Source organism: Asterias rubens, chromosome 5 (assembly GCF_902459465.1).
Source record: "Asterias rubens chromosome 5, eAstRub1.3, whole genome shotgun sequence".
In the NCBI taxonomy this organism is placed as follows: Eukaryota; Metazoa; Echinodermata; class Asteroidea; order Forcipulatida; family Asteriidae; genus Asterias; species Asterias rubens.
This window is the reverse complement of record NC_047066.1, coordinates 2,798,845-2,919,360: the sequence shown is the minus strand read 5'-3', so window position 1 is coordinate 2,919,360 and position 120,516 is coordinate 2,798,845. Positions and strand designations below refer to the sequence as shown.

The 120,516-nt window shown below is 38.1% G+C and overlaps 4 protein-coding genes across 8 annotated transcripts; 3 read left to right on the top strand and 1 right to left on the bottom strand.

Moving 5' to 3' along the window:
* Positions 1–5,616: 5,616 nt before the first annotated feature.
* LOC117290696 (CUE domain-containing protein 1-like) lies at positions 5,617–23,410 on the bottom strand. Of its 4 annotated transcripts, none has more exons than XM_033772228.1 (10): positions 23,325–23,410; positions 15,682–16,181; positions 14,658–14,807; positions 14,005–14,148; positions 13,180–13,431; positions 12,484–12,700; positions 11,712–11,885; positions 11,030–11,096; positions 9,628–9,748; positions 5,617–5,864 (listed from the first exon to the last, which is right to left on the bottom strand). In XM_033772228.1, exons 2-10 carry the CDS (start codon positions 15,871–15,873, stop codon positions 5,850–5,852), a joined length of 1,332 nt encoding a protein of 443 aa, XP_033628119.1. In that variant the 5' UTR covers positions 15,874–16,181; positions 23,325–23,410; the 3' UTR covers positions 5,617–5,849. The 4 variants fall into 4 exon arrangements, with proteins under 4 accessions (XP_033628119.1, XP_033628116.1, XP_033628117.1 ...); XM_033772225.1 differs by lacking the exon at positions 5,617–5,864 and adding an exon at positions 7,285–7,493; XM_033772226.1 differs by lacking the exons at positions 5,617–5,864; positions 23,325–23,410 and adding exons at positions 7,285–7,493; positions 22,980–23,283.
* Positions 23,411–23,517: 107 nt separating this feature from the next.
* On the top strand, positions 23,518–27,938 carry LOC117290697 (28S ribosomal protein S23, mitochondrial-like). The gene is made up of 5 exons (XM_033772229.1): positions 23,518–23,636; positions 24,825–24,986; positions 26,408–26,488; positions 26,966–27,104; positions 27,609–27,938. The coding sequence occupies exons 1-5, from the start codon at positions 23,590–23,592 to the stop codon at positions 27,750–27,752; spliced, it is 573 nt and encodes a 190-aa protein (XP_033628120.1). The 5' UTR covers positions 23,518–23,589; the 3' UTR covers positions 27,753–27,938.
* Positions 27,939–30,270: 2,332 nt separating this feature from the next.
* On the top strand, positions 30,271–81,650 carry LOC117290077 (FACT complex subunit SSRP1-like). Its single transcript, XM_033771325.1, has 16 exons — positions 30,271–30,375; positions 31,971–32,156; positions 32,846–32,951; positions 35,484–35,671; positions 37,017–37,111; positions 37,718–37,853; positions 38,002–38,105; positions 38,483–38,611; positions 39,148–39,369; positions 39,677–39,761; positions 40,604–40,763; positions 41,695–41,740; positions 42,967–43,099; positions 43,785–44,104; positions 44,623–44,782; positions 81,519–81,650. Exons 1-16 carry the CDS (start codon positions 30,322–30,324, stop codon positions 81,648–81,650), a joined length of 2,256 nt encoding a protein of 751 aa, XP_033627216.1. The 5' UTR covers positions 30,271–30,321.
* An 18,955-nt stretch (positions 81,651–100,605) lies between these two features.
* LOC117290262 (large neutral amino acids transporter small subunit 4-like) lies at positions 100,606–113,273 on the top strand. Of its 2 annotated transcripts, XM_033771558.1 has the most exons (12): positions 100,606–100,751; positions 102,475–102,708; positions 105,839–106,079; positions 107,390–107,513; positions 107,932–108,024; positions 108,206–108,339; positions 108,672–108,824; positions 109,170–109,378; positions 109,945–110,441; positions 110,765–110,838; positions 111,255–111,378; positions 112,905–113,273. In XM_033771558.1, the coding sequence occupies exons 2-12, from the start codon at positions 102,549–102,551 to the stop codon at positions 113,082–113,084; spliced, it is 1,989 nt and encodes a 662-aa protein (XP_033627449.1). In that variant the 5' UTR covers positions 100,606–100,751; positions 102,475–102,548; the 3' UTR covers positions 113,085–113,273. The 2 variants fall into 2 exon arrangements, with proteins under 2 accessions (XP_033627449.1, XP_033627450.1); XM_033771559.1 differs by lacking the exons at positions 100,606–100,751; positions 102,475–102,708 and adding an exon at positions 104,896–104,975.
* The last annotated feature ends 7,243 nt before the right edge of the window (positions 113,274–120,516 follow it).

Here is a 120,516-nt window from a genome sequence, read left to right as displayed (position 1 = left end):
TGAGGGCCCAACTTCATAAAGCTGTTAAGCAGAAGAAAAACTATTTGGCAAATTTCTTTGCTCAGCAAAAAATAAGTTGGGCACCAGTTGCAACGATGTGATCTTCAAGTAATTTTGGCTGGTAACCTGTTTCCGCTAAGCAAAATTTGTTTGTGCTCGGCAAGATTTTGTGCTTCCAGGGTTTATGAAATTGGGCCTGTGTGTTTCTGATAAGTACAGTGGGGGTTCGAGTCCCAGTGGTGGCACTTAAAATACTTTTTCATTATCATATTTTATTTGTCCTTTGTTGTGATATTAAGCTGTGGGTCCCTTACACTAATATCGGTAGTGCACGTAAAAGAACCCAGAACACTCGTCATGGAAGAGTAAGGGTTAACCCCATGTGTATCTGGTTCACATACCTGTAGCAAGCACCCTCGTTTACAGGTCTCCTCTGGCTTGCAAGCCATGTTCACTTATGAGGCATCCTTGGTTTTAATACCAGAAATATAAAACAATAACAAGAAAGAAAACGGGTGAATATTTGCTTTAACTTGCATTTATATTTACAAGGCACAGTACCCAAGTTTGGTGAAGACTTTAACATTAAACAATATATTGTAAAAACAAATATTAACAATTAAAAAGAAAACAAAATCACAAACTTAATTTTGAGTCTGACATACAGCATATTCACAACTCCACTTGATATTTGACTCGTGCCCATAGCATTAATTACAGGTTAATAAAAATAACTTTCTAAAGGGAAGGAACATTAACCTGTTGCTAAAACTTAACAAATCTGCCAGTAAAATAAATTTTATATCAGTCTTTTAAAGATACAACAATATAATTATTTAAACATAAAAGCATTAACTTCTTTGCTGTCCTTAATTAACCCCAGCTGATACCCCCCCAACAAAATTTAACAAATAAATATGTCAAATAAAATAGGCAAATAAAACTGAATGATATAAACACAATAAATAACAAGATAAACACAGACAGAAAGCCTACAAAGAAATTATTTACAAATTTGTAAGCAATCCTGAAGAAAACATTTTGAGAGGTTATTTTCTCTTTAGAATCTTTGGGAATAGGTGACTTTAGTATGCTAGGTGGCAGAAGATTAACCAGAGCCCAATTTCATTAAGCCAGAAGTCACAAAACTTGCTAAGCACAGACAAAACTTGCTTAGAAGAAACAGGTACCCAGTCAATATTCCATAGAGTTTATACCACTGTTGCAACAAGTGCCCCACTTGTTTTTACCTTGGCAATGAAATTAGTCTAAAGCATTATTTTCTGCTTAACAAAATGGGCCCTGGCCATTTCCAACTGTTCACAATTAGCCCATATGCCCCAATGCGCATGATCGGTGCACAAAGAGTTCTGGGTCCAAGCAGCAACAACAACCATCATAGCACCCTGATTTTGAAGCAATGCACACTTAAAATACCTGGCAAAGTAACAAGTAAACTACAGCATTGCGTCCATCTTGGTGCGTGATTTGGTTATTAACTGTACTAGATTTCCCAAGATGCATCGCCTGATTATTTTTAAGATTGCGCTTATACACGCTTCCAAGAACATTTGATTTTAAAACCTGGGTCCAATATCATGGCGCTGCTTAACATAGAATTCTGTGCTTACAGTGCCCATTAAAGCGCATGGTTACATAATTATGCTGTAAGCGCAAAAGTCTGCGGTAAGCAGAGCCATGAAATTGAGCTGTGGTAAGTCTGCTGCCACCTAGGGTCCTTAAAGGGACACGTTGTCTTGGATTGGCCGAGTCGGTCCATGAAAAGCGTTTGAAACCGTTTGTTATAAAATTGATATGGTTAAGAAGATGTTTTAAAAGTAGAATATAATGATCCACACAAACATGCCTCGAAGTTGTGTAGTTTTCCTTTTACTTTGCAAACTAACACGGTCAGCCATTTTATGGAGTCAAAAACTTGACTCCACAAAATGGCGTACCGTGTTAGTTCACGACATGTATGGAAAACCATGCAATTTCGAGGCATATTTTGTGTGGAACATTTTATTCTACTTTTAAAACATCTTTCCAAACATTTATGCGTTTTATAACAAACTCTTTTCATAGACCAACTCGACAATCCAAGGCAATGTGTCCCTTTAAAGTCTTGCATTAGAGAGTACATGGGGGCTTGTAAAATTGAAGAAAAAATGACGTAAATACCTTACAGTTCCATTGTATACTCTCCACAGTGTCCGCCACTTTTATATAAACTTTTAAATAATATAACAACTAGATGTTAAACAAATAACAAGAGATATACACACATTGGTTACTTCTAATTGTGAAAAGAGTTGCTTGAATATAATTAATATTAACTTTGGTTTTTACCCATATACACCGGTGTGTGTTAACACTGTATACTCACTACCTTACATTACCCGAGTCCTGTGAAAAATATCACAGGCATATTACTCGGGTGGGATTCGAACCCACGACACTTGCAATTCTAGAGCAGTGTCTTACCAACTAGACAACCGAGATTGTCTGGTGGCTGGAGGCAGTTTGAATCCTTTGTTTAGCAGTGGGTACTTTATCCCGATGCAATTTAACATCTTTTGAGTATAATTGTTGTACAGTAACTGAAAAAGGAAACCTTTTTTAATACTATTTTAAAGTTGAGAAACACCCAGAAAAATTTGATACCTCAGGACATCCCCTTACCATTTTTTTCACATAAATATAATTTATAAATTTCACAAGCAAAAAAAAGTAATATTTTTACACCATTATGATTATTCCACCACACATTTGAAGGACATTTTTATGCAATCAATATTTAAATACCAGTACATCTCAAAATAGAGCTTATCTTTGTATACAAAAAAATGTACATTTTTTTTTTTCAAATTTGAAGGTGATCTTAAGTTATATACTGTGTACATGAAGACAACAAATTTCAAAGACAATTTTGTTCAGAAAACTTTCAATGAATTTTTAATACGAAGAAACAAAAAACAATTTATGAATAACAACTTTGCATTGGCCATTTGCACAGAATGCTTTTTTGAACACCCCCAGACCAGGGGTGAAAGTCATTGCTGTCGAAAACAGTCTGAAACCAGGAGAAATCTTATATCAACTTTAGTTTTTACCCATACACCGATGCCGGGCAACCTCGGTAGTCTAGTTGGTAAGACACTGCTCTAGAATTGCAAGGGTCGTGGGTTCGAATCCCACCCGAGTAACATGCCTGTGATATTTTTTCACAGGACTCCGGAAAGTACTGAGTATACAGTGCTAACACACATCGGTGTATGGGTAAAAACTAAAGTTAATATTCTTTATCCTCGATGCAAATTTAACATCTATTATAGGATAAATCTTTTTTGGAGGCATGTTAAAATTTCCACCTTTTGAGTTCACAATTGATCTAAAAAGATAAGCTTGAACGAAAAGGGCAACAAGTGATTTTTGCTGAAACTCATTTAAAATGGGTTCAATCAATAATGAAATAGAGTTCACATGAAATTAAACAAATTTGAAAAAGGCTCGTTTTAAATGCCCTTCTCCGGTGCTTTTTAGAAAGATTCACGAGAAGCCCCATGATTTCATCACTCAAGTTACGTCATTTGTGGGAACTCTGTTTTGTATGGCCGCTTTGTTGCAATAACAAAGCAACATCTCACAGATGACATGGTTGACGTCAAAGTATTGTCAATTTGACATACTACTATATTAATTCTGGAGCAAGCATCAAGGAAAAATATTCTGTTTGAACAACTGCAAGAGACTGATGAAAAATTGAGTAATGAGAATTTTTTTTCGAACTACGCTGACAAAACTATTCTTTCTCTTAGAGCTACACGAGCAGAAAAAATAACAGGAACTTTAATAACTAACATCTGCTTCGGAAAAATAAGCAGGGAACCAGTCACAAACCAATGCAAGCTGTATGGTAGTTAAGCCGATAACCCTTTTTTTCTGGCAGCAGACAATGGGTGCGTTTTTCATAGCTGTAACTAATAACTGTTTCGGTCATTGGCCAGTGATTAACCAATAGCCAATTCAACCGCAACAGTTATTGGTTACGACCGCCAAAACACACCCTTGCTTTTCGCCATTTTGGTAGACAAAATCTTGGCTCTATTTTTAGTCTGCATTTCGTCAGAGCACATTGATCCACTGATTCATAACGCAGTCTAAATTTTCCTGTTTTGTTATTATTGCTTGTTGAAGGAATTTGTAAAAGACTACAGTGCCATTTTGTGTCAGGCACTTTAAAGTGAATTACTTACAAGTTATGAGTAGTATTTTTTAAAGGTTGTATTTTCATACAAGTATAAAAATAGCAATTTGTGAGAACATCTATTTGGTGGAAGGTAATATAACATGGAGAAATAGTTCAGCTATCAAAGCATTCACATTTACAAAGCATTCACAGCTACAAGTGCAGTAAATATATGTTGAAATATTTGTTTTCTAGTCTTAGGTTTAAAGTGAAACGTTGCCGTGATTTGGGTGATAAAAAGCATTTGTTATAAAAATTACTATGGAGTCAAAAATTTGGTGCTATAAAATGGCAGACCGTGTTCGTTCAAGTAGTGGTGTAGCCAAGCGATTAACAGCACTAGACTCAAGCTCTGGTGTTTCTGATCAGCAGAGTGTGGGTTCGAGTCCGTTCATTACATTGTATCATTGACCAAGATACTTTGTCATATTTGCGTTGTCCTTCAGATGGAACATTAATTAAAGCCATTGGACACTTTCCGTAAACAGTATTGTCCAAGGCCCACACTTTGTGTATCACAACTTATATATAAAATAACAAACCTGTGAAAATTTAGGCTCAATCGGTCATCGGAGTCGGGAGAAAATATTGGGAAAACCCACCCTTGTTTTCGCGCGTTTCACAGTGTCATGACATGTGTTTAAAATAAATCTGTAATTCACGATATCGAGAATTGATGTTGTTTTAATGTTTTCTCAAAAAGCAAAGCATTTCATGGAAAAATATTTCAAGAGAAGTCTTTCACCACTATCTTCTTAAGTTATTTGTAAATCTGTGAACTTTAATTTTTTTTTTTCTGTTGCGAAAGTGTCCAATGGCTTTAAGCCGTAGTACTAGGATTTGGTGTGTATGTAAAAAGAACCCAGAACACTTATCTTGGAAGAATACGGCATCTAGAATGTGCCTGACTTCCGTGACACTCCCTTATGTTCAGCCATGTCAAGGTCTAGGGCAACATCAATTCAATAGGCTCTTCAGGCCTTCAGACTCCTTACTGCTCTGGATTGTGGACCGGTTGTCAGTGAAACCAATGGGAATGAAACTAATTACTTGGTGCTTAAAGACTAGACACTATTTGTAATTGTCAAAGACCAGTCTTCTCACTTGGTGTATCTCAACATATGCATAAAATAACAAACCTGTGAAAATTTGAGATTAGCTGGTCGTTGAAGTTGCGAGATAATAATGAAGCAAAAACACCAGTGTCTCAAAGTTGTGTGCTTTCAGATGCTTGATTTGGGGACCTCAAAATCTAATTCTGAGGTCTCAAAATCAAATTCGTGGAAAATAACTTCTCTCCTCGTAAACTACATTACTTCAGAGGGAGCCATTTCTTACAATAATTTATACTATAAACAGCTCTCCATTGCTTGTTACCAAGTAAGTTTTTATGCTAACAATTGTTTTGAGTAATTACCAATAGTGTCCACTGCCTTTAATCTACTTGCCCATCTGGATTGTGAACTGGTTGTCTGTGAAACCAACGTATTCGGGGAATGAACTTAATTAGATGGTGCTTCATGGGTGCCAGCCTCTCCGCTAAGGTGAGTCCTTGAAGGATGGGATTCACTCTTGTCTAGAAGGTAAAGCTGATGAATCGCTAGACTTGAAATGGCTGTAAAACAAGCAAGAAAAAGCGGAAATGCTAAAATATTGAAAAGGCACAAAGGTTAAGTAGTTTTTGTTGAAAATGCAAAGTTTTCCCCATGATTTAAATAATCTCAAGTTTGTGTATGAAGATGTATGATTATGTAACATTAATAACAACAATTTTGGACTGAACACTGATGATTGAATGAATAGAAACACCAGAGCTTGAGTTCCGGTGCTCTTATCCGCTAGGCCACGGTATGACCGTAGCAAATGTAACAGACAGTAGCCGAGAGTGACATTTGTGGAAAGGGTCAGCATCAGGCAATTTTTCTAAAATTTAAACCAACTACAAAGTGTTGTCATCATTCCACATTACCACTGATAAGTAGGAGCACCTACTTAAGAAACGTTTATGAATAAACTTCAACATGATAGCAAAGTAGTCAATTTATTTCAACAATGAGCAAAGATGAAAACGGAAGATGTAAATGCAATGTAGATGTATCATCAATACAGAAAAATCATATGTAATAGCAAATGGTCTATGTATTAACTAAAGAAGCAATACAAGTTGCAGCATAACAAAAACATGCAAAGTATCAAATTCACCTATTCTTTCTATAATAAAAATAACCCTCTTTCTCTCTAACCACTTAATTTCAGCTACTGTGGTTTTATTGTGGTTTTAAAGGCAGTGGCCATTACTCAAAACAATTATGAGCTATTAAAACCTTACTTGGCAACGAGTAATGGGGAGCCGTTGATAGTATAAAAAACATTGTGAGAAACGGCTCCCTCTGACATGTCTGAAGTAACGTAGTTTTCGAGAAAGAAGTTAATTTCCACGAATTTGACTTTGAGACCTCAGATTTGAAATTTGAGGTCTCGTAATCAAGCATCTAAACGCACACAACTTCCTTTCATTATTATCTTCGCAACTTTGACAACCGATTGAGCTCAAATTTTCACAGGTTTGTCATTAAAAGGTATATGCATATGTTGAGATACACAAAGTGAGAAGACTGGTCTTTGACAATTACCAATAGTGTCCTGCTGTCGATTTCACAACAACTCTTCTTAACTTAAGACTAATCTTAGGACTTAGGACGAGTCCTAACCCTGCACTACAGCATGTAAACCTTAAGATTAATCCTAACTTAGGACGAGTTACTCGTCCTAACTCGAGATAAGACGAGTCCTAACTCTTTGTGAAATCGACCCCAGTGTCTTTAAATGATAGATGCACTATATCGGCCAGCAATATCATGTTGGGAATGCATCTACATGTACATAGTTAACCACTCCCACTGTCTGACTATTCAATATCACCCACTTTCCACTTTCCACTTTCAAATGAGTAGTTTGTGGAACCACAGATGATATTAAAAAAAAACTAAATTTGTTGACTTTGAAAATGAGCAGTTTTTAGAACCACGTACCTAAACTATAGACACTACTCTACATGTTTACACATGTCTAATACTACAGCACACATTTATACATACACAGCATGCCAGCACATAGATGCATTAATTGGCTCAATAGCAATCTAACATTAGCTCTCTTCATGCAGAGCAAACTCGTTGTCTTCTTGGTAGAAGATTATCGGCTCCTCAAAGTCTCGGACTTTCTTCTTTGGGGACTTTTGCTTCTGGGATAAAACATGCAGATGGGTATGTAAAATGGGCGACGGGTTGGGGGATGGGTATGGGTACAACATGCAAATGAAGCAACAACAAACATGGAATTCAAATCTTTGCATGGTGGGAGTATAATCAGGTGAGGTTTGTAAAAGCACCATGTACAATCTCTTGAATAGTGTTCTTAGAAGAACCAGTGGTTGACAACTCCACGTAATGCTTGGACAAATTATTAGGAAAGGTAAGTGGAAGTGTCGTGGCCGAGCGAATAAGAGCACCGGTCTCAAGCTCTGGTGTTTCTGATCAGCAGACTGTGGGTTCGAATCCCCAGCCGTGACACTTGTGTCCTTAAGCAAGACACATAACCATTGTTTCGTCCTTCGGATGGGACGTAAAGCCGTTGGTCCCATGTGTTGTGTAACGCATGTAAAAGAACCCAGTACACTTAGCGAAAAGAGAAGGGGTTCGTTCCGGTGTTCCTGGCTGTGGCTGCTGTATGCGCCGTAGCACCTTGTAAACCCTTATAAGGTGCTACATAATTGGGTCTCAGAATTCATCACTGCAATAACCTGTCTTTCTGAAAGTTTGTATATACTCAGCGCCTTGAGTACCCTCTTTGGTAGATATGTGCGCTATATGAGACTTTGATATTTATAATCTCTTTTGAGTAGAATGGGTTCAGAGAAAAGAATGTTGCGTCGTCAACCACCGATTCTTCTCATAACCAACACTACTCAAAAGAATTTAACACATGGCGCTACCGCAAACCTCACATGAAAAATGGAATTTAAAAAGGAATGGTATAAAACCATAAACAAGTAAACTATTTAGTTAGTTAATAATGAAATTAAATTTGAAATAAAAATCGACAGAGCTATGCTTTCTTTGATCTGGCTTTCCTAGCAAGTTGGAATTAAACTAGTTTTTTTAATTGATGGCTAGTAGAACTTATAAAATGAGTGGGCAAGTTGGCATTAAACTAGTTTTTTAATTGATGGCTAGTATAACTTATAAAATGAGTGGGCAAGTTGGCATTAAACTAGTTTTTTTTAATTGATGGCTAGTATAACTTATAAAATGAGTGGGCAAATTGGCATTAAACTAGTTTTTTAATTGATGGCTAGTATAACTTATAAAATGAGTGGGCAAGTTGGCATTAAACTAGTTTTTTAATTGATGGCTAGTATAACTTATAAAATGAGTGGGCAAGTTGGCATTAAACTAGTTTTTTTAATTGATGGCTAGTATAACTTATAAAATGAGTGGGCAAATTGGCATTAAACTAGTTTTTTAATTGATGGCTAGTATAACTTATAAAATGAGTGGGCAAGTTGGCATTAAACTAGTTTTTTTTAATTGATGGCTAGTATAACTTATAAAAAGAGTGGGCAAATTGGCATTAAACTAGTTTTTTTTAGTTGATGGCTAGTATAACTTATAAAATGAGTGGGCAAGTTGGCATTAAACTAGTTTTTTTAATTGATGGCTAGTATAACTTATAAAATGAGTGGGCAAATTGTTCCAAACTCTTTAAAAGTTAAATGGCTGTAGCGAAAAAGAAACTACTAATGATTTTTCCTCTTAACTTTATGTATTCGGAGTTCTCCCCTGTTTTTTCCAAAACTGTTTCTGGACCCAAATTTGGGGATAATTGGCAAACGACGCTGAACTAAAACAAGGTCTTCGGAAAGTTTTCTATCTTGGTTTTAAAAGCCTGACTGTGCAATCTGGAGTATATTATATGGTTTTCTCATGATGTTTTTTTATGAAGAAAAAAAAATGGAAAAAAAATGCACATCGGCAAATCAGGCATACAGCCCAATACCCTAGCATAATCAAAAATAATAATAGTAATAATAATAACCCGTTTTTATATAGCGCTTTTCACACCCGGAGGGCATCCCAAAGCGCTTCACATTATTACCCCTGGTCACTGGGCCTTAATTCACTCCTTAAACCATCTCAGCTCCCTGGTGGGGAGTATACATCCCTGTGCAGCATGTGCACGGAGATAACATTGGTATGCAAGGAAATGCCATTCTTGATATTGAACGCATATAGTTATCTTCTATAAAGCTAACAAAGACAAATGCAAAGCAACGCTAACAGACACAAACATTCAAAAGACTTGATGTTACAACTTACCTTTGAATCGCTGTAGAAATTCTCCTGGACTTCTTGCCTGGTACCCAGCAGTGCACTGTCCCCATTCGCATCATAGTCATCAAGGAGATTCATTGTTGATGCAGCCGGTAACCCATCAAGTCTGGTAGTTGGCATTAAGGAATTTTTGTTTGATAACATCCGAGACCACAACACCAAACGAGGGTACATTTGTAATTGTGTCTTTCAGTCTACTGTACGATTTAGATGTTATATTTGAGGTTAAATCTGATCCTAGCCAAATTTCAAAATGGATAACAACTTCTTGCTAATTTCTCCTGAGGACAATCAGAAACTAATGGTGAAAACCATGAGTTGTTTGTTACACCATTTGAAGTTGAACACAAAAAAAAATTGCCTAAAGCAGAATTTGAACCCTGCTCTTTACCAACTGAGCTACTCATAGAGAGATAGACATTTCATGTACAGTGTTATCAAATGCCTTACTAGAATGTTCTTTTTGTTTTGATGTCACTATTTCACTTTTGTATGATTTTCTGTAGTGTTGGGCCGAGCGGTTAAGCGCACCGAATTCAAACTCTGGTGTTTCTGATCAGCAGAGTGTGGGTTCAAATCCCCTGCCGTGACACTTGTGTCCTTAAGCAAGACACATAACCATTGCTTCGGATGGGACGTAAAGCCGTTGGTCCCATGTGTTGTGTAACGCATGTAAAAGAACCCAGTGCTATTATCGAAAAGAGAAGGGGTTTGCCCCGGTGTTCCTAGCTGTGGCAGCTGTATGCGCCGTAGCACCTTGTAAACCCTTACAAGGTGCTACATAAACAAGTCTCAGAATTCATCACTGCAATAACCTGTCTTTCTGAAAGTTTGTACATACTCAGCGCCTTGAGTACCTTGTTTGGTAGGGAATGCGCTTTATAAGACTTTGATATTATTATTATTATTATTATTATTATTATTATTATTATTATTATTATTATTATTATTATTATTATTATTATTATTATTATTATTATTATTATTATTATTATTATTATTATTATTATTATTATTATTATTATTATTATTATTATTATTATGTTGATAAGTGTTCCAACATTTGATAGCATAGTTAACAAGGCACTTGCGCTTCCCTTCCGAGTGAGTTTGTGGGATTGTCTTCATGGCTTTTTGTTTTCATTTATCTTTGACTTTCTATTCATATTAAATTCAAATTAAAGTTTGAACTTATTTCATTTAGGTTTATTTTTTCGACTCAACATAACATGTGACGACTGTAGTAAAGAGGATTACCATTTCAAGTTTACATAAAAAAAACTATAAGACATAATATTAATAAATTAAAAAAATTAAAAAAGGAAAAGCGATAAAATTCATAAATACTTGACAGTTATTTTTTTTTTCCAAACGGATGAAAGGATACTGAGGTTTTGAGCTCTTCTTCTTCTTGTTGAACTTCTTTGCCATTTGAGTGAACTTGTACCTTGTGGCTGTGAATAAAAAAAACCCATCAAATTAAATCGATTTGGAATGGTCTGAGTAACTCAAATAAAACTTAAAAATTACTCTTTTCAAAAGAAGAAAGAGACAAAATTCTGTACGAACGTTCATAGATGATGACTGTTTGTGTAATTTAGGTTCTATTAACTTTTGTGACTTGTTCAACAGTCAGCTTTGTTGTGTTTGTCAGCTGTAGCGTCTGTACAATATGTACTGGGGCTGTTTCGCACTTTCATGGTAAAACGACCCACTTTAAAAATGACATTGAGAGAAAAGCAAGTACAGAGATAAGCCATTTGAAACATTGAAATGAGAAATATGCTCTCAATTTACCAAGAGCAGGGGTGGATTTCACAAAGAGTTAAGACGAGTTACTCATTCTTACTTAGGACTAGCCACACGTTTTGTATATCTCCTAGGACTAGTCCTAAGTTAGGACTAGTCCTAACTCTTTGTGAAATCGACCCCTGATCTTATGTAAAGAAAAAACATTTTCCAGTTAGGCTGTTTTTTCCATGGAAGGGCCGTGGTGAGGAGGGTAAAGGTGCATGTCACCTCTTTCATGAAACCCTGCAGGCAAAGGAAGGTGATTAAAACCTACTTACTCTTTCCCATGTGAGAGAGTTTATTCCTAAACTCAACATCATCAGCTGAGATGCCCCCAGCTGCCCCTGCCTGGGGCAAGGCACCTGGTCTGGCTTGGCTGGCCTGGATACTCCCTCTAGATGATTCAGGAAATTGGTGCGGGACAGCGGCGGCCGTCACAGACTGTGAATAATCTACAAGATAAAAATCTCAAATTAGATAAAGTATATAGGATTTGAGGCATTGCAGAGGTATCAATATATATTTGGTTTGCGGTAACACCATGTGTGTATCTACTTGCCAGGTAGAGTTGTTCTTAGGGGACTGTCTTGCTTTATTCTACTGCCGTGGAGTAGATAATCGGAGGTTCGGGAGACTTCTCAGTTCTGAAAAGAACTATCCTGCTTTTTATCTATTCGATTATCTACTCCACGGCAGTAGAATAAAGCAAGACAGTTCCCTAAGAACAACTCTACCTGGCAAGTAGATACACACATGGTGTTACCGCAAACCAAATATACATAGATAAATTATGTTGTTTAAAGTTGTGTAGTATGTAGTGTTTTAAAGACGTTGGACACTATTGGTAATTGTCGAAGACCAGTCTTCTCACTTGGTGTATCTCAACATATGCATATAATAACAAACCTGTGAAAATTTGAGCTCAATTGGTTGCCAAAGTTGCGAGATAATAATGAAAGGAAAAACACACTTGTCACACGAAGTTGTGTGCTTTCAGATGCTTGATTTCGAGACCTCAAAATCAAAATTTAAATTAAGTGACACACTTACCGTTGTCGAGAGCGGCGATGAATTCCGGGTTTCTCTGGAGCTCCGTTAGAAACTCCTCGTTCTGTAGAGTCAGAGCGAATCTCTCGTCTTCAAGCATCTGCTGCATCTCTACATCGTTGATATCAATGCTCTTACGTTGTCTTACATTCTTCTCCATTCGCTGCCGGAGATCGGCAGATACCATTGTACTCTGCTGCTGATGTGGAACTGAAGCGCCCTGTTGGTAATAATAATAAAAATATTAATATATATAAATTATTTTTGGTTTTACTCCACACCAATGTGCGTAAACACTGTATATTTAGTACTTTCCCCAAGTTCTGTGAACAAAATCACAGGCATATTACTTGGGTGGAATTCGAACCCTTGACCTTTCGCAAGTTTACCAATTGTCTTACCAACTAGACCACTGAGATTGCCTGGTAGCTAGAGGCAGTTCGCATTCTATATATCTATAGTGCCTCAACACCTTCAGAAGAAATTCTCTATCGTAGCCAATCCAAATGGGTTATAAAAATAGCGCTGATTAAATCGCCACTGCCAATATGCAGTCTGTGAATCGGGTCAGTTTCATTGGTCTAGGACACTAATAGGATGAAACTTCATCAGGTTCCAACAAATGAAGGAGTGAACACTATACTGAAAAAAAATGATGGTTGGAACCTTGTATCTATCCATGAAGAACGCAGTGCTAACCTGAGTTGTCTTGGCTGGCACCACTCTAAGAAAGTCCGACGGAAGGTTCCCAAGTAGCGGAGGGTTCCATCTGGAGTGTCTTGGTACCGCGGCAGCGGCAGGAGGGGTCCCAGCACCAGGTCGACTGGGAAACAGAGAGGATGGGGGTGGCATTTGGGCCATCCCTGAGGGGGTCGGAGTGAACTGAGTTAGTGATGACTGAGGTGGCCCGCTTTGCATCGGAGTTGCGGGAAGTTGCCTTTTGCGCATTTCCTGAAATAAATAAATCAAAGATATAAATAGTCATAACAGCGTTGGTCTTTTCACAAACAATTTATTCCATTTTCTTTTTTTAACTTGATTCAGAATGACCTGGAAGATATGTCTGACCTTTTAAGGTATAAGAGCAAGTAGACTAATTCTAGATTCAAATTTTTGTTTGACACTTTCTTTAGAAAATCACCATAAAGTAGAGTTACTATCAGTGAGGCTTCTCAGATTGTGTGTACCCATTACAGATTATTCTTACTGTGTGGGCATATTTGCTCCGGATTTTCGCCAGTAACTATTAACAAACGTGACCAAAAACATTTTCTTGTATACATCTACATACCATTTATGTAGGACTTATTTGACTTGAATTTATTCAGAAAAAAACATGTCAAAAATATGAACACAACAACAGTAGAAACGAAGATGAAGTAATCAAAATAGAACATAAGATAAAACTACAGCACAAAAATATCCAAGAATAACCCAATATTAAAACAATCAAACAGTTCAAATAAGAGATGATCACAGGGTGTGCGTGATGCTTCTCATCACAGTAACCTTTGACCTACTAACCTGTGAGAATGGACTGTTGGGTGATGGAGGGGAGTAAGGAGGTGGCTTGTCCACCATGGCTGGAAGTCCTCCTCTATCTGGAGTCATGGGTGTGGTGCCTGGCGGGGGGCTACTAAAACCCATATTCATCGGATCTCCGTATTGCTGTACAAATAATAAATAATAATATTAATAACCGTATTTATAGCACGCCTTTTCCAAAGATACAAAGCGCCAGGTATTTACTGCAAGGTGTGCAGGTGTGTGGGACAAAGTTTGAATTATGAGACCTAATCCTTAGCACCATGTACTAATGGTTGCATGGTGCTGTGGCGCAATATGCTGCCAATCCAGCCACGAGCACTGGGGCGAACCCCTTCTCTTTTTGATAAGTGCACTGGGTACTTTTCACAACACATAGGACCAACAGCTTTGTATGTCCCATCCGAAGGACAAAGCAATGGTTAAGTGTCTTGCTTAAGGACACAAGTGTCACGGCCGGGGATTTGAACCCACACTCTGCTGATCAGAAACACCAGAGTTTGAATTCAGAGTTTAAACCCATTTGGGTGAATGCATCCAAACAGTACACAGTCAACCCTCCTCCTGTCTGACCATGACAACAGCCCCCTTTAAATGACCACAAGGAGAAACAAAGCTTGACAATAACTTACAGGGAGTTGAGGATGCTGAGGAGGCTCGGTTGTCTGTTGAGGCATATCAGCAGCCAAGGTTAGTAGTTGATCTATAGTAACATCAACTGCACCATTGTTTGCTCGAAGTACTGTTTCTATCACATCCTTGTCCATGGTTGGAAACATGGTCTGAAATACAAGAATAGAAAATTTCCTGTTAAAGCGCCGCAGACACTATTGCTAATTACTCAAAATAATTGTAAGCATAAAAACTTACTTGGTAATGAGTAATGGAGAGCTGTTGATATTATAAAACATTGTGAGAAAAGGCTCCCTCTGAAGTAACATAGTTTTTGAGAAAGAAGTAACTTTCCACCAATTTTGATTTCAAGACCTCAAGCATCTAAAAGCACACAACTTTGTGTGACAAGGGTGTTTTTTCTTCCATTATTATCTCGCAACTTAGAGGACCAATTGAGTTCAAATTTTCACAGGTTTGTTATTTTGTGCATCTGTGAGATACACCAAGTGAGAAGACTGGTCTTTGACAATTACCAAAAGTGTTCAGTGTTGTTAAAGATGCTATGTCAGATTTTTGGCCGAATTGACCCAAAAATTGTGATTTAAAATTTTGATTTTGAAAAAAAAAAAAAAAGGTATTTTGATGGGGGTCGAGAAAGTTACAAGCTTTCATTTCAGCCATTGCTCGAAAAAGTCCGCCAATTATTAGTAGCAGTGAAATAAAGTGCTCAAAATTAGTTTTTGTCGGGATCCCGACAATAGGCCTATATCACGTGACCAATTCTTATGTGTTTTATTAGAAACGTTTCAAATTTTTGTCATGGTTCCTGACAATTAAAAGTAAAAGTTAAACTTTTTTTCGTTAGAGCGGGTAATACTCTTTGAAATACCATTCACTCAAAAAAATAATTTGTTTAATGTTTGGGGCCAAAAATCTGACAAAGTATCTTTAAAGCACCAGGACAACATCGGCAATCGTCATATAGACCTGGGCCGAATTTCACAGAACTAATAAATGAAATGGAATTGCTGCAAAGCTTACCTTAAAATCTGCCATAGCCTGATGGAATTCCAGCTGGCGTGTTGCTGCCTGTCCAGGAGCCCCGCCCACAGCCCCGCTCATGGCTGTGTTATTAGGCATCAAAGCAGTAGGTGGTCCGCTCTGACAGCGGTTCTTCTTGCTCTTTTTGCTCTTCCCTGAGGGAGGATGATGCATATCCGGTGCTGTTGCCATGGTAATACTATCTCTATCTTTGCACGTATTAAGTGTCTTAAAAAAAATGTGGTAATACTACCTCTTTCTTCGAACTTATTAACAGCCTTTAAAAAATTATTTGAGTACAAGAAGTACAAAAATGCAGGAATTCTTGAACTGGAATTTTCTAGAAAAAAATTTGGGTTGAGATTCTCTCCAAAGTAGAGACGATATCAATCATCGCCAATTGTCCGTTTCATGGCTAATCCCGTCACAGATGTTATTCCCGGCAGTGGCGATTGGAATCAACTTCTCAGATGGGATCAGGTGCTTAAACCAGATGGGATCTGCAAAACAATGCAGGAGAAAAAAAGTCAAAACTCATTAAAAACCATATATAAATGTTACATTTTGGTAATGAAACCAAAAATCCCTCATTAGTGAACTTAATGTAGTGTAGCTCGCAAGCCTGAGGAAACCTGTAAACAAAGAGTGCTTGCTATGTGGACCAGAAACGCTGGGGTTAACCCGTACTCTTCACCAGAAATCTTCGGAAATTTAAAATCAGAGGCATGGACACAATGTGGACTGTTCATATCTCACTTTGGTGACTGCTTTACTACTTACTTTCAAGAAAATTTGAAGGCTCAAGGAGATTTTGAGAAAATCCAGAGAAATTCAGGCGTCTGTATGAAGCTGAAGTGTATTTCACAGGTTAGCAAAACAATTACATCATGTACATGTAGGCGGCCAGCTTGCCAAATCACATTGTGGTTTCCCCGAGAAGCAGAACATCAAGTTTGACATGAAACTGTTTCTCTGTTGAGATTCATGTAGTTCCTTTCCATGGGGACTACATTATAATGAACATGGTGAAACTGAAACCAGGAAATGATATTGTTTACAAACCTCCAATAAATCACTAACAATATACAATCCTCATTGCATCTTTTGACAGTTTCAGGGCTTGAATGTTAATTAATTTATTTGCTAACTTATTCATTATTTTTCTTTATCTGAAAATAAGCACTTTATATTTGTATTATAGGTCAAAGTATATTTCCATACGCAACAGAACGGACCTTATGCATTGATATCATCACGCCGCCATCTTAAAAGTAAAACGCTTATGAAACAATGCAAAGTGTACGTCTTGACGTGTTGCGCACAGGGTGAGCCACAAGGTTCTTTTGACCTCCAGCCGAGGGCGCCCAACTCAAATGGTGTCAGGTGCATAAAGGCCACTTGAAACAATTAAACAAAATTCTTTCTCATTGAAGATAACACAGTGGAATATTTGTTATTTAATTGGAAAACACAAGACCGCCTGACTTGTCTGGTCGTAAGTTTGCTTAAAGACCCTGGACACTATTGGTAATTGTCAAAGACCAGTCTTCTCACTTGGTATATCTCAACATGTATGCATAAAATAACAAACCTGTGAACATTTGAGCTCAATCAATCGTCAAAGTTGCGAGATATTAATAGAAGAAAACAAAACCTTGTCAAACGTAGTTGTGTGCTTTCAGATGCTTGGTTTCGAGACCTCAAATTCTATCTAAATCTGAGGTCTCGAAATCAAATTCTTGGAAAATTACTTCTTTCTTGAAATTTACATTACTTCAGAGGGAGCCACTTCTCACACTGTTTTATACTTTCAACCTCTCCCCATTACTCGTTACCAAGAAAGGTTTTATGCTAATAAATATTTTAAGTAGGCTAATTACCATTTACCAATTAGTGTCCACTGCCTTTAATTTCATGTCCAGATGTTAGCAGACAACACTTCCCCTTTGAGTAATTTGAGTTCCTAATTTATGAGGGCAACTACACCATGTACACACGGATGTATATAATCATGAGTGCAAATCTTGCCAAACTACATGTTGGTTGTAACACACAAATAAACGAACAAACAAAACAAAACAAAACAAACTTCAATACTAATTGCAACAATCATTCCTTCTGTAACTTTCAATTATGAATAAAAAGAGCAAGCATTTCGGTATTCCAGTAGTACCTTTGACAATATTGTACCATACATGTATCTTGAACTAAATAAAATAAGACAGATGTACATGTACAATGTACTTTATTTGGTTAATACGCTTTTACATGCTAAAACTGAGACGAAACTTATTACTTTTACTCATTTAGGGGCAGTAACAGAAATTTTCCATGTTACATGTGTACCATACCTTAACCCAAAGAAAGTAGTTAATTGCAAACCTTATATTACAGTACACATCATAAACAGGTAACCATTACACATCTTGATTCAAATAGAGTACATCAAAAACAACAATTCATAACTACCTAAGACAGTTTCACTATTCCTATTGGTGGAGAGCGCGTCATGTGGGGGTGTTTAAACCTTTCATAATGACCAGTAAAAAGTGTTGAAAAATGGACGTGACACGCGAGCTTGCACCTGTGCTTATACATAAGACAGTTTCTTCATTCCTATTGGTCGAGAGCAACAGCCAGGACAGTTGTGCCACATCACGCGATACGGGCGACGCGCATAGCAATCTCCTTATAAGGAGTTGTTTACCCCAGGGCCTTACCATTTCATAGCTGGAGGGGTGTTGTATTGAAAGAAATCATTGAACAATTATAATTTTTGCATTTATTTTACTTTTTGACAAAAAGTATTGATGTTTTTTGATCGAAAAGGTATTTATGAATGGGAATCAAAGTGTGTTGAATCGGATTTTCAACTTCGTCTCGATAAAATTATCAAGAACCAGGCCTCGGCGGGTTTAAACCAATAGTTTAAAACCTCTTCACCACACATTGATTCCCTTATTTAAGACTTCAACTGAACTGTCAGTTCCACTGATTGCTTTTGGTTCAATTGTCAATACAGAAAAAATTATTCCAACGATCCCCGCGATGTACTTTATATTGATTCAAAGACAGTAAGCTTACCGTAGCTAGATGATGTTTATTTGTATACACTGTATTAAATAGTCACATACTCTTTAGTCCTTCATTGTAAGACTGAGTGCTTGTTAAGTTGAAAACTTCAACTGTGCATTCCACCGATTGCTTTTGGTTTCAAATTGTCAAACTGCATGAGTCAGCAAGCACCTGACACACTAGGGTACATAAATGGTACGCAACCAGCCAGGTAGCCTGGGAGTGGTAGCAGTGAACTATTGTTATAATATTTTGAAGGTTATGATGTCCCTTCCTAACTGCATTGTAGACCCTCTATACAGTAAGTGTAACCTGGGGGTCGGTCCATATTGAGCCCAAGAGCAGGTTCAAGTGGTTAACGCCCACTGGGAATTCCCCGCAATTGTGTACTTTGTTTGTTTGTTTGTTTTCCCAGCCGTTGTTTTCCACACCAAGTGAACTTGGCAAACTCCCACATGGGGATATAAATGCCAAGCTTGCAGCAGCCAATCTCTCTCAAACAAAATAGGTTTAAACGCTTATAATATGATAATAAATTGCACAAAATCAAACATTGTAACTGAATGCCAAACAAAATGTGAACGTATCAGTTTATGTCATGATCATTTCCTAGTTATCATTCAGTGTGCACAAAACATGTTCAGTCTAAATTATAGCAACATTGCTAGACAAAAATCGTTCCCTGCAATTGATGTATAGAATCGTATTCATTTATTAGTTTCAAGTAAAAAATTCACCTTACACAAGGCCAAAGGGCCACTCAAGGTGAAAGGATGCAAGATAAATCAAGACAAGACATGGCATTGGCATGTAAAGGCCGAGTGGATAAGAGCCCTGCAGCCGATTTCACGCAACACTAGGATTAATCCTATCTCCAGTTAGGCCGATTAACCCGTCCTAACTTAGGATGGGTTCAATGCGTTCAACATCTTCGGATAGGGAACTGCACCCGTCCTAAGTCCTAGGATCAATCCTAGGTTAGGAAGAGTTTGGTGAAATTGACCGCAGGACTCAAGCTCTGGTGTTTCCAATCATGCAGATGGGTTCCAGACCCTGTTCAAGCATTCTGCATCCTTCAGATGGGACATAAAGCCGTTGGTCCAGTGTGTTGTGTAATGCCTGTAAAAGAACACAGTGCACTTATCCAAAAGAGAAGGGGTTGGCCCTGGACCAGAACTGGAATTTGATGCTCATAACCACTCGGCCATGACACCCTATTGTGTAGTTAAGTACAAATGTTGACCACTATACATTTCTGAGTGTGTATGGCCATGGTATGGCACATTGAAACCAGCCTTCGCTCAAATTTGAAGGTTGCAATAAAAAAGCTAGTCCCTGAACCATGTGATGCAGCAATATTATCTTTAGTCTGAGGAATTCAAATTGAATGACAACTTGCTACCAATCAAGTAATTTGTGCCAGACATCATTAAAACGGCTATTAGTCACAAGCAATACAAATCAACCCCGAACACTAAACAGAGAAAAATGCTTCCTAATTTTCCTTCAAAATTAACAGTAACGGTAATGGTTGAAGACAGGTAACTCTTTCTACATGAAATAACAAACCTTTGAAAAGTCAGGCTCAATCGGTCATCAGATTCACATAAAAACAGCTTTAAAAAAACACCTTCATGTAGTTTTCCATCATTGATAAAACTGACAATTGGTTTGGGTGGGAGATGGGAATTAAAGACATGAATTTAATACTGCCTGTACTGCAACAACCGTTGCTGTACCCACTGCACTGCTAAAATATAGGATACCAACTGCCTCTAGCCACCGGGCTAGCATAGCAAAGGTCTATGGTTCCCCATACGAGGGATTTGCCTAAGTTGTTTTTCTTCTTCATAGAACTCGGGGAAAGTACTGAGTAATTGAGTATAAAATGAAATGACAAGCTAACTGGACCCCCTGGCACTTCTGCATACTCTGCTGTTTGTGTAACCATGGACGAATAATGTGCATTACAAACTCATCTAACTGTCTCGAGCATTTAGCCTTCACTCATAGACCCACTGTACCCAAATACACCGATGTGTGTTAGCACTGCACACGTGCACGTAATGTATGTGTAGTACTACACCTTAAAGATGTTATGTCAGATTTTTGGCCGATTTGACCCAAAAATTTTGATTGGGGGTCGAGAAAGTTACAAGCTCTCATTTGAGCCATTGCTCGAAAAAGTTCGCCAATTATTAGTAGCAGTGAAATAAAGTGCTCAAAATTATCAGGATCCGACAATATATCACGCAACCAATTCTTATGTGTTTTATAAGAAACCGTTTTAAATTTTTGTCATGGTTCCTGACCATTAAAAGTAAAAGTTAAACTTTCTTTGGTTAGAGCGGGTGATACTTTTTTTTTTTTTAATGTGAGGTTGTTGAAAGTACGAATGATCAAGAAACTTCCAACCCAGTTATCCAAGCCCCAAAAGGTTGCTTATTTGGGGGTTGATTGTCAATGTTTCAACACTTCAATATAAACTTACAAGAACTTCTTGTATACAATGCCTAAATAATTGACTGAATTTTTGGTTTTTCTTGCAGCATCCATTCCTAAGAATAAATGGACCTGATATGATGTGAAAGTAAAAACTGACAAGCAACAAGAAATGCAAAGTGGTCTCTGTACTATGTTTCTTGTCAAGCAGAGCATTTGTGATCTCCATAAAATTACCTGTTGTTGACATCAGGAAACATGTTCTGATTTGAGTTATTAATGAAAATATCCAATATTTTGATAAAACTGCATGTTTGAATTCAAGTCAATGAAACTGAAACAGGAAATGGCTGTACTGTCTCTTCAAACAATACAATACAATACAATACAAATTTATTGTCCCTGCATGAGAAATTCCTTTGGCCTAATTGCTCATATAAAAACACAGACACAGTTTTCGTCGCCACAAAAAGCCATAAGGCGCAAATTTTAAGAAGGGACAACTTCAAAGATTGTAGCGGCCGCAGCCACTATGGAGCTGTGGAGAAGCCATTCCATTGGTTGGAATCCTCAGAACATTATCTCAGAATGACGTTCAAAAAGTAAGATGGCAACATTATGAGATCCAACATCTATGATTGACGACATAGCGGCACAACATCGCCAAGAAATTACACCCGGGATCAATTAACACAGGATGACAACATCCTTGAGTTGGACTATTTCCAGAAATAAATTATTTCCTGTTCTACCTTTAGGATATCTTCATCCCAAAATCCTCAGGAAGTCCATTTCTTGGTGGTAGGATGTTGTCATCCCAAGGATCTTATCATGCGATGACACGATGTCTAGGATGCAAACAAGCCTGGGCGACTATTGCAACTTGTGTCAAAGTAGCGACTATTGAATGCGTCTGTCAAGTCACGACTACCATTTTCAACTACTCGGATAAAATCCATAGGTTAATCGTGCCGCCACGACTAAGTAAAAAAATGTCAAGGAACACATTACAGTCAGATCCTATTTTGTTTAGCCTGTGGAGGTAATTTGGACTAGACTTTGCTTTCCACTTTCCTGCAGGACCTTTTTAATCACATATGATGTATGTTTTCTCATTACTTTCCAAATCCAATGTGATGTTATGTTTGTCGGCTACTCTCGTACATATGTCTGAAATGTTGCATGTTGTGATATTTGTAACCATCTACCCCCCCCCACCCCCAATGGCCGCAGCAATTGAATTACCATGATCTGCTGGCGAAACATCACAATTTGAATTAATTTTACCGTGCGAGAATTAATAAAATGTCCACTCTCTTTTTAACGATGATTGTTATTACTTATTGTTAACTTGTAAAGTGGAAAAAAAACCAAAAAAACAAACAATGTCCAACATTTGTTAAATCAAAACTGAACTATCAAAAGTATGTTGATGATTGATTCTTCATGGGGCGATAGGTCATTTTCCCATGCTGGACCCACACTCTGGAATGACTTGCCTCTTCAAATCTGCAGTATTTCTAACATCAATACTTTCATTTTCAAGGTTAAGTTGAAAACCACATTGTTTAATCTCGCCTATGTGTAATTGGTCTATTTATTTGTCTTATTTTCCCTGCTGTGTGTGGTTCCCCCTCCTGTGCGCCTTGAGCACCTCATTTTGATGGAATTTGGCACCCTATAATTATAAATATTCTTTATTCTATTATTATTGTTTTCCAGAGCATACTCTGTACTGAGTCAATGAAAACAACAATTTGAAATTGAAGAACTTTACTTACAACTTTTTTGAAGTCTGATCTGAAGAAAGAAAGAGGCCAGCGCAGTGCCAAGTCGAACTAAATTATTATTCTATAGCAAATCCACGCTCACTTTACTGTCTGCAGCTCTTCACCATGATGAAATGGTATCCGTACATCCGTATTAAATTCCCCGATTCTTGGAAATGACAGTAGTGTTTACTAGCGAGCAATTATAAAATCCGTACACACACCGCGCATGAGCTGTGACACAAATCCGTCATGCTGTGTTTCGAGTTCAACATTTAAATAAATAAAGTTGTGTTGCACGTAAAACATGCGCCTTTTCCACTCGAAAACGATAAAAACGAAGTAAATTCAACCTACCATGACATCAGCGATGTGCCTCAGTTGCCTTTCCATAAACCGGTGTCGCTTCACGGCCATCAATTGTCATGTAAAATACCCGAAATGTTTGTAGGACAGTTTACGTTAATCCACCCTGTACTAAATTTGCACATAAATTATTACATATCACAAAAAACTCTATTTTTTCGATAGAGGGCGCTATATCCAATTTTATACGAACAACTTCTTTATCACACATGCTGCACCAAAAGAACTTCTGAAGCTGCAAAAAGTATTCTCGGAAATGGCGAGTTTGAGTCGCTTGGAAAAGTTTGGCACGTTATTCACGAGGTGAGTATATTACTAGGATTCATAGGAAACTACCAAGTGGAGAGCAAAATATTTTACCTTCGAAAACTTTATTTAAAAACATTTAATTAAAAATTAAATTACTGTTCAAAATTCAGTGTTCCTGCTCCATCCAATTCCATTCCATGATTTTGTTGAATGGCATGCAACACTCAGACAGAACACTCAACCTGCTGACAAAAACACTGACCAAGTTGCTCTATGCACTGTGAATAAACTCTTATTTATAAAGCATTCTGGACATGCTAGAGTGTCGTGGCCGAGCGGTTAAGAGCACCGAACTCGAGCTCTGCTGTGTATGAGCAGGAGAGTGTGGGTTCGACTTCGAGTCCCTGGTCGACAATGGTTGAGACACGTGTTTTGTTGTGTCCTATTCGTCCTTCGGATGGGACATAAAGCTGTTGTGTACGGTATACAAATATTGACTGCTTCGAGTGTTATAAACTATCACTCCCGCGGTCACGGTGATCCCGGAGCATTCTATTTTCCCGAGGTGCAGCCGAGGGAAAATGGAATGGTCTGAGGTCAATCGAGGGAGTAGGAGTTTTAACCATAGCACGAGTAAAAGCAGTCAATATTTGCTTTATAAAACCCCAACAGACTGTTTAAACGTTTGTACGCGTGTTTCAGATACGCAGATGCACAACTGATTGGTTTCGAGGTGGGTAAAAAGAAGTCTGGGTACTGCATGCTGTCTGATAGCCGTCGGACTATCACACGGCAAACGATGCACTATCACACGGTCGACGTTCTTGTAAAACTAAGACAAATCATGTGATGCGCTCTAAACCAATGAAAAGCCAGAATATTTGTAAGGGGTGTTATGTGTGTACATTACAAAATCTATCAGGGCCTGTAAATGACTCCTGTACACACTTATCGCATAGAGAAGTGCTTTTGGCAGAGCGACTATCTTCAATTATGAGGCTGCTCCAGCTAGAATTACTGAAAAGGAAGAAAACAAGAAAGTAATTTGGCTGTTAAAATTATTAATTAAAAAAATTTTAAAAAAGATATTAGAATTATAATCCCTTGTCACTTGTGACGGGCAAACCAAACTAAGTTACCAAAGTTGGTGTGATGTGTTTCCTTTAGGATGCAAATAATTGGCTTTGTCGACTGTAATTCAGATTCAGATGCCAGTAAACTACCGTTTGTTTTATGCTCAAGGGTTCGTGATTTAATGCGAGCTGGTGTGATGAAAGAGGCCGATAAACCATTATGGTACGACGTGATGGCAGCGTTCCCGCCAAGAGATGAGCCAACGTATCACAGAGAATACACACATGATTTCTTACCTCAGATCTTATATGAAGAGGATAAATTACGATCGTAAGTATCAGTGGCGTTTCTATGGCTGAGCTCTGAATTCAAGCTTTGGGCCCAATGTCAAAGAGCTCCTTAAAGGCAGTGGACAGTGGCAGTGGACAGTGGATTAAGTGGTAGAGGAGTTCCAGATGCGTGGCGCAGCTTAAGAAAAATACCTTTCACACCAGGAGTGTCGAGACATGGGTTCATTGAGGAGAAGCATGGAACTGGATCGAAGATTCCTTAACGGAGTGTAAACTTGAAGTAGTTATTAGTGTCGTTAAGTGCTTAAAGCCAGTGGACACTATTGGTAATTGTCAAAGACTAGTCTTCACACTTGGTGTATCTCAACATATGCATAAAATAACAAACCTGTGAAAATTTGAGCTCAATCGGTAGTTGAAGTTGCGAGATAATAATGAAATAAAAAAAAACACCCTTGTCACAAGAAGTTGTGTCAGTCAGATGCTTGATTTCGAGATCTCAAGTTCTTAACTTGAGGTCTCGAATTCAAATTCGTGGAAAATTACTTCTTTCTCGAAAACTATGTCACTTCAGAGGGAGCGTTTTCTCACAATGTTTTATACCATCAACCTCTCTCCATTACTCATCACCAATAAAGGTTTTATGATGATAATTATTTTGAGTAATTACCAATAGTGTCCACTGCCTTTAAGCGGAGAATGTGTTGCTTTTGCTAAGCAGAATTGAGCAGAATACCAGTCACAAATTGTACTTGTGACATGGTAGTTTGGCTGATATCTTATTCGACTAAGTGTAATTTTGTTATGCTTAGATACTTTTTAAGCAGCTCTATGATATTGGGTCCTGGTGTTTTTGATCAGCAGAGTGTGGGTTTGAGTCCCAGTTTTGACACTTGTGTTACAACATTGCTTACTTCTTAGGAAGTTGAAAACAATTTAGAACTGTATGTGATAGAGGCATTGCTTGCATGGTGAGGTATCAATGTGTATTTTGTTTGCAGTAACACCATTTTAATACTTGCTAGGAGGATTATGTTCTTTTGAGAACTGACTCTAGTAAATAGTGAGACAGTTCTCAAAAGAACATAATCTACCCAGCTATAGTAAATATACACAAAGTGTTACTGTGAACCAATGTACAATTTAGAACTGAACAAAAGCTTATCAAATCAAGCTGGCCACTTATATACAAGGCCTGGAATTACACGGTGGCCATGGCCTCTGTTGCCCCTGGTCTTAGCCTTGGTGCCCCTTCAAAAGCTTCCTATATAGGCTTTAAAGATTTTGCAAAATGAAAATACCCTCTCCAAAATGAAATTCCAGGCTTGAAATACAATATATTTTCTGTTTCTTTTGAAACTCTTATTCCCGTCATTAAAACTACCCAAACAGATTTGATTATAAATGCAGGTTTTCCCTTGTAACAAGTAAAACAAATTAAGTATTTTGTGTCTTTTGCAGCCAATTCTACAAAGTCTATGGGAATCACATGTCAATGGATTTGACCAATCAAGACAGTGTCAATCGATCTCCATGCCACAGGTAAGCGTGCATTTAACTTTCTTAGATTCTAAGTGTTGTAATCCTAATAGGCCATGCAAGTCTCGCGCGTATTTAAACAAATTTGGTCCCACTCACGATGCTTTTTAACGCGTGAAGAAAATAAACTTGCACACTTGAATGGGTCCTAATGTCCGAGTAAGCACGATGGCTTGCACAGTCCATTGTGATAGATGCGAGTCTCACTTAAAAAACAAGTAAATTATTTGAACAAAGTCAATATTTTTGCATCGGCGATCCGAAGCATTTTATCACAGGAGGAGCCTGCCTGTGCACACTAAACACTGGTAAGTATCTGGGTGGATATAACCACAGCCGTTTGGCTGCTGCAAAAAATCTGCAGTTGTTCCCGACGTTAAAAAACATCGGCTGAAAGTCAAGTCAAGAAGAATTTGGTTGAAGAAAACGCCATCCAACATGAAGTTGTTAAAGCTAAAATCTACTATTTTGTACCTCTAGGTTTATCACCAAGTACAATGAGTTACAGACTGAAGGAAACACAGATCCAGAGCAGTTATTTGAAGCAACGGCGTCAGCCTTAGCTCAGGATGGACTCGTACTTACCAAGCAAAGTGAAAGAAGGCAAAGGAAACAGAAAGTAAGTCATTCTTAGGATGATTCTTCAGGGCAAGTCTTAAATTTAAAGTCTTGTAGGTCAAGTTTGAAGTCAAGTCCTAAGTATTTGGCATCAAGTCTAAAATATTTTAGTCAAATCTCAAGCCAAGCAAAGTGAAAGAAGGCAAAGAAAACAGAAAGTAAGTCAACCTGAGGATGAGGAATTCTTGAAAAGCCAGCCTGAGCCTGAGTTGCCATCAGCTCTTCAGGGCAAGTCTTAGGTCTTTGGGGTCAAGTCTCAATTCAAGTAATAAGTCCTTAACCATAAGTTTGAAGTAAAGTCCCAAGGCTTTTGCACTAATTCTCAAGTCTTTTAGGTCAAGTTTCAAGTCAAGTCTTTGGAAACAAGTCTCAAGTCACAAATCTTTCAGTTCAAGTCTCAAGTCTTTCAGATCTACATGCTGCACTGCTTTTCATTCATTTATGGAGTGTTTACCAATCTATGACCTTTAAGATGCACTTCATGCTGGCTATATATTTTTTTCAGGTTGATGCAAAACCAGAAGTTGGCTCCGTCAAAGGATTAGCGCTGCTTCTACAAAATGCCCTAGAGACCCAAGACAATCCACCAGAGGGTGCTTCTATCGCATCTTCACCTGCATCACAAGAAGTTGAGAAAGATGAAAGATGATAGAGGGATGAGGTCCGGCTGCTAAGATAACAAGATGGACAACTTGTTTTTGTTGTCATGTTACCATAGCAACATGGCTGTGAGGTTGTAGTGGGCAGCACATCAAATCAGTGTTCCTCCTGAAGCGCAATCTTTGTCACTCAAACTACGTGTTAGCGATTCGGACATTATGATTCATGTAATTGCAATAAAGTATCCAAACCCACCTGGTATGTTAAAATACGTAAAGCCCCTGGCATGTGGAACATTTCTGCACTGAGCTTTTTACCTGTTCTGCAGGGTGTTCTGCAGGGTGTTCTGTAGGGTGTTCTGCAGGGTGTTTGGCTCTACCAGGTCGAGGACATCATTCAGCGATATTATCATTGCATATCTGACTTAATATTCCATACACACAGACCCATGTCACTTGATTGATGGAATACGTTTCACTTGTCATCAAATATTTTACCATGTATTGACTTCCGGGAAGCTCCCAAATTTAATATTGCACATGTACATGTCCAATATAGATAATTATGGGACGCTGTGGAGTGATGCTCATAAAATAAACGTTCCCAGTCTCCTTCTTTAAACGAGGTAAGGTTGTGTCATGGCGAATGAGGTTGGTGTCTACAAGGAGTCGTTCAGAAGTTTTTTTAAAGAGTTTTCAGAGAGTGAGGTGTCTATTCAGTGTTTGTTGTCAACAAATGTTAAATGACAAGGATATATGTGTGAGTTATATAACAAAATATTGTTAGGAACAAAATATTTTGTAGAATTTAGGAATGCATTTTAAGAATGCATTGTCACAAAATACAATCACTCCGTGAAATGTGGCTCAATGATTTCATTCGGCTTTGCCTCGTGAATAGTCTAGATTTCACCTTGTGAATTTATTGTGGGACAGAGCACTCGTGCATCCTATATTTGTGTTAAATAAATATTGTTTTTGAATCGAATAGTAGTTTATTATTATTTGATCAGAGCAACATTTGTTTTTACAGGTCAGTGTTGTCACCAAAACAATGGACCATTTTTGTCTGCAATGAAATTTAATTTTTCTTTCGAGTTTAGAGGATATTTATAATGAATGTTAGAATAAAGAAGAAAGGAAAGACTGTTTTTTCTTGACAATTACAAAATAAATTTTATTGGAATGAAGATATTTTCTTGTTTTTTTATTTTAACACATGCTACAAAATGTCATTCTCCAATGAATATTCTCATGAGAGTTTGTGCTTAGAATAGCTATGTTGTGGTTGGTGGGGAGATCGTCGCTGTTCTCCCTGTCCGGTGCACTCAGAACTGAAAACATCTGGGGGAAGTCTGTCTGAGTACCAGTGCTTTGCAAGGTTAACGGTGGTACACGAACATAAATACAAACAGTTTTAAACAATGAGTTTGTCGCAGCCTCCAGCGTCGGTTTTGAAAACGTACACTCCTGACCTCGGTATTGGGTGTTCAAACAGGTGTTGGAAACCTAAGACTTAGCACAGGCTGTAAGTAAGACATCTGGGCCCAATTTCATAGAGCTGCTAAGCACAAACATTTGCTTAGCATGAAATTTCTTTCTTGATAAAAACAGGATTACCAACAAAATTTCTATTTGTTGCATATTGCTTGTTACTAGTAATCAGCTGTTGTTTGCTTATCCTGAAAATCACATGGAAATTTGGTTGGTAATCCTGTTGTTATCAAGGAAGAAATTTCATGCTAAGCAAATTTACGTGCTTAGCAGCTTTATGAAATTGGGCCCTGGAAGCCTGCTAAAAAGAGCAGATGGCTCCAATTCATCAGAGGGTTGGACCTGGTAGGTCTGTTTATGTCTGTACAGTGTTTGTGCATGAAAATATTTTTCAGCCCCTCAAAAAAGGAACCTACCCACCCTCTTCAATGTATTGATCCAGTATAGGATATCAGGTGCTTTGATTCCTGCCGTCGATAACACAAAGCTCTAGTCTTAGGACTTAGGACGAGTCCCAACCCTGCACTGTAGCATGCAGACCTTAAGATTAATCCTAAACTCGAGATAAGACGAGTCGTAACTCTTTGTGAAACCGACGGCAGGGTCATTGCCTTCAGAAAACTGAAATTAATAATGTGCCATACCAGAGGCTCACTAAAAAAAATTCTAAAGAAAGAAAAAGTTTGTGAATATATGATTTGCCAGGATTCAACAATTTTGAGGAGGAAGTCTAAAACAGTAACCCTGTTTTGGCAACTCGCAGTTCGAGCCAACTCAAAATTCTCTCCAACACCATCCCGTCAACCCCCCATTTTCTAATATTTAGTGATGCCATTGCATTCAGCCATTGTTAGCTTGTATTAGATATTTCAGCCACATGCATTTCTCGGCATGAAAATCCTGAATTTACCCCAAAACAAATGTATTGATCTTTAGTCCCGAAAGCTGATTGAACAGACTCACACAAGAGGGCGCTGTATCAAACGCTACAGCTATTAATCAAAAGAGGGCGCTTTATTTAAAAGGAAAGCGCGCAGTTTTTTTCTCAACAAATTATAGAGGGCGCTGTTTTAATTCGCGCCATTTCATTGTTTATCACGGAGTAAGTAAAACTTTCTTCCCAAAATGACGGATACTCTGGAGTTTTCCGACATCTCACAAGAAGTGAGGGGTGCTATGGTAAGTTTGAAACACTTTGTCTTGAAATCTTTCATCCATATTTGTACTATTGTTTAAATTTGGCATTCAATGTCGTCGATTCTGGTCACGTTGTCGTCTGAGACGACACGTTCGTTCACCATTCACCAGTTCACGCATTTTTTACAACACAACGCATGGTGTTCTGGCATTGACAGACAGCCACTGCACAAAAAGTGAGTGGTGCCCAAAAGTGACGAATCAATCTATATCTAACTCACTAGCACTGTGACTGTGTGACTGCTGATTTCATGGCAAAAATGCCATACCCGACCAACACTTTCCAAGGGATTTTAAACTTGTTTGATTGAACTACCAGGACTGGACCCTGGAGGTAGCCTGATTAGTGATTGCTAGAATTTCATGAATTTGCTGTAACAAATTTGTGGGAAATAAATTCATATCAAAATCAAATGCCTTTCGAGCAAGCATGGCAAGTGTAGATTTTTGTTCATCTTAATTAACAACTTGCTCAGAGTTGAAACCATACTTTGTGGGGTTCCCATTTAATAACTTTTAAACAAGGATATCGAGAATCAACTTTGTTTTTTCCCAAAAATGTTATGTTTTACAACAAATTCAGCAGTCGGGCAATCTACAATTTTATCGGTAAGTTTCATGAGAAGAACAAGGCAGATCAAAAGTCCGCCGAGCGAAGAGATAGGGCTGCATGGTTGTGCTTGGGCCAAAGATTAAGAACTAGCTATGTTACCGTAGCTCCACTAAAAAAAACTAGTGTGGCCAAGTGTGAGCTCTGGGCCTTGGGTTTGGCCGCACATCCATTTCCATTCATATTTTTCAGACAGCTTACATTTTCAGCAATTGGGTGCTTTCACCACGGGCGGGTCGGTGGTTTAAACCAAGTAAATGTGTTCACATGAAGTCACTCTCTCGAACAACCTTCCGTCTCAGGAGTTCGCAAGACCACACATTGTTGTCTTACCCGTCAAGAAAAATCAAGGGTTACCCTAGGTACTTGGTACTTGGTAGTTTTCCTCCTGAAACTTCCGCTGGGGAACTTAACAAGGAGGTCAGGAGAGCGTCGTCTAATTCGTTTTGTTGTTGTCGTTTAGGCCCAGATTGTGAATGTTATTACTTTTGAAGAGTTGGTGGGATTTGGAATCTATGAGGGATTGTTGGAGATTATTCCATAATTTCAGTGTTCTTGAAAAAAATTTTTTTTTCGTAGATGGTAGATGAGATTCTGGGTATTTTGAACTGATTGTCGTTGCCCTTTCTTGCCCTCTATGGTTTTGATTCTAAAATGTGGCTGTGGTCGGCTTTGATTACACCATTGATCATCTTATAAAGTGTCGAGGCATTTAAGTACGCTGCTTCAAAACTATGGAGTTATCTCCCTACTTGTATTAGACAACCATCTTCAGTTAAAAACCAATTTGTTAACTTCACTCATTTAATTCCTTCTTGATTTGTTTGTGTATTTTGTATTCCTTTTTTTCTGCATTTTATGTATTTCTTCTAATCCCCAATGGAGTATATTCATATAGGTGTTGCGCAATATTAATGTACCTTATTACTATTATTATGTTCATAATTTATTCGTAATCTGTGTTCAGAATGGTGGTCGACTCAAGCTGAGCAAACAGGGTGTGTTCTTCAAGAGTATCAAGACTGGCAAAGTAGAACAAGTCCACGTTGAAGACCTAGCCGAGACAAACTGGCTCAGGGTCGCTAGAGGTCATGAGCTAAAACTCCGCCTCCAAAATGGGTCGATATTTAAATATGACGGCTTTCAAGAATCGGTAAGTTGGTATATATATGGGTGATACTGAGCAGGATCAAAATATATTCGTGAGACTCAAATTCAACATTTGAACATCATTCATACAGACAAAGATGTTTAAAGCTATTATACACAGAAAAGAACAACAAAAGTTCACAGATTTACAAATAACTTACAGGGTTTACAGAAGGTAATGGTGAAAGACTTCTCTTGAAATATTATTCCATGAAATGCTTTACTTTTTGAGAAAACATTAAAACAATATCAATTCGCGAGAATTACGGATTTATTTGAAACACATGTGATGACATGGTGAAACGTGCGGAAACAAGAGTGTGTTTTCCCGTTATTTTCTCCCGACTCTGATGGCCGATTGAGCCTAAACTTTCACAGGTTTGTTATTTTATATATAAGTTGTAATACACGAAGTGTGGGACTTGGACAATACTGTTTACCGAAAGTGTATAATGGCTTTAATTGAAAAGAAAAAACAACAATACCGGACTTGTCCTGGCTTGATGCCGAAACCGAATTCACATACCTCTGGCCGGTGGTCCTGCCAGTGTACATTTCTAACTCTGACGCAGCCCGGCTTGAATCAGCAAAGGGGGGGGGGGGGGTTCGTCTTTTGCACATTGATTATACGGTTTGTCCTTGGTATAAAAGCAATTTCATTAAAAGTGTTTGTCACTTCTCTTTTGTGTGTAGGACCACGAAAAGTTGACTGAATTCATCAAGAATAACTACAACATGACGCTGGATGAAGTAGAGTTGGCCGTCAAAGGAAGAAATTGGGGCACGGCAAAGTTCAATGGTACAAATGTTTTATTTTATCGCCATTTAAAAAAAAATTAATGAGAGATCGCCAATAAAAGAAGCCTGGACGGCCACTTCAAGCTGAGGGCTACACAAATCAAAAGCCACCAGAAGCACATTGCCACCTACTCCTGGGCCTGAAACAGGGTTACCCCCCTTCACAGTCTGTAAGGATGTAGGCAACAGGGTATCATCCACTAGGAGCCACCTACTCCTGGGGCTGAAACAGGGTTACCCCTTAACAGTCTGTAAGGATGTAGGCATGGGTATCATCCACTAGGAGCCACCTACTCCTGGGGCTGAAACAGGGTTACCCCTTAACAGTCTGTAAGGATGTAGGCATGGGTATCATCCACTGTGAGCCACCTACTCCTGGGGCTGAAACAGGGTTACCCCTTCACAGTCTGTAAGGATGTAGGCATGGGTATCATCCACTAGGAGCCACCTACTCCTAGGGCTGAAACAGGGTTACCCCTTCACAGTCTGTAAGGATGTAGGCATGGGTATCGTCCACTGTGAGCCACCTACTCCTAGGGCTGAAACAGGGTTACCCCCTTCACAGTCCGTATGGATGTAGGCATGGGTATCATCCACTAGGAGCCACCTACTCCTGGGGATGAAACAGGGTTACCCCCTTCACAGTCTGCAAGGATGTAGGCATGGGTATCATCCACTAGGAGCCACCTACTCCTGGGGCTGAAACAGGGTTACCCCTTCACAGTCTGTAAGGATGTAGACATGGGTATCATCCACTAGGAGCCACCTACTCCTGGGGCTGAAACAGGGTTACCCCTTAACAGTCTGTAAGGATGTAGGCATGGGTATCATCCACTAGGAGCCACCTACTCCTGGGGCTGAAACAGGGTTACCCCTTAACAGTCTGTAAGGATGTAGACATGGGTATCATCCACTAGGAGCCACCTACTCCTGGGGCTGAAACAGGGTTACCCCTTCACAGTCTGTAAGGATGTAGGCATGGGTATCATCCACTAGGAGCCACCTACTCCTGGGGCTGAAACAGGGTTACCCCTTAACAGTCTGTAAGGATGTAGACATGGGTATCATCCACTAGGAGCCACCTACTCCTGGGGCTGAAACAGGGTTACCCCTTAACAGTCTGTAAGGATGTAGACATGGGTATCATCCACTAGGAGCCACCTACTCCTGGGGATGAAACAGGGTTACCCCTTCACAGTCTGTAAGGATGTAGACATGGGTATCATCCACTAGGAGCCACCTACTCCTGGGGCTGAAACAGGGTTACCCCTTAACAGTCTGTAAGGATGTAGGCATGGGTATCATCCACTAGGAGCCACCTACTCCTGGGGCTGAAACAGGGTTACCCCTTAACAGTCTGTAAGGATGTAGGCATGGGTATCATCCACTAGGAGCCACCTACTCCTGGGGATGAAACAGGGTTACCTCTTCACAGTCTGTAAGGATGTAGGCATGGGTATCATCCACTAGGAGCCACCTACTCCTGGGGATGAAACAGGGTTACCTCTTCACAGTCTGTAAGGATGTAGGCATGGTTATCATCCACTAGGAGCCAGGCTGGTGGAGCAGAATGCACTACCTTCCCAACTTTAAGCTAAACAGTGTAATTTGTAGGACAATGCTTTTGTGACCTAAGTGATGCATCGGTCGAAACTAAATTAAATTGCCCACTTGCTGGCATTTACAGTTGAAATTAAGTTACTGGCCCTTCCAATACCATTTTATAATTAATAACTGTTTGGCATCATTATGGTAACCTATAAAGTCTTTAGGTTAGTGAAGATATTTTCACTGGTCATGGGCAAGAGGGCCACCATCAATGTAATAGCACCCTGAGCACTTTTGTGGATATGTGCGCCCTATAAAAGTTTGTTATTATTTTTATTTATAGAGAATTCTTTGGTTTTGTATACTCGATAGTTTCCTGAGTTCCTGTGAATTAAATACCCCAGACAGTTTCCCAACTTCTATTGGTGGCGAGCGCGTCACGTGGGTGTGCATAAACCTTTTGTTAATGACCGGTAAAAAGTGTTAAGTCATGGACGTGACACGCGACCTTGCACCTGTTCTTATTAGACAGTTTCTTCATTCTTATTGGTTGAGAGCAACGGCTGAAACAGTTGTGCCAAATCTCGTGATATGCGCAACGCGCACAGCATTCCCTTATAAGGAGTTGTTTACCCGAGGGAGGCGGAGGGCTTTACCATTTCATAGCTGGAGGGGTGTTGTGTTGAAAGAAATCATTAAACAATTATAATTTTTGCATTTATTTTCCTTTTTGGCCAAAAAGTGATGATGTGTTTGACCGAAAAAGTATTTATGAATGGGAATCAAAGTGTGTTGAATCGGTTTTCAACTAGTGGTTTAAACCTGCCGAGGCCTGGCTCTTTATAATTTATCAAGAATTATCAAGAACCAGGCCTCGTTGGGATTAAACCACTAGTTGAAAACCTCTTCACCACACATTGATTCCCTTATTCAACTTGCTCTGTAAAACAAAATATTTTATACTGTGATGTATTTGTCTGTCCAGGCTCGGAGCTAGCGTTTGAGGTCGACAAGAAGCCAGCGTTTCACATTCCTCTTGGGAACGTGTGCCACAGCACGACGGCCAAGAATGAAGTCATCTTGGAGTTTCACCAGAATGATGATACCGAGGTCTCTCTGATGGAGATGAGGTTCTTTATACCTCCAACCGAATCAGATATCAACGCTGCCGAGGTAAGAGACAAAGGACAGGAATGAAGTGCCTCATTATTATTATTTAGACCCCCCCCCTCCAAAAAAAAAATGTTCTAAAAAGAGAGATGAGGTTCTTTATACCTCCAACCGAATCAGATGTCAACGCTGCTGAGGTATGCAGGGATGTGATTTCTGAGGGTTTTTTTTACCAGAAATTCATAACAAAAAGTCAATATTTTTTTCACTTTAATTTTTTTTTTATTTATATCAAATTCATAAGAAAAAAAGAAAGAAAAAAACACTTTGAACACCCCAGGTGGCAGAGTAGGGCTTTCAAAACCAAGGATAATTTTTTGTAAGCAAGCTTTTTTTCCAGAATCGCAAACTTTCGCACTCGCAAGCTTTCACGCTGTGTGCTCCAAAGCTTTCATGCTTTGCGCTTATAATAGTTCAGGTTTTTTTCCAACAGCCTATCACATCACTTGGTTAGGGACAAAGGACAGAAATATGTGTTTCTATGTTTTTATTAGGACCCCCCCAAAAAATAAAAAATTATGTTCCTGGTTATCTGACCGACTCTAATTGTACGCTGGGACCCTAAACTTTTTATTTGGCTTGAACAAAGGGGGGGGGTATGAATAAAAGAGAGGTGAGGTTCTTTATTCCTCGAACGGAATCAGATATCAACGCTGCCGAGGTAAGGGACAACAGAAACAAATAAAGTGCCTCTTTATTATATGAGGGTTTTCCCCCACATACAAGCTAGCGTATTGGGCTGAAACATGTGAATTTTAGCTGATATGTGAAAACAGAAAATAATAATAGTAATTTGTTTGTTGATTTAAAGGTAGATTGGATTTTTTCAACGTAATTCTGATTTAAAGGGCGAAATTTTCAACAAAGAAACAATAAAAGTCACACATGAAAGTTTCAGTTAAAAACAGTGACTACTTTCTGAGAAAACAACAAAAAACCAGTAATGGAATTCTCATGAATGGCGAATGCATCCACATTTAGCGATAGCAAGGAGAAAACTGGTACAAAGGCATTTCTGATACATTGGTATCAATAGCAAGGAGAAAACGGGTACAATGGCATTTCTGATACATTGGTATCAAACACAGTGAAATTTTACACCATTTGAACTTCAAGTTAGAGAACTTTGCCTTGGAGTCCATCTTTAAAACAGTTTTCTCTGACTAAATGCTTGCGATACACTGGCAGGCAAACTTCTTTACATCCTACCAGGCACAAAGCATTCTTGTGTTGATCTGTTTGTTATCTTTGAGCCAAATGAGCATGCAGCTATAATCACCCGTTGTTTATTAATCTGAGCATCTTAAGTATTGTTGATTGGGGTTATTTTGTCCATTATTTCTTTCAGGCATTTCATGAAAACATCCTGGCCAAGGCAGATGTCATTCAAGCCACGGGTGATGCCATCGCGTCCTTGGAACAAATTCCTTGTCTCACACCGAGGTAAGAACATCACGATTCCTGTGAACCATTCGATGGATGTTGCGTAGATTTTCAAAAATACAATTCTGATTTGTTTTCTGTGTGTAAATTTACTTGCATTCTCCAATAAAGTTGGGCAACAGTTTACATTTCTGGAAAATCTTAAGAGTATTTTTGGATTGGTTCAAAGGGGTAACAAATTCACAGGTTGTGCTTGTGCGCATTTGCACCCCATGCTACTAGGCAATTTTTCACTTACACAGCTAGTGCGTAAATTCTGCGTTTGCCCTGTAAACAAGGAATGGTGATTGTAAGTGCAGATTTCGGCGGTAAGCAGAGCCATGAAATTGGTCCCAGATGTTGAAGCTATTATCTTTCTAGACTGGGCCCCTGTCTTTATCTGCAAGGATAAGGACAACTGTTGGTTTTATTCGTGTACACATGTCATCACTTTTAACTGCAAATCTCCAGAACCATGAAGGTCAAAAGGTCAAAAGTGATTATGTGCATGGTCTCAGCAGCAGATCTCTGGTGTAATTTGTTACGAGCCTCGAAGCGCGACGTCAGATGTTCGGGCTACCATCTTTCCTACTTGCTAAATCTCACATAACCATTTTGTTTCCACAGAGGGCGCTATGACATCAAAATCTTCCCCACATTCCTCCAGCTTCACGGTAAGACGTTTGATTACAAGATCCCCTTCACAACGGTCCTGCGTCTCTTCCTTCTCCCTCATAAAGACAACAGACAAATGTACTTTGTGGTAAGAAAAAATACTCTTCAAATATGTGATTTATTCTTTGTTTCTGTGTTCTTCTTTTCATGCGCTTTGAGCACCTTAATTTGGTGGATAATATGCGCAATATAAATTGTCATTATTATTATTATCTTCTCGTCTTTTCCTCTCACAGATTAGCTTGGATCCTCCTATAGTCCAGGGGCAGACAAGATATCATTTCCTCATCCTCAGCTTCAATAAGGAGGAAGATTTATCCTTAGATATCAACCTCACAGAGTAAGAACTTCACTTCAAGTTCCTTTGTCCACGTTCCATGCTATTTGTCTGTGGTCGTCATCATTTTTTGACCCAATAATTCTTCATTTTCCCTTTTAATCCATATGCAGTTTGTGTGTCCTATTTGTCATGATTTTTGTCTAAAAATGTGTATTTGCTTTGTGTGACTTTGTTCTTTTTAAAAGTTTGTTGGCGGATAGAGTGTGTAATTTTGTCCATTTGTCCTAATATGATATTGTCCATGATAGTTACAAATTTCCATTTGTACACACTTTCTGCAAAAGTTGTTACTGTTAGTATTTTATCTTGACATGAATGAGGTATTTATCAAAATCCCAAGTTAAATCTAAATCAGTTTCTGATATTGATCTCTCTAGAGAAGAGATAGAAGAGAAGTACAAGGGCAAGCTGCAGACGCACATGACAGGACCGTCCTTTGAGATCGTCAGCCGACTCATGAAATCACTCTCAGCTCGTAAAATAACAATTCCAGGATCATTCACGGGGTAAGCTTTGGGGCTTTGGGACTTTGGTTAACCGTTCAATCATAAACAAACTTTTAAATCAGTTTTAAAATTTCCTCAGAAGGAGGACTTTCACACTGTTCTGCCTAGCTCATTATTCCACAGGGTTTGGGTTGCACGTTTCAAGAATACCACAGAGTTTTACCGCTTACCTCTACTCCAGAGCAGGGGTGGCTATCCCCCGGGGAGTGCCCATTTGCGGGGGCAAACCGGGGTAAAGTATTCATATTGTGAGAAGGCTGGCCTGTGAAATCTCCGCTTTAAAGATGATATCCGCTTTTTTTTTTTTTCTTTTTTTTTCTTTCTTTTCATTTCATAAGCTGGGCATGCCTTATTTAAGCTTGGCAACAATAATTGACAACTACAATAATGTCAGATAAGCCTAGTTACTTGATTATAGGGGTGCCACATAGTAGTGTTTCAGCTCTTTTTTGAAGGGTCCACTCACAGGCATGCTCAGGGGAATAGAGTAGTGTGAAGGGCTACACATTTTTATTGTCATCCTCCTTCCCTTACAGGCGATCTGGAACCCAGACCGTTAGCTGCTCCTACAAATCCAACAGCGGCTTCTTGTATCCATTGGAGAGGGGATTTATCTACGTCCACAAACCGCCACTTCACATCCGCTTTGAGGAGATAGCGTTTATCAACTTTGCACGCGGTACGGGCAGCTCGCGATACTTTGACTTTGAGATCGAGACCAGGAACGGAAATGTCTACGTTTTCAGCAGCATAGAAAAGTAAGCTTGGTTTTGTTGTCTTGTACATTTTAAAATACATTAGTCATGGCTTTTGATGTAAGCTTTTTGTAAAAGTAGCCCCCCACCCCCCAGGCTAGCAAAGTGCATTTTACTTGCCCCAAGATCACTGCCTTGGTGCCTCTGAAATGCTCCAGTAGAAACTTTCAATTTCCTCATAGGGTGCCCTTAACCAAGGAGAAAATGCCTTGGTGCCCTTGCCATTTCAAAAATGAAGCAAATAGGCCTGTCTTAGTGTGAATATTTACAGAATTTATTTACAGAGTTATTTTTGCTTTCTTCTTTTTAGGGACGAGTACAGCCCATTGTTTGACTTTGTCAGTACCAAGAAGCTCAGAGTCAAGAACAGAGGAGGCGGCGGCAACTTTAAAGACGTGAGTCTGCGAGGGAAGATTTCTTAAGTTAAGATTTCTTAACCCTAGCGTACTACAGGTTCGCTGGGGTTATTGTTATTGTTATTGTACTGTTATGTAGTGCTGGGCGAATAGTGACATTTTGTTATTCGGATACCGCTGGCCAACTATCCGAAATTAACCGGATAATCCAATAGTTTTTTCGCCGCTAGAGGGCGCTGTTCGTTTGTGAATGAGATCTTATGGGGGGATTGATATTAGTTTTAGACAGTGTCACTCGGTTCATTCATAAAAATGACCGGGTCTAATTTAAAGATGGCGATTTGCTTTTTCTTTTGATCGTGATTGACTCTACGTGAAGGAAAACTTTTGTAATCTTTGAACAAATTACGTCAGAAATGTCATTGTTTTAACTCTTCACGGAGGTGAGCATAGTTAAATACTTAATTTATGCTGTTTTATGCTGTCTTAATAGAAGTTTCATAAGGATTCAGACAAAACATTCATATCAGTTGTCGCCCGACGTCCGCGGATATTCGGATATTAAAGAATATCCGGTTACTTGGTTGTAATTACAGAACTATCCGGTTTATAAATAGGTATTCGCGCCCATTGCGGATATCCGGTTAAGAAAAAAAAGGCATTCGCGGTTACGGATAGGAAAACCTATTCGCCATTAACCGGATATTCAAATAATTCGCCCAGGCCTACTGTTATGCGCATGTTTTTTGCACAGAGAACAGCTATTGTCCAATGATCTGCCTCCTTTTTGAGAGTGTGATGTCGTATGCAATGGGTCTATAACTAACTCGGCAATTTGAATATTTCTGAACACTATATCTTGTCGCTTGAACATTTTTTAGAAGAAATCGGTGAACTATGAGGAAATGGTGGACAGCGACGATGATGAAGATACACACGACGCTTACCTGGAACAAATGAAAGCGGAAGGAAGGGAAAGAAACGACGACGACGGAGACTCAGACAAAGACTACGTCGCTGATTTGGACTCGGATGCCTCAGGTCAGTGCACCAGACTATTATTTCTGTCACTCTACATGTAAAACATCGTTGGGTGCCCCAAAACAGTTTAACTCGAAATATTGCAATTTTGAGAAAAGCCAGTACAGACCTTTACCATGCTGTGTCCATCTTGGTCATGTTCCTCGTATTGAATAACAATAATGAATGCTTTTAATCATTTAGCAAATAGGAACCAGACTATTTTGTTCTTCCAGCCTTGGTTTGGTAACACTGAATTCAATGGGAGAAGGTCAAGATGGCTGCACCATGATAAAGGTCTTTAGAGATAAAACTGTACCTGAAAACCTAAAATAAAAAAAATGCAAGCAGTTGATTTTGGTTACAACCAGAATTGAAGACAATGGTTTGACTGCTGGAAATTGTGAACTGTTTTTCACTTTTTTCTCCTGACTCACGCAACAGATTAAAGGCAGTGGACACTATTGGCAATTACTCAAAATAATTATTAGCATAAAACCTTACTTGGTAACGGGGAGAGGTTGATAGTAAAAAAACTTTGTGGAAACGGCTCCCTAAGTGACATAGTTTTTAAGAAGTAATTTTCCACTTATTTGGTTTTGAGACATCAGAATTAGATTTTGAGGTCTCGAAATCAAGCATCTGAAAGCACACAACTGGTGTGACAAGGGTGTTTTTTCTTTCATGATAATCTCGCAACTTTGACGACCAATTGAGCTCAAATTTGCCCAAGTTTGTTATTTTATGCATATGTTGAGATACACCAAGTGAGAAGACTGGTCTTTGACAATTACCAATAGTGTCAAGTGTCTTTAAGCCCACATGTCCACAGGTTTATGATTTAATGTATATGGTTGATCACACAAATCATGAACACTGATTTGTCAATTGTACTAATCCTGTAAAACACTTTTAAATTGATTTGTCTGATTTGGTTCTCTTTGATTTACAGACAGTGATTTCAATCCTGGTGAGAGCGGAAGTGATGTCGCTGAAGAGTAAGTTCTTTTCATTCTAAAACAAAATCCCAAAGAAAAAGCAAAAGGAATCCAAACGTTTCATTAAGAGGGCCATGAAAAGTAATATGTATAAATTAAAGGAACACGGTGCCTTGGATCGGATGAGTTGGTCTATAATAAGCCTTTATAACCATTTGTAAAAAAATGCATATGGTTGGAAAGATGTTTTATACACAAATTTGTCTCGAAATTGGGTGGTTTTCTTTTACTTTGCGAACTAACACGGTCGGCCACTTCCATAAATGGCCGACCGTGTTAGTCGACGGGGTAAAAGGAAAACAGTGCATTTTCGAGGCGTGTTTGTGTGGATCATTGTATTCTACTTTTACAACATCTTTCTACCCATTTGCATTTTATTAAAAACGGTTACAAACGCTTTTCAAAGACCAACTCGACCGATCCAAGGCAACGTGTTCCTTTAAGGTTGCAATACACAATAGGAAAGCAGGACAACAGCACTCCGCACTAAGGCTGAAAATAGAAGCTCAGTACATTGATCTCTGACAACATTTCAAAATTCGCTTGCGCCGAACATCGCACGTACTGACTACACAACTTAGGTCTGACTCATCGATGCAGTGAATGCGTGAGAGCTAGTGACGGAATGTTTGTCTGACATGCAGGTGTTTTGAGGAAGAATAACCCCTAATTGGAATACATAATCTGACAAAAGTTCAAACAGTAATGCTTCTCAGATTCAAATTTTAAGGGGCATGAAATCTGATCCTTTAACATAATCACATTACTTTGAAGTGAAATGTTTCTCAAAATACTTTATACTGACGTATACCCTTCTAACCATAAGTTTTGCTCGCCATAAATTTTAAGAGTGATTACCAAACTGTCAAAGACCCTGGACACTATTGGTAACTGTCAAAGACCAGTCTTCTCACTCGATGTATCTCAACATATGCATAAAATAACAAACTTGTGAAAATTTGAGCTCAATCGGTCTTTGAAGTTGCACGATAATAATGAAAGAAAGTATACCCTTGTCACACGAAGGTGTTGTGCTTTCAGATGCTTGATTTCGAGACCTCAAATCCTAAATCTGAGGTCTCGAAATTACTTCTTTCTCGAAAACTACGTTAGTTCAACAGCTCCCCATTACTCGTTACCAAGTAAGGTTTTATGCTAATAATTATTACGAGTAATTACCAATAGTGTCCACTGCCTTTAAACCATTGAAATGTTTGTGTTTGTAGATATGACAGCAACCCATCATCGAGCAGTGACTCGGGTTCTGAAAACTCGGGTTCAGAGCGGGAGGAGGGAGAATTGAAACGGAAGAAGCATAAAGACAAAGAAAGTAAACCCAAGAAGAAGGCCAAGACTGTGGTGAGTATCTTGTAGTCAAAGTTTGTTGTTTAGTTCTAGTTTTCAGTTCAATTTAATATAGTTTGTAGTCATCATTTGTTGTAGTTGCACTTTTTCAGCATGGGCAAGTTTTCAGTAAATAGCAAATTCAGGTGTAGACCTTGTCATCTTCAATAAGACATGCGGGGGTATTTTCTTCATGCAACAAATCGAGTCGATTGACTAGTCAAAAATGGTAAATGTATTTTGTTGAGCAGACGTTATGATTAACGTAAATGTAACTGTTGGTATGTCACTTTATTTTCAATTTTTTCTACTTCAGAACTATTTTTAATTATTTGTCTTTCTGCCATGATAATTTAGTGTCATATTGAACCCATACTTACCCGTATCAGTTAGCCACTAATTAATTGTGGCATAATTTCCGAATTTGATTAGAGAAACAGTGCGCCGGAACTAGGTTGATCTAGTTGAACTAAACTAGCTAAACAAACCAGGCAGCGCTTAACGGACATCTAGATCGACCATGGTTCAGTCTAGTCAACTCCAGTAACCCACCCAAACTTAACATCATCTTTACATACCTTGTGACTCCCAAAATGATATAGCACGAGCAGACAGTAGCCACACGTGACGTCAGTTGATAGGTCAATTGTTGGATGACTCAGAATACAAATCCTTTTTCATATTTCTGTCAATTCTACAGTCCGAAAAACCTCGCAAGAAGCGGAAGGACAAAAAGGACAAGGATCCCAACATGCCGAAGCGTCCGAGCTCGGCGTACATGATCTGGCTCAACGAACACCGCGAGGAGATCAAAGAGAAATACCCTGGCATCTCGGTGACGGACGTCTCCAAGAGAGCCGGAGAGATGTGGAACAAGCTGGAGGATAAGGAGGAGTGGAAGGAGAAAGCCACGGAGCTGAAGGCGGTTTACACCGAGCAGATGGAGGAGTATAAACGGAAACTCAAAGATGAGGGCACGACCACTGAGAAAGCACCCCGTACAAAATCACCCAAGAAAAGGTAAGAGGAAGAAAGAAAAGTTCGGGAAATGAGAACATTTTCAGCAGAATAAGGCATTGTTGGAATTGGGAGCTACAGCTACGGCTGAGCTAGATTGTTTGTGTTGTCATGCGTTGATGTCCGGTTCATGCTTCCTGCCAATGCAAAGCAAATTTGGAGGCGCAATAATCGGTTGGCGCTGTTTTTCCTACTGTGACGCAAAAAATTCCTCTTCAAGTTATTCGTAAATCTATGAACTTTTTTTTCGTCTTTCTGTACCGAAAGGGTCCAATGGCTTGAATAGGAGACCACGATCATTAGGGCTAGATGGATCAGATGGAAGAGCACCGCCATGTTAATCTGGAGGTTGCAGGTTCAAATCCGCCTTAGGCAGGTTTTGTTTTTCCTCCCTAAAATTGACATAACAAAGCCTGAAACGTCTATGAGAGCCTACACCTAATAGGTCAGCCCTTGTGCTCAATAAAATGTTCCTACCTTTTTTCCAAGCACTAAATATCATTCCTGTTTAACTTCCGCAGCAAAAAGAAATCCAGCAAATCTTCAGATTCTGCGTCCAGCCCGACCAAGAAAATGTCTAGCGCAGGCTCAGGAGGAAACTACAAGAGCAAAGAGTACATCAGTGACTCGTCGTCATCTGGAGGCGGGGATGATGATGATGACGATGATGATGATGAAGAGGTAAGTCTTAGTCATATTCCTTGTATCCATTAACAGTAATGAATGCTAATATTCCATTGTACAAAAAGGAACCAGACTATTCTAGACCAGCCAGTCTAAGGCCCTGTTGCGCAAGTCTGCCCATTCTTCAACACTGGCTGACCCGCTGATCAAGCCTAAGCTGGAGCCGAAGTTGTCGTTTCGGACATGGCCTAAATGTCTGCTGCCGCTACTCTGCCGCCCTCAATGTATAGTTTCCATTTGAATACATCACTGGAGCAAATTTTTCTTATTACTTTGTTGTACCATTTCATTTCTCTTTATATTATATTTTCTCCAAATTTTTGCATTTGTTCCTTTTATTTTTTATTCTCCACATTTTGCATTTGCATATATTTATATATGTTACATTTGTAACATGTATTTGATGGGTTTGGTATTTAAAATACATTATAGTCCGATTGCCAATGTTTGTGCCCATAGAAAAATCAGCAATTTTTTGTTTAACCTGAAAAGTTTGTTAAGCCTGCACCATGTAAGGCAGTCCTTGTACTCAACAAAATGGCCCTACCCATTCTTGTTTATTTTGTACTCATCAGACTTCAAATGTTACAGCATTTGAATCAAGTTTCTATCATCAATCATGCAACTTTGTCCTGGCCCTTATTATGATATACTGCCCTCTATTGGTGAAGAAATGTGATATTATTGACCATTAATATGGCTGCCTGTTTTCTTCTTCATCTTATTGCAAATGCAATGGTAGAGCATTTCAATCAAGTTTCTATCAATCGTGCCAATTTGTCCTGGCCCTTATTATGTTATACTGCCCTCTATTGGTGAAGAAATATGCTTCATTATTGACCATCATTCTCAAGGAAGTTTGTGTGAGTGACTAGAGCCGACCATTCTAACTATATATGTCAATCTAGATGACAATCGAACGCTGCAGGATTTGACTAGCTTGTCCAATTTGATCAGCATAGCCCCGGAGCACTGTTTCCTAGTCATTTCATGAAGTCACGTCACTCTTTCAATATGGTTTGTTACAGAGAAAGATTTGTCATCTTTTATAATCACACCTACAGTAACTTAACCCACTGTTAATTTTAACAATCGTCTTCTAGAGTACTGTATGTTTTAATAACAAATGGTAGGTTTTTGCCAATACACCAATCAGTAAGATAGTTATTACACTATACTTGTTACGAAGAGGAAATAAAAGAAAATGGCGTGCTCGCACCTTTTATCTACCGATCACATCATCGCCCAAATACCATGACGAGTCTAGACACGTTTGAGTGAAACACAGACCAGGCATGAGTGATTAGAATTGCAATTTGACTAAGGGCATCCCTCAAACTTTCTCCTTGGCGAAGTGTGACCTTTGACCTGACCTTACCACCACCAGACAGGAATATCGCACCATCTTTCACTTCCTGTTGTCCACCACACAGTTGTCGGCAATATTGCATGATTTGAATTGCGAACTGTCTAAAGGTTATCCCCGAACTTGCTACTTGTTAGAGTGGTGAAGTTTGACCTGACCTTCCCACCACCAGACAGGAATATCGCACCTACTTGCACTTCCTGTTGTCCACACTGTTACCGGCAACACTTCCTGACATTGTGTGGCCGTTGCGCTATGGTGTGATGAAGAAAAGACAATGGAATTTCACACTTTTGTTGTGGGTCGTTAATTCAGTGGTCCCCGAAACAGTCGGACTAATTTCAATCTATATTCAATACCTGGGAATCTATTTTTGGTGCTGTGGTTTAAGATACAATCTGAGATTGAAAAATGAGAAAGAATTTCCTTCCCTTTTTGTCATCAACCAAGTAGAAACGACACAATTTATCGGCTCTCAGAGGTGGTTAGCTTGGCTTAAGCTTTATACACCATAAACCATTTGCATTTGTTGGGTATTAGTGTTTTTCAGCATTTCTGAGATAAAACAGTAGGCGCCAGATCCAAAGTGGTAAAAAAAAAACGCCTTTGTAAATCATATTTTCATTGCTTAATAGTTGTTCTTAATCTTTGTAGAGTAGCGCCATGAGAGCTGCTTGCGGCAGATACCGGCGCTTTAAAAGTGTCCATTATTATTATTATTATTATTATTATTATTATTATTATTATTATTATTATTATATTAAACTCAGTTCAATCAAATTTTCTTTAAACAAACTAATAATAATCTGCAAAGCTGGAAAAATTCTCTCTCCTTGAGAATTAGCTACCATTTCTAGCTATAAAAAATACTCTGTACAAGGAAAGAATGGTTTATGTCAAATATTAAATTACAATAAGTTTGCCTAAATGTTCACTTGCTATGGGTATTTACATTATCATGCCTTTTGTGTAAAGACACTGGATACCTTTGGTAATATTGCCAAAGACCAGTCTTCTCACTTGGTGTACTGTATAGAAACATATGCATAAAACAACAAACCTGAGAAAATTTGAACGTTGAAGTTGCGAGATAATAATGAAAGAAATAGCACCCTTGTTGCACAAGTTGTGTGCTTTCCAGATGCCTTGATTTTGATACCTCAGCTGATGGTGTCAAATTCAATTAAAATATTTTATTGAGAAATTTTAGTGGGTGGGGGGGGGGGGGTAGTTGTGCCTTTTCAAGGTTCATTCAAGGTCTGGGCATAGTCAGGCCTGACACTTCACAGACGCATTGTGGGCGCTTGCCTCCATGTCCCTGGCGATTGCCTTGGTGGACTTAAAAGGCTCCAATAGAAATTCACAATTTCCTCATTGGGTCCCCTGATTACCAAGGAGAAAATGCCTCGGTGCCCTTGCCCTTTCATAAACAAAGCATACAGTGAAACTGCAGGTAACTCGAACTGCCTTGAATCCTTCGCTGTGACCATGTTGGAGTTCAGTGCCACCATATTGTCACATGACCAGACCAGAGGAAACTAAAGCCTCTCCAGCTGTTCAGGAAACAGAATGACAAGCCAGTGTGCGCCCTGGCATTGAGGGGGTCTGTCATGAGATGATCAAGGTCTCTCAGCGATGACGGACAAGAAAGTGCACCGGGGTCTCAAATTATTTGAAACTGATAAATGATCTGTTGACTTGTGATGAAGTACATCCAGCTATGTAGTCATTAATGCGGGCCTTGTTCTTAAGCTTTTTTTAAAGGAGCCCACTTGGCTGATGAGGCCAAATAAAAGATAAAAAGAAGGAGGGCCTTTTTTTTTTGTACAAATGAAACCAATTTTAAACGCTTTTAAGGATTTACTATTCACATCTGAAGAGGAAGAAATAGGAAAGAAGGTTGCACAGTTTTTAATAGCCCACAGGGCTAGTTGAGAAGTTGGTATTTACCAGACAATGTCGGCCTACATGTATGCTAGACTAGGGTTAAGGGTAAGCCCTGTCGTTGCTAGGGTGGCATTTAAGCTGTCTTCACTTGTAATATGCCTTGCATTTATTTCCAAGAAGTGCCTGTGCTTTTTCAGCGACCAATTTAATAGAGCTGCTTTATAAAGTGGTTAAGCAGCAAAAATAAAATTACTTTACCAGAGTATTGGTTACCAGTCAAACTCTCATGTCACAATTTGTGACTAGTCATGTAGTATACTGCTCATATCTGCTGGGCAGAAAATTGATAAGCTTTATTGTCTGAAATTTAACCCTGGTTGTTAAAGGATTTGGGTACCTTTTCAAAATGTCCATAGATTAACATTAAACTTACAGGGTTTGAATATAATGATAGTGGAAAGCTTCCCTTCAAATATTACTTACTGAGGTGCTGTAGTTTTTGAGAAAGGAGTTAAACAATGTCATGAAAACGTTTGTAAATTATTAAAATAATTTTTCGTCTCATTAGACGAAAATTATTTTCATGACATTGTTTTACCCATTTCCCAAAAACTACAGCACCTCAGCACGTAATATTTTCAGGGAAGCTTTCTACTATCATTATCTTCAAACTGTAAGTTTAGTGTAAATCAGGTACATTGTGTTTTTGTCCTACAAAAGTTACACTGTACATAGACCCTTTAATTTGGCTTGTCATTTCACTGGTCCACCAGCTTTTGTCAGAAGTCCACATTTCAAATGAAATGGGGATGGTTTTCAGTACTGAACTTGCCAGGCGGACCACTTGAGAGAGAATTTTGACTGGTACGTCCTTGGGTGTTTTTCAAGTCTTTGGCCAGAGAAGTTCAGCAAAATTTCCTTATCTAATTTTTGCCTTAAGTTCCATAAGATTACAATGGATGGCATGGTTGGCTTGTGCAGAAAGCGCTGGCCTCTCACCAAGGTGATCCCGGTTCGATTTCCGGCCAGGGCCATAATGGTGTGAGTTGAGTTGTGCGTTGGTTCTGTGCTGTGCCACAAGGGTTTTCCAGACCATCCAGTTTTCAACCCTTGGGAAAAATCAAACACTTTCGATCTTGGCTGTGCTCCGTGGTCATAATGGGTTGATGTGGCTGACAGCTGAATCGCCCTTGCATGCCTGCTTCTCGAACACGTTGTAGCCGCGTCCTTCGCAATTCAGCTCTTAGCTGCAAGTAAGGATGATTAGCCCCCCAAATAATTATATTATTACAATACAATACAATACAATAATCTTTAATAGATCCCAAAAAGGGTAATTCAAAGTTGAGATAACAAATTGGACATTACACATACAGCAACTTTTGTTATTCTTAAATTCCTGGTCTACGACACAATCTCTGATGCTCAGGAAACGATGTCTTTTGATAGACTTGTTTTTTCCCTTACTGGTGTTTGTGTCAACTATGTAGCGAAGGTTAGCGGATTTTACGTCAGTCCACCGGCTGATTAGGGTGTATACCCTACTGATTTAAAAGTTTTGTGACCTCATTTAGGTATCCCTGAAGGTTATGTCATTTCCATCAGATTGTGATGATGTTAATCAGCTTCAAACAAGGATATATGATGACCCAAAATTCCTTTCAAAACCAAAAAAAGAAGAGAATTTGAGAAATGTTTAAACTGAAACTTTGTCTCTTCTCTATGGGGTTCTTGGCTAGATTTTAAGTTGGCTTTTCTAAGAGTCATTGGCTTTACAACCACAGTTAATAAATTAAAAGGTTTGATAATGTCCGACTGAAGACTGCTCAAGCAAACTGATCATGCTTCATACAGGTTTAGGCGTACACCACCATAGAGTCTAAACAGTTGCAGGCCTGTATGCTTTGTTTTTGAATGGGCAAGGGCACCAAGGCATTTTCTCCTTGGTAAAGGGCATCATGAGGAAATAGTACACCTCTACTGTAGAGTGTAGCATTTCAAGGGCACCAAGGCAATGACCAGGGGGCATGGAGGCAATCGACTTCCGTTTTCCCGTTGTATCATGATTGCTGTTGAGCCGCCCCTTAAAGGTGTTGAATTTGGTTAAAGTGAGGAAGGATCCCAGTAAATCACAGGACAGAGATAACATGTTTATTGTTGGATTGAGGTCAAACGTGTTGCATTTCTTGTAAAAGACCTCTCCCCCTTTGTAATGACACAAAAGGCATTGACGTAATTGCCGACTAGGAACTTATTCAAACTACACGCACCACTCTTGGAGTATTTACCGAACACTTTGTACCTAGTTTGCTCATCTTTTTGTCAATTTCTGTTACTCAAACAAATTGGACATGATGTCAACAAGTTTATTGACATGACCTGGGCCAAATTTCATAGAGCTGCTCAGCTCAAAAATTTGCTTAGCATGAAATTTCTTCCTTGATGAAAACAGGATTACCAACCACATTTCCATTTGTTGCATATTGCTTGTTAAAGGTATTCAGCTGTTGTTTGCTTATCCTGAAAATCACGTGGACCTTTGGTTGGAAATTCTGTTTTTATCAAGGCAGAAATTTCATGCTATGCAAATTTGTGTGCTTAGCAGCTCTATGAAATTGGTCCCTGATGCTGGTAGTACAGCCTTGAAGAGTTGTACAGCCATTATCCTGGGGTAACCCACCTTTCACCAAATCATCACAAGAGGGCGCTGTGTCGGTGCAACCAGTCCTCCCTCCCCAGTAAAGTTTGTTCTGACAAGACAAACATTTTTTTGATGATAACAATCTCCCTTGTTAAAAAAACAAACAAATTCTAAAACCATACAGATGGTCAACTCAAAATGTATTTAATTGATGTAATAATTGCATCAGATGGGATTTGAACCCTCGACACCAGCATTTTAGTTCAGACGTCTTAAAGGGAAGGTACATACAATACGTTATTATGTTTGTTAATATCTAGAGCAATCTAGTCGAAATGTTGAGACCAATTCAAGAACTGACTCCGCGATAGTGCAGTTATACGATCCTATAAGCTAAAGTAGAAGTCCAGCCAATTTTCTATACCTTCCGTCCGGGTATGGTTAAAAAGCAGACAGTTCTTTTCAGAACTGAGAAGTCTCCCGAACATCCGATAAATCTACTCCACGGTAGTAGTATAAAGCAAGACAGTTCCCTAAGAACAACTCTACCTGGCAAGTAGATACACACATGGTGTTACCGCAAACCAAATGTATATTGATACCTCACCATGCAATGCCTCAAACCCTACACTTAATCTGACATTGCAAATTCCCTTAAGACTCTACTAGGGTCAAAACGTAGGGCCATTAACCACTTTTGTTTTTTACATTTATACCAACCTTTTGGTTGGAAAGCAGTAACAACTTTTTGTTAGAAAGTTGTTATACGCGAATTTTAATCCGAGAACTCTGAATGTATAATCCAATTATACATCCTGCAAGGACACAACCGCTCCGATATTTTGGTGATATCTCGTAATTGCATCCACCTTTGGAAATTAAATTTTCAAAAATTTTAACAGGCCTTTACATATACACAATCTAACAGTTCCAAAAACTAAAGGTATTCTTTGGCTTTACCCACCATTGAAAGTTCATTGACCGTGCTCAGAAGTGTTAACTTTAAAACTCTATTATCTACCAATTCTTTGCTTGATTCACTAAGCCCAAATGGCGATAGCCCAGTTCCAATGTTCCATCAAACGCAAGGCAGTTGTCAACCTTGTCGTGACATCGGACCAGCTGCTTATCTTACATCTCAGAGTTCAATGACCTCGTCCTTGGCACAATCGTTTTAAATTTTTTCTTCTGTACCACTCTGGAGTCAGTAGCAGATATGCATATATCCCTGACATTCCAAAACCTACATTGGTGTTTAATTATTTATTCATCGACCAAACATAAGCTGATTATCATTATTTGCATTGTGTGTGTTTAGCAAGGTACAAAATACATTGCCCTCAAGCGAGACAAAGTGTTTTCAATCATTATAGCGGTGATCAACATCATCTTCTACCATGGTCAGTCTCAAGAACAATGAAACCTTTCTAAGCAAACCTAGGCACGTGGTGAGCTCAATTTCATGGATCTTCTAACTGAAGCAGTGAGCTAAAAGTAACTAAGCTCAAAACAAGTTTGCCAGCTAATATGTTATGTCACTGTGACTGGTATCTCGCCAATTTTTGCTTAGCAGAAATGTGTGGAGAACCTTTCTAAGCAAACCTGCAAGGGGCACCCGAGGAGCTCAATTTCATGGATGTGCTAACGGAAGCACAAAATGTAACTAAAAATTAAACCATTTTGCTTATCAGAATAAGGTTACCAGCCGAAATGTTGCATTACTTGTACCTTGGGAGCAGTTCTTCTGCCATGCTTGTACCATGGATTGCACAAAATAATAACAAAATTGCACAAAATGTGGTTCACGAGAATACTTATTCTAGTCATTGTGAAATCAGCGGTAGCTTGGTAGGGTTCAAACCCAGAACACTCTGATCGCAATGGACCACAGTCGGTAGGCGTTAACTAGGCGTTGCAGGGTCAACTTGTTAAGGGGGGGGGGGGGGGATAGGGGATATTCCCTACAGTATCTCAACAGTATTATGATCTAATCAGTGATTTAGGAATTTGCTGGGTTCAAAGGTTGAGAACTTAGCTAAATGTAGACCACTTTGTAAAGTCCTTGGCCGTTTTTGTACCCCGTTTTATCTTTAGGTGGGAAATACCACTATTTTGTAAATTTAGCTTTTTTGTACATTGCTCTGACGGGAAGTCCTAGAGTTTGCAGCTTTAGCGTTCACTGAAAGGGAGGTTCTCTGTTATTTTTAGTTCACAATTGGGCAACAAGCAGATAGATAAAAGCAAATGCCACTTAAGCGTGTTTGTAGAGGAGCCCTGTACAGATAACTGTTGAGTAATACAACTTGGATATTAACAAATACATTTGATGATTAGACAATCAAAGAAAGAAATTTCTTTTTGACTTTATTTTGGGATGGACTAGGATGGGGGTATCTGAAAGTTCACAGGGTTATAAAGTTCACACAAGTTCCCATCCTTTGGATAATTTTGTTTTGTCCGAAATACGGTCAAAATCAAGAGTAGCATCTAAAAACGCCCAAACCCTAAATTTTTATGTTAAATTCAAAAATATAGACAGGCCTGGATTTTACGTGGCCATGACCTCCATTGCCCCCTGGTCTTGGTGGCCCTTCAAAGTTTTTTTCCAAATAGAAGTACTCTTTGCAAAATGAAAAAGCCTTGCCCTTACAAAGATAAAATTCCAGGTCAGACTCAAGAGAAAAATCCACTATGAAAGTTTGGTTTGATGTCCAAACAAACACGATCAAAATTGAACTCATTTTCATGAGAAACTATGGCTTTTAAAGACACTCGATACTATTGGTAATTGTTAAAGACCAGTCTTCTCACTTGGTGTATCTCAACATATATGCATAAAATAACAAACCTGTGAAAATTTGAGCTCAAACGGTCTTTGAAGTTGCAAGACAATAATGAAAGAAAAAACACCCTTGTCACACGAACTTATGTGCTTTCAGATGCTTGATTTGGGGACCTCAAATTCTAAATCTGAGGTCTCTAAATCAAATTTGTGGAAAATTACTTCTTTCTCGAAAAGTACTCCACTGTAGAGGGAGCTGTCTCTCGCAATGTTTTATACTACCAACCTCTCCTCATTACTCGTTACCAAGTAAGGTTTTATGCTAATAATTGTTTTGAGTAATTACCGATAGTGTCCACTGCCTTTAATACTGCCAACAGGGCAGGTATAATCACTTACAATTACAGAGTCGTCAATAGTAATGGCTGTATCTCATATCTGGGCATTGTGATGCACTGATGGCTGTCTATACAATAAATGGTCTCTAAAGAGTTGAGAAACTCCTTTTAGTTATACACTTTTTGGTTGAAAAAAAAAAAAAAAAAAATCAGCCTTTTAACAACTGAGCTAGCTATCTAGCCCATATGTTGGTCGTCACTCTTATTTGTCATCATTCATTGTTCAATTTCCCGTGAAGTTTTTAGAATTTGTCTGTTAAAAAAAAAAACCTCATAAAAATGTTGGAACCTTGTAAAAAGTGTGACTGTTATTTAAAGCCATTGGACCCTTTCGGTAAACAGTATTGTCCAAGGCCCACACTTGGTGTATCATAACTTCTATATAAAATAACAAACCTGTGAAAATTTAGGCTCAATCGGACGTTGGAGTTGGGAGAAAATAACGGGAAAACCCACCCTTGTTTCGCCGTGTCGTGACATGTGTTTAAAATAAATCTGTTGTTCTCGATATCGTGAATTGATATTGTTTTATTGTTTTCTCAAAAAGTAAAGCATTTCATGGAATAATATTTCAAGAGAAGTCTTTCACCTCTACCTTCTGTAAACCCTGTAAGTTATTTGTAAATCTGTGAATTTTTTTTTTTTTCTGTACCGAAAGGGTCCAATGGCTTTAATAGCCTGAAAAACCGTAGTGCCGTTTATGAATCAGCCACTGTACTAAACAAATTATTTTCCCAAGTGCAAGGGTCAAAGGGCATGTTTGTTTTCGGCCTTGAATCGTCTTTATATTAGGCCAACATGCTGCTTTAGCATTCGGTTAGTCAAACTTTGTTCATGTCATGAAGTATGGGGGCTAATTAACTTTGATCACCGAGCAAAGTTCATTCCCATCTCGTGCATCTGAATGCATCACTGGGGCCCTCAGCTGTGTGACCTTGGACACTACTCATTCCGACGGACTTCTTCTCAGAAATCCTGGTCCAGGGCTGAGGCAGACCGCCAGGAAGTCATGCCTTTTCAAAAGCATGGTCAGAGATGACGTTGCTAATCCATGCTCTGCAGCGAACAGCGGTAGGGATGCAGCGAACAGCGGTAGGGATGTAATTGTCAAGAATGCAAATGATGTTTTGCGTGGGGAGAGATTCAGATTCAGTTTCAACTTTACTAGAATTGGGTCATTTTCCCAGTTCTTCCTACATGTATGTCTGATGATAAAAGAAAACATACGTTCCACCAACCCAACAGCTGTGGGTTCTCTGATTGGTCCATGTGACATCTCCTGAGTAGGCTCAGTCAATCACAAGGCTTGACTAGAAATGACATCACTTTAAAGCAGAGCTTGGGTTTGAAAGTATCGGACGATAGTGCCTGATTTGCAATTCGTAACCATCAATAAATAGAAACAATATACAGCGGCTTTTCTATACCTGGATAGAAATAATCGTGATATATTTTACAACTCTCCTGGAGATGATAAAATGGATTCACTGTCGGAATTTGAATGATTGAACAATGGAAAGCGAAATTCAACACGCGATTTGTTTGGGTCAGGTTGCTTTCAAAGTTGAAACTCAATCTGCTGGATTGAAAGGTAGTACATAGAACAAGGTTTAAAGGCAAAGTATACGTTTGGTTTTTTTGAACTACTCGTTGGTTTAATCACATCAAAATGTACTATATATACAACAACAAATGTTTTTTTGTATGCAAATTCACCCCAAATAAGGCTTATAGCCACTCTTAGTTAGGGGCAAAAATTTTGGTTCAAATGTTTGTAGCACTTTTGAGATTTCGCCGGAAAAAAAAGAGCGGATATGTCCATGCAGGAATAATAATCTGTAATTTGAATACACAGTATGCAAAAGGTTTCTCAGATAAACATTTTTTGTATCCCTTCCTCTGCAACCACATTTCTTAGGAGAAAACCGTTTCTCAAAATGTTGCACAATCAACCATAATCTGCATTTTATTTTTTTTACACCAATTGGAGTAATTATCAACGGTATACCCTGCCTTTAAGAGGTTTCCCTCTGTGGCCATTGTTGAAATTTATTTTTGTTGCAATAAAAAGACCCCAACAAAACAACCAATCCTATTTTTATAATACAGGTCGAGTCATGGTGTCTTTGACAGTTGATTAATCAGTGCATTGAATTCTAACACATAAAAAGATTAATAACTTTTGAAAATTCTGTCTGATAGATATGCTGTGACAGTGTCAAGGAAAAAAGTTTGGGGGAAAAAAGGAACAACAAATTTGTATAAATGCTCAAGTTCTGAATGGCCGAACATTTTCATGCCTCTCCGAAAGGATACACGACGCGAAAGAAATTAAGAAAAGGAGTAAAAACTTGGAGCAGAATGCAATTAGAATAAGTTGGCTGGTTTAATCACAAACAAAACAATGCTAAAAATGGTATTCTTGTATTACGACAAAAACAAAAATTGCAAAAAAAAAATGTTCTTCTGTCACTTCCAAACATCTTATTAAAGAAAATGTTTAGGGAGTGACAAGAATTGTTTGCTTTAAGATTGTTTTCTTATTTCAACAATACCATTTTAGCAGTGAGAGGATGGACAGAGCTCAAACTTAGAAGAGAAAAATTTCATAACACCTTAGGACTTGTGGCTCAGAATATTTACTGGATCAGAAATTGTTTTACAAGAACGGAATCACCCGAGTAATATGCCTGTGATATTTTTTTTCACAGGACTCGGGGAAAGTACTGAGTATACAGTGCTAACACACATCGGTGTAAGGGGAAAGTACTGAGTATACAGTGCTTACACACATCGGTGTAAGGGGAAAGTACTGAGTATACAGTCGTAACACCCACTGGTGTAAGGGGAAAGTACTGAGTATACAGTGCTAACACACATCGGTGTAAGGGGAAAGTACTGAGTATACAGTGCTAACACACATCGGTGTACGGGGAAAGTACTGAGTATACAGTGCTAACACACATCGGTGTAAGTGGAAAGTACTGAGTATACAGGTACAGTGCTAACACACATCGGAGTAAGGGGAAAGTACTGAGTATACAGTGCTAACACATATCGGTGTACGGGTAAAAATGTAAAAATCAAAAATTAATAAGAACAGAATCAACATGAGAACAAACTTGCTGACGCCACGTTTTAAATCGTTTTGCTCTTGATCTGTGAAAACAGTCACTAAGGCCTTGAACGTAACTTTCAGAAATTGAAAGGCAAAACATTGGTTTATTGCTAGAATATTATTGAGTTGATTTCCTTTAAAAAAATATATTGATGCTTCAAGTTCACCCAGCTTAGTCATGAGATGTGATGTTTTAAGGGGGGGGGCCTTGTGATGGCTCTTTATCCAAATTTGACAAAAAAGTCGTAACAGAACACTGTCAAGATACTGTTGTTGCTTTAAGCAAATACATCCCTTGTGATATTATGATGCCACAAGATAAAATAGCGCCCTCACTAGTAAAACGAAGACCTCTGGTTGGCTGATAGTGGTGCAAAACACAGGCTCTTTTTTCATTGTTAAATATAGAAATAATGCTTTGGATTTTCTGCCCTCATTTCCAATTTTTCTCAATACTGTCCTTTGTAATTTTTTTTTTGATTATCTGTTGGAATGGAAATAAATGTCTTGAAATGGAAATTAAATGAATGCAACAAATAATGAAAAGGAAAACTGTAAAACACTTTGAATGTGCATGCTTGGCCTTTTCCACTTATTTAATTTTTTTTTTTTTGTCCAATTTGCAAAGCTAAACATCTTAGTACAAGTTTGTTGAGCTTCTTTATGCTGGTACTTCTTGTTCTACAATGTACCATCAACACCCCTTGCAGAATCATGGAGGATTTTTTTGTACTAAAACCTCACAAATAAATACTTGAGAAATTGTCAAACTTCTGTTATTATATTTTGTTGTCTGGGACTATCGGCCCCAGTCCTTCCTAAAGGCAGTGGACACTATCGGTAATTACTCAAAATAATTATTAGCATAAAACCTTAATTGGTAACAAGTAATGGAGAGCTGTTGATGGTATAAAACATTGTGAGAAACGGCTCCCTCACTTAATGTAGTTAATGAGAAAGAAGTAAATTTCCACGAATCTGGATTTGAGATCTCAGATTTAGAATTTGAGGTCTCGAAATCAAGCATCTGAAAGCACAAAACTTCGTGTGACAAGGGTGTTTTTTCTTTCATTATTAACTCGCAACTTCGACGACAGATTGATTGAGCTCAAATTTTGACAGGTTTGTTATTTTATGCATATGATGAGATACACCAAGTGAGAAGACTGGTTTTAGACAATTACAAATAGTGTCAGCTGTCCAATGTCTTCAAGCCATCACTTCGGCAATTGGATATACATGTAGATTGATTTTGGGTGGTGAGGGTTTTTAATCAAACTTTGAACAATAACAGAATATTTGTTCAGATGAAGAGACACAAGAAAGGACAAAAAAGCAATCCTTTACATAACAGGAACTATAGTTTAGTTGCTATTGACTTTGGGTTTCTACCTCATTGCTTTCCGTCCTTGCTTCGTATTTTCTGGACAAACCCTTCCAACAACAAACACGTGAGCCTCGCACGTTCCTGCAGGCAGGATTTAAGGGCTGTGTGAGCCACCATGCCTTGCGTGCTTGGATTGTCCGTACCTCACAAACAAACTGTAAAGGTTTCATATGTTTTGGGGACATTGGACTTGGGTTTAACCCACACAGGTTTGACGTAAGGGAAAGGTTTTTGTTGTTTTGGTAATCCATTGTGAAAGCAAGTTTCTCGACAGCTGGGGATAGGAATCTGAAACTCCACAGGAGGAATTCTTTTAGAATCAAACTTTTAGGGTAGTTGTTGGAAATATTAACATCTACTTCCACCTGAAAAAAAGTTGTGATGAATGAAAAATTTGGCACGATTCCATTTCTTTTGAATTGTAGATGTGGGTGTGGTATGTTTTGATTCGGTTTGGCAAAGGCCGAAGTGTTACCTTCGGACTTTGAAAGTGTATTGAACACCCCTTTCTTCAAGGCCTTCTTAGAAATACGTGCACTAGGTAGAAGGATTATTTCTGCACTTTTGCTTAAAGTATTTGTACAGACTCCAGTTAATCAAATAGGTAGTTGTTTGCAAAGCTTTGAGGTCCACATGGACAAGAGGAGAAAATTCAAGGAAAGATTTGTTCTCTGCGCTGAGTTGTTGTGATGTAGAACTGTAATCCGCTTCTTTGAAAGTGTTGGGGGCCACCGGCCATTTTGAATAATCAATGTTTACCATTTTTTCCTTCTGTGAAATTGTTTTGACCCACCCACCCACCCAGAGTTAGATGTTGAAAAAAACATGGACAATGTTAGAGACCAATGCCCCTACTTTATGTGACCCAACATGTACACACAATAAAACAAACCTGTGATAGTTTAATCTCAATCCAGAAAATGAAAAAACCTCAGCACATTTTACTGTTTCAAACACCAGATTTTGGACTTGAAGCTGATCAAAACTAAATGTTTTATTCATTTATCAAAAACTATAACATAACGGGTAAAAAAAGGGTATTTCAATGGAAGTTTTCCACAACTACCATAATTGTGCCATAGTTGTGTAAATCTGTGAACATTTCTATTTGGTGTCATACAAACATTGTGAAAATAGAATTAGCTCTGGCAAACTGCTTACCAACCAAATGGACCTATGGTGAATATGCAAACAAAATAGTTAGTGGCCTGAAGTTTGGACTTCTAGCACGTTTTCCTCTGACAAATATTATGCGCACCCTCTAAAACTGTAACTGCCCAAGCTCCCGTGAGAGAAAAATCATTCACCAATGCACTAACCCACCACCATGTCAACAAACTGCTTTTCAAAACAAGTTTATATCAGCAGGTCTTGACCCACAAATCCTGGACAGAAAAAAGTCCACATTCAACCTTACCCTTGAGAGAGAGAGACAAAAAAAAAGGGGAAAAAAAACGTAGGAAAAAAAGGAAAAAAAAAACCTTATCCCATGATAGGATCCCTAAAGGCCCCGTTACCGGAGATTGTTCCCAATTCTAGGAGGTGACGTCGGGTCAAGCTCTCGCTGTGAACAACCCCCCTCTATTGACGTCACTCGTACATTTTCATAACCTTGAAAGGATTTGTGCTTTCTGAGATGTTATCCTTTTATGACTGGAATCCATCACGTGCCTCTGTCTGGTCCAGGAGGCACAGAGAAATTGTTTTTCCAAGCCAGGGGTCTGGGAGTTTTAGAATCTGGGCATTGTGTGGATTTTTTCTGTAAAATGATTGAATTGTATTAGTTCGGGATAGCATCAGAGCATGAGCTGGTAGCATTATTTTAAAGGAATAATACAGTAACTGGTTTTTGCTAACTAAACAGTTGCTGGCAGTGTAAGCACAGCACTTTGTGTAATCTTCCATATACATAAACTGACAAACCTGTAGAAGTTTGAAATCGATTGGCCATATTGGTCATGAGAAAAAAAGTGAAAAACCGATTACACATTTTGCAAGACATCCATTTATAAAAATAGCAAGAATAAATACTCCAAACTGGAAACTAGTTTTATTTATTTCTCGCCAAATATGACATTTTAGACAGAAATATTCCAAGGGATGTTTTCTACTATCATCATTATTAGACCGTTTAAGTTTAATGTTAATCTGTGATCTTCGACGATTTGTTTTCTTACCAATTCTGTAATGTTCCTTTAATCATAGCTAGCTTTGTGTTATGCCCACCTGTTGAAGCTCTACATACTTTCATGCACGTAGTGCGTAAGAAGCATTCCTCCCTACGAGGGAGCCATCCTTTGTTCAACCGCGCTTATTTGCATATTACTCTTTCATGCGCCGACCGCTGACTGGTCACTAGCGATTAATTTAAGTGTCGCTGGACTTTTTGTGTCCTACAAAACTGTATCGCAGGCAGGGAATTACACGCATGTCGTCTCCTTTTTCAGATTTTTTTTCGTGATTTCTTTCAGGGCGCTGAATTTGAGGAAAAAATCAACATGACCAGAATTGGTTGTACGAGACAAGAAGTCTTCCTTACTCTTAAAAGAATGCATTTAACTTTAAAAAAATTCTCAAGTCTTTATACTTCAATGGATTGAAAAGTATTATAGTATATTCAGTTTCATTTATTATTATTTCAAGGTATTTGATCAGACTCAAAGTCAGCATTTTAACATAATTTGTTTTTGTTCAAGTTGAGGTTGAGGTTTAATTATTCAATTAAAAAAAAACGCAAGATATCTGGACTTTACTTTTCCAGGCATGAGTTTACTGGCCTGACACTAATTATACTGGCCCCAGGCCTGTTTGCTCCATTGTAAATATGAGCCACGTCTGTAAAAACTGTATTCATTTTATTGGGATGTTTTTTCTTTCCAACTTGCATCAATGGCTGACCTTTAGCAAGGACTAACCTTAGCAACCAAAAACACTTCAATTCTGGGAACGGTAATAGAAAACATTTCAGTATGTGAATGCATGCACAGCTGTCGATCACATGTACATGAATATGACATTGCACGCAGAATGTTTTTGCATTGAGATCACCACTCCTTGAGTTCTGTGTTAAAAAAATCCACAGGCAAATCACTCGGGTGGGTTTCGAACCCACAATCTTTGCATTGCTAGAGCAGAGGTTTTACCACTAGACCACTAAGCTAGCCTGATGGCTGGAGGCAGTTTGAATTCTATGTCAGCAGTGGGTACCGCAACGATCAGATATATGTTAGTATTTATCAGGGATAGTTTGATCCGGTTGAAAAATGACCACCTGGGATGATTTCATCATGGTGAAAAAACCTTTCATCATCCGTCGCTAGGGTGTGGGGTGTTAACTTGTATAATACCAGACAGTATTTCCTGTAGGTTTTCCGTGAAACAATTGATGAGATAAAATCATGGTTCAATCATTGATCATGATATTGACATTTTTCGTCTATTGTCAATGGGTGAACGTTACTAAAAACAGGCGGTTAATGTCACATGACCACAATATTGATGTCATGAGGTAATGTTTGTTGTTTATAAGCGATAAATAATGAGGCACTTCTGTCTGTCGAGCAGAATTATTGATCGATCTGTATTGATCATAATTTTTGTTCCAATTTGGAACTTTACACCAAATACCAGAGCTTCAGTCCTGCCGCTCGGCCGCAACATCCACATTTCACTTTAATTAGGAGACAAAATGTTAACGCTTAACCATTGTTCATTGTTTGCAACTAGAAACTTGTCATGCTCTTCACTGATCAGTGTGCCACCATCTTGTTTCTCTTCCATTCAACCCATTGTAATCAAACTGAGGATACATAAACTGACAAACCTGTAGAAGTTTGAAATCGATTGGCCATATTGGTCATGAGAAAAAAAGTGAAAAACCGATTACACATTTTGCAAGACATCCATTTATAAAAATAGCAAGAATAAATACTCCAAACTGGAAACTAGTTTTATTTATTTCTCCCAAAATATGACATTTCAGACAGAAATATTCCAAGGGATGTTTTCTACTATCATCATTATTAGACCGTTTAAGTTTAATGTTAATCTGTGATCTTCGACGATTTGTTTTCTTACCAGTTCTGTAATGTTCCTTTAATCATAGCTAGCTTTGTGTTATGCCCACCTGTTGAAGCTCTACATACTTTCATGCACGTAGTGCGTAAGAAGCATTCCTCCCTACGAGGGAGCCATCCTCTGTTCAACCGCGCTTATTTGCATATTACTCTTTCATGCGCCGACCGCTGACTGGTCACTAGCGATTAATTTAAGTGTCACTGGACTTTTTGTGTCCTACAAAACTGTATCGCAGGCAGGGAATTACACGCATGTCGCCTCCTTTTTCAGATTTTGTTTTCGTGATTTCTTTCAGGGCGCTGAATTTGAGGAAAAAAATCAACATGACCAGAATGGGAGACTTTCTGGGACGATAGAGGGCAGCAGACTTACCGGGTAAATCCATTGTTCTCAGAATTATGCGCATGTTCAGAACTACGTAAACAATGGAAATTTACCCGGTATGTCTGCTGCCACCTAGCGTTGGAAAGTCTCCTATTGGTTGTACGAGACCAGACCTCTTCCTTACTCTAAAAAGAATGCATTTAACTTTTAAAAAAAATTCTCAAGTCTTTATACTTCAATGGATTGAAAAGTATTATAGTATATTCAGTTTCATTTATTATTATTTCAAGGTATTTGATCAGACTCAAAGTCAGCATTTTAACATAATTTGTTTTTGTTCAAGTTGAGGTTGAGGTTTAATTATTCAATTAAAAAAAACGCAAGATCGCTGGACTTTACTTTTCCAGGCATGAGTTTACTGGCCTGACACTAATTATACTGGCCCCAGGCCTGTTTGCTCCATTGTAAATATGAGCCACGTCTGTAAAAACTGTATTCATTGGATTGGATGTTTTTTCTTTCCAACTTACATCAATGGCTGACCTTTAGCAAGGACTAACCTTAGCAACCAAAAACACTTCAATTCTGGGAACGGTAATAGAAAACATTTTAGTATGTGAATGCATGCACAGCTGTCGATCACATGTACATGAATATGACATTGCACGCAGAATGTTTTTGCATTGAGATCACCACTCCTTGAGTTCTGTGTTAAAAAAATCCACAGGCAAATCACTCGGGTGGGTTTCGAACCCACAATCTTTGCATTGCTAGAGCAGAGGTTTTACCACTAGACCACTAAGCTAGCCTGATGGCTGGAGGCAGTTTGAATTCTATGTCAGCAGTGGGTACCGCAACGATCAGATATATGTTAGTATGTATCAGGGATAGTTTGATCCGGTTGAAAAATGACCACCTGGGATGATTTCATCATGGTGAAAAAACCTTTCATCATCCGTCGCTAGGGTGTGGGGTGTTAACTTGTATAATACCAGACAGTATTTCCTGTAGGTTTTCCGTGAAACAATTGATGAGATAAAATCATGGTTCAATCATTGATCATGATATTGACATTTTTCGTCTATTGTCAATGGGTGAACGTTACTAAAAACAGGCGGTTAATGTCACATGACCACAATATTGATGTCATGAGGTAATGTTTGTTGTTTATAAGCGATAAATAATGAGGCACTTCTGTCTGTCGAGCAGAATTATTGATCGATCTGTATTGATCATAATTTTTGTTCCAATTTGGAACTTTACACCAAATACCAGAGCTTCAGTCCTGCCGCTCGGCCGCAACATCCACATTTCACTTTAATTAGGAGACAAAATGTTAACGCTTAACCATTGTTCATTGTTTGCAACTAGAAACTTGTCATGCTCTTCACTGATCAGTGTGCCACCATCTTGTTTCTCTTCCATTCAACCCATTGTAATCAAACTGAGGATACATAAACTGACAAACCTGTAGAAGTTTGAAATCGATTGGCCATATTGGTCATGAGAAAAAAAGTGAAAAACCGATTACACATTTTGCAAGACATCCATTTATAAAAATAGCAAGAATAAATACTCCAAACTGGAAACTAGTTTTATTTATTTCTCCCCAAATATGACATTTCAGACAGAAATATTCCAAGGGATGTTTTCTACTATCATCATTATTAGACCGTTTAAGTTTAATGTTAATCTGTGATCTTCGACGATTTGTTTTCTTACCAGTTCTGTAATGTTCCTTTAATCATAGCTAGCTTTGTGTTATGCCCACCTGTTGAAGCTCTACATACTTTCATGCACGTAGTGCGTAAGAAGCATTCCTCCCTACGAGGGAGCCATCCTCTGTTCAACCGCGCTTATTTGCATATTACTCTTTCATGCGCCGACCGCTGACTGGTCACTAGCGATTAATTTAAGTGTCACTGGACTTTTTGTGTCCTACAAAACTGTATCGCAGGCAGGGAATTACACGCATGTCGCCTCCTTTTTCAGATTTTTTTTTCGTGATTTCTTTCAGGGCGCTGAATTTGAGGAAAAAAATCAACATGACCAGAATGGGAGACTTTCTGGGACGATAGAGGGCAGCAGACTTACCGGGTAAATCCATTGTTCTCAGAATTATGCGCATGTTCAGAACTACGTAAACAATGGAAATTTACCCGGTATGTCTGCTGCCACCTAGCGTTGGAAAGTCTCCTATTGGTTGTACGAGACCAGACCTCTTCCTTACTCTAAAAAGAATGCATTTAACTTTTAAAAAAAATTCTCAAGTCTTTATACTTCAATGGATTGAAAAGTATTATAGTATATTCAGTTTCATTTATTATTATTTCAAGGTATTTGATCAGACTCAAAGTCAGCATTTTAACATAATTTGTTTTTGTTCAAGTTGAGGTTGAGGTTTAATTATTTAATTAAAAGAAAACGCAAGATCGCTGGACTTTACTTTTCCAGGCATGAGTTTACTGGCCTGACACTAATTATACTGGCCCCAGGCCTGTTTGCTCCATTGTAAATATGAGCCACGTCTGTAAAAACTGTATTCATTTTATTGGGATGTTTTTTTCTTTCCAACTTACATCAATGGCTGACCTTTAGCAAGGACTAACCTTAGCAACCAAAAACACTTCAATTCTGGGAACGGTAATACAAAACATTTCAGTATGTGAATGCATGCACAGCTGTCGATCACATGTACATGAATATGACATTGCACGCAGAATGTTTTTGCATTGAGATCACCACTCCTTGAGTTCTGTGTTAACAAAATCCACAGGCAAATCACTCGGGTGGGTTTCGAACCCACAATCTTTGCATTGCTAGAGCAGAGGTTTTACCACTAGACCACTAAGCTAGCCTGATGGCTGGAGGCAGTTTGAATTCTATGTCAGCAGTGGGTACCGCAACGATCAGATATATGTTAGTTTTTATCAGGGATTTCATCATGGTGAAAAAACCTTTCATCATCCGTCGCTAGGGTGTGGGGTATTAACTTGTATATCACCAGACAGTATTTCCTGTAGGTTTTCCGTGAAACAATTGATGAGATAAAATCACGGTTCAATCATTGATCATGATATTGACATTTTTCGTCTATTGTCATTGGGTGAACGTTACTAAAAACAGGCGGTTAATGTCACATGACCACAATATTGATGTCATGAGGTAATGTTTGTTGTTTATAAACGGTAAATAATGAGGCACTTCTGTCTGTCGAGCAGAAAAATTGATCAATCAGTATTGATCATAATTTTTGTTCCAATTTGGAACTTCAGTCTAGCCGTTTGCCTGCAACATCCACATTGTACTTTAATTAAGAGACAAAACTCTAACGCTGAACCATATTGTTCATTGTTTGAACCTAGAAACTTTTCATGCTCCTCACTGATCAGGGTGCCGCCATCTTGTTTCTCTTCCATTCAAACCATTGTAATCAAATTGAGGCTGGAAGGAAAAACAGTCTGGCACCCTTTCGATGTTATGAGAATTGGAACTATGTTTGCCACTTGGTATTCTGGGAACCTGACAAAGATTACCGCAAGGACTATTCCCTTGAACCCTTCCAAGCCCACATTCCCCTAAAAAAATCATTCAGATTTGTCATTGCTTATGATTATAGTCCTCCTTGTCATTGTATGCATCCGGTATTGTACGGTACATTGTGTGGCGGACATGTCTTGACTTGCCCCTGTTTTACATTTACAATGCCCCAAGAAAAGATGACTATGGCCTGACACAGAGCATTTACATGAATTATTTTTCAAGGTTTGACAGTACTTTTTACATAAGTACTTTTCAAACCGCCGTATGTGACCATATAGATATCGCATAGACTTTAATTTTAGGATGAGTGTTTTCTGCATGACACGACCTCCGAATAGTAAACAGTGAGGGCGCTGTTGTTGCCAGTGCTGACAGTAGAGGCCTGGGTGATGCCAAACGATATCAGACAAACTTTACTGCTATGACGCAGGTATGCGAGCGATGCCGTCTCCCTAAAGCTTAATTTGCATTCTGCCAGACAAGACCCATTGTCCTTGCTCTCTATGTTTTATTAACTAAGAGGGATTCACAGTGCACTTAAAGCTCAAAATAATTAAGGAGATCATGGAGATAATGAAGAATTTATTTATCCATGGACAGAGCATTGAGGAAGGGAATGGAAAGCTCATGATAAACGCCATCTTTACAGGCATCATGGGTTTTGTCAAACCTCCTAATTTTCTACACTGGTTCATAACAAATCATACAAGGAATTGATAAAATGACTGTCTCTTGTATGCGATATGTAAAGGCAGTGGACACTATTGGTAATTTTCAAAGACCAGTCTTCTCGCTTGGTGTATATCAACATATGCATAAAATAACAAACCTGTGAAAATTTGAGCTTAATTGTCCGTCGAAATTGCGAGATAACCATGAAAGAAAAAATACCCTTGTCACACAAAGTTGTGTGCTTTTAGATGCTTGATTTCGAGACCTTAAAATCTAATTCTGAGGTCTCAAATTCAAATTCGAGGAAAATTACTTCTTTCTCAAAAATGTCGTTACTTCAGAGGGAGCTGTTTCTCACAGTGTTTTATACTATCAACCTCTCTCCTTTACACGTTACAATATATCGATATTGTGTCCACTGCTTTTAATCAACATTATGTTGCAGAGAAGGATTTTATAGTAAAGCAAAATGCTACAAAAACTGTATCAGTTGCAACTAAAAAATCAACGTTTGCTACTCAATATTATAAATCTGTGTTTACAAAGTTCGTTCAATCATAATATTTTGCTCTTCAAATAAGTTCTGGATGACATGGTTCCTCTCTTTGTGTTCAGCTGTCAAGAGATTAGCCCTGGCAGCTGGAAGACAAAATGTTGACAAGATTTTCCAGGAAGTACTGTGAGGCATTCGGCATTGTGGATGACTTGTCATCAAACAAAGAGATGGGAGTTCCTCCCTTTAACACCAAAGCTCCTCTTATGACGTCAAGGATTTTGTTGTGCAACAAAAACTTTGATCGAGCGTAACTGACGAAAGATCAATAGCATACTTTGGTAAAGTTAACTTTTATTGCACACAGCTGGATGGGAAACCTTGAAGTGTGTTGTCCACTCTTGGGTCATAGATTGGTCGTTCTCAAGGTAATGCTGATTTGTTGGCGAAATTGTAAAGAAAGATACAACAGGAGTCTCTTGTGAAAGTTTGAGCTGAATGCTGTGTTTACTTGCTGAGCAAACAGCAAAAAACTGTCCAAGGTATTTTCACAAGAACGTGAAATCCAGTCCACGTTTAGCGAGGTGACAGCGTGTTGTGAGCACATCTCTGGCCGCAGCATTCGCAAACGAGCACCAACCCTTAAAAATTTCATGTATGAATCGTTTCTCAGATTCAACTGTTTTGGGCTGGAAAATTATCCAAACCATCTTGAAAGGGAACCCTTTCTCAAAATAGATTATACGATCAACAGCTGCAGTGCTTCTCATCAAAACAGTAAATACTTTGTAGAGTATTTACCATCTATGACCCTACCTTTGAAAAGCAAAGACCATGTAACTTTGTTTACAAAAAGAGTGACCTTATGCATTCCCATGTCTTTCTGGCAGGCGAGATACTACACTGGTTGTATTTGAAATTTGAAAGTACCGGCATAATTTTTAGAGTTAAGTTCAAAATAACAGTTGTACCAGTTTTGAGATGGGCACTAAAGCATCATTACAAGTTGATAAAAAAAAACACAGTGCAATCTCGATTTCCTTTAGGCCTAAGACTATAGTGTATTCCTCCATTGGGTGTATGCAACTTGTGTCTGTAGGAAGACAAGGCTCTGTGCCTCATTGTAACACCCCTTACCAATATTCTGCCTGTTCATTGGTTTAGAGCGCGTCACATGACATGTCTTAGTTTTGCTAGACGACGGCCGTGTGATAGTGCATCGGTTTGCCGTGCGCTAGTTCGAAGACTATCACACGGTGTGCAGTACCCAGACGTCCGTTGCGTGTACGAGGATGATAAATTAATAGTTTGTAACCATTTCGGATTGCACGACACTACATGCAGCACAGTAAAAGTTTTTGCTATCTGTATTCGCGTCGTCCGTGGATTGTAGCATTCAGGTCTGTAACTTAATAGTAGTTTTTAGAAATGTTTGGGGTGTTATAAAACAAATATTGACTGCTTTTACTCGTGCAATGGTTAAAACTATAACTCCCTCGGTGATCCCTGTAGCGCTCTATTTTCCCCCAGCTTCGCCTCGGGAAAATAGAAGGCTCCGTGGATCACCTCGAGAGTCATAGTTTTAACCATAGCACTCTAAGCAGTCAATATTTGTATATTGTCACAGGTTGAATAGTTAATTTGTAATGAATTGAGGACAAGTATTGTAAGGCGATAAATGGTTTTTGCAGTTTGAGAAGAGTAAATTCATTCCAGATCACTTGCTTTTTTAAATACACAACCAATTTGTGAAGATTTCATTACATTGGATAGGCTTCATCACATTTTATTTATGTGGAATTACAGTTTTGTTGTGAGGAATTTTGTGGTGGATATTCTTATCATTAGCCTTATTGAGATTGTAGACGATAGATGAGTGCAATGTTTGGTTTGGGTGTATGCAGACAAATTTACCCAAGCCAAACAGTTATATCAGCTAAGAGGCTTTTTGCATTAGGTGCTTTACAAATTTGTCTTGATTATTATTATTATCATATCTAAAAAATGGCTGAGGGCTTTTTGAAAATTTGTATTGGACCATGTTCTCATTATTGGACTGAACTGTCAAACAAATTACTTCTCTGGAAAAAAAGGGGAAAAAAAACCCATTGAGTTATGAGAATGCCATGAAAAAAATGCCGTTCAGGTAAACAAGTTACACACGTAAGGTAAGCAGCATTACCAGGGTACCTTATCTGGGTCCAATTTCATAGAGCTGCTAAGCACAAACATTTGTTTAGCATGAAATGTTTTACCTTGATAAAAACAGGATTTCCCAACCAAATTTCTACGTGATTTTCAAGATAACCATACAGCAGCTGAATACAAGTAACTAGGAAATGCAACAACATTGAAACTCGGTTGGTAATCCTGTTTTTACCAAGGAAGAAATTTCATGCTAAGCAAATTGTCATGCTTAGCAGCTCTATGAAATTGGGCCCTGTAAGTTAACCCTATCCACAGTCCAACATATCTAAAAAATTACTGATGGTCTTATTGCAGTTTTATTAGGAAATGTTCTCATCCTTGTACTGTGTTTCAATTCAAACACAATATTTCCCTGGACAGTATGTTTAAAATCCAGTGAGAGGGCATGAAAAACCCTACTACTACTACTACTATACTACTAATGCTACATGGTTCTGGTTCAAGCAGGTAAACACATTTAGAAAGTTTGGTCCACATTACCAGGGTCTGTATCTTATCAATAATTCCTTTCAAAGAATCATTGTTCAATTGTGCATTGTTCAGGGTCCTTGCTGTCCAGGCTGCTTTTGGCCTCGGAATAATAATCAAAACACTAGGAGTGAAAGTGTACAGATCAGCTGATAGGGTACACGACAACTAAACAACAAGGCTTCATTACACAACAATGTGTCAACTCTACCCCCAAGGGTTCTATTTGTCAGGCCTTGGAATTCGGGAAGAAGATGAAGTAGGGAGACCGTAATAATCTACCCCTGGATGGCGCTGCCATCTGGTGGTCGGACTCGACCAATAGGATCGTCCGGTAAGGTCATGGGTTGTCTTGGTTTGTATGCAAATTGTGTTTATCCAGAAATGACCAGGCAAGCTCATGAATTTTGTGAAGGATTTCTGATGCTGGTTTGTTATGATGTGTGGTATGAAGTAAACAAAGCTGTGGTCGGTGTCTCCTTTACATGGTGTTGGATGGGGTTACAGGCTGTCCCGACAAAATTCATAATTATTTTAAAGAGTTGTTGTAATCTTTATAATTATTAGCCATGGTAAACCAAGGCTTTGATGCAGCTGTGGCTTAGGCTCTAGCCGTGACTTTTAATTTCAGCATGGGCTAGATGTACATAGGGTTAGGGTTGGGATGAGGGCTTGGGGTTAGGGGAGGGTTGGGGGTACTATTAGGGTTAAAGCTTCATAAAAGGGTAAGGGTTAGGCTTCATGAAAAGAGTTAGGGTAAGGTTTAGGGTTAGGTAATAAGGGTTAGGCTTCAGAAGAACAGTTAGGGATAGGGTTAGGCTTCCAAAAGAATATTAAGCATAATGCGAGAGTTGTAGCTTAATATTTGTGACTTTGAAATCATCAGGGCTCGAATCTGGGGAAGTAATTCAAAAGACCGCAGCCGTCGATATCACAAAACTTTTTCTAACTTAAGACTTATCTTGGGACTTAGGACGAGTCCCAACCCCGCACTGTAGCATGCGGACCTTAAGATTAGTCCTAAGTTAAGACGAGTTACTCATCCTAACTCGAGATAAGACGAGTCCCAACTCTTTGTGAAATCGACCCTGGGCTTGTAGCTCACAACTAAATTTACTGGACAAGAAAATTTGTTACAATCAAGAATCAAAATGAAAAACTATCTACACAGTTTATATTTAAAAATAATTAAACTTGACCTTTTTAAAACAATATATTCACAAGAAGTCGATGGATGAGGCTGTTTCCACTGTTTAAAGCCATTATACACTTTCGGTACAGAAACAAAGAAAAGAAGTTCACAGATTTACAGATAGATTTACAGAAGGTAATGGTGAAAGACTTCTCTTGACATATTGTTCCACGAAATACTTCACTTTTTGAGAAAACATTAAAACAATATAAATTCTCATTAGCAAGAATTACGGATTTATTTTAAACACATGTCATGACACGGCGAAACACGCGGAAACAAGAATGGGTTTTCCCGTTATTTTCTCCCGACTCCGATGACCGATTCAACCTAAATTTTCACAGGTTTGTTATTTTATATATATATAAGTTGTGATACATGAAGTGTGGGACTTGGACAATACTGTTTACCGAAAGTGTATAATGGCTTTAATGAAGTGAAGGGAAGGATGTAATTCAAAATGGACATTATCATTTGAATATTTGGTTGATTGGAGAAAAAGTTTATGCCACCTCTCCAAATATTGTTGTTGTAGGAAGTTTTGTTGTTGGGCGTAATGGGAAAGACCTGCAGGCCTTAAGTTACAGAGGACAGACCTCCATTGCCCTTGGTATTGGCCTTGGTGCTCCTTCAAAAGGTTCCCATAGACTATTAGATTTTCCATTGAGAGTGTATTTTGCAAAATGAAAATGGCTTTGCCCTCTCTTTATGGAACTCTTCCAGGCCTTGCTTGACTCGCTGTAGACCTTATCACGCTGTCACCATCTTGGTCATGTTCCCTGTTCAATAACAGAAATGAATGCTAACATTCATTGCGCATTGCACCAGACTATTATTTCGTCCAGCCTTAGTTTGGTTTACAATGAGTTGGAATGAAGTAAAATCAAGATGACCACACCGTGATGATGTATACAATGTACAGTATTCCATCGGGCAGCAAAAATGCGCTAAGAATGTCTTGCACCAAGTGTAACATGACAGAAGAACAAAAAACTGGGATGTGTTGTCTCCATTACAATTTTATAACGTGACAATGTTTCTAGGGTCTTCCCAAGTTGAAGAGAATGAAATGAAAACACTAAAAGTGTAAACGTGGCTATCTTAAGATTCCTGGGTTCAATTTGAGACCACTATCATTTTTTTCTGAACTTTCGAAACTCATCTGAAAAGCAGTTTAAAATAAGAATCATTTGAAATGAAAATAATTAGAAGAATTTTCACACCTGTTGAATTTCAAGGCTGGTCCTCGTCAGGGGAGAAAATTCTCTCAGTCCATTACACTCATAAGGAAATTAGACCACCACCTTCAATTTCAACATCACTAATCACCTAAAGACCCCATAAGTGTGTCACAACAACAACACAAGTCCTATCATTGACGTTGAACTTCCATGCACTCGAGTCGGTGCAGCCATGCTCTCATTCGCAGCAGGAGAACGTCTGATGGAAGTTATCAAATGCCTCGCAACAATTTAGGGGATTCTACCCCCGCCAATCTGGAACTGAACTTTTCTCGTTAGGGATTCTTTTGATCGATATACCAGGGCAACTTTGGTGCGCCAAACCTGAGTTTTTTGTCAAAGCAGGGGTGATGAAGAATGTATCCAAGGGTGTAAATCGAATCACAGAAACTGTCTGGGTGACGGGTTGCATGTTGTTTCCGTAATTCTCTCTTGTAAGTTGAGACTAAGAATGAGTGGAATGGTTGCCAACTAATAGTAGATGAATTACAGAAAGTTGAGGTTTCTCTTGGGAACTGTGTGAGAGTCAAGCAATAAAAAGAATTGGGTTTGCCCTTGTTTTTTAAATTCAGCCACTTACGGAAATGAAGGTTTTGGGATGGATAATTCATTTGATTTGCTGTCAACAACAGTGGCCTTGAAGATAAAAATAGTTCTTTAAGTAATTTGCTTGTAAACGAAAATTCTGAAAATGCTGCTTCAAAAAAAGAAGAAATAGTACATTTTAAAAGATATACAAAATGTAATCAAAACTTTGGTTTTACAAAATGGCGGACCATGTTAGTTTCACAATGTAAAAGGAAAACGACACAATTTCTTTTTGTGTGGATAATTTTTATTTTACTTTTAATATCTTTCCAACCATGTTTATTTAAAACAAATTTACCAAATGTTCAATTATACTGGTCAGACAAAGCCTCCTCGAGCTTAGAAATTGTCAAACTGTCACCCTGAAGTTCATTTTAGGTAAAGGACGAAAAACACCATGCCTAGCAAGTTTAAAGTTAATGCACAAGTTCTCATTTAAGCAAAAATAATTGTTTTGAAAATGTTATAAATATTGATTTTTTTTTGGTGTAGGGTTTTTTTGCAGAGTGATTTGGCAATTGGCATAAAACCTTCTATATCAGAGATGGTTCTTAAGGTTGGGATGGAACATTGTCATTCTGAAAAGATACTGTTGTTCCTTCTTCCTTGCTTGGTGACAGATTTCTGGATCCCAGCTATAGTTGGGCCGTCCCACGTGGAACTCTTATGTTAGGAACATACAGTCCCAACTACAGTTGGGACACCAGTCCCAACTACAGATGGGACGATTCTAAGGTTGGGACGGAACATTATGATTCTAAAAAGATGATGCAACTGCGTGTTATTTCATCAGCCTCATGCTGCTTTTGTATAAAAGACAAATTGACGAATGGCATCCCACATGATGTAAGTTTTCAATGCACCACAGCTGGAAATATAAACATCTGTTTGAGAAGGAAATTCCATGGAAGTTAATTGCCACCACTCCTAACGAGTTTCCGGTTGAAGTAAACAAAAATATTTCAATTTTATTTGTGTTTGTCCTCGGCGCTTATGTTTAGGTTTATTTACCCTGTGGCTGAAAAAATGCAGAGGTTTGAGTTCATCGTATTGTGTTGTAGTTGAAGGTCTGTAGAGTTGGAATTGGCTATGGCGTCTGTTGCCCTTGATCATGGCCTTGGTTACCTCTCGTCAAAAGTTTCCTGTAGACTGTGACTGTTTAAAAATCCCATTAGCGCCGACAAAAAATAAATTGCTGATCATTTATTACGAATTCACAATCCCTCATTGTGAATTCAGAATCCGTTTTTATTGATCCAGAATCCGTTATTCTGAATCCGTAATTATGGATTCAGAATACGTTATTACCGCATCCGGATTGTCTGTAATAACAAAATAACACGGATTCGCAGTTGTGAATCCCTTATAACGACTTTTGAATCCACAATAACGGGTAGTAAATCTATAATTAGCAGATCGTGAATCAGTAACGATGGATTCTGAATCCGTATTCTATTATCCGGATTGTGAATCCATAATAACCAAGTAGAAATTTAGTAGCCACTTTACGGGCTTGCATAGAACTGGTATCATGCTTTGAAAACAGTAAGATTTTGTAATGAAACCCTTATTTTAAAAGTTCTATCAATCCTGGCCAATCATGCTACCTTTAAATACTTGTGTGGGGGGGGGGGGACTTGTTCAGTATGGATTTTTTGTGCAGAAGCATAAATATAGCTGGTGCACTCCTGCGACCAAGCACAAAATGTAAATATTTAAAATTGTCTGCTGTGTAACACATCAAATGTATATTTTTTCCCTTTCGGTTTTTAACAGCGATCAAAAGTTTAATGATATACTTGACTTTCTCTTCACCTTCCAATTATTGTGATCTTTTAAAAAAGGAAAACATTATTGGACTGACGTTTCGACCCTAGCAGAGTCTTTCTTGGAATAGAAAAAACATACAATGAAAGTGTTTGGCGATAAAGGTTATCTGGAGTTGAATATTAATGCATTTTCCCCCTTTTTTTTTTTAAGTTCAATGCCACAGTGATAAAAAGAGTTGGAATATAAATGCAGGGTCAGGATTCGACGTACTTGAATTCGAACGTGTCACGCACCTTGACTGCCATAGAGGCCAATATTGTGCTATATTTATGAATTATGCATGAGTGGGGATTTGTAAATAATAATATATTAAAAAATTAAGGGGGCTTAAAAGTTAATTTTAGTTTTGTGAACCACTCCTTTTTCAATAAATATAGTCCTTATGACAATGGGCAAACAAATTCAAGTCTCTAATCCTGAGTTAAAACAGTTTTTAAAGCCAGTGTGTTTGATCCTCTTCAAAACCTATTTTGTCTTTGATGAAATCACATATTACTGTTCATTATTTGATACTTCAAATAAAAAGTTGCATCCTCTTAAGGTGATCCCTGACTGCTGCTTCCCAGGTTGTATCAGAACTTGGGTGTGATTCATGGCTACATGGCAGTTAACGGTTGTATGGCTTCTGACTGGCATCCCAGAACAAAGATATTGACAAAAAGGGAGACTGTGCCAACATAGGGCTAGAGCACCGGAACGTTAATCTGGAGGTTGTTGGTTCAAGTACTGCTCTAGTATTTTTTTCAACCCCAAATCTACTAACATTTTTATTGAAAAGTGGAAGAATGAATTTTCTAGTTGGAACTCTCCATGCTTATTGTGTTTGTACATTTTCTGCGGACTCAAAAACTTAACATGTTCAAACTGTGATGAGCTAAAACTGTAAAAAATAATATAAACTCTTTTTGGACCAAGAGTGCCTTCAAAATACCTTAAATATTGAGCCACTTGCTGTTGTAGAATTAAAGGGACACGTTGCCCTGGATCGGTCGAGTTGGTCTTTGAAAAGTGTTGTAACCGTTTGTTATAAAATGCATATGGTTAGAAAAATGTTGTAAAAGTAGAATACAATGATCCACACAAACATGCCTCGAAATTGCACGGGCGGTCATTTATTTATGACTCCCATAAATGGCCGACCGTGTTAGTTCGCAAAGTAAAAGGAAAACCACGCATTTTTGAGGCAAATTTGTGTTGATCATTGTATTCTACTTTTAAAACATCTTTCCAATCATATGCATTTGATAACAACAATTTCAAACGCTTTCACTAGCCAACTCGTCTGATCCAAGGCAACGTGTACCTTACTTGGAGAGAAAAAAAATGATGATCAAGTGAAATGACGTGATATTCTAGCTAGCTTCATCTGGAAATGGTCACTGTGTGAAAATGCCGAGGGCATGCGTAAAATAAATGACGCATTAGAAATTCCTTAAAGAAATTTTATCAAATTTAAGTTTGATAACGGATCAGTTTGTATATTAATTTTGGTTTTACCCATATTAGGTTGTGCTCGTAGTCAGAAACAATGGGCAAAAGTAAATTGATTAATTATTAGCCAGTCTAATTTTTTTTTGCTTATACATTTTATCACCATGACGTTATCGTTATCGAAAGTGAGATTATATTTGAGGCAGGGCCAAATATCATAAAGCCTGTAAGTATAAAAACTTGCTAAGCACAGAATACTCATACTTAATGTAAACTAGTTACCAGCCAAAATTCCATATCCTTGGTAGAACTGGTACCCCGCTTATTTTTTGCTTGCTTAAATTAACAGCTTAAAGAAATTAAGCAGCTCTTGAAGGGGCCAGCCCAATTTGATTGAGCTACTTGAGCTGAATAAGTAGCTTAGCACAATAAAATTATGCTTACCAGAATAAGGTTACAGCCTAAATACAATCTCTTGTGAAACATCTATGACTGGTTTCCTGGTTATAAAAGCATAGCATGTGTTTTGAAACTCTATAAAATTGTGCCCTTATTTGGGTTTTATGCAAATAACCCAACCCAACTATGGAACAAGATGGCTGTCCATGAAATACCTGCTATTTTCATCTCAGGAATTTCAGAAATTTCGGTCTCTACCTGGTGAATCTTTTAAAACAAATATTACGGGGTTCATACACAAGATAGCATTGTTCTAACTACCTAATCACCACAACACGACTTGTGTTCATTTTCCCAACGAGGTTAAACAAGGGTTATCTCACTAAATGAATGATACCGAATACCAGCGCAGGGTACCAGGGTGAATAGAGGCTGTCCCATTGCGAATCTTCTACCAATTTAACAAAACAACGCCAGGCCGCGTTTTAAAAGGGCAAGGACACTGAGGCATTTGCTTCTTGGTAAAGGGCACGCTACATGAGGAAATTTTGAATTTCTACTGGGGCATTTCAATGGCACCAAGGCAATGACCAGGGGGCATCGAGGCAATTGCCTTCAATGCCTCTGTGAAGCATCAGGCCTGCAATGGCATATTGAGTTATTCAGATTTTTTTTTAAATTTAAATATTGACTATCTGATTTGTCATGGCTGAGCAGTGAAACGCACCGGACTTGAGCTCTCTTGTTTCTGATCAGCAGCGTGTGGGTTCAAGTCCTGGTCATTGTGTCTTTGTGTCTTTAATATATCAGGAAATTAACGCAATGTCCACAGATTTACATTTTAAACTTACACAGTTTGAAGATAATGATAGTAGAAAGCTTCCCTGAAAATATTACCTGCTGAGGTGCTGTAGTTTTTGAGAAATGAGTAAAACAATGTCATGAAAATAATTTTCTTCTCAGTGATGATGAGAAGAAAATTATTTTAGCATTTAAAAACGTATTTTCATGACATTGTTTTACTCATTTATAAAAAACTACAGCACCTCAGCAACTAATATTTTAAGGTACGCTTTCTGCTATCATTATCTTCAAACAGTGAAAGTTTAATGTAAATCTGTGGACATTGTGTTTGGTGTTACAAAAAGTACCCAAATCCTTTAATGATTTGTTTTTTTTGACGGGATGCAAAACCATGGGACCTGTGTGTTGTGTAATGTAAAAATGAAATAAAACAGTTACACTTAATCGTTTAAGAAGGGGTTTGTTTCTGGCACTGGCTGCTGAATGTTGCACAGCACCTTGTACATAAACCCTTATAAGGTGATACATAAATCAGTCCCATCATAAATCAAAATCTTGAAAACATGTCTTAAATGTTTTTGTTTGTTCAAAAACCTTTGAGTTTCTTTTTGGTAGATGCAGGCTCTACAAAGACTCTTGTGTTTTTAAAGGCAGTGGACACTGTTGGTAATTACTCAAAATATTTATTAGCATAAAACCTTACTTGGTAACGAGTAATGGGGAGAGGTTGATAGTATAAAACATTGTGAGAAACGGCTCCCTCTGAATTGGAGTAGTTTTCGAGAAAGAAGTAATTTTCCACGAATTAAATTTCGAGACCTCAGGTTTAGAATTTGAGGTCTTGAAATCAAGTATCTGAACGCACACAACTTCGGGTGACAAGGGTGTTTTTTCCGTTCATTATTATCTTGCAACTTCGACGACTGATTGAGCTCAAATTTTCACAGGTTTGTTATTTTATGCATATGTTGCGATACACCAACTGTGAAGGCTAGTCTTTGACAATTACCAATAGTGTCCACTGTCTTTAACAAGCACCAAAGTTCTTGGAAACCCTCACAGTAAAAGTGGCCAAGCTAAGCAAAAACTGAGTGGGGTACTAGTCACATCGATGGTAAATGTATGGTGTTTTGGCTGCTAACCTATTTTTGCTAAGCAAGAGGTTTTTTTGTGCTTATATTTACATGCTGTATAAAACTGGGCCCATGTGAATTGGTCCAATGAGATCCTTCAGCTGAAATCTAGAGATTTGGATATGTAGTTTAGGAACTATTTGGTCCTTGAAAAAGGTTTCAAAGGAGGTTTTCTCCAGGAGCACTTGTAATACCAAGAGACAGCCAAACTTATTTGAGGTGCTACTAGTTGAGTAGTAAATTTCACTAGTCACCCAGGCTTATGCATCAGGTGAATTGGTTCCATGAGATCCTTTTGCTGAAACCCAGAGGTTTTGAGATGTAGGTCAGGAATTAACGTGTCCTTGAAGGAGGTTTCAAAGGAGGAGGCATTCACCGCCATTATGCTAATACAAAGAGACAAGCGCTTGTTTGTGGCGCGCCTAGTCCAGTAGTAAATTTCACTAGTCACCCAGGCTTATGCATCAGGTGAATTGGTTCCATGAGATTCTTTAGCTGAATCCCAGAGGTTTTCAGATGTAGGTCAGGAATTAACGGGTCTTCGAAGGAGGTATTCCCCGCAGCGCTCTAATAAAAAGAGACAGCCAAACTTATTAAGAAGATTTTCTTCTCCTTGATGAAAGGATTGCGTATCCATATTGCGTGTCTAAACAAGACGTTAAACATAATATACCAAAGCAGTCAAATAATGAAATCAACTTTTACCAGCAGTCGATCCGCCTAATGGGTAACTTTGTAATTTGGGATTGGGTCAGAGGCCGCGACCTCTGTATCCATACGAGGTCATGGTGTTTGTTGATTTTGTTTCTTTCCATGGTTGTCACAGGGCTGTATGCTTCGTTTTTGAAAGGGCAAGGGCACCAAGGCATTTTCTCTTTGGCAAAGGGCACCCTATGAGGAAATTGTAAATTTCTACTGTAACATTTCAAGGGCACCAAGGCAATGACCAGGGGCAACGGAGGCAATCGCCTTCGTTGCCTCCGTGAAGTATCAGGCCTGTTGTCAGTTTTGTTTGGGAAACAGTCGAGAGATGAGTTTGGAGTGGGACCATTTCCATATATGGAAACATGTGTTGCTTTAAAGACACTGGACACCTTTGGTAATTGTCAAAGACCAGTTTTCTCACTTGGTGTATCCCAACATTATAAGCATCAAATAACAAAACTGTGAAAATTTAATCTCAATTGGTCATCAAATTCACAAGAGAATAATGAAAGAAAGAAAAAAACCTTTGTTGCATTACTTTGTGTGCTTTTTCAGATGCATAATAAAAGGCTTCAGCTGAAGTCTTTTATTATTGGAGTGAGAAATTACCTCTTTCTCAAAAACTCTTTTACTTTAGAGGGAGCCTTTTCTCACAATGTTTTATACAACCAACAGCTCTCTCCATTGCTCGTTACCAAGTAAGTTTTTATGGCAACAATTATTTGAAGTAATTTCCCAAAGTGTCCAGTGCCATTAAAACCCAAGCCAGTCACATTTTTCTTTCTAAGTTTATTTCTTTGTCTAAGATATAAATGACCTCGTGTCGCAAAACAAGAGGATAGGCTTGGCAGATTAAAAGGAAGCTACATCGCTTCTGAGGCCTACGACTTTACAGCTGATCAGCTGATTTCTTCTTTGTTCTTCTTTCATATAGAGTCCTTGAAAACTGAAAACACTGTATGAAGTTCTGTGTGCCATGAAGTGTTCTAATTTTTTTGCAAAGACAAAGCTAAATGTCTGTTGCTTGATGCTTGTCTTGAGAAGCTTGTCTTGAGTTAGACCGGGGTTTACACTTTCTCTGTGACCAAAGGTCCTTAGCTGGCCCAATGGTATAAATCTTGTAAGCACAACAGCATCTAATAAGCACAGAATAATCTTTCAAAGACTCCATGCAAAGTCATAATATTAGTTTCTGTCAAAATAAATTCTTGTGATCAATAAAATTAGTAATTTTTTGTGATAAACTAACAGACAAACCTATACCAGCTTTGGAGGGAGGCAGAACATTTCGGACATCAAGTGGCACATGCTCCCTCCATCCCCCCCCCCCCCTGTTTATGTCACTCCTTTGTCCCGCAGAAAACTCCTGAAGAAAATACTCAAATCTTTCCATGTTCAGATGAACATGTGCCTGTGAGAATCAACCCTGATTAAGGAATCTTTCCCCCGATTACGTTGATTGTAATTTTAAATCATTTCCCTGATTGTTGGCAGCTCTGATACCAGTGCTATATAAATAAGGGAATAAAAGGGTAGCTACGAGTTCTTTAACAGCCGTTTAAAACCGGCAGGGTCGTTGCCGTGAGATAAAGGGCCGAGCCGAAGGCAAACTTTGTGAAGAATCGGTTTGATGCGCGTGGGTTGTGTGTGTGCGCGCGCTTAGAAATGGATTATGCGCGCGCGCTTAGAAATAGATTACGCGCTGTTACTAATAGCTAACAATTGCGCGTTCCGCGTGATGATATTGGGGTTCGCGCGCGCCGGACGCGGAAGCAATAGGTGTAGAGAAACTGTCTGGGGTATTAATGAATTGAAAATAATCCCTAATAGGAATGCACAGTCAGAGAAGCATTTTCAGATTTAATTTTGGGGCATACGAACTGGTATCTTTTTACATAACCACTTTACTTGGAAGTGAAATTTTTCTCTCAATGCTTTATACTATCGAAAGCTGCTGCACAGGTAGGTTTCAAACCAAAAGTTGTTATTTCCATTTATTTTAAGAGTGAGTACCAAACGTATACCTTGTGTTTAAATCATGTACAGGAGAAGAAGTCTGAAGCATCTGAAGAAGAAGAGGCAGTGAGTACTCCTCCAAGCTCCGATGGAGAGAAAGAAGCCTCAGGAGGCAGCGACAATGAAGAGGAGGAGGAGGAGGAGATGGATGAAGATGCATAGTGAGACAAAGTGAAGAAGTTTTAGTGTAAGATTCCCGGGCTCGATTTCACAAAGAGCCAAGACTGATCTTTTAATCATCATCATTCGGTAAAGACTTGTGACCATGGCTGCCTCGTCCTTGACGCTGTTAAGATTTGTATCAATCCTAATTGTTTGTTTGTTTGTTTGTTTGTTTGTTTTGTTGTTTGATGAATCTTGGTGCTTTGTTAAATCGAGTCTTGATGTTTCAAATTGTGGTTAGGTCAGGGTGTCACAAGGTTTTCCCATCATCATATTGTGGGAACAAGGTTGGTAAGCCTGGACGACTAGTGAATTCACTACCCAACTAGTCAAGCTCCAATAGTCACGACTTCAACAGTAGTCGCATCTATTTTCAAATACAAAGATTGTGGATCAATTAAAAAGGCCCGCCATTGCAGTAAGCAACTCTTTCGATGCACCAGTATATCAGAATAGACAATGAGCTGACTACTGAAATTTACTACCCGACTAGTTGCCCTTCCAACTATTTCGTTGAAAAGCAGAAGTTGCAACTGGACATAGCAATGAATAGTCTTGACCCCCGTCACAAGGCGCCCAGGCCTAGAAGTTGAGTAATGATTATTAAGTAAGCCAAACTTTAGTCCAACACCAACCAGTGATATGTTTTGTTTGCTTAGTATAATAATATTATTAAATATTATTTATAATATTGCTATCAATTTAAATCCCTTAAGAGGATTCTAAAGAAAAAAGTATTTCGTTTTGCTTACTTTTGATAATGACAGCGTGTTTAGAATCAATTGAATAGGATTTGAAACTTTGCATGGTGGAAATATGATATGGAAAGGTTTGCGGTAACACCCTGTAATGACTATCTCTAATGAGTTGGGGTGGTTCTGAAAAGAACCGTTAGTTTCAACTTTTTGAGTTAAATGGAGACTTTATGTTTCTACTGAAACTGTTTCTACTAATAAAACTCCTTGAGTTGAACCACCCCAACTCATTAGTGATAGTCATTACCGCAAACCTTTCCATGTAGAACCAATTGGTTTTTTGCCAAGGCCAAAAAGTTGAGATAACTATCAGACTGAGATAAGTTTTTTCTCTCAAGTTAACCAAGTACAATCAAGTTTTTGTTATAAACTTTATTAAAGACACTGTCTCCGGCTGGTCCATGGTATTAGGATGGAAAAATAAAAAGCATCATCCTTTTCAAATTACACCCTGGTCAAGTGGTTAGACTGCGGAACTTTAAATCACAAGTTTGCGGGTTCGAATCCCGACCAAGCTAAAACGCTGATGTCACAATGACTAAGATAAGTATTGTCGTCTAGTTACTGAATAACAATGTCTTGATTTGTGCAATTCACAAGCATACACATTTTTACAATGTTTGTGAGAGAGATTGGCTGTTGCCAGCTTGAAACAAACAAACTGGCCTTCAAAGGCTCAGTAATAAATAAACAAACTTTATTGAATGAAGGGAGAAACAATAACAGATTAGCTGTTTGCTAGTCTAATAAAGGCACTGGAAACTATTGATTATTACCCCAAATAATTTTAAGCATAAAAACTTACTTGCTAATGAGCAATGAAAAGCTGTTGATAGATTACAACATTGTGAGAAACAGCTCCCTCCTAAGTGACATTGTTTTTGAGAAAGAGGTAATTTCTCACTCAAATATTTAAAGACTTCAGGCCTGAAGCCTTTTTTAGGCACCTGAAAGCACACAAATTATTTTGTGAAATAAGGGTGTTTTTTCTTTCATTGTTCTCTTGCAACTTTGATGACCAATTGAGTCAAACTTTTTACAGGTTTGTTATTTTATACATGTTGGGATACACCAAATGATAATACTTGTCTTTGACAATTAGCAATGGTGTCCAGTGCCTTTAAAGAAAAGAACCTTAGTATCATGATGACCTCACATGGTCAACCTTAATGATGTTTGCTCTTTGTAAATTTGCCATGATACATTGTAGATTGTTCTCATTTTATGCAAATAATTGCCTCAATGTGAACTCTAGAAGTGAAACAATGAGAGTTTTTCCTCAAAGCTGTTCCTAATTGTTGAAGCCATTTGACTGCTTTTGAACTTAACTTGGTGAATGGCTTTGACCTTGCCCTTTGTGTGTGGTAGCAGGTTGCATAGATGAAATCATGGTTGCCATTATATGTGCCAAGTTTGCTCCAGTCAAATACACTAGTCTTATATCAAGGATGGGAGATCAGATTAAACAGTTGGTAAATACAGTCAATTAAACTCAACATGTTTGCTTGGGAGACCCAATGGTTTTTTGTATTCGTGCATTCTTATAAACTAAACAAACACTCTGAACCAAAAGTCATTGAAACTCTTGATTTGTCCTTCGAGAATGACTCGGCTAGGGTTGAAACGTCGGCGGGTTACAAATTTTTGTTTGTGTGCAAAACTCTTGATCATTGAAAATTTATGGCCCTTTTTGAAACCTTGGCTTCGGCTTTGGATGCGACTTCAGGCTTCGTCCTCTCGTCCCACTGGTTCTGAGCAAGTACTCGCAGTTGTCAAAACAACCACGGGGCCAAGCTAGCCTGAGCAGAATCTGGAGCCAAAGTCGTGGTTTCGAAAAGGGCCTATAACAATCGAAGTGAGGCTTTGTTGTGAGATAGTCTGGTGCCTGTGATGGATAACACTCAATTTGAATAAGTGAAGACGGGAATACATGCACTTGATGTGCTCCAAAACCAAGCTCAACTTTGGCCTAACTTTATGAACTGAATATTAATGAGAAAAGTTTGTAGCATTGTTATTTGATGAAATTAAACTTATAACGTGTGAAGTAGATTCACATTACTTATGAATTGTTATTGTATTATCAGTGTGTTTTGCCAACAAGAAGGTAGAACTGTTTGCTGACATGCATTAAAATGTGTAAGATAAACTTACAGGAACTAGTGTTAAATATTTTGGTCTAATATTGCGTTAAGTTCTTTTTTTCTCTCTGACCTATGGCTACCTATGGTCATTGACGCACACACACACATATTACACCAACAGCCAGTACTCACAAGATAAACAAACAAGCTATTGGCACCAATCCAAAGTCAATTTTGGAAAATCCCATTCATTGGGGAAAAGTATTGTGGACCACTTGAAAAAGTTTTTTCTGTGGAGTGGAAAGAACTTATCGATGACCCAGTTTGGAGGTCGCCGTTCCATTCATAAAACACTGACTGTTTTGCCCTTACACCGATTTGTATTAAGCACTGTTTACTCAGTACTTTCCCGACTTCTGTGTAAAAATCCACTCAGGTGGGATTCGAACCCATGACCTTTGCATTGCTAGAGCAGCTGTCTTACCACTAGACTATCAAGCTAGCCTGGTGGCTAGAGGCAGTTTGAATCATATAGTGTAAGCAGCGGGTACAACATTGATTTAATAGATGCTAGTAATTTTTTATAGTATTGCAATTGTCGTTGGTTCGAATCCCACTCTGTGATTTGCTTGCGGATTTTCACAGAACTTGGGAAAGTACTGAGACAACATTGCTTAAAAGCAGTGGACACTATTGGTAACTACTCAAAATAATTATTAGCATAAAACCTTACTTGGTAACGAGTAATGGGGAGCTATTGATAGTATACAACATTGTGAGAAACGGCTCCCTCTGAAGTAAAGTAGTTTTCCAGAAAGATTTAGAATTTGAGGTTTCGAAATCAAGCATCTGAAAGCACACAACTTCGTGTGACAAGGGTGTTTTTTCTTTCATAGTTATCTCGCAACTTCGACAACCAATTGAGCTCAAATTTTTACAAGTTTGTTATTTTATGCATATGTTGAGATACACCAAGTGAGAAGACTCGTCTTTGACAATGTCATCATTTGCATAATGGAAAAAAACTGTACTTTCAAGTTACTACAATAACTTAACTTATTTGTCTGAAAGTCAAGTTATTCCAAAGTATCAAGTGAAATTGTTTTGCCGGATGTTGCCTCAGTTTAAGAAAAATGCAATTGTGTGTCATTTTGGCGTAATGATCGTCTAACCATAATAGTTTGAACGTGTTGGTTTTTATGCAATCTTTCTGACAGTTTAACATCGGCACTACTTACTAAAGCTCTCGTTTTGCCCGCTAGTCACGATCACAGAGTTGATGTAAACAGGTCGGTTGAACAAAACTTCATACTAAATCCCAACCCAGCAAATTAATATTTACTCGAAAAAAAGGGGGGAAAATAACGATGGGTCGGAGGTGATTCCAGGTTTTACAGTAGTAAACTTATTGTATTTGGACCGGGTGAACAATAGCGCCTTTAACCTTGGGTTGTTTTGAGAGAGTGGGTGGTAGGGGGGGGGGGGGGGGCTAGTAATCTGTTTTAGATATTATTTACAGTCGTGATATTTTCTTGCTTTCATTCAGGCTTATCGAAGGAATCGTACTTTAAAGTTGTTTGGTATCCAAAAGTTGTGCCCATTATATTTTAAAGGTTTGGTTATACTTTGGTGAATTTTCAGATGTGTCACATTTGATTACAAATCATTGAAAGTCGCAAGATTTTAATCTCAAAAGATCTTGGAGTTTTGGAGATTGAATCTGATTTCTGTTTTGTTCGTTTGTGAATTCTGCGGTCAAAGAAGCAATTTGTGTTTTCACATGTTTGTTATTTCATGTAAGGTTGATCACACAACACATGAGCACTGTGGGTGACTATTTTGTCAGCTCTACCAATCCCTTTAGGCATTAATTGACACTATTCGTAATAACTTAAAATAATTGTAATCATAAAATCTTACTTGGTAACGTGCAATTGTGAGCTGTGGGCAGTGCAAAACATTGAGAGAAACGGCTCCCTCTAAAGTAACGTGGTTTTTGAGAAAAAATTAATTTCTCACTCAAATAATAAAAGACTTCAGTTGCGGCCTTTTATTATGCATCTCAAAGCACACCAAATTATCAAAACAATGGTGTTTCTCTTTTGTTCTTTTGCAACTTCGATCACACCATTTGAGCCCAAATCTTCACAGGTTTGTTATGTTATGCATATGTTGGGATACACCAAGTGAGAATACTGGTCTTTGACAATTACTAAAAGTGTCCATGCAGTGTCTTTAAATATTACTGGTAATGTTTACAGACCATTGCTCCAATTCCCTAACTCTCTACTTTCATTCGATAAAGTTGCAAACCTTTCAAAACTTGTCTTGGGGTTGGTTTTTTGTTAGTGTAGAACTGCACAAAACAAAATGAACTGTGTGTACTAATGGCGTCTCACCACATGATGTCATACGACATGCTGTTTTTACGACCTTTATCATAACAAAAACCTTGAGCGATCAGCGTAATTTAATGATTAAGATGGTCTTGGGAATTATTGTGCTCTGGTTTCGCCCTCTATGAAAAGCAAGATGAATAAAATTATAATTTATTTGGGTTAAACTTGTTTCGGTTTGGTACGTTTTTACTCATCGGTTTACCCCCATGCCCCCTTTTTTGGTTGAATTTTCAGTTAATATTATTTAGAACAAGTTCATCAAACTTGTATTTCCATTCAAATCCTTTTTATTATAGTGTGCTTAATTCGATTTAAAATCAATTTTTAACAGTTGTTTCAGTTGAGATTTGTTGAAGGGGCACACTGCCTTCAAACCTCTATGATGTTGCTGTTTGGTTTTGCTCCTTCATAAAGAGGTTGTTTTTGCAATAAAACACCACAGTGGTTTGTAATAGTGAGTATTAAAGCAAAACGGTCAAATGGGACGTACGGTCCGCCATGTTGTATTTAGTCAAAAAGTTTGTACTACAAAATAGGACTGTGTTCTGGCATAAATTTACACAACAATTTCAAGAGATATTTATTAGAATAATTAATTTGATTCTGCTTTCCAACAGTGCACGAAGCGCTCAAGCCAACTTCCTTTACCCTTAATCTCAGAATGGTCATGCACCGGAGTTTCAAAGGAAATACAGATCAGGTTTTGGACGGGCAAGATAAACAAGAATTGCCTAACTCATTTCTCAAAAACTAAAGAATTTTCAAGCATTTTTTGTTTCATGGGAAGTTCTCCATCGTGACCATCTTTTCAATTATTATTTAGAGATCTGTGAATATTATCTGTGAATATTTATGTTTTCAGTCTTCCCAATCTTGTGAAAAAGGATTTACTTAAAATATGCTAAATAATGTTGTCATTCATAAGTTATATACCTAAGTGGCTCCTAAATTGATTAAACAAATCTTCAGAGGATCCAAGTTTTATTTATAACCTTTTCCTTTTGACTTTGGTTTATTTACCTTTATTCAACCCCAAAATATCCTTGTTCAATATTTTGACATAGTTACGAATTCTTACCCAAGATCCGTTATCTCTATAAAATTGTCATTTAAAAAACACTCGACCTCTGTAACGTACTTGACTCTCAATTCAGTGCCAAATATAGATTGTATTAAACAATTATACAAGTGTTTTGTTATTGCCAGACATTTTATGTAGTACACTGGACTCGTGGCAATAACAAAACACTTGTATAAAATTGTTTAATACAAAGCTCCCGACTATACTGCATCCAACATGGGGCATTATGGTCACCACGGCAGGAGTCTCACACGGGAGCTACAATCTCGCGAGAACAGCAGCAGTGTCGCGAGATTCGTGTGAGAGCCGTATCACCGGGAAAACCTTTTATAATTATATAACTTATTGTTGACGTTTAATGAATTACAACTGAAGCCTGCTTCACAACATTGGTAAGATTTGAAAATAAAATTTCACAGATTTAAAGATCATTAGGAAACTTCCCTTAACAAAGTTTTGCTTAAAATGCTGTAGTTTTGTTTTTGTTTTTAGAATGAGTAGGCCTAAAGCATGATTGTTCATCTTACCACGTGTGGTGCTTGTCTCAGGCTTTACATACTGGGTGACGTACGATGATTTGCGGAAAATAATCTTTTTATTTTATTTTTATTTTATTTTATTTTTTACACCAAGAAATGCACAAACCATGCCAGAGGTGCGGCACTATTTTGATATTTTACAGTTTTAATTTGTTTTAAAACATGCCTGTGTGATGAGTAAGGAATTGCAACTTTTTGCGGTGGAAGTCAATAGGCCCTTATAAAGTTTGCAGTAGTGCCCATTCACGACTGTGGCTGTGAGTGATATGACACTTTTTGTTACTCTTACGGAGATACCAAAATGAACAACAGCTAAATATAAAGTAACTCTTTTCAGATCGTGTGTTTAACCAACCCAAGCACTCTGTATTCATCATCACAGCGAATGTTAAAGGCAGTGGACACTATTGGTAATTGTCAAAGACTAGCCTTCACAGTTGGTGTGTATCTCAACATATGCATAAAATAACAAACCTGTGAAAATTTGAGCTCAATCGGTCATCAAACTTGCGAGATAATAATGAAAGAAGAAAACACCCTTGTCATACGAAGTTTAGATGGTTGATTTCGAGACCTCAAGTTCTAAACTTGAGGTCTCGAAATCAAATTCGTGGAAAAATACTTCTTTCTCCAAAACTATGGCACTTCAGAGGGAGCTGTTTCTCACAATGTTTTATACCACCAACCTCTCCCCATTACTTGTCACCAAGAAAGGTTTTATGCTAATAATTATTTTGAGTAATTACCAAAAGTGTCCACTGCCTTTAATTGATGTATAAATAGCAATGTCATTAAGATAGGCTAACTGTTAATCAGTTATATCGTTGCGGTACCCGCTACCAAAAATAGGGTTCGAACTGCCTCTAACTACCGGGCAACCTCGGTAGTCTAGTTGGTAAGACACTGCTCTAGAATTGCAAAGGTCGTGTAACATGCCTGTGATATTTTTTTTTCAGGACTCGGGAAAGTACTGAGTATAGTGCTAACACACATCGGTGTATGTGTAAAAACCAAAAATTAATATGTTAATCAGTGGTTGTTCAAACTGTTGTTCATAATGAATGGACACGAACAAAAGAAGATGTGGTCAGTGTGATCCAGAATCTGTGTCAAAATGACTCAGAAATTGGTCAAACTGACGCAGTAAAAATCTCATTTTTATTTTAAAACAGTTTCTGTGTCAGTCTAACCCAGGATTAAGACCCATGGAACCCGGGATCCGAGTGCGGACCAGGGTTCTCGAACAACAATCATACAATTTCATTAGGGTAACCAACTTTTGTCTTCTAGTAAAAAAAACTGATTAAATAATTGGAGATGGACGAATCAGCTACATCCATTTCTAAGTTTGGAATGAATCGTGAGATTTTAACTATATACACGCTGGTATGAATGCTTATTCAATTCAATTCAAAATTGGTTTATTTTCATATAAAAATAGCAAGACCAAATAAAAAGTCATAGACTAATTGCATTTGGTTAACAATAAAATTACATCAAAAATATATGTACAAGTTTACTTGGGAAAACCATAATATTAAAAATATTACTAGAGTTAAACAGACAAACAGGAATTGGGAAAATAGACAGGAGGGGGTGGGGTGGGGAGTGCGAAAAAAAACCCACAAAAAACCAGGGAGTTTAAATCCCTTATAGGCCTACACTTTCGGTACAGGAAGAAGAAAAAAAAGTTCACAGATTTACAAATAATTTACAGGGTTTACAGAAGGTAATGGTGAAAGACTTCTCTTGAAATATTATTCCATGAAATGCTTTAGCGTGTAGCCTCGCTTTCATTGTGTATTGCCTCATCCCCAAAGTGCTCGAATATAGGTAGAGGTCATTATGTGAACTACAGTTTATTACACCAATAACACTTGAAGAGCCTACAATATAAAATCTGCCCAAACAGTTTTGTTTGTTTTTAAAAACATGATCGCAAGCGAGTCCACGCAGTTGGACAAAAGCTTCGAGAGGTGAACCTCTGCTACACAAACATCATCCGATGTTTTTATTTACTCCCGGCGTGACGTCATTTATTTGATTTTCTATTAAAGATCGAGATACAAATATTGCGGATAGATAATGGGGCTTTTCCCGGGTTTTTTGTTCGGAATAGAACTTATAAGCAAGTTGCTTTTTTGTGCATTTTTCGAACCTTCGTTTTTTTTTCTCTGGCACTGACTCAAGGATGTTTCTTCAAGAATATTATAGAGAAACGTTGAATTTATTTTTTATTGCGAACGACATTGTGGTATAAATGCAAATATGTTATTTTAATTAATTGTTTATTTGTATATTTATTTTTTTCCCAGGCAAACTTAACAATTGAAAAAATTAACATAAAGTATTTAATTCCAACTATATGTAGAAAAATCAATAAAATTAATGCACATGCAGCAAAAATATTTGAAACAAATTAAAGATTGCGCCTAGAAGTTTTACCAGAGGGAGAATTTATTGGTCAAGACCCACGCCAAAATTAACCCACTTCGTCATTGTTACGAAAGCCAAGGATATAAACATAATTATTTAGAAGATTGAATTTAGTTATTTGCCTTACGCTTTGGGGAAGTCTGTAGGCCCTTTGTTCATTACTTTATAATAAAACCGTATAAATTGCTATGTTGAGTTGAAAATAGTTTGAAACCTTTTTCGTTATCCTCACTTTCCCCATTTCCGTTGACCAGGTTGACTGGGTAGTTTCTTTCAATGCCGTTCACCGCTGGACCCCGCGGTTCGAATCCATTCTAGACCGGAGTCTTGCATGTTGCAGGGGTTTTCTCTACCTGATTGCGTTGGTTTTCCCCATTTTGGGTTTTCCTCCTAAAACTAAACAATTATTCTTCATGTTTCCTATCGCCATCCTGTTGGGTGAGTGATAAAACAAACAAACAAATAAATAACAATCTAACAATGCATTATGAACAGGATGTGTTCCCTCTTTTTCGCAATACAAAGTAAATAATTATTATTTTCTGATTTCTTAACTTTGTTTTTGTATAGAACTACTTCACCTTAAAAAAAGTGCAAACAAACGTTACGAATTCTTAAGGTAAATGCTTTTTATTTAAATAGAAAAAATTAAATGTATGAGCTGTTGAAAATTGCTTACCATCCATGTCATGAAAAGGACCTATACTTAGGTATATAAACTATTTAAAAAGAGTAGTTTTAGTGGCCTGACGATTCGACCCTATTATAACCAGAGTCTTTCTCGAATCAGATCGGAGGCTCAATTATTCTGCCTTTCTCGCAGTTTTTCCTGTAGGCTAATTTGTTGTGATCAATGCCTGATACGACACGATTTCACTGTGAATTGAGTAGTTTCATTGCTCCATGCCAGCCCTAGACAATTTGTCAGATGTAGTAAAAACCCACATTAATTAAAGACCATTTAAAATGCCACACTTAAAGTTGCTTGATTGACACACGTGCGACGAACGTATGTCGACTAGAATATAACTGTAAACGGTTATAGATAACGAGCCCCATCTACATCCTTTATGTAAACTCATCTTGTCCTACCATTATGCATTCAACCTATCTGAGAGGAGATTACAACAGCGTGTGCTTTCATGCCTTTTAATTCGGCCAGGTGGTTTTTAATCCCTTGTAAAAGGTTTAAAACAAACAAAAACGACACACCCACCCATACACCCACTAAAAGAAACGTTATGTAACGAACGCGATTATCCTATTACGAATATTATTATACAAGTTTTTACAATTTCAGTTGACAAGAAAGGGTGACAACCGAAGTTGTATTCAAATGAAAAGTTGTTGGCATAAAAACTTACTTAGTAACGAACAATGAAAAGCTGTTGGTAGAATAAAACATTGTGAAAAAAGGATCCCTCTGAAGTAACAGTTTTTTTAGAAAGAGGCAATTTCTTACTCAAATATTAAAATACTTCAGGCCTAAAGCCTTTTACTTGACACTTTTGAAAGCACAGAAACTTGCTCTCTTAATGTAAAAGAGTGAAAAGGCACTCTTTGAAGAGCCATATGAAGGACAACTCTTTCGAGTGGTCTTCCACTCTTTTAGATTGAAGTTTGCATCATTTTGAGTGATTTTTTTCACTCTGGGCTGGAGTGAAACCTCTCTAAAAGAGTGAAATAACCACCACTCTTTTTAAAGAACCATGTGGAGCACAGCTCGAAATGTAAAGAGTGGTGTTTTTCACTCTTTTACATTTAGATAGTGTGCAACAAGGGTGTTGTTTCTTCCATACACTATTAACTTCGATGACCAACATTTACAGATTATTTTGTTATTTTATGGTCCCATACACAATGGATACACGGAGGTAGGATACACCAAGTGAGAATACCGGTCTTCAAAGTTGTCCAGTGCTACTGGCCTGACATTTCGACTCTGCTAGGGTCGAAACGTCAGGCCATTAACTATTTTTTTTTTTTACAATGGGTCATTTTGGTTGGTAAGCAGTTTCTAACAGCTATTTCTATTTTCTAAAAAAGTATGGTGATCATAATAAACACGAGCTACACTCAGCGTATCCCTAGTTTTTAGCATTGAAATGCGGAGAAACCATAGGCATCCATACAAGTACCGGTGTCGCATGCAATTATGTCCTCTATGCAATACTATCCGGAGGACATTATTGCATATGCAATAATGTCCGCCGGAAGGTTTTGCATATGCAATCTTGTCCGCCCGGACGCTACTGCATAATGCAATTGTGTCCGTCCGGACACATTTGCATATGCAGTTGTGTCCGCCCCCGTGCAAAACTGTCCTTGTGGTAAATTAAACGGAGACCACATAACCCGTCCGTCGGACAACTCGTCCGTTCGGACAACTCGACGGTTCGGGCAACTCGACGGACGAGTTGTCTGACATTCAATTAAACGCCCTTGGGCGACGGAACACGTTCGCCATTTTTTTTACATGCTAAGTGCATGTCATGGATGTACAGTCATGTCCGCCGAACGGTTTTGCACTGCCCCGGACACGATTGCATATGCAAAAGTGTCCGGAGAGGACAGTATTGCATGGCGGACACAAATGCATCTGACACCGGCACCTATGTACAATGTCAAATACTCCAGCAGAAATGTTAATATACTTAAACAGTCATTGTTATTAGGCTTATGTTAATTTATGCTTCACTATTGCATTGTCTTTCCGATCCATAATTAATGCGGTTTATTGCAATCGATAAGGCGGACAATAAATAACATTTGATAGTGAGGGTTTTGATGCAATACCAATATCTTCGTAATAAAGTTTGAAGGGAATTAATGGCGATACAAAATGTACGTGGTTAGGTGTACAACAGCTTTCGATGGTATAAAGCAAGTTGAGAATCATTCACTTCGAAGTGGTGAGGATTTGTAAAACGATCAGTTTGTTGACTCTACCTGGCAAGTACTTGCCAGGTAGAGTTTGTTCTTAGAGAACTGTCTTGTTTTATTCTACTGCCGCGGAGTAGATGTTCAGGGGTTCGGGAGACTTCTCAGTTCTGAAAAGAACTGTCCTGCTTTTAACTATTACCAGGGCGGATGGTATAGAAAATAGACTTGAACTACCGAAAATTTATTCCGAAAAGTTTGAATCGGATTATTGCACTTGCCTGGACGTGGACATAACCGCTCTGGATTTTCGGCGATATTTAAAAATGCCAGCACCTTTCAAAATCAACTTTTCACAGGTTAGGCATATAGTTTCATTGTATATCTACATTCATATAGGATTAAAATAATCGAGTTGTTAAAAAAAAGTGTTTATTGCTTATTGTGACCTATATTGCCGAAATCTTGAAAGTCAGCTATAGTTGGATGTCTTCCCCATATATCCCCCTGTGTCCACTCCTAACCCTCCTCCACCCTGCGCCCAAAGATCATGGTTCTTCATAATTCCCCATGCCTTTCCAAAACACAAGGTCAAAATCCGACAGTGCATGTTCTGCAGGCATGATATTCTCCCTAAAGTTTCGTCTGATGTCCAATGTTTTTGCCCACGATTAAATTAGGAACAAAATGTTATTAAATTGCCAGAAAGTATCAAAACGTACATCAAGTGGCAGCGAGTTCTCAGTAAGCTCTGTTAATCTCTGTATATTTCCCTGTAGTTCGACCTCCGGTCGCCATGGGCATTTGTTTTTAAAATAATAAACTAATAATGAATGAATGAATTTTGGAAGGCATTTCTTAAAATCAACTTTGCCACCGACTTTATGACTTTCTAAAGAAACTGAACACTATTGGTTATTGACAAAGACCGGTCTTCTCACTTGGTGTATCTCAACATATGCATAAAATAATAAACCTGTGAAAATTTGAGCTCAATTGGTCGTCAAAGTTGCGAGATAATAATGGAAGAAAAAACACCCTTGTCACACAAAGTTGTGCGCTTTCAGATGGTTGATTTCGGGACCTCAAATTCTAAATCTGAGGTCTCGAAATCAAATAAGTGGAAAATTACTTCTTTCTCGAAAACTACGTTACTTCAGAGGGAGCCGTTTCTCACAATGTTTTATACTATCAACAGCTCCCCATTGCTTGTTACCAAGTAAAGTTTTATGCTTAATTTTTTTTTTTGAGTAATTACCAATAGTGTCCACTGCCTTTAAACGTCCTTCAATTTCTGAAAATTAACCCAATTTTACCGTCTCAGATGTTGAAAACATGGAAGAAGGAAAAATACACTAGCTAGTATTTGTCCCCATGGACTTCCTTCAACCAGCCGAATTCCGATCACGTGCCTTTTTGTACTCTGCCACTTTTTTTCTAATTTTGCTCTTGGGTGTTTTGGCGCCCTAAATATTTCCATTCAGGTCGTTCATTGAACTCGGTTACGGACGACCCAAAAGACCAAAGGTTGGAGTCGGGTCTAAATAAATAAGGATTTGGCAAAAAACTCGAAACTTTGTGATTCGGTGGATATATTGTTGACAGTGCAATCACGTAGTACACGAAGGAGGACATTTCGAGTGTCTTTGATGTGTTTTTCTTTTTTAATCTGTAATAATAACACAAACATTACGTGCAGATTTGCACATAAATACTTGAATGCTAATAGAACAATTACATGTATTGTATAGTAAATATCACTTTTACATCTAGACAGTTTTCAAAGAAATTAAGCCACTATGATTAAAAACATACAAGCACCTGGGACTTGACTTAAAACATGGGGTGATGAAATATTGACATCATAATGGGTGTTATTATAATTGTTATGATATCCAAGAGAGACTCAAAATTAACCTAATTGTAGTTGGCAGAAATTTGTGTAAAAACTACTCTAACATCCTATACTCTCTAAATGCAAATGAGTGAAAAGGCACTCTTTGAAGAGCCGTATTAGGGACAACTCTTTTTCGAGTGGTCTTCCACTCTTTTAGATTGAAGTTTGCATTTTATTTTGAGTGATTTTTTTTTCACTCAGCCCTGGAGTAAAACCTCTCTAATAGAGTGAAATAACCACCACTCTTTTTTGAGGGGCCATAGTATAGACCTTTTCGCAATACTGGGGCGCGCGCGTAAAGCTTGGAATTAGGTGCATTGTGGTCTTGCTGGTATCCAAATTTGATCCATATATATCCCACAATGCACCTCATTCAACAGTCTGCGCTTGCGCATTGGTATTTGCGATAAGGTCTATGAGGAACTTGTTTTTTACAAACATGTATGTTTTTTTGTTGGAGGGGTCTGGGAGGGCGCATCGCTTTGATGACAGTTTTTAAAACTTTTGCCTTACCCTGGACGGCCCCTGCCAACAGAGAATTATGTCCGAAGATTTAAATAAATTAAATAAAGAAATAAATAAACTCGAAATGTAAAGAGTGGTGTTTTTCACCCTTTTACATTTTAGAGAGAATGTTGTAAATTTTGATGTAAATGTTGATGTTGTTAGCATCTACATGTGTCAGTGTATGCATTTTAACACCCAGTTTTTACAGTATAGGTAAGTAGAAATAGCGGGCAAATCAAAGACACCTTTTCGTGAATGAAGTTATTCTCATCGATGAAAATAATATTAAGCTACAGAGGAACAATGGTTTGCGAACAAATACAGGAACAAAACAAAGAACAGAAAGAGAAACGTTGTATGGGAACAAAATCAAATTTACTGTTTGTCGTCATGGTTCATTAAAATGTCATACCCCTAATTTATGCTTGACGCAACCTATTTTTCAACATTGAAAACAGTTGTTTTTTTCCTATAAATAGTTGCTATTTGTCTTTGCTCTTCGCGATAAATCTCCGAGTGAACAATGAATTACGGGCGACATCGTGAAACATCCAGTAATTGTATCTAGTCATTGGACGTTGCCCAAAGGTGGTAAATTCAACTTCTTTTGACTGCCAGTGAGATTTTGTGGTTCCCTTTGTTCAAAAACATTGTATAGGAACTATCGGTAAACATCGGATATCAAATTCAATTCATGAATACGGAAGGATCCATGCAAAGTTACGTGATAACTTGTTTTGAATATTGCGTGCCCGACTTTGGTGTCCTCGCGAAAGCACGTTGCGCGCACAATAATAGGTTAACCGATTTGCATACAATGATATAGATCGGGTTAGAGACCTCTCAAGTACACGCATGCCTATACAAGTTTTTTGAAAAGGGAATTGCACTGGCTAGATTAGTGTCTCATTAGAGCAATCAATGAAATTATGCCCAGTTCTCCTTATGGCCTTTGTGATGTAAATGAACTGTCAATGTGTCAAATAAGGTTGAACTTTTTGGGGGAGTTTTCTTGGAGTTGTTTTCGACTTATGAGTTTGTTTGTTCGAGTTCTGGAGTGCTTTCACTATGATTTTCTTGTTTGCTCACCCACGATTCCACGATTCGTTTGTCATTTCTTCAGCAAACAAAAACCACTGACTGATACAAAGTTTAATTTTTCCAAGTTGAGTATTTGGTTTAGTGTATTAATGATTTTTTGTTGTTGTAAATTTTGGGTTTTCGAAGCTTCAGCTGGAGAAACCGAGCAGAACTGTGTTTTAGGCCCTATCATCACCCAATTGTTTTTAATGTATCGATTGAATAATTTATTCAAAGGGAATGTATGTGTTTGGTCCTCACTCTTTATATTGGTATTACAAACTTACTTGGTTATCAGCTTTATCGTTTCACTAGGAAACGTGGTTTTTTTAAAAAATATATATTAAGTTTTTATTCAGCACACAATTAAGAAACGTTTTTCAGCCGGATTTTCAATGACATTTCAAAAGCGATACCACCTTTTGAAGAAAAAAATGTCTCATGTTAGTTTTATCTACCAACCGAACAATTATTTCATTGTCTTTCTATGGAATGCCTAGCCGACCATATTCTCACTGGTTATCCCAACATAATGTAAATAACAAACCTATGAACATAACTGACTCAATTGGTCATCAAAGTTGCAAGAAAGTTGAAAGTTTGTGGTGAAAATTACCTCTTTTTCCAAAACCACTTCAGAGGGGTCGTTTCCACAAATATTTTAAAACAGTTCCCAAGCAGTGCACTTTACCACGTAAGTTGTATGCTCAACTTTTCGGAGTAACCACAAAGTACACCCTGCCTTGAAGCTTGTTTACGCACGATGGTCCATTCATACACTGTTTTTTTTTTCGAGGGACCGTGTTGCATACAAAATATCAAAAAAAGGTCACAGAGGAAAAGTTTATGATTGAAGTAAATTTTATGATCAGCTGAAAAGGGAAAGTTGGTTTTCAAGTGACTTAAACAACCATAAAAGAACATGAAATTTATGTTTCTTTATGACTAGTGTAACTGTCAACTGTTCAGAAGGGATTGCCCAAACTTGTTTTGGTCGTTAGGGTTATAGGCCTTTGAGCAAGGGCCATGTTTAAGACGTCTTTGTCCGCGGCCAATGGAGCGCTCTGAGATGTCCTTTTGTTAGCTCACGTGCCTGCTCCAGTCACGAGTTGTTGTTCGGTCCTCTGAAGTTTGGCTTTAAAGTTGCGCAATTATTTTGGTAGTGTGAAATGACAGTCGGTCGTGGATTTGGTATATGCTATAATACAGATAGACACTTTCTCCATAGGTTTGCTAAATTTGTGGTGATATTAATTTGGTGGTTTAGTGGTAAACTTTTTGGGGGAGTACCATTCTTGATCCACAGTTAATGATTATGTAAGCTATAGCTTGTGGTTTAACCATATTGAATTGCCGTGTTTGTTGGCCAGACAGCTAGTAGAAACTTTCTCCATGGTATCTTGGTTTGCTAATAAATGTGGTGGTATTAATTTAGTGGTTTAGTGGTTAATGTTTTTAGGGGATTACCATTATTGAAAAGTACTCCACTGTATATCACTATGTAAGCTACCTTTCGTGGTTTAACCAAAAAGATTGGTCATGTTTGTTTAGGCCAGACAGCTAGTAGAAACTTTCTCCATGGTAGGCTATATTGGTTTGCTAAATAATGTGGTGGTATTAATTGAGTGGTTTAGTGGTTAATCTTTTGGGGGATTACCATTCTTGAAAAGTGTTCTAATGTTTAAATTATCTAAGCTACCTTTCGCGGTTTGTCCATAGAGAAAGGACATGCGTGGGTCATTATGTTTTTAAGTTGTAGCATGGAGCAATGGTTGTAGTGTTGAATCTTTACCGTATTGCTCCAAGTGCGTTTTAATATTGTCCCCATGTAAAAAAAACACCTCAATTTCCAATGGGTTGTAAAGTAACGTGACAACTGTTAAAATAAAGTAACCACAGGCCTACCCGAACAAATGCATTATAATGCGCAGTATAGTATGTATTGCTAAATGTACATTATCATTATGATTAATTCACCGTAAATTGTAAAATAAAAATGAATATACAAAATATTGCAAACAAATTTTGAATTCTTGCTGAGCTTTTAAAAATGACTCCACGCCGGAGCATTCCGTGTTGCAATTTTTACGAAATTTGTTAGATTTCCCACTACAACAAAGGTAAACAAAAAATCTATTATGCTGTTCACAAATTTCCTTCCTGATTTCGTCGTACGACTTTAACGTTCCGAATTCTTCAATGAGGGAACTCCACAGATGACTTCATGCCCAAGAATTCCGTGTTGCAATTTCTATATTTGTTGGATTTTCTAGCGGGCCACGACTTGAATAGAAAAATGATTAATGTGTAACTAACTGTCCAAAACCGCAAGAAACATTCCCCAGCGAGTCTTAACTAAAGGATTCCCCCATCATCAGTCAAGTTAGATCCGACCGTGCTACTACCTTTGACCCATCCTGATTAAATATGGAATCCATATTTTAATTATTACTCAGTAACTAGGGAAGTCTTCTCTGCTGGACAATGATAAAATGCTAAGTCCTCTTTGAACAATGCTATCATCATCGATCCGATTTGAAAGTGACACAGCGACGGGTTTTCCTTGTTTGTCGAATAAAGAGAGTGGTAAACCGAAAGCTGCTGCCCATGATGAATCATGCTGAAATTTTCATCGTGCGATTCTAGACACAACCATTTAACAAAAAGAGGGAAGTTGGTAACCTTTTATCAAATCCACGTCTGAAAAATTGCCTTTACTTTTAATTTTTGTTTACCTTTCAATGCCATACAACATCAATCATGTTTAACTTGGGTTATGCGGACGTTTAAAGTCTTCAAAAAGCTGTACAACGAGACAATTTTATTTAATGAGTGTTCTTACCCATCGCCTTGACGGGGTTGCCCCTATTGTATTTCCCTGTGAACACAATGGTCGTGTCTCGTTGTTTACGACATGCATCGTAATATTATCAGTATCTGTGGGCGTGGAATGAAGGCCATAAGCAACGAATGGGGATTTCGCAATTGGATCTAGGAAACAACCATTCACATAAAGGGGTCTCAAAGTCACAATAAAATACTTATTCCCACAAATTTTGCATGTAAAAACTAACATTACTCTAAAATATTACTTCAAAACTATTATTATCACAAATTTAGATATTTGTGGCTACTTCATTAAGTACGAAATAAAATGCAGTGGTGACAGTGACACTATTTGAAGAGAACACCCCCAGTAACAGAATAGTTGCATCCATCAAACAGCTGATTGGCGGACTGCGGTTCAGGGGAAACAGCTGATATCGTTGGGGAACCACTGCAGGATAAAAAGGAATTGCGGCGTAACAGAACTTGCGAGTTGAAATCAAAAATTGGTTGAAAGGTGCAGGAATTTTGCTTCGCTAGGACCCGTTCCGCTACCCTTTGAGCCCAGCTTTCTCGGCTGTAGCTTCTCTTGGGATTATCACCATCTCTGCGTGCAGGTAAGTTTATTGGGTGGATTCTGAACTTATTTTATTCAATTTTTTGAACGAGGCTTCCAACTTGACTTGCAACAAAGGGATGCAGATGGATGGTTCATTCTTGCGCAACTCCGACGAATATTGGGAAACTCCGTCGAGATGTTGGTCAACCCGTCAACCGATGTAGTTGTAGATTTTACATCTATACTAAAAAGAATTCATGGCAAATTCATCTGATTTATTTTGGACTGGATTTGAGAATTGTTTCTTTCAAGCAGTGGTTTTGTTGAACCCGCAACGGCCGCAGTGGCCCCATCAGCTGATCGTTGATGGAGGTCACAATTCTCTTCCTCATTAATTTTTTGAGATGCCCAGGGGTTCTCTTTATTCTTGAATCTGTTTATCGTGTAATAATCAGCGAGGCCTGAGATCGGATGATGTTCCGAGAGGTCGAGCATGGGCAGAAAGAGAAGGGAGCAACAGGAAGTTGGCTCTCTTCTCTCGGTTCTAGATGGAGACTGCATACAATTACCACCTTTCATTGTCTTTGATAATTCATCGTCAATTTGCAGTGCCGGGCTCTTCGCAGAATTTGTTGTTGAACAACTAAATTTTTCTGAAGTATTTTTTGTGAATTATTTGACATTGCAATTGATAGTTCAATGAGAAAGAAACGGACGTACTTTTCAATAAAATATTTCGATCATGAATTAGTGAAATAAACTAATAATTTCCGGATACATTTTAAAACGAATGTGATAAATTATATTAGGTATGAGCCTCAACATGATTTCAGAAAGCAGACAGATTTATTATTATATTTTAGCCGACGCCCAGTGCAAATGATCATAATCTCATTCATAATATTATTTCAGATCCATTCATTGTGCACTCTTTGTGTTGCATTGCCCAATGGTATGAAACTTGACATGATGCAATAAACTCAAACACGCGTGTCTGCTATGTGATCGCAGTATGTGTGCATCGACCATCCCATTATGTTGCATCACGAGGTGCATGTGTTTCACTCGTGCGCTAAATCATAAATTAATGTGAGAAAGAAATTCTTTTCAATCTAAATGTCATCATATTGAACGAGCTAGGTTCCTCTAAGGGTAATGTACATGTTTGCTGTACATGTTTTCACATTGAGTATTGCACGAAGAAACTCGATCAACGTACATACACGGGTTCTTTGTAAATGGAGAAAAGTTTTTCGTGTGTAAATGGGTGAATGGTTATTTTAAAAAGTTAATCATGGTTTCGGCAAATCTTCTCGCAAAAAGGCCAGCAATCTTATTAAGAAAGTCTAATTGATTTGCATTACCCGTTAGTTGCGCAATAATCGGTGAGTAAATTAGTTCAGGCTCCATTAATGATACGGGATTGTATTATGTGGTTAAACGTGTCCGTACCTGTTCACACACCATTGTTAAAAATGCCGTTGTTAAATCAGTCTGACCGCAAAGAAACACGCCAGCCGGGCAGTGAAATGGTTGATGGAATTTGTCATTGGGCAGTTTAGGAAGACAATTTTCCAGAACGGCAGTTAAATTTAACAGTTCCAGTTAACTTAAACCCTCCAGTGAGTTATTTTTCTTTTTGGTGCATAACTGAACTGTTCAGAATAATTTTCTGATGCAGTTTTGCACAGATTTTGCACGGAACCGCGTTGTGTGGCGAAACTTATGACAAGAAGTATTTATTGCAAATCTAAATGATTTTTTTGGGATATCATTTCTAGGTTTTGCACGGAACTGCGGGAGGGTGTTTTGAGTTGAATATTTCAACAAGAAATCATCAAAAAACAAATCAACAATGGCACCAACTTTGAAGACTGCCGAAACGCGCCGGATCTGGCTCGTCGGCACAATGGTGATCGAGAACTTGTTTTTCTCGGCGGTGTTGCTCGGCTGGAGTTCGCTTCTTCCAGTCCTACTCGAGGAGGGATTTTACAGCAATGTCTGCCCCCAATCAAGTAAGTTTTCTTCCATTCAAAATGTGTAATACTTTTTAGTAAAACTATTTTGTATCCTTATGAAGCTCTACAAATATTGTTTTTGAAATTTAACGGATTGATTTTAGATCGTTTAAACAGTGAAACAAATGGATGAAGTTTTTGTTGCATTTTAATGCAGGAAAGAGTACCAACTTTATCTAAGTTGTCCGTGATGCAATAATATTATAAATGATTCTATAGTATTGCCAGTGTGAAGTTTTTTTTTAACCATAAGACAATTTAAATCCCTACACGTAAATGTTTGTGACACCGTTTTTGCAAGTTAAGAAACGATACTTCTGCACATGTTTTGTGGTCTTGTGTTCGAGGTCTTAAAATCATCAAACCATCAAACTAACTTTAATGTTGTTGCATTTAATACCTTTTCCCGAAAGATAATGGCCCCACAACTGATCTTGTTCAAATTATAAAAAGCACAACAGGTTTTATACCAACCAAATAAACCTGCAAACCCTCTCTCGCTCTACCAAGTTGTTATTGTGCTGTCAGATCACGCGAATAAACAGAGTCTGCCACAAGCAGGTCTTTGTTATTGCAAAACATCTGTTTTCCATGTAATAAAGCCAGTGTGTTTTGACTGTCCTTTTGTCGCGCCTGGGCCCCATCTTATACTCAATTTGCATCGAGGGTTGACAAGCAAGCTCAGTGGGTTACGTAATACAATAACATCTTAAAGCTGGGGTTCCACGCTGGGAATTTTCTTGGGCCTGGAAAATTGTAAACATGGGCTGATGTAAACATAACCTTTTTATACAATAACAAAAAGGACCCTGGTATTTTTGTGCTGGGACCCTGATCTTTTTTCAAATGACCTCCGAATAAATCATTCATCGGCACCTTTATTTAGGCCTGGATGAAAAAAACTTCTGAGCTTACACAATTATTGGACACCTGGTGGAAATAAAATAGGGGGAAATCAAGGTCGCGCATGTAAAATATTCAGTTCTGAAGAAAAAATTTTGTATTAATAGTATGCAAAGAATATTGCAGGTGGAATGGGTTAGTTAGGGTTGAATTTGTGTTGTCTATTTGCACACAAACTTGTTTAAATGTCTTCCAGTTTTACCGAGCACAATTTTCTTATCTAATAGTAATAATGTGCAAGTAAGACAATTCAAATTATTTCAATGGAAATACTATTGATGTTGACAACTTATAAGGAAATGTTGATAGTTGACAAATAAGAATCAGAGTTACATGAGGCAGGCACTAGGGCTACGAGAAAAAGCTAACTGCAGAAGTATTGTGATACCATCTCGGTTGCCGAAATGGATACGTTATGGTTCACCTAATAACAACAAAGAAATATCGGCCACCCCATATGATTGATGTATCCTAAACAACTTGCTCCATTGTTTGTCGGACAATCCTTCTTTCTATGATTTTGATAAATCGGTCGGGCATCGGATGTCATAACACACTTCAACCATGCCACAGCCATCAGCATCTAAAAGTGTACACTGACCAGCTGATATGGTTTTAAGAACTTAAAATGCATTTGCATACAATCTACTGGTTCGGGTTGTACCACTTCTCAGTAGGGGTGGTTTATTTTTAGGAAGGGCCCCTGGGATCAGCTGTTCGTTTTATGCTGATCCTTATAAAACTAGAATTTGTGGTTTTTCTCTAATATTTTCTGTTGGTGAAATGTTCATTGTTCATATTTCCTAGTATTATTTGTTGGTGAGACAAATTTGCGAACAATTGAAAAGCGAGATCATTAAAATAAATGCCAGCTTCCTACAGTATTCAATACAGCATTTGTTGTTGTCATGGTTGTGTGATGCATGCAATGAAATAATTGACTTTTTAATTTGTTTTGACTGTCCTGGTACTTCAAGTTGCTGGTTGTTCAGTATGGTTTCAGTAAAGCAAGGAGCTATAAACAAGGAAGCTGCATAAATAATTGTTTCCCAGATTAAATTGTGCAGTACTGTGGCATGCTCATGTGTGCCTGATGCCCAAGAACACAAAACACCCCTATTGGGCATAATCGACTGCTCCACTTTTATCTGCATGGTGATGCAGCTCCCGATCTGGACCAATCAGAGCACCGCTTCTATTTGCATGGCAACACTGGCCAAAAGCAGCGGCCAATAGGAGGGGCGCTTTTATTGAGCATATGGGAAACCTTTGTCAGGCGCTTTGTTTGTTGATGTGAAAGCTGCTGCCTGCTCTCCGCTTGTTTCTTGGTGCCCTGGACAAGCAATTAAAATAAAATAATGGTAAAAAAAACTGGCACCACCTTTCTATTACAATGCTAATGGACTGTGGATAATCTTGGACGAATATTAAACTGTATTTTGTTGTTTTGACATGCATGATCTTACCTTCCTTCACTTAAAAATTGTTGTTTTCAAGCAAAAAATGTCAATGTTGTGTTGCAAATATTTCTTTGTACTGTTCTAAAACTCATGCAGGGGTGGCAGGTCTTTCCTTCCTAGTTTTTAAGTTGAATTGGGCATCAAAAAAAACCAAACCAAAAACCAATCAATAAATTATGAATATTATACTCCGGAAAGTTAATGAACAAGTGCATGAATAATACACTCTGCTACTCTACTGCAAATATGTGTTTTAGGTTAGGTCAAAAATAGGAAAGATGCATTCAAGTTATTAAAAGCCTAGGCTTGGCTGACCAAATGGCTGCAAAACATTGCAATGCCAAAAATAATTCCCTCTGGTGTAGCTTTCTAGGTTGTGGCATTAATTAGGCTGTGATTCCTGGTTATATGGCAGTTAGATATTGAATGGCCTCTATTTGACACTCATATCATTGACAGATATGCCTAATGAGACTGCTAACAGGCTCATCTAGTAAAGGGCTTGTTTGTTAATCCGGAGGTCGAAGGTTCAAGTCCTATCTAATTTTTCTTTGTTCAACCCCAAATTGTCTAAAAATAGTTACTTAATAAATTTTGATCGTGCCGTCTGTTGATTTGAGGTCCATCTTTTTCTTTATTTTTAAATTATTTAAAAAAAACTTGACGCCTTATTTTATCTTGCACATTTTTTAACATTAGAGCCTTTTTTCTTTATCCTGTTGATAATTTTCTCTTAATTGACTTTTTATTTTTTCTACGAACAGTGCCCGGTGGTGGGAATGGAACAGACTTCCCTTCAAACTCATCCGAAAACTACGACGACGCAATGTACGACATGAACTATACCCTCCCGGTTACAGAGTCGGGCTATCCTCGCTGCGGCAAGCAGGACGAGAAACTGAATTTGGCGTTCACCGTTGGTTCTTTCCTTCTAAGTGGACTGACATTCCCGATTGGGCTGGCCATGGACAAGTTCGGCTCCAGACTACTCAGGATACTTGGATCGTAAGTTGATTTAGTTATTGGACTTATCAAAATTATTAAAAATCCTCTTCCCCCAATTAAAAACCAACGGTGATAAATCAACCATTGGATAACTTTCCGTATGGCGCCACCACTTGTTCACTCATTTTTACAAAAAGGGATATATCAATCAGGTAAATAAGTTCCTATATTATTTTATATCGAATGAAAAAGTGGTGGCGCCATACGGAAACTTTTCCCAACCATTTACTTGTTAACCAGGGGGGATAACTTTCCATATGGCGCCACCACTTTTTCACTCATTTTTACAAAAAGGGATATCTCATTGAGGTAAATAAGATACTATATTATTTCATATCGAAGGAAAAAGTGGTGGCGCCATACGGAAACTTTTCCACCAGGGGTTGGACTTAAAAGAGTTAAGACTAGTCTTGTCTTGAGTACGGACTAGATACTCATCCTAACTTAAACTATTAGGACTAGCCTGAAGTTTAAAATAACTCTAGGAAAACTCCTAAGCTGGGACCATCTTTGTGAAATCTACCCCTGAAGAGGGTACCCTCTCTAAAATTAGAACAAGGGAACGAATTGGGTCATATTTTTGAACCAGCCAGTAGTCACGTCTTGGTACAAACTAAAATGATAAAATTGAGCTAATTTGGGAGATTGATGACCTAAAGTTCAAAGCTTTTGTTTCTTGTTGTTTTGTGTATCGCAAATCAGATTTGGTATGCGCCTTCTTTGTTTCTAGTATAAAAAATTGGATTGGGTTAATGCCTATTATATTGTTTACACTGTTAGTTCTACCTGATAAGTTTGGCTTTTATTTGTGACATTTTGTCTGACATGGGCATCCTTCACCTAATAAATAATCAGTGATGGACTTTATCTGCTGGAAATGCTAATTTTAGAATGGCTTCTTGCCCAAGTTCATCGGCCGTGAACGTGATTTAACAACATTTGTTTACAGTTACTGTCAATTGTGATCAATACCCATTGTTCCTTGGACTTTGTTTGTATCTTGGTTTACAATACATTTTTTGGGGTTTGGTTTTGTCATGTGTTTGGTTTGCAAAATCTGCTGTTTGATAAAATATTTTTGTTCATGGGTTGACATTGCTTGAACTCTGATAACAATTATTGGAAATTGCTTAAAAGAGATCTTTGGTTGGTTAATTTTACGACAAAATTGAGTTTTTTTTTACTTTTTTTTTTTTTTTTTTTACGACAAATTTATTTGTAACACGGTTAAGTCACATTTATGGTTGTTAATTTGTGTGAACGATCGGTTAAAATAATTAACTTGGTTTTGTTCTTTTTGTTTATGATAGGTTCATGTTCATTGTGTCTTGTTTGCTGTTTGGATGGTCAACAGTGGAAACCTCATGGCTGTTGTTCCCTGCCGTTGCGCTGAATGGCGTAGGTGGCATCATGGTGACCTTCACGTCCTTTCAGGTGAGTAAACAAGAAATCTGAATTGATCCAAGAAGATTTATTATTCAGGTGAGTAAACAAGAAATCTGAATTGATCCAAGAAGATTTATTATTCTTGTAAGCTTTTGAACAAACAGATGCCCCTTCAAAGGTAAAAGGGTTGGATAGTTTTTCACCCCAAAAACATTCATGCATGAATCGTTACTCAGATTGCTAAAGCCAGAGATGGAGTTGGTAGCCACTGTCACATAGCTTTTTTTCTTCTTCTGTTTTCTCAGCAAGTAGACACGGTACTAGCTGAAATTTCCACGGTGGACTTTTTTACTGTATTATTCTTGATAATGTTGCCTACAAGTCAGAATTACAGCATAAAAAAACAAAGTGATTATACTCCCGTTAAAAGTTATATAATCCATTGTTTTTGTTTTCAATATCCTAGGTCGCTAACTTGTTTCCAGCGAAGCGTTCCACCATCATCAGCTTCAGTATAGGATCGTATGCATCGGCTGCTATTCTCTTCCTCATATTGAAGGTAGGCTATAGTCGGAAGAAAAACAAATAATATATTAAGATTCTGCTCTCTTAGACAAAATTAAATTGACCCAAATTACAAAATTTGCAATTGAACTACTGACTGATAACTTTCAGTCGGCATTGTTTAAGATGCAGCCAGGAATTTTAAAATCTTAATTATATTTGTCTTCTTCTTGCAGGTTTTGTATGATCTTGGGCTTTCAAGGCAGTACATTTTCACAGGAGTTGCCATAGCGACTCTCTTCGTTGTTGTCAACTGCATCATTAACGTCCCCATGGAGCCCATCCCGGATCCTGAAGATGCCAAATTTGGGTGAGTTTTGAAACTCAAAGGACTTGAGAAAAATCCAAATAAAATGCTTAACAACTGACCAATTTGAGAGTTTTTCAGACCGTTACTTTTGAGAAGGATTTGTATAAGAAATATCTCATTAAGAAGTAATGAACTTGACTTAAGTTCTAGTGAATGAAATTTGTGCTCACTACTTGCCCAACTTTCGAAAAATCATACAAAGCAAGCTCCCTTATTAACAGGTTTCCTCAGGCTTGCGAACTACAGTGATCTTAAAAGTTCACTTCAGAGGCATCCTTAGTCCTTATTACAACAAACATGTTTTAATATTATTATAATAATTTTTCTAACAGAATCCACTTCAACATCTTGCGAGCTGACCACAAAGTGACTGGAAAGCAATTTTACTCCATTGTGTCTTCCGTTGGTCGCCGTCTGAGTGTCGACGAAGAAAAACCACCAGCGGAGATTCTCCTAAGGAAAGGCAGCAAGATTTACTCATCACAGTAAGTTCTTTCATGAAAAATATGACTGCACTGTAGCTAAACATCCTTTCTTGAAGACACTATTTTGAAAATGACACTCGAGTTAAACAACTTGATAGTTTGTGATGTAATGGTTGAGTTAAACATTCAATAGAAGTGCAGGAACCTCAAAGTTTGAATCGAGTACAACGACCAATGGATAATTTTTGAATTGTCTGTTACAGCAAAAAACTATCAAATGGAAGTTCGTGGTAGGCACTGAACATTTTATTGTGCATGAAACAAAAAATGGCATCTCAAAAATACCATTCTTAATCTGCATCTCAAGAACACCTTCTTAATCTGCTTCTTATTCTCCTTCTACAGACACAACCTTGAGCTTCAACTCAACCTAGAAGTCATCAAGAAGAAGGCAAAGAAGTCCTCCAAGGATCGTTCTCTCATCGGCAACGTCTTCACTCCCCTCTATCTCCTCTCTCTGGTCGTCATGTGCATCACTCAGCTGCGTCTCTTGTTTTTCATCGGATCGCTCACATCTATGTTGGAGGGTATCACGGGCGGAGACACTGATACAGGTAAATATTTGAGAGTCGAGTTGGAATTAAAAAAAAATATTTTGTAATTTTTTTCAGAGCCAACATCCCCACAAAAGAGATTTACACATGATTGTACCTGCAAGTTAACTAATTGTTTTTAGTTTCTTCTTGTTATTGTTGGATCTTCTGAAAACTCATGACTATCAACTAGATGTTTATGTGTATTCTTTGTGAAGAGGTCAGAACTTCAACAAGCTTCAGCTTCTTGTTTGCCCTCATCAAACTATTATGAAGTTTTCCTTGTGTTGTACTCACTTGAAGTATGGAAATAAACCTGAAACCTGAAAATCAAAACTCTAACGCTGAAGATTTCTTTCAAGCCACACTAACCAATAAGGTTGGGAGTCGGTTTGGCAACAGAGCTGGATTAGAATTTTTATGTAGCTTTAAACGTAAGCATTATTGGAATTGAAGCAATTGTGGTAGACAGGGGACCCCATGTTCCCTAGGGCCATAAAACTTCATTGAAGAAATGCTCTAATGTTTGGAAACAATGTTGAATTAGTTTTAAATTGCAATTTGTTTTTTATTTTTTATTTCTGCAGTGAATAGTTTCATCTATATATTCGGTATTCTGCAACTGATGTGTCTAGTCACATCTCCCCTCATCGGTTCTGTCATGGACTACAAAATCAAAGAGACACTAGATAACCTTAAAGGCAATAAGCGCAAGAACAGCGTCAACAAACGTGCTATGTCCATTTCCAGCAAGGCCGGCGACGACAACGTATTCAGCGAGGAACCGAACGATATTGTTAAACCCATCACCCGTAAATTCAGCCTTCCCGAAATGAATAAGCCGAACATGTTAGGAAACTTTATTCGCAACAAGAGTTTTGATCTCGGAAGAGACAGGCTGGGATCGTGGAAATCGCGTCTGTCGAGCACGGACAGCAACGGGTCGGACACCATTGATGGAGAGAAACCACCGATGAGTTTGAAGATACGCAAACTGCTCAATGGGAGTTACGCCTTTGGGATAACTAACACCTTGCTCATGTTCTTTGGCGTTACCGTCCTCGTCCCAAGCCTAAATGTACAGGTCAGAATACTTCAATTATTTCTTACTTAATTTTCTTGAAAAGGGAAGATTGGAATAAGACATTTCAATTACTGGCCTTTTCTGTTACAGTCTAAAAAAAAAACCATATTTTTGAATTCAATTATTTCTTACTTAGTTTTCTTGAAAAGGGAAGATAGGAATAAGACATTTCAATTACTGGCAAGCACTTGCAATTTTTAGTGAATTGAAACATTTTTGGAACCACTTTGGAAAAATGAAATACAAGATTTGTTTTGTTGGCACTTAAATCTACCACAGAATGAGATTTTATTTGTAATTTTTTTATTTTCTTTCTCCTGCAGATTATTAGTTTTATTTTGCACACAATCATCAGAGGTTTCATCCATTCAGCGTGCTGTGGTCTTTATGCAATCACGTAAGTCAATATTTTACTTTCAAATATTTGTGAAAACACCACCTTCAACTTGGGTCACATCATTTCAGTTTGATGTCATGAATAAAACAAGAAAGGTGGGGGTAGCACTTAAAGCCAAACTAATTAAATAAACAAAGCACATAAGCTTTCGTAGCAACAACCACGTCATCAGATTAAGTAGAATTGTTGCTACAAAAGCTCTTGCAGTTTTTATGTAATTAGTTAGTCTTCAAGTGCTACCACTGCCTTCCTTGGTTTATTCATGACATCAAACTGAATTAAGTGACCGAAAGTCAAAAGTTATTGAAGCGATTTGTTTATCTATCAGACTCAACGCATCTATGAATAAACCAGAATTACAACGAGAAGTATTATCAACTTTTTAATCAATGTCTACTCCTCTTTTTGTCCTTCAGGTACCCAGCATCTCAAGTAGGCAGTTTAATCGGTCTACAGTCCCTCATCTCAGCCTGTTTCACCCTCTTGCAATACCCCATCTTTGTCGTCATACAGGGACCTCTAGCTGGAGACCCATTCTATGTAAGTACTTTGCCTTCAAATTGATTCTGAAAAAGTGAAGTCCAAGTCACGAGCATATTTGAGGTGGAGGACATTTACCTTCTGGAGTGCATTTTTTTTTCTAATTTACCCTTATTTTTAGTACCCTTAAAAAAAGGAAACTGCAGTAGAAAAAAGAGGAAATTGCTCTTGGACTTTCTTGAGTGAATAGCGGTTTCTTATTAACTATAGCTTACAACAAAAATGCATATTTGGGACATCACTTGAAATGTGTTAAAAAATCAAGCACTTCCTAAAACATTCAAATAGGGTTGAGAATTGCACAGTCCTTATGACATCCCAGTCCTGATCTTACTGCCTCATTGCAAAACAAATTATTCTGGCATTTAGAAAAATGTGTCGTAGATTTGATTTTGTCAGTGTTATACTGATTTATAGTGCTTGTCACCAAGTAAACTTTTACGGTCATTAATTTTTCAAGTGTTTACCAATCTAAATGACCCTACCTTTTAGGTCCGAAATTGATAAAGGTTATTGGCCACTATTATATCATTTTGAAAAGAGGTCGAAGTAGTTAAATTTAATGAGGTAACACAAGTGGATTGCGTGTGCAAGGTGTACTGAACCATGAAATAATATTTCAGAAGGGAACTGATTTAAACACCTACCATAAGAGGTCAATGGTTTTTATTTATCAGAACTAAAAGGGTTCCTGTATAAAGGACAGGAGCTCAAGCTGTAAATCATACCAGCACTTATCTAAAAAACAAAAAAAATACCAGAAGTCATGCAGGTATAAAAAGTCGGGGTTGTTGACAACTTGACTCTGACCAAGACCCATAAATAGCGGACACAGGAAACGCTCCAGTGGAGCATCGATCAACAAAACAGACTCGTTACACTGGATTGTTTTGGTCCAACACCTTATATGAGCAAAATTCAGGTTACTTTACTTTTATCAGTTTATCGCGACCTTTCAGGGTTGCGGTGATTTCCGGGCATTCATTGGTGATTTCCGGGCATTCATTGGAATAATTGAACGGCTGGAGCGTACCTTTAAAAAAAAAAAACTGTTGCATTGTTCTACCGTGACAGGAAATTGTTGAGGGAATACCGTTCCCTCTACACTTCCTGGTTTTGAAATATCGGGATTATGAAGTGGGTGGTAGCAACTGGTATAACGATCAATGACAAATTGTCAGATTGATAGATTCAGATTTCAGTTTCTCATAAGTATAACCCCCATTACTCTCTTGATGGCCACTCAAAGGATAAAGCTTCCTTCAAAATACTGTAGTTGTGAAGGGGTTAAAAAAGTTTTACGTCAAATTGAAGTGAAGTATTATTCAAAACTGAATGGAAACTGGAACTGAGTTGAATTTCTGGCCAGTCCCATCACTACAAAAAATAGCCAAATCTGTGTAATCTCTATTTCTTTGGGCTCCTTTCAACTTGTTGTCTTTTGTTAAACCCCAAATCAAGTTTTTAAAAAGTGAACACTTCTTTTGACTGATGACTTATTATTTCTCTTTTTCTACTTTCTACAGGTTAATGTGATTCTTCTCGTCATGTCAGTTCTTAACTTTGGTATGCCAGTCTACATGATCTACTTTGCAAAGAAACTAAGAAAGAGGCAGAAGAGAGAGGCAGTGGCTGGCGACAAGCAAACCCTCCTCACATCCAGACCCTCCAAGAACATCTTGGACCCCGTACCAGAAGACGTCTGAAGCGACAGTGAACTTGATGATGTGATTACTAAGACATAAACTGAAAAAACTAAAAACAGTGCAGGGTAGTGCGTTGTATGTAGTATTGTCGATGGCTGATGTGGATCATGCCTAGTGCGGTCGTTGGCTCCAAGAGGCGTCGGCGGTATCATGCTACATCCCTGCCGATAAGCTCGTCAAAGTTTCTAATTCTGGTAAAGGTTTCGTGCGGGGTAACCAGAGGTTACTATCTGTGTTGATTTCGAACTATAAAAGCATTAATTTGCCTGCAATGTGGTGTGGTTCCTCTGAAAGGTGCCAGTGAAAATCGCCTGCCGATGTGTGTGTTAGTGTGTGAATTGGACATGACATTACGGCTTGAACAAAGACTAGCCTGGACAGCACTTTTATTTTTTACTAAGACGGGATGTAGACTCTACACAAGGAGTACACCACGCTTTGTTAGAAGCTGCATTTGGATCCCTTCTGTTTGCAGAGTCTTCATCTGAAATGAAGCCATTATTGGTATACATGTTGATACTTTTCGATTGGTGGAAGATCTACACCATTTGACTAAAGTCGAGGCTAAAATTTTGACTCGCAGTCCACCGACCTACAGCAGAAAACTTTACAATCCTGTGCGAACAAAACCAGTTTTGTTTTGAGGTTACTTCAAAAACATCTTATTTTTGTATTATCCTCGCAGGTGTTCATAGTTTCTTTGTTTCCTTTTTTGTTGTTTTAATACCAAGAGAATTTATTATGTCGATTCAGATATAGCTTGTAAATTTTACTTAGATTTAAATCGGGAAAAATGCTGCGTCGTCTTTTTTGTGTAGAGTCCTCACTTCTCTCCTTTCCCATGCATATATATATATTTATTATCAATTTTTAAAAGGCGGGAGAGAAGGGTGGATGAGGAAGGTAGCCATGTTTTGTTTTCAATGTTTTTAAGCTTTATGAAAGCACGGCAGATTTTACTCTATTTTCATGCTCTAAAATACAGGATTCTTGATGTTTCGTAAATGATAGATTGCGGCAAAAAGTACAAGGGTACAGGGGAGCTTTATTTGCAATGGAGGCATTTTTTTTAAGGAAAATTGTTTTACTGCAAAAAAGTTGCAGTTGGCAACAACAGCTATATACACACCAGCAGCACGGAGTAACCAAAACAAACTTAAAGTAGAATCGCCCAAATTACTTTATTTAAACAACAACAGGATTGGCATTCTGAAAAATATTTTCAGAGATCTATAAATAAATAAAAACTTAACGTGAAACCAAATAATAATTTGAAAGATTTTATCCAAAACGAATAAAGAGTGAAAAGTTGAAGGAAGAATAAACGTTTTTTCAAAAGAATCGGATGATTTAGAAAGATTCACGTTTACATGTTTGGTTAGCATGTGTATTTTTCAGTTTTCATTCTATTCTTTTCTTTACTTGCCTTAAGTTTTGACTAGTATTTAAGCAGGGTTAGAAAACAGCTCTGTATTTTTTGCTTATAAAAACTGACACATTTATTGAACATTGCCCTTGAATGAAACGGCAAGTTACTTGGGTCCCGATGGCTTGTCACTGACGAAAAAGGAAAATCCTGTTTATATTTGTTCGCTATCAATAATTAAAAATTAATCTGCCTTTTCTTGAAACAAACGACATCCTGTATAATTTAAAGTATAAAATCAGAAAAGTATGATACAGGGATGAAGCTTTCTTACTTTGCTGGTTCAAATTAAGAACGCTTCATGCTCCAGTGTCATTTTAAACTAATCAAAAGGAAACCTGTTTTTTTCGACAGTTCGTCTAAATACAAGACACCAAAAGAGTTATGGTACAGTATTTTCATTGTTCATATTTGGAGTGCCCCATTTTCTGTGTTCAGATTTATTTTTTGGTTCTCCAACTTCAACTTGTACAATTTGCTACTCTTAAATAATTCTGAATTGTGTTAAAAGTGGATGATCTTTGTAAAGATTCCTTTTAGTCGGTGATGTATTTTTTGGTTCTCCAACTTCAACTTAATTCTGACTTGTTTTAAAAGTGGATGATCTTGGTAAAGATTCGTTTTAGTCGGTGATGTATTTATTACTTGTCTCGGAATATGAAGTATTTCAAACTAGATATACTGAGTGTTTTGTCATAAAAATTTAACAAAAAATACAAAACAAAAATGTTCAAACCTTCAAAAAAAAAAAGTAAATCAGAAATTAGGCTAGAAAAAAAACAGACGCTACTAAATAAAATTAGTATGTAAGAATATTGAAGTTTAAAGTCCATTAATTAAGAGATGATGTTTAAGCCTTGTTTTGGTTAACTTAACTTGTTTGTATTTTTAGCAGTTACAAATAAATAGTATTTTCAGCTTTCAGTAGCTATTTTTCGTATTTATATTTAAAATTTCTGTTTTTTGACAACTATTATAACGGACACCAATTGTAATAAAATAATATAAATAAGAGAGTTGGAGTATATATATGGTGCTGATGTGTTGATCAAGGGCATTTAACAAAATTGCAAGAAGATTCTAAGAAATTAAAAAAAAGCAGTGAAAACATAAAAATTTACAAAAACCTTGTTTTGTGGTTATTCATTGTGTTATGGTATTTTTTAATTAAATTTCAATCCAGAGATGTGACTTCGTCGAATCGACATCCGCCTTCAACCAGAATCTAGACTTGTGGACAAGCTGCTAGTTTCTGTCAGTGTGTGCTGGTAACAGTTCTTTCGCAGCTGTTGGACATTAAACGTCTTGACCGCAAGTCTAGCTGTAACAATGTTTTGGAAAAAAGGGTGGTAGGGAGTGACAGCAAGATTTTTAGAAGGGTGGAGGAAACTGGGTAGGGGGGGGGGGGGGGAGGAATGGATTAAGGCCTAAGAAGATCGTTTCTATTACCTTGAGTTTTTACAACTCTGAGGTTGGGGTAAGCGTGAATGATAATTTCCAGTGGTGGTACGAGGGGTTAGTGTTAGGAGAAGGGATTTTCCATTAAATCATATTAAATTGTGGCCAAATATTAATATCCAACCCTATCCCTAACACTGAATTTCTAAATCGCCCTAACCTCCAGTGAACTCAAATGTTCAAATTAATGTTAAATAATCCCTAAATTTCTTAATTGCCCCAACCAGCTAACCCTAATTATGCCAAACCCTAACCCTAGCTCTAACCATATCTGATGCCTGACCCTTAACCCCAGCCCTGAATTTAAAAAAGGCATGACATCTCAAATACTTGACCTAATGCGTCTTTCATATTTTTCTGGAATTTAAAATAATAGCTGCATGTAATTTGGTTTTCAACATATATTACAAGTTATCACACAAGCGCGAGTGGAATACGGAAAAATATAGCGCTTCTGCAAAGTAAATAACTTGTTTTGGAAATAAAAAATGATATGAGATTAATTTTTGTTTCGTGAACATTAAATCACAAGTGACACATAAAATGAACAAAGAAACATATTTTATTGGATATCAAAATCATTACTATTATTTTTGGTTTATATTCAAAAATATTTCTTTCAGCATATAGAGGCTGAATGGCAAGATGATTGAACATGAACATCAAAATAAACAAAACCCAACAAATTACTGTAAAATATAAAAAGTTAGTTACAGTAATAAAAACATAAAACTCAATTTGTATAAAGATAAAAATATCACATTAATTTGTTAAATGCACTGGACACTATTGGTAATGACTCAAAATAATTGTTAGCATAAAAACTTACTTGGTAACGAGCAATGGAGAGCTGTTGATAGTATAAACATTGTGAGAAACAACTTCCTCTAAAGTAACATAGATTTTGAGAAAGGTATTTTTCACTCAGGTCTGAATATAAAAGCACACAAAGTAATGCAACGATGATGTCTTTGCTTTTATTCTCTTGCAACTTCGATGACCAATTGAGTCCAAATTTTCACAGATTTGTTCTTTTATGCATATGTTGAGATACACCAAGTGAGAATACTGGTCTTTGGCAATTACTCATAGTGTCCAATGCCTTTAAGTAATCCGGTGAGGTTATGGCACAGGACTGTGCTTAAATCTGGAGGTGAGAGGGTATTGGCGACTTGGTTTTGACCATGGAGGAATTATTCCTCCATGGTTTGACTCTTAAAAGGCAGTGGACACTATTGGTAATTGTCAAAGACTAGCCTTCACAGTTGGTGTACCTCAACATATGCATTAAATAACAAACCCGTGAAAATTTGAGCTCAATCAGTCATCAAAGTTGCGAGATAATAATGAAAGAAAAAAACACCCTTGTCACACGAAATTGTGTGCGTTTAGATGGTTGATTTCGAGACCTCCAGTTCTAAACTTGAGGTTTCGAAATCAAATTCGTGGAAAATTACTTCTTTCTCCAAAACTATGGTACTTCAGAGGAAGCCGTTCCTCACAATTTGTTATACCAACAACCTCTCCCCATTACTTGTCACCAAGAAAGGTTTTATGCTAATAATTATTTTGAGTAATTACCAATAGTGTTCACTGCCTTTAAAAAGCACAATTCCAAACAGATTTGTCAATTTTTTCCTCTAGCATTATTACCCCATATCAATGGGCCAGTCGTTGCTTTTCCAGCATTATTACCTCTATCAATGGGCCAGTCGTTGCTTTTCCAGCATTATTACCCCTATCAATGGGCCAGTCGTTGCTTTTCCAGCATTATTACCCCTATCAATGGGCCAGTCGTTGCTTTTCCAGCATTATTACCTCTATCAATGGGCCAGTCGTTGCTTTTCCAGCATTATTACCCCTATCAATGGGCCAGTCGTTGCTTTTCCAGCATTATTACCCCTATCAATGGGCCAGTCGTTGCTTTTCCAGCATTATTACCTCTATCAATGGGCCAGTCGTTGCTTTTCCAGCATTATTACCTCTATCAATGGGCCAGTCGTTGCTTTTCCAGCATTATTACCTCTATCAATGGGCCAGTCGTTGCTTTTCCAGCATTATTACCTCTATCAATGGGTCAGTCGTTGCTTTTCCAGCATTATTACCTCTATCAATGGGCCAGTCGTTGCTTTTCCAGCATTATTACCCTATCAATGGGCCAGTCGTTGCTTTTCCAGCATTATTACCCCTATCAATGGGCCAGTCGTTGCTTTTCCAGCATTATTACCTCTATCAATGGGCCAGTCGTTGCTTTTCCAGCATTATTACCTCTATCAATGGGCCAGTCGTTGCTTTTCCAGCATTATTACCTCTATCAATGGGCCAGTCGTTGCTTTTCCAGCATTATTACCTCTATCAATGGGCCAGTCGTTGCTTTTCCAGCATTATTACCTCTATCAATGGGCCAGTCGTTGCTTTTCCAGCATTATTACCTCTATCAATGGGCCAGTCGTTGCTTTTCCAGCATTATTACCCCTATCAATGGGCCAGTCGTTGCTTTTCCAGCATTATTACCCCTATCAATGGGCCAGTCGTTGCTTTTCCAGCATTATTACCTCTATCAATGGGCCAGTCGTTGCTTTTCCAGCATTATTACCTCTATCAATGGGCCAGTCGTTGCTTTTCCAGCATTATTACCTCTATCAATGGGCCAGTCGTTGCTTTTCCAGCATTATTACCTCTATCAATGGGCCAGTCGTTGCTTTTCCAGCATTATTACCCCTATCAATGGGCCAGTCGTTGCTTTTCCAGCATTATTACCTCTATCAATGGGCCAGTCGTTGCTTTTCCAGCATTATTACCCCTATCAATGGGCCAGTCGTTGCTTTTCCAGCATTATTACCTCTATCAATGGGCCAGTCGTTGCTTTTCCAGCATTATTACCCCTATCAATGGGCCAGTCGTTGCTTTTCCAGCATTATTACCTCTATCAATGGGCCAGTCGTTGCTTTTCCAGCATTATTACCTCTATCAATGAGCCAGTCGTTGCTTTTCCAGCATTATTACCTCTATCAATGGGCCAGTCGTTGCTTTTCCAGCATTATTACCTCTATCAATGGGCCAGTCGTTGCTTTTCCAGCATTATTACCTCTATCAATGGGCCAGTCGTTGCTTTTCCAGCATTATTACCTCTATCAATGGGCCAGTCGTTGCTTTTCCAGCATTATTACCTCTATCAATGGGCCAGTCGTTGCTTTTCCAGCATTATTACCTCTATCAATGGGCCAGTCGTTGCTTTTCCAGCATTATTACCTCTATCAATGGGCCAGTCGTTGCTTTTCCAGCATTATTACCTCTATCAATGGGCCAGTCGTTGCTTTTCCAGCATAATTACCTCTATCAATGGGCCAGTCGTTGCTTTTCCAGCATTATTACCTCTATCAATGGGCCAGTCGTTGCTTTTCCAGCATTATTACCTCTATCAATGGGCCAGTCGTTGCTTTTCCAGCATTATTACCTCTATCAATGGGCCAGTCGTTGCTTTTCCAGCATTATTACCTCTATCAATGGGCCAGTCGTTGCTTTTCCAGCATTATTACCCCTATCAATGGGCCAGTCGTTGCTTTTCCAGCATTATTACCTCTATCAATGGGCCAGTCGTTGCTTTTCCAGCATTATTACCCCTATCAATGGGCCAGTCGTTGCTTTTCCAGCATTATTACCTCTATCAATGGGCAAATCATCTTTTTCCTTAGAGTACACAGCAAGTGCTTTAAAATATGTAATACACCAAGTTAAATCAATCACAAGAACCATCTCTCCCACACAGGAACCCTCATTTTGGTTATATCTGGCTTATTCTAAACCTTTGGCTAAATATTTGCACACAACACTGTTTAAAAAAAAACAATTCTCATCATAAAGGAAAATTTAATAATAATAATAATAATAATGGAAATTTATATAGCGCCTATCCATGTAAACATGCTCCTGGGCATTGAACAATTAAAAGAAAACATATTAAAATCCATACAATTAAAACACCCAATAGAAAACCCAGTAAACATGTAATAAATGCAGAATTTGTACACAACAATCAATGAACAAAAAGTAACTAAACCAGACGTTTCGACCCTAGTGTAGTAGAGTCTTTCTGGAAGCTAAACTAAGTACAAAATGCGTTCAGGTTCCTCTATGTGTTGAAATTCTGGAAGAAAATTTGAGTTAATGAAAACAAACTCACAGGCTAGATTAAGTTACCTCAGCTGCTCTTGTTGTTTGCATATTTTGAGTTGTACAAAAATAAACTCTCCAGTGACACCTTAAACCGTTAAATCTCAGCAAAGTATCAAAACATAATTTGCCATATTTTTGACCGGGTGAGGGCGCTCTTAATAATGTTTGCTGCGATTTGCTGAACAGTTTTATCACTGTCTTTTTTTATGCTCCGTAGTTTTAAGTTGCTTTTGAGTTGGTTAAAGGAACACGTTGCCTTGGATCTGACGAGTTGGTCTATAAAAAGCATTTGTAACCGTTTGTTATAAAATGCATATGGTTAGAAAGATATTGTAAAAGTAGAATACAATGATCCACACAAATATGCCTCGA

What these genes read in the sequence shown, in the direction of transcription:
- LOC117290262 (XM_033771558.1), top strand. Translation starts at nt 102,549, where the DNA reads ATGGCACCAACTTTGAAGACTGCCGAAACGCGCCGGATCTGGCTCGTC. An exon ending in CAATGTCTGCCCCCAATCAA is followed by an intron (nt 102,709 to 105,838) that starts GTAAGTTTTCTT and finishes TTCTACGAACAG; the next exon opens with TGCCCGGTGGTGGGAATGGA. An exon ending in TGACCTTCACGTCCTTTCAG is followed by an intron (nt 107,514 to 107,931) that starts GTGAGTAAACAA and finishes TCAATATCCTAG; the next exon opens with GTCGCTAACTTGTTTCCAGC.
- LOC117290077 (XM_033771325.1), top strand. Translation starts at nt 30,322, where the DNA reads ATGACGGATACTCTGGAGTTTTCCGACATCTCACAAGAAGTGAGGGGT. An exon ending in ATTCCTTGTCTCACACCGAG is followed by an intron (nt 37,112 to 37,717) that starts GTAAGAACATCA and finishes TTGTTTCCACAG; the next exon opens with AGGGCGCTATGACATCAAAA. An exon ending in GTTTTCAGCAGCATAGAAAA is followed by an intron (nt 39,370 to 39,676) that starts GTAAGCTTGGTT and finishes TCTTCTTTTTAG; the next exon opens with GGACGAGTACAGCCCATTGT.
- LOC117290697 (XM_033772229.1), top strand. Translation starts at nt 23,590, where the DNA reads ATGGCGAGTTTGAGTCGCTTGGAAAAGTTTGGCACGTTATTCACGAG. An exon ending in TTTGGCACGTTATTCACGAG is followed by an intron (nt 23,637 to 24,824) that starts GTGAGTATATTA and finishes TTTATGCTCAAG; the next exon opens with GGTTCGTGATTTAATGCGAG. An exon ending in AATCGATCTCCATGCCACAG is followed by an intron (nt 26,489 to 26,965) that starts GTAAGCGTGCAT and finishes TTGTACCTCTAG; the next exon opens with GTTTATCACCAAGTACAATG.
- LOC117290696 (XM_033772225.1), bottom strand. Translation starts at nt 15,873, where the DNA reads ATGGCAACAGCACCGGATATGCATCATCCTCCCTCAGGGAAGAGCAAA. An exon ending in CTCAGCATCCTCAACTCCCT is followed by an intron (nt 14,149 to 14,657) that starts GTAAGTTATTGT and finishes TTATTTGTACAG; the next exon opens with CAATACGGAGATCCGATGAA. An exon ending in AAGAAGAGCTCAAAACCTCA is followed by an intron (nt 9,749 to 11,029) that starts GTATCCTTTCAT and finishes GCCAACTACCAG; the next exon opens with ACTTGATGGGTTACCGGCTG.